At 39.9% G+C, this 144,179-nt stretch overlaps 4 protein-coding genes and 1 non-coding gene across 23 annotated transcripts; 4 read left to right on the top strand and 1 right to left on the bottom strand.

The window, feature by feature from the left end:
- The first annotated feature begins 36,684 nt into the window (after positions 1 to 36,684).
- Positions 36,685 to 42,593, top strand: FAM136A (family with sequence similarity 136 member A). Its single transcript, XM_003413557.4, has 3 exons — positions 36,685 to 36,828; positions 37,643 to 37,783; positions 40,878 to 42,593. The coding sequence occupies exons 1-3, from the start codon at positions 36,742 to 36,744 to the stop codon at positions 41,064 to 41,066; spliced, it is 417 nt and encodes a 138-aa protein (XP_003413605.1). The 5' UTR covers positions 36,685 to 36,741; the 3' UTR covers positions 41,067 to 42,593.
- Positions 42,594 to 44,242: 1,649 nt separating this feature from the next.
- SNRPG (small nuclear ribonucleoprotein polypeptide G) lies at positions 44,243 to 52,313 on the top strand. 2 transcript variants are annotated; one of them, XM_003413667.4, is made up of 4 exons: positions 44,243 to 44,356; positions 47,493 to 47,515; positions 48,434 to 48,558; positions 52,115 to 52,313. In XM_003413667.4, exons 1-4 carry the CDS (start codon positions 44,325 to 44,327, stop codon positions 52,163 to 52,165), a joined length of 231 nt encoding a protein of 76 aa, XP_003413715.1. In that variant the 5' UTR covers positions 44,243 to 44,324; the 3' UTR covers positions 52,166 to 52,313. The 2 variants fall into 2 exon arrangements, with proteins under 2 accessions (XP_003413715.1, XP_023408516.1); XM_023552748.2 differs by having other exon boundaries at positions 44,271 to 44,360.
- A 329-nt stretch (positions 52,314 to 52,642) lies between these two features.
- On the bottom strand, positions 52,643 to 90,558 carry PCYOX1 (prenylcysteine oxidase 1). The gene is made up of 6 exons (XM_003413666.4): positions 90,390 to 90,558; positions 89,119 to 89,325; positions 87,793 to 87,967; positions 58,064 to 58,275; positions 56,862 to 57,014; positions 52,643 to 56,265 (listed from the first exon to the last, which is right to left on the bottom strand). Exons 1-6 carry the CDS (start codon positions 90,499 to 90,501, stop codon positions 55,607 to 55,609), a joined length of 1,518 nt encoding a protein of 505 aa, XP_003413714.1. The 5' UTR covers positions 90,502 to 90,558; the 3' UTR covers positions 52,643 to 55,606.
- Positions 90,559 to 95,043: 4,485 nt separating this feature from the next.
- TRNAG-CCC (transfer RNA glycine (anticodon CCC)) lies at positions 95,044 to 95,114 on the top strand. Its single transcript has one exon. It is a non-coding gene; the product is annotated as a tRNA-Gly (tRNA).
- A 252-nt stretch (positions 95,115 to 95,366) lies between these two features.
- Positions 95,367 to 134,433, top strand: TIA1 (TIA1 cytotoxic granule associated RNA binding protein). Of its 18 annotated transcripts, none has more exons than XR_002786700.2 (13): positions 95,377 to 95,690; positions 103,081 to 103,177; positions 105,882 to 105,980; positions 106,497 to 106,551; positions 106,724 to 106,756; positions 107,996 to 108,083; positions 111,233 to 111,308; positions 118,851 to 118,959; positions 119,352 to 119,447; positions 119,561 to 119,645; positions 120,007 to 120,130; positions 120,268 to 120,376; positions 120,999 to 121,112. XR_002786700.2 is itself a non-coding variant. In XM_010593637.3 (13 exons), the coding sequence occupies exons 1-13, from the start codon at positions 95,665 to 95,667 to the stop codon at positions 122,203 to 122,205; spliced, it is 1,158 nt and encodes a 385-aa protein (XP_010591939.1). In that variant the 5' UTR covers positions 95,379 to 95,664; the 3' UTR covers positions 122,206 to 134,433. The 18 variants fall into 18 exon arrangements, 14 of the variants coding, with proteins under 14 accessions (XP_023408513.1, XP_064124768.1, XP_023408512.1 ...); XR_010317946.1 differs by having other exon boundaries at positions 120,996 to 121,108; XM_010593637.3 differs by lacking the exon at positions 120,268 to 120,376 and adding an exon at positions 122,079 to 134,433 and having other exon boundaries at positions 95,379 to 95,690; positions 120,999 to 121,141.
- Positions 134,434 to 144,179: the final 9,746 nt, after the last annotated feature.

The following is a 144,179-nucleotide window of genomic DNA, read 5'->3' as shown; positions in this document are numbered from 1 at the left end:
GACTGTAACTTCAACCAGCTTCCCAGGGGGAATCACATGCATATGGTAGTTTGAGATTCACTAACTTACCCGGAGGACCTCAAGATATTTGAAATTCAAATTTCTCTGGAAAATGAAAGTTAACTTTACCATGTGTGATGGCTAACGTTAAGTGTCAAGTTGGCTAGGCCATGTCTCGGTGGCATTATGTAATCACCCTTCATTTTGTGATCCAATGTGAGCAGCTAATCAGTTGAAAAAGGAGTTTCCTTGGGGGTGTGGCCTGCATCCGATGTATATGAATGTTCTGGCAAAGCTCTCCTCTCAATCCTGCATCCAACTCATCATCCTCTAACCTCTGGATCTTGGGACATGAGCCAGGGGCCTTCCACCTGACCTGCCATTTTTGGGTGCATCAGCCCTTGCAACCACATGACTTAGAAGAAGCCTTCAGCCTGACACTGGACCCATGGATTTGGGACTTGTCAGCCTCCACAACTGCGGGAGTCATTCCCTTGGAATAAGTCTCTACATATATGTATTTATATATACACTTCACTGGTTTTTGAATTATAGTGTTGGTGAAGAATATTGAATATACCACGGACTGCCAGAAGAACAAACAATTCTGCCTTGGAAGAAGTACAGCCAGAATGTTCAATAGAGGTGAGGATGGCGAGACTTTGTCTCATGTACTTTGGACATGTTATCAGGAGGGATCAGTCCCTGGAGAAGGACATCATGCTTGGTAGACTGGAGGGTCATCGAAAATGAGGAAGGTCCTCAATGAGATGAAGTGACATAGTGGCTATGACAATGGGCTCAAGCATAACCACAATTCTGAGGATGACACAGGACTGGGCAATGTTTCGTTATTTTGTATGGAGAGTAGCTGTGAGTCGGAACCGACTTGACGACACCTAATAACAACAACAGAACATCCAGCCTGAGATACTGTGCAAACGCCGTAAGCTGGTCAGAATACTGAGAGATCTCTGCTGCATTATGGCTATAACTGGAAATAACCTTAATTGTCGAGAAGCCTCACCCAGGGCTCCTGAAATTGACAGCCAAGTCTGGAAACACTTCCATTTAAAAAAGAGAGGGACAGACTGTATTTCTGAGAATTAGTATGTGTGTCTGTGTCTCTATGTCTATGGGTCAATGTCTGTGTGTCTATGTGTGTCTGTGTGTGTCTGTGTCTATGTGTCTCTGTGGGTCTGGGTGTGTGGCCATGAAAGGAGTCCTGGGAAGGCCCTTTAGATAAGGTGTTTCCTGATAAGCTCCAGGAGCAGTTCCTATCTGTTGATATTACTTTAAGCCTTGTTGTACCTGAATGATTTACACATATACACGTACAAACATATGTGTATACACACACACATATATGTGCCCACACTTCATTTTATTTTTATTGTAACCAGGGACAGATTCTCCAATAAGCAAGGTAAGCACGTGCTTAGGGCATTAACAAAACAGGCGCACTAGCTGTCCAAAGCAAAGACCCATAGATGTCAAGCAGACAGAACACAAGGAAAAGTGAGTGCTTTGGCAGAAGCGAACTGACAGGGCACTAAATGAAACATACCAGCTCCAGTGCATGAGAACTTGCTGGCCAGAAATGAAGTTCACACAGCGTCACGAGGGTGCCCACGAGCAAGGTTGTTTAAGCTATGAGGCCCCTACCACTTCAACACCTTCTTTGAAATCTGTCTCCTGCGGTCCCCTCCTGTGTAATTGAAACTCCTTATCTCAGCAGGTCTCTTGGGAGTATACTATTTCTAATAAACAAGAGGTGGGGATGGGCTGTCGAGTCTAACTCTTGCTATATTCATCTAATATGTAACTGGATCCAACTTGAGCAAGGATGGATTATATTGCTAATAAATGAGGTATTAAAACCATTAAGAGGATGCAAATTCAATGTTTATTTATCATGCAAAATATGTTTGTTTTGCAAAAATGTGTTTCTAAATTTGTCTTCCAAGAAAGCAACAAAGGGCATTTATCAGAACATTACATTTATATTTTATCAGAATATTTACATATCTCTGTGTAAAGAAATTGGACAATTCCTTGAGGAAATAAATCAATATTTAAATAATATAAATTACATAAATGTATTTTATTTCCATTTCCCTTCAGACTGACTTTCTTTTAAGAAATTGATTGATGTTGTTATGACTCACAAAACAAACTTCTAGTCAAGAAGTGGTGCTATTATTACATCAATTATGTATGTATCTCCAAATATGGAAGTTGAGCAATTCCACAAAGAAATAAAATGTACATTTTATAAATTTTGTATATGATAACAATTATATTTTCCTTTTCATTTCAGACTGATTAGGTATAACCTTACATTCAGTTCTCTCTCACTGGCCGCATAAGAACACACCAGTGGCACCATAATCACGTGACTCATGAGGTATCTGGTCTGATCCTGTGCAAAATGAACCAAAATGCATGAGTAAGCAGAGGAAGGGGCACCACAGATTATCAGTGCTTAGGGCCCTCACATGCCTTAATGGGACCCTAATTGTAACTCCCTAAATTCCCACTGGATAGGGCCTCCTCCTCCTTTTTCTTCTTCTTTTGTTCACAGAATTACATCCATATTAGTATAGATTCAATGGCCTAAAAGGAAACTTAGATATCTTACAATTCAGTATTTTCTTAAGAAATTTGACAATAAAACAAAACTTTTTTTTAAATCATCATACATTGTCAGAAAACCAGTAGGGTCACTTGGTTACAACTAAAACAACCCAACCCAGTGCCGTCGAGTCCAAAATTGTCTCACAAGCCTCATCTATTCTGAGATCAGAAGAACTAGATGGTGCCCTGCTACCACTACTGATCATTCTGCCCAGGATCACAATGGTCCCAGATAGAATGGGAGAAAATTATAAAACAAAACTCAAATTATTTATTAAAAAAAAAAAAAAAAGCCAGACTTACTGGACCAGTAGAGACTATAGGAACGCCCAAGACTATCACCCTGAGATATCCTTTAAACTTTGAACTAAAACCACTCCTGGAGGTCACCTTCCAGCTAGATAACAGATGGGCTCTCATAAAATAAACAATATCACCCATGAGTACTGTGCTCCTTTAATTAAAAAAAAAAAAAATCTATATGAGACCAAACAGTCAACATTTACCCTAAAGCAACAATGCAAAGATGGAGGATGGGGAATGGCAGGAAAGCTAGATTAATGGAAAAAGAACAACCAGAACAGGAATAATGAGAATGTTGATACAATGTGGGAAATGTAATCAATGTCACTGAACAGTGTGTATCCAAAACCAAACCCACTGCCATCAAGTCAATTCCAACTCACAGTGACCCTGCAGGACAGAGTAGAGCTGCCCCAAAGGGTTTCCAAGGCTGTAATCTTTATAGGCGCAGACTACCACATCTTTCTCTCATGGAGGGGCTGGTGGGTTCGAGCCACTGACCATATGGTTAGCAGTTTAGCGCTTTAACCACTGTGCCACCATTGCTCCTTGAACAATATGGATTAAAAAAAGACAAAAAGTCAACCCTTCTGAGGCGATTCCAACTCATAGCCACCCTATAGGACAAAGTAGAGCTGCCCCAAGAGTTTCCAAGGAGCGGCTGGTGGATTTGAACTGTTGACCTTTTGGTTGGCAGCTGAGCTCTTAACCACTATGCCACCAGGGCTCTGAACAATATGTATAGAAATCATTAAACAGGAACCTATCTTGCTGTAAAAGTTTTCACCAAAACACAATAAAATATTTTTTAAATCATCTCACAAATGTGCTGAGTGCTACACAAGATAACCAAAAGTTTATTCACATGCTGTTTTGTCTTAGACGGGAGCAAAAATATGAGACAAATTGAGTAATTTTTACTGTATTAATGAATAAAAAGAGGGGACACTGAGCTTCTGCTAAAGGTGATAAAAAATGGAAATAGATAATAGTGATGGTTGAACAACATGGTGTACACACTTAGCGTCAATTAATTGTACATGTAAAAAATGTGAAAATGACAAATGTTTTGTTACATATATATTTACCTAGTTAAAAAAAAAATGAAAAGCACAAACTACCACAAAATGTGTCATAATTACAAAACGAGACACCTAACATGGAACAGGAAACCCTGGTGGTGTAGTGGTCAAGTGCTATGGCTGCTAACCAAAGGGTTGGCCGCTCAAATCTGCCAGGTGCTCCTTGAAAACTCTATGGGGTAGGGTAGTTTTACCCTCTCCTATAGGGTTGCTATGAGTCAGAATCAACTCTAGGGCAGCGAGGTTTTAACATGGGGCAGTGATCAAGCAGATGACATATCTCCACACCACCACCACTGGTAATTCCTGCCTATACGTGCAGCCTGTCACCATCTCTTAAAGATACTTTATTGCATAATAATAACCACAGTGTGTGTGGTTTCTATTATTACATATTTGTAATACATTTAAGAAAAAATATTGTCTGCATTTTTGGGGGGTGGTGGGATTTGGTTGGTTTGGAGGTTTTTAGGCTCACCACACAGGAGAGTTTTAGAAACACAGATTTAACCTCATTTTTCAGACGGGAAAACGGAGGACAAGAAGGGATAATGACCTGCCTCGGATGATAAGTTAGTCTTTGCTCAGATGCTCAGGGGGAAAAAAGCTTGGAAAAGTTCCACAGGCATGCTGAATGCCTAATCCTGAGGGGACTCTGGGCCCCGCGAGGGACCGGTGGGCTGCTGAGAGTCAGAAGAACAGGAGCTAGTGCTGGAATTTTCAAGTTGTCAAGGATTTAAAACAGAGATCTGGTCCTTGGACGTTTTTTTTAGAGATTTGGTCATTTGCTTCATATGCATAACCATTTAGAGAGTTTATAAATAAGTGGAAGTCTAATTGGGTGGGTGTTTATCCTTTTTAATTGGGTGGGTGTTTATCCTTAGTCCCAGCACTGTGACAATACTGGCAAACCACAATGAAGTCAGATCCATTCAGCTCAGCTGTGCACATTGGCATGGTTATACAGACCCAGTGGGGTAAACAACGGGTGCCAAACCACCCTGGTTTCCCTTGAGCTAACACCAGGAAGTTGGTGAAAAGCTGCCATCCTGGTTATAATCTTACGTGTAGTGACCCCTGCTGCCAGGACCTGGAAGAGCACGTGGAAACCATGGTGCCATCCTCAGGAGGGGCTTCGACCTACAATTCTCCCTGTGCCTAAAGCACTTGCCCAAGGCCGTCACTCACTCACCTGCAAAGCCCACGGATCAGCGTTGGTTGTTTATGTAGATTTCAATGGTGGATTAGGAAGAGACACTGCGGAGAAACCTAGGAAGTGAAGGATAGCTGGAGAGGCACAGTGGTGGACTCAAAGGGAGCCCCCTGGCAGTAAGAGTAGCCTGAGGCAGAGCAATCTAGAGCCGTGATGTTCAAACTTGAGTAATGCATAGTCTTTTGAGGAAAGGAAAATTCTTCTAGGCCTGAGACTATTTTGCAGACTTGTCCACTGGCCCATCCAAGGCCACAGTCGGAGAAAATATTTCTATTTTTAAAGTTAAAAACCATCACTCTGGAATGCCACTTAGTGCCAATATGATGGTTAAAACGAAGATGCAAATCTGGGCCCTGAAGTCATATGAGATAATTCATTCACAGTATGGTCATCAATAATCTAAGATATGCTTATATCAATTTTTTTTATATTATCAATAAAATGAAATGCAATATTAAAAATTTTTATAGAATGCACCAAATCTAGGAGTATGCCTGGGGTCCCCCGGTGATTCATGACCCCCAGTTGGAGAAACATTGGGTGGACTGAGTTTGGCCTTGCAGAGATGATTGCTATTTGGGGAATTAAAGTGAGTCTGCAAAGCTCAGAGAGAAGTTTTAACTCTGGTTAAAAAAAGTATTGTCACCCCTTCAAGTAAGATCATATGTGGATGGATAAAAAAAAAAAGTAGGGGTCGCTGGGCCTCCTCTCTGGACAACTGAGAGCCTTATAAGTTTTACCAAACTGCCCAGCCTCTCCCATCAGCTTTGAGGGGGTAAATTAGAGCTAAGGAGAAAGGTGCACAAAGCTTATATGAGCCAGAAAAAGAGCAGGGGCAATGGGGCGAAGGACCAGCTGCCCATTTTTTAATGGACTCAGAAAGACTGTGGTCAAGACTGGGCTGGTCCTAATAGGGGAGGAGTAGGATGGGGTCACTGGGGAGAGCTGGGGTCAGAGACACAAGCTATAGCGAGACCCCAAAAACCCACTTTCTAAGTCACAATGGGAAGGCAGATGACAGTGGGGTCCCACAAGACTGGAAGCATTTCCAAAGCCAACTCTTCAGACAGGGATTGGGCTGGACTATAAGATAGAAAATGATACTGGTGAGGAGTGAACTTTTTGGCTCAAGTAGACACTTGAGAATATGCAGGCAGCTCCTGTCTGGAGGGGAGATGAGAAGGCAGAGGGGGACAGGAGCTGGTTGAATGGACTCGGTAATACATACAGGGTGGAGAGAAGGAATGTGTTGTTTCATTAGGGGGAGAACAACTAGGAGTATACAGCAAGGTGTATATAAATTTTTGTATGAGACACTGACTTGATTTGTAAACTTTCACTTAAAGCACAATAAAAAGAAAAAAAATTAAAAAAAGAAGGTAGAGCCCCGGTGACAATTAAATTAAAAATCATTTGCTGTCAAGTTGACTGACTCATGGCAACCCCATTTGTGTCAGAGTAAAACTCTGCTGCCTAGAGTTTTCAATGGCTGATTCTTTGGAAGTAGATCTCCAGGCCTTTCTTTTGAGGTACCTCTAGGGGTACTCAAACTTCCAAACTTGCAGCCAAACACAATAACCATTTGCACCACCCAAGGTCTCCCAATACCTAGACAAGCTACTCGCAACTAACAACCTGTTACTACAGCAACTGCCATGTAACCAGAGGCTTCCTCCTCAGACCTCTACGTTTAGGTGTAGACCACAGAAAACGAAAAGATTCCATAATCTCGCATAATGTGGAATCCAAAATCAGTCAAGAGAAGTAGAAGAAAAAAATTATATAGTCCATTTGCAATTACAGACAGTTTTTTAATCCTAAATAAAACATCAGCAAACCGAACCTAGCAATATAGTATAAGAATTATATCTCCCAACCAAATCAGATTTACATGAAGAATGAAAAGATAGTTCTACGTTAGCAAATCTATTGATGTAATAATTTACTACATTAACAGGCTGAGAAGAAAAGCCTTGTGATCATCTTAATAAATGCAGAAAAAGAATTTGATAAAATTCAATGCCCGTTTTTGGGAGGGGGAATTTCACAACAAACTAGGAAAAAAGAAAACTTCCTTAACTTGACAAAGTTTATCTTTAACCAAACATCACACTTAAACTGAGCACTAGAAGCGTTTCCACAAAACCCAGAGAGAAGACAAGGATGCCTTCTGTCATTAATATTACTGAGCATTGTGTGGGGGTCCTGACCAGTGCCTTAAGGAAAAGAATTCATGTATATATGTATGTGTATCTGTATGAAGTCCCTCGGTGATGCAAAGGGTTAACGCCCTGAAGACTAGTCATTGTTGAATTATCAGCATGCCTTTTCTGTTAGAACTGCTCTGTGCACCCTTGTGATCCCATCAGAAGTCAGAGACCCAGTGTGCCCCTATCTATACTCTGTACCCCAGCTCACACCAGTTCGCCTGCTTTCCCAAAGTTACAGAAAAGACAGCCCTGTTCAACTTTGCGGTTATTTACACGGGGCAGGACAGCAAGAGAGGTGTGTAGGAGGGTGTTTTCTTCAGATTGAAGGGGTGAGAAGAAGAAAAAACTCCTGTTGTCATAATCAGATTGTCCATGGCAGAGCCCACACCCTGGAGAATTAGAATAGCATTCTGTGACCCAAGTGAGAAAGAATGTATCCAATTGGGAAACCAGGGGAGGTGAGGCTCTGTCATTACTGCAATCCAGGCAGAGCTACACTTACACATGGACCAGCCTGTCAGGATGAAAACCGAGACCCACAGTGCGTCCCAGCCGTGTGCTGAGGCTTTCCCATGCTGCCCTTTTGTCCAACTGGTATCCTTGGGCTGTGACATGGCCTTAAGTCTTTGTGGGAAAAGTACCTGATAATTAGTAAGAATATAAGAATAACTTTTAAAGTGTTGCTCTTGAGTGAACAGCGGTATTCCCTGAGCTGACCAGTCCTCGCTCTCTTGCTCATTAATTACAATGGAATGTTCTAACTTGAAAGAACTTTCATCTAACCAACGGAGACATACCTTAGAAACCCCATGAAAACATTCAAAAGAAAATTGTAATTGTTTATAACCCCATCACACATATATAATGACCCCTAACGTTTTACTGTGTAGCACTCCAGACCTTTTCCTGTGCATATTTACATGTTCGGTTCTCATAAAAATAAAATCACAATGCAAGGCTGTTTTGTTACTTGATTTCTCACTCGGCTGAATGTAACATTACATCTTTCCAAGTCAATAAAAATACTCCTACAGCGTCGTTTTTTATGTCTGTCTGCAGGGGATTTCATCATATGGGGCTTTCATCAGTTATTTAATCAGTTTCCTATTATTATGCATTTAGTTGCTCCTAAATATGAATATTATAAATGCCATACTAAACATGGAGCCCTGGTGGCACAGTGGTTAAGAGTTTGGCTGTTAACCAAAAGGTCGGCAGTTGGAATCCACCAGCCACTCCTTGGAAACCCCATGGAGCAGTTTTATTCTGTCCTATAGGGTTGCTATGAGTCAGAATCGACTGGACAGCAATGGGTTTGGTTTATGGGCAACGAACACCCTTGTTCACATATCTTCAAACATGTCTGATATTTTCTTAGGTCAACCTCCTTTAAAAGCAGTTGTTGACTCAAATTTTCATGGTTTTATACATTTTGATATACATTGCCAAACCATCTTGCCCTATAAAATAGTCACATCACTGCTGTTGTATGAACGTTCCTTTTTCTTCTCGTCCTCACCTGCCATTGGTTTTATCCTGTTATCTAACAAGTTAAACCAAATCCAACCAAACCCATTGCCATCGAGTTGATTCCAACTCACACCAACCCTTTAGGACAGAGTAGAACTGCCCCATAGAGTTTCCAAAGAGCACCTGGTGAGTTCAAACTGCTGACCTTTTGGTTAGCAACCATAGCTCAGGTTGAACAGTGGTATTTAATTTTTATCTCTTTAATTTTTAGTGAAGCAGAATATGATTTCATATGTTTATTAGCCACTCATATTTCTTTTTCCTTTGGTGAATTGCCCATTCTTCTATCGAGCTGTTTGTCTTTTTCTTTGATTGGTAGGAACTCTTTATATGTGATGGTTATTAACCCTTTATCTGTCACAAATGTAGCAAATGTTGTCCCAGTTTGAAGGAAGCAAGAGCTTTATTTCTTTTTTTACATATTTATCTTCTTCTCTTTGATTTCTGGTTTTCGTGTCATCCTTACAACCATCATCATTCAAGATTATACAAATAGTTTGCCTGTGTTTCTGCTAGTACTTTTTGGTTTTATTTTTTAAGTTTAAATCTGGAGTTTATTTTGCCATGAAACCTAGATCATTTTTTTTCCCAAATAGCTAGCCTGGGACTCTAATGCATTTGTTAAATGATTCTTCTTTTTCCTCAGTAATTTGAAGTCATCTTTATCTTTCATTAAGTTTCCCTAGACATTTGGATCTATTTCTGGGCTCTTTATTCTCTTCTGTTTTCTGTCTATGACTGCTCTATACTTGTAATACATTTTAATTCTGAGGTGGATATTCCTCGTTGTGCACTAGGGGAAGCGTCTATTCTTAATTTACTAGATAATTTTATCCAAAAAAAATTTTATCAAATGACTTTTTAATATATCCCTAGACAATAGTTCTTCTCACTTGTTGCTATTCAACAAATACCTTCAAGATACATACTATGCGTCAGGCCCTGTGCTGAACACTAGGAGAGAACAGTGAGCAAAACAGACATGCCCCTCCCCTCATGAAGCTGATTTAGAGTTTAGTGGAGGACACAGATAATAATCAAATAATTGCCTAATGAATGTAAAAGTACAGTTGCTAGGAAGAAAAAGTTTACAGTACTCAAAGCATGGTCCATGGGCCAGTAGCATGGGCTTCACCTGGGAGCCTGCCAGAATGGTCCAATCTCAGCCCTGCAACCCAGACCTACTAAAACAGAGTCTGCATTTTAACAAGATCCCCAGATGCTTCATATGCACATTGCAGTTGCAGAATTACACACTGGAGTAAGGAGAATTTGACTGATCAGAAAGGCAAGGAAAGATTCCTTGGGGAAGCAATGAATAAACTTAGATCCGAAGGAAGAGGAGGCGTTAACTAAATCAAAAAGGAAAGAAGTTATTCACAATAACCAAAAGGTAGAAACAACCCAAGTGCCTGTCAACAGATGAATGAATAAACAAAACGTAGTGTATACACATGATGGACTATTTATTATTCAGCTGTAAAGAGAAATGGTGTTTTAATGGATGACACCACATGGATGAACCCTGAAACATCATGTTGAGTGAAGTCAGTCAGTCACAAAAGACAAATGTTGTACGATTCCACTTCTACCAAATATCTAGAATAGTAAACCCATGGAGACAAAAGAATATTAGTGGTCACCAGGGGCTGGGGAGGGGGGAAGGGAAATGGGGAGTTTAAAAAGGGGAGGGAAGAGTGTTGGGGCTGCAGGGAACAGCATGCACGCAGCCTTGTGATGGATGGAAGCATGATTACAGGAAGAACAAAAAGGCCAGTGGGGCTGGAGCACAAGCTCCAGGCAGAGCAGGGTGGGAGATGAGCCTGTAGGAGAGGAGGGTCCCACATGCAGGGCCTGTGTACTAAGGACATCCATCTTTATATTAAAAGCAATAGGAAACCATGGTTGCATTTTAAGCATGGACATGATTTCATTATATTTGGATTGTGAAATAACACTTTTGGTGCCTTTGCCCTATTGATGTGAGGAAATGGGTAATATACACTAATAGGCTCCTTTACGTTGAACTATATCAGCATTCCTAGAATAAACCTCTACCACTTTTTTTTTTTACCTGTCTGTAGTGGCTTGCATGTTGCTATGATGCTGGAAGCTATGGCACTGGTATTTCAAACACCAGCAGGGTCATGCTTGGTGGACAGGTTTCCAACCCATTGCCATCAAGTCAATTCCAACTCATAGCAACTCTACAGGACAGAGTAGAACTGCTCCATAGGGTTTCCAAGGCTGTAAGTCTTTATGGAAGCAGACTGCCACATCTTTCTCCCTTGGAGTAGCTGGTACATTTGAACCACCAACCTTTCAGTTAGCAGCTGAGTGCTTAAACAAAATTAGCCAATGGAAACCTTATGGATCACGAGAGAATATTGTCTGACTTGCTTGCTTTGGACACATCATCAAGAAGGATCAATTACTAGAGGAGGACATCGTGTTTCATGAAGTGGAGGGCCAACAAGGACATGGGAAACCCTCAGTGAGGTGAATTGGCACAAAAGCCACAAGGATGAATTCAGACATGCTGGCAACTGTTAGGATGATGCCGGACAAAGCAACATTCCCTTCTGTTGTACTTAAGGTCACCAGGAATGGGAGTCGACTCAAAGGCAGCTCACAACAACAGAATAAAACCTACCAGAGCATGAAATTTATTCCTTAAATATACTCCTGAATATTATTTAGAAATATTCTATTCAGTGTTTTTTGCATCCACATTCATTCATTAAATTAGTCTATAGTTTTTTTTCTGTTTGTTTGCAGGTGGGGGAGTGTTGTTTTGTTCTCTCTTTGTCTCAGGTTGATACTGACTTCACAAAATAAAATTCTATGCTATCCAACAGTTTATATATCATGGGAATTCTTTTCTTTGAAGGCTTGAAAGAACTCACCTATGCCAGAAAGCTTCTTGAACATATGCTGGTAATTTATATTATCCTAAAAAAGAATGCCATCAAGGTTTTAAAACATAACAGCCTAACATTGTGCGTAACAGTCTCCTAACTATTTTTGTTCTCCATAGTATCTGTACTTAAGTCCCTTTTTTTGATTAGTTGTTTGTCTTTTTATCTTTATTAGACTAGCTGTGTTGTCTATTTTACGGTTATTTCATTTTTAATAACAGTGTATTGAAAATGTTTATCTATTTATGGTAGAAGGAACCCTCGTAGGGCAATGATTGAGCACTCAGCTGCTAAACGAAAGATCAGCAGTTCGAACCCACCAGTGACTTCGCAAGAAAAAAGACCTGGAAACATGTTCCCAAAAAGATTACAGCCTAGGAAACCCTATGGGGCAATTCTACTCTGTCATATAGGGTCACTATGAGTCGGAATTGACTTGACAACATACAACAACAACATTTATGGTAGTGGCTAATTTTTATAAAATCTGTCTAGCATCCCTCTCTCCCCTGACCCCTTTCCTAGTAAGAGATCCTGCAGCCTTGACCACATGGATAAACACATGTGTGAGGTTGAGCCAATGATAGTGCCTCATCCACCAGCAATTCAACCAGGGTTTACATGAGACCCAAGTCAGACCATTCAGAGTTCTTTCCAAAGACTTTTCTTTTAAAAGCTAGGAGATACCCCTCCTTTTCCCCTCTGATCACAAAATGGAAGGATGTAATTCTTGAGTTGGCCTAGATCCATGTTTCATGCAGAAACAAGAATTGGGATGCATTTGGACTGCTCTGGAGTCCTTAAATTCAGGTGAGGCCAGCTCTGTCTCTGTTCTTTCTTCAATCTGGTGACATAAATCAATAAAATTCCTTGTTAAGGGTTGAGTTTATAAAACATGGGACTCATCTTTCCCTTGAAGGTTCGAAATCACTTCAGCGTGTTTTACCTTGGATTCGCTTTCTCTGATATTAATATTGAAATCCCTTATTTCTTTTTATTTGCCTTTTCCAGGTTGAATCTTTATTTGTAGCTTTTCTGAGTTGCTTTGTTTTCCAGGGAGTCCCTGGCAATGGAAATGGTTAAAGCTCTCAGCTCCTAACTGAAAAAGTTGGAGGTCGGAGTCTACCCGGAGGTTCCTGGAAGAAAGTCCTGGCAGTCTACTTCCAAAAAATCAGCCTTTGAAAACTCTATGATCAGGGGACATCTAGGTCAATTGGCATAACAAAGTTTATTAAAGAAATGTTCTGCATCCCACTTTGGCGAGTGGCATCTGGGGTCTTAAAACCTTTTGAGCACCAATCTAAAATGCATCAATTGGTTCCAACCCACTTGGAGCAAAGGAGATTGAAGAACACGAAAGACTCAAGAAAAATATTGGCCCAAGAGACAAAAGGTCCACATAAACCAGAGACTCCATCGGCCTGAGACCAGAAGACCTAGATGATGCCCAGCTAGCACCAATGACAGCCCTTACAGGGAACACAACAGAGAATCTCTGATGAAGCGGGACAGAAGTGCAGAACAGAACTGAAATTCTCGTAAAAAGACCAGACTTAATGGTCTGACTGAGACTGGAGGAACCCCTGAAGCCATGGCCCCAAGGTGGTCTGTTAACCCAGAACTAAAACCATTCCCGAAGCCCACTCTTCAGACAAAGATTAGACTGGACTGTAAAACATAAAATAATACTCTTGAAGAGTGTGCTTCTTAGTTCAAGCAGATACATGAGACCAAATGGGCAGCACCTGTTGGGAGGCAGGATGAGAAGGCAGGAAGGGACAGGAACTGATTGGATGGACACAAGAAACTCAGAGTGGAAAAGGGGAGGGTGCTGTAACATTATAGGGATTGCAACTGATGTCACATAACAGTATGCACATAAATTTTTGTATGAGAAATTAACTTGAACTGTAAAATGTCACCTAAAACACAATTAAAGAAAGAAAGAAAACGCTATGAAGCATATAGAGTTTACTCTGACACACATGCTGTTACCAAGAGTCATGATCCACTTGAAGGCAGTTGGTTTGTTTTCCATGCATCTTTCAACAATGGCTGCACTTCACTGAACACACACTACCAGGAGGGCCCTTGCACCAGGAAGTGCTCCTAGTGAAAGATGAATGGACCACGGTTGGTTTCTAAACTCACCCTGCCCATACAATGTGACTACGTGACTAAACCAAACCAAACCCAGTGTGGTTGAGTCAATTCCAACTCATAGCGACCCTATAGGACAGAGTAGGACTGCCCCATAGTTTCCAAGGAGCACCTGGCAGATTCAAACTGCCGACCCTTTGGTTAGCAGCCGTACCGCTTAACTACTACACCACCAGGACTATACGACATATAAGCTTCTCTGACCATCTAGCTTACCTGGTATTTTCATCACCATACCACTTAGGGTTTCCAAGCCCTGGCTTAGCTTCTTTTTTTCCCCCTCTCCAAACTGTTCCATTGTGCCCAACAGAACCCATTTTGTGTAAAATAAATATCCCCACACCGTCAATCTTTCTACTAAATGTTTCCTTCACCTTTTTGCCTTAACTGAAACACAAATTTTCTCTAGAGGTCCCCACTTCTGAAATCTTTTTTAAATTTGTGATCCCCCATTTTGCTTCAAAACATTATTTCCTCATTTCTTCTGCCTCTTTATTTCTGTACTCTCAGGTACCTCATTTTTGTTTCTGTCTACTATATCATTGTCTTATCTCCCCCCCCCCTTTTTCTGGGAACCTCATTTTCTTTTATTGAAAGAACAATGCAGATGTTTTGAGATCTTCTTTTGTTTCCTGCAATAAATCTTTTTCAAAGGTATTTTTCCCTATACTTATACTATGTTAGTCTCTTTCCTTAAGTCACAGAATGTTTTTATAGAGCTCGTATTTTTCTTTTTCTTGGTTTACTCATTCCTTAAGCATAGTAGTTTTATCCAAGCCTGGTATTTCTCCTAGAAACTGTGTGTGGGTTCTGATTAGCTCCTCCCACTCTCCATTTGGATACAAGACCTTCTCTTGTATCTCAGGTTAAAGTACACAGTGTCTACTCAGTGATCCACCTATACAACGGCCATGGGAAATTCTGGGAGAAGAACTCTTTCTTTGCAAGTGTCTTCTAGATTTTTAGTGAAGCTACTGTACTATGTGACTCCTGGAGGCTCTTCAGCTATACTTAAATCTTGCAAACTCCATTGTGGAGATCACAGGCAGGCAGCACTCTGAAGCCCACCAGGTCTTTCCTTCCCCTGCTCCTCCCACATCTAGCCCCATTTTACCACACCTCTTCTATCCATGAAGAACTTTGACTCACGAACTGCTTCTTGAAAACCACTAAAGGTGTGCTGCCTTGGTACAGCCTCCTGAGTGCCCCACTTCCACCACTGTATTTGAACTCCACTGACCCACAGGGACAAAGGAACTCTTGTCAAAGAGCAGAAAGATGTGGTGGTTAAGGGTATGGCCTCTAGAGTCAGATGGCCTGGATGCGAATCCTGACTTTGCCACTTCTAAGCATGTGAACCTGTGCAAGTTACTTAACTTCCCTATTTTCTCATCTGTAAGATGGGAGCCCTGCTGGTGCAGCACTGAAGTGTTCAGCTGCTGTGTGAGGCTAGGTTCTCTAAAGAAGCAAAACCAGTAAAGAGTATAAATAGAGAGAGAGAGAGAGATTTATATCAAGGAAATGGCTCATGAAGTTGTAGAGGCTGGAATGTCCCAAGTTCATGGGTCAGCATAGAGGCTTCTCCTGATTCACATAGCCGTAGGGGCTGGCAAACCCAAGATCAGCAGGTCAGAGAGTAGGGCTCTTGCTTACAGTTCTGAAGATCAATGAATCCCAACATCGGCAGGCAAGACCACAGGTAAGCTGCTAGCTCAAGTCCCAAGAACCGGAGGTCAGACAAACAGGAGCCAGCTGCAGGATCCAGAGTGAGCAAAAGCCCACCAGCCTTGCCACTTATATTCAATGCAGGCCACACGCCCAAGGAAGCTCCCTTTCAAGGATTGGTAACTCACAGCAGATCCCATCATAGAGGTGATCACATAATATCAAATCTCATCATGGAAGAGGTCACAACATCATACGACTATCAAACCACTGAAAATCATTGCCAGCCAAGTTGACACAGAACCTTAACCATCACAGCTGCTAAGCAAAAGATTGCCAGTTCCAACCCACCCAGCAGCTTCGCAGGAGAAAGACCTGGCAATCTGTCCCATGAAGGTTACAGCCTATAAAACCCTATCAGGCAGTTCTACTCTTTCACATGGGGTCACTAGGAGTCAAAATCAACTCAATGGCACCTAACAACAACAAGATGGGGATAATAATATCTGCCACATGGAATTAAAGTGATGATTAAATGCAAGTAGACACTTGAGACTATGTTGGCATCTCCTATCTGGAGGGGAGATGAGAGGGTAGAGGGGGTTAGAAGCTGGCGGAATAGACACAAAAAGAGAGAGTGGAAGGACGGAGCAGGCTGTCTCATTAGAGCGAGGGCAGTTAGGAGTATATAGCAAGGTGTATATAAATTTTTGTATGAGAGACTGACTTGATTTGTAAATTTTTACTTAAAGCACAATAAAAACTTTTTTAAAATGATGATTAAATGAATAGATATTTGTAAAGTACTTTGAATAATGCTTGCCACCTAATAAGCTAAATGTTTGTAAAGTAGATAAGTTAGACTTTCCCCACTGCCAGACCTATTTCCTTAAGCCCAGGGTTGATCATGGTATCTGTAGTCTTTCCCATTTATTTTCTTCTTGATTTTTTATTTGAAATATTACAAGAACACAAAAAGGTATAAACAGAGACTAACATAGCAATTACCTGTGTACTATCAGGTTAATTTTTAAACCATTTGTATAGCAGATTATTCTAAGATTCAGAAATAGGATTCCTACTGAGGGGAGGGTATTCTTTTACTTAACTTGGGAGTGAAAGGTGAAGCTTTCAGAACCTGGGCTGGATGTGCCAGAGGGAAACCAACAGAGGGAGTCAGGGGACTGGAGCTAGAAAGGAGGCAACTGTAGGAGTGGACAGAAATAGGAGCCAAACCTCAGGGCAGGCAGGATGCTCTGCTTCTCCACTGAAGGCAGGAATGGCTGAAGACTTTCAGGAATCACACTATCCTATATTCAAGTTAAAGTTGTTTGTTGTGCTGTGATGCCATACAGCTTCTACCATACCTTCAAACTTTCTGTCAACAACTGCCACCCACACACACCTCACTGTGTCCATGGTGCTGAGACAAAGTGTAGGAATTAGGGAGGTATCTAGTGTAGTATGACAAGGTTCAGAAATGAGATAGCACACACAGGAGATGAGATGTGACAGGGATGGAGAACTCCACAGAAGCAGGGAATTCCAGCTCAGATTAAATGAGAGTCCCTAAAACCCTCAGAGAAATTGGATGCCAGGTTTCCCAGCAGATATGGGTAAACTTTCAAGACCATTTTATTTAAATCTGAAAACAGGTGACCTCAGCAGGGAGGAGGACTTTGTAGACATTCATCAGCCAATATTGACATTACACATTGGCTAACTTCACCAAAGTATCAAGAGACCATAGAACTCACCCTCCAGTAGAGAGTCCTTCATCAGGAAATGAAAAATTCCTTCATGTTTCTTCCTAAATCTCTGCCTAGTGAATCTGATTATATCGGTTCAGGCAATAGAGCTTGGAAATCTCAGGTGGCATTGCATTTAATATTCTCCGAATTCTTTATATACTAACTGGGCCATCTTTTTCTTATTCTTTCCACTACTCCCTCGTGCAGCTATCAAAATGCTATGGATTAAATTGTGTCTCCCCTCCCCCAAAACTGTATTGGAATCCTAACCTCTAGACCTATGAGTATAATCCTGTTTGGAAATAGACTTTTCTTTGTTATGCTAATTAGATCATAATCAAGTAAGGTGGATTCTAAACCTAATCACTTCTGACATAAAAAGAGCAGATTAGACACAGAGATATGCACACTTGAGGGAAGAGAGGTGCCTTGTGAGGATTGCTATGGAACCAAGGAGCCCCTGGGGCTACCAACAAGGAAGAAATCAACACAACCAAGACTCTGATTTGGACGTTTAACCTCCAGAACTGTGAGAAATAAATTTCTGCTCTTTGAAGCTACCCACGTATGGTATTTTTGTTATGACAGCACTAGAAAACAAAGACACCAACTGTCATGGATTGAATTGTGTCCCCCAATAATATGTGTATCAATTTGGCTGGGCCGTGATCCCCAGTACTGTGATGGTCCACCATTTTGTCATCTGATGTGATTTTCCTACGTATTGTAAATCCTACTTCCATGACGGGTAATGAGGTGGGATAGGCGGCAATTATGTTAATGAGGCAGGACTCAATCTACAAGATTGGATTGTGTCTTCAGCCAATCTCTTTTGAGATTTAAAAGAGAGAAGGGTGCAGAGCAATAGGGAGACCTCATACCACCATGAAAGCAGCACCAGGAGCACAGCGCATCCTTTGGACCAGGGGTTCCTGCGGGGAGAATCTCCTAGTCCAGGGAAAGATTGATGACAAGGACTTTCCTCCAAAACCAAGAGATAAAGCCTTCCCCTGGAGCTGGCAACCTGAATTTGGACTTCTAGCCTACTAGACTCTGAGAGAATAAACTTCTGTTTGTTAAAGCCATCCACTTGTGGTATTTCTGTTATAGCAGCACTAGATGACTAGGACACCAACTATGTGCAGGACTTTCCTGGTTTCAAAGGAATTCAGAGCGAAAGTAAGATGTGATTTCTGCTCTCTAGGTTTACAGTCAGATAACCATGTAAACAGACCAGGATGAAGAGCTGGGGAAAAACGATGCCAACAAGTGCTAGTGAAATTCAGAGAAGTGGGACAGATTCCTGTGGGTGATAACATTCAAGGAAGACCTCTAGAGAGGTGAGACTTGGGCTGTGCTTTGCAAAACAGATAGGTTTGGGTAGAAGGAAAGATACTCCGTATTGACTTTGCCAATGTCTCCTTGGCCCAGTCAGGTAGTTAGCCTTTGAGAGGCCAACTTCATGGAACAGGAGCTCAGGAGTCTCACTTGAGTTTGCCTAATGTTCAGGAGAACAAGGAAGTTATTACCACTGTGACCTTCCGAACATGTATAAAACCCCTTCTCCTTTAAATAACTTGAGCAGAGCAAGTTAGATTTTATCTTGCCAGGCTCTTGTCTTCTAAGCCATCTTCCCAGGCACCTTCTCTGCACCACACAAGCTGAGAAGAAGAGGATACCACCGCGGTCCCAGGACACTCAGCCACTCCGTTCTCCTGGAGGAACATCTAACTCAAAGAAGGAGGCCTGCCCTGCAGCTCCCTGCTGTCTTGGTCAGGATACTCACAAGGGAAGACCACTCTACATGATGCCCACTTGCCCAGGTTATAGGGGGCCTGAGGTGCTGTCAGAGCCCTGATGGTGCAGTGGTTAAGAGCTCGGCTGCTAAACAAAAGGTTGGCAGCTGGACTCCAACAGCCACTCCTTGGAGATCCTATGGAACACTTCTACTCTGTCTTATAGGGTCGCTGTGAGTCAGAGTCGACTCGACAGCAATGGGTTTGGCTTCAGGTGCTGTCAGGATATGGTAGCTCCAGTGGAGTAGTGATGGGGGAAAAGATGGTGTGGGAAACATGGTGCAAAAATACACTTGGGGCTCATGTATGTACAACCTGCCCATACTCCAGGCTACCTACTGGTTAGTGTCTTCCTCTTCTCCTCTCTACCACACACATTCCACACACAATTTATCCTTTTGTGCCTTCCCAGGTATAACATTTTATCTCCTTCACGCCCATCAAATATATTTTAGTTCTATTATTCCTGTGTACAAAGGAGAGAAAAATCCAGCCTCGGCCACATCCCATGCCTTACTCCTGTGAGAGACATACAGTTCCACCCTGGGTAGCCTGACGTCCTCCCATGGAGGGGTTTCACTGGCATAGGTAGGCCAAAGATGTTTCCTTTCCATCTCCTGCCCCTCCATTAAGAATGTGCTTAGTTTGCAAAATGATACAACCATTTTGGAAAACAATCTGGTGCTTCCTTAGAAAGCTAGAAATGGAAATTCCATATGATCCAGGATTCCCGCTCCTAGAAATATATCGTAGAGAAATGAGTCATCACATGACATATGCACTCCCATGTTCTTTGCAGCATTGTCCACAATAGCAAAAAGATAGAAACAACCTAGAGGCTCATCAACAGACGAATGGATAAACAAACTGTGGTACATACACACAATGGAGTATTACGCAACGATAAAGGACCATGATGAATCTGTGAAGCTTCTCATGACGTGGATGAATCTGGAGAGCATTATGCTGAGAGAAATAAGTAAATCACAAAAGGACAAACATTGTATAAGACCTCTACTGTAAAAACTCATGAACAGGTTTACATACAAAAAGAAACAGTCTCGGGTGGCTAACACACACATGAGAAAATGCTCTCGATCATTAGCCATTCGAGAAATGCAAATTAAAACTATGATGAGATTCCATCTCTCTCCAACAAGGCTGGCATTAATCCAAAATACACAAAATAATAAATGTTGGAAGGGCTGCGGAGAGATTAGAACTCTTATACACTGCTGGTGGGAATGTAAAATGGTACAACCACTTTGGAAATCTATCTGGCGTTTTCTTAAAAAGTTAGAAATAGAACTACTGCACAACCCAGAAATCCCACTCCTCGAAATATACCCTAGAGAAATAAGAGCCTTTACACGAACAGATATATGCACACCCATGTTTATTGCAGCTCTGTTTACAATAGCAAAAAGATGGAAGCAACCAAGGTGTCCATCAATAAATGCATGGTTAAATAAATTATGGTACATTCACACAGTGGAATACTACGCATCGATTAAGAGCAGTGACGAATCTGTGAAACATTTCATAACATGGAGGAACCTGGAAGGCATTATGCTGAGTGAAATTAGTCAGAGGCAAAAGGACAAATACTGTATAAGACCAAAAGTTCTTGAGAAATAGTATAAACTGAGAAGAACACATTCTTTTGTGGTTACGAGGGGGGTGGGAGGGGGGTGGGAGGGGGTCATTTACTGATTAGTTAGTAGATAAGAACTACTTTAGGTGAAGGGAAGGACAATACTCAATACAGGGAAGGTCAGCTCAACTGGACTGGACCAAAAGCAAAGAAGTTTCCGGGATAAACTGAATGCTTCAAAGGTCAGCAGAGCAAGGGCGAGGGTTTGGGAACTATGGCTTAAGGGGACTTCTAAGTCAATTGGCATAATAAACTCTATTATGATAACATTCTGCATCCCTCTTTGAAATGTGGCGTCTGGGGTTTTAAATGCTAACAAGCGGCCATCTAAGATGCATCAATTGGTCTCAACCCACCTGGATCAAAGGAGAAGGAAGAACACCAAGGTCACACAGTAACTATGAGCCCAAGAGACAGGAAGGGCCACATGAACTAGAGACTTACATCATCCTGAGACCAGAAGAACTAGATGGTGCCCGGCCACAACTGATAACTGCCCTGACAGGGAACACAACAGAGAACTCTTGAGGCAGCAGGAGAACAGTGGGCTGCAGACCCCAAATTCTCATAAAAAGACCAAACTTAATGGTCTGACTGAGACTAGAGGAACCCCAGCAGTCATGGTCCCCAAACCATCTGTTGGCCCAGGACAGGAACCATTCCTGAAGACAACTCATCAGACATGGAAGGGACTGGACAATGGGTTGGAGAGAGATGCTGATGAAGAGTGAGCTACTTGTATCAGGTGGACACTTGAGACTGTATTGGCATCTCCTGTCTGGAGGGGAGATAGGAGGGTAGAGAGGGTTAGAAACTGGCAAAACGGTCACGAAAGGAGAGACTGGAAGAAGGGAGCAGGCTGACGCATCAGGGGGAGAGTAAATGGGAATATGTAGTAAGGTGTATATAAGTTTACATGTGACAGACTGACTTGATTTGTAAACTTTCACTTAAAGCACAACAAAAATTACTAAATTTTTTTTTTTTTAATGAAATAGCCATTCGTGATTATTAAAAAATAGCTTTGGGAAATAAGAAGAGGACAGAACGTTGTTAATCAGACAAAAGTTAATTTAATCAGAAGCAAAAAAGACTAAAATAGATACAACAGACATATATGGATGTGCTTTCTGTCTGTAATTTGAAGAAGTCAATTATAAAATGGCATTTTGGGAGCAACTGAGGACATTTGAATAAGCACAACGTTGTAAATGATGCCAAAGGTTTTTCATTAATTTTGCTACCTGTGGAAATTGCATTGTGTTTCTGTAACAATACACACATATATTTTAAAAATACATACTGAAAGTACATAAGGGCAAAAAGACATGATGTTTGGGATTTGACTTAAAACATCAATAAAAGAAAATAAAACTTTTAAAAGGAGAGATAAAGCAAAAAAAAAAAAAAGAAACAGTCAGATGGTAACGAGGGAGGGAAAGGGCGGGGATGGAAAAACACTAAATAGATAAGTGGTGACTTTGGTGAAGGGTAAGACAGTACACAATACTGGGGAAGCCAGCACAACGTGCACAAGGCAAGGTCATGGTAGCTGCACAGACACACCCAAACTCCCTGAGGGACCGAATTTCTGGGCTGAGGGCTGTGGGGACTATTTATGGTCTCAGGGAACATCTAGCTCAATTGGCATAACATAGTTTATAAAGAGCATGTTCTACATTCTACTTTGGCGAGTAGTGTCTGGGGTCTTAAAAGCCTATGAGCAGCCATCTAGGATATTCCACCAGTCTCACCCCTTTGGGAGCAAGAAAGAATGAAGAAAACTAAAGATAGAAGAGAAAGATTAGTCCGAAGGACTAACGGACCACATCTACCGCAGCCTCCACCAGACTGAGTGCAGTACAGCTAGATGCTGCCCACCTACCACCACTGACTGCTCTGACAGGGATCACAATAGAGGGTTCCGGACAGAGCTGGAGAAAAATGTAGAACAAAATTCTAACTCAAAAAGAAAGACCAGACTTGCTGGCCTGACGGAGACCAGAGAAACCCTGAGAGTATACCCTCCGGACACCCTTTCAGCTCAGTAATGAGGCCACTCCTGAGGTTCACCCTTCAGCTGAAGATTGAACAGGCCCACGGAACAAAATAAGACTAACTGATCGCACCAGCCTTGGGGCAGGGACTGGAAGGCAGGAGGGAACAGGAAGGCTGGTAATAGGGAACCCAGGGTTGAGAAGGGAGAGTTGACATGTCATAGGGTTGTTAACCAATGTCATAGAACAATGTGTATACTAACTGTTTGATGAGAAACTAGTTTGTTCTGTAAACCTTCGTCTAAAGTACAATGCCTGACCATCTGCTAAGCTACTTGACACGCTCCTAATTTGGAGAAGAGAAATATCACACTGATTATCTTTCTCATCATTGCAGCATTACCTTAAGTCAGAAGGAGGAATGCATCCCACCCACTCTGGTGAACAGCTGGAGCCACACTACAAGTCACCTAAGAGTTCAACTGGAGCCTGACAATCCTACCTCCCCAACTTGGGTTCCTAACCAGTAGCTACAGACAGCAGCTGGGGCCCCAAAGTCCAGCGGTGCTTCTAGTGGGATGACATCTATTCCTTACTCCCCTCCTTCAGCACCTCACACCCAACCTCAGCACTGACCTCCAAATGGCAACTCTCCTCCCTAGCCCTCCCCCCTACATCACCACCACCCCAGAATGCCCTGTTAAGCTATATTGCCTTAAGGACACAGGTAAATGTACAGACCTTTTTTTTAAAAGGGAATGCAATCTTTCCATTTTTCTAGGATTAAGTGACTCCCAGTGGTCCTGGGCTAAATGAGTGATGAGCTGCTCATGCTTACCCAGTCAGGTCTGAGGTATCTAGACTTTACATGAGGTGCCACTGACTTCCCGGTATCATTAAGAGAAACCACACCCAGCCCACATGCACCACTCTTCTTGTTCAACTCAGGTGTATTTTTAATATCTGTATTGCATGGTGTTTACCGTAGATAACATGCTCTCTGTTTATAGTAGATGAAATCAGTCTTTAGTAACATTTTGGTTTCTGTCTTAAATCTTCTTTCCTAACCCTGGTCTTCTCGCGAGTCCAGTGTCCTCATTCTGCCCTCTAACTGCACACTATTTTCGCCACTTATCCCCCTCAGTCTCCACCATCTCTACCCAGTCCTGACAAGGACTCTGAACAGATCTCTCCTCTTACTCTGCAAAACTTAGCTGCCAGGTATGTTTCCCAATTAGCGAGGGGCCCTCAGGTAGCTGCCTCTTTGGTAAAGGGTGTTGTACGTTGTAAAGTTGATGAGGACCATGAAGATAATCTTAACCAGTCTCACTTCATTTTACAGATGAAGAAACTGAGTCCCAGAGGAAGGAAGGCCTGAGACCAGTACAGATCCAAAGACTTCAACCAAAGTTCCCCAAGCGGAAGGTCACTGTAATAAGGGAAGAGCCCTTTGGGTTAAGAGTGTGAGTGACAGGTCTATGGTCTCCTCCTGCAGCTGAATTGAAAACTACTGCACAAGAGGCCTTCCTTATGGGGGGTCCTCAGCACTTCTGTTCCCAAAGCCAGACCCACAGTAGGTTCCACAAATGATTATTATTGTTATCACTATTCTTGTTGTTATACTATGACAACCACAGTAATAAGAGCAGGAGAGAGGGGAACACAGGGTTGCCAACAGCCTGAGGCTCACAATAGTTATTTACCTCATACCTCAGCGACACTAACTCATGGACTGCCACCACACCCCCGAGAGTTAATAGTATCGTCCACAATTTATAGAAGGAGAAGGAAGGAAGGGAAAGGCGGAGTGGCTCTGTCAGTGATTTAGCTAAAGAACAGATTGTCAGAGGTAGGCTGAGGACACAGAACAGTTTGATGCTAAACCCCAAGATTGAATCTGTAGACCAGTGTCTTCAACAGAACCTGGATCTGTGACCTATGCAATACTTCATGCGGGATTTCCCAAACTCTTTGGCTGTTATCCAGAGTAAGAACTATAATTTTACATCTAAAACCAGTTGCCATTGAGTGAATCTGACTCAGGGTGACCCCGTGTGTGTCAGAGCAGAACTGTGCTCCACAGGGTTTTCAATGGCTGATTTTTCAGAAGTAGGTGGCCAGGTCTTTCTTCCGAGAACCCTTTGGTTAGCAGCTGAGTGCTTTAACAATTTGCACCACCTTAGGCAATTTACTTGACCTCTAAAACTGCTTCCTCCCCTGTCAAATGAGAACAAGAGTAACACCCACAAAGCTGGGGCGGGGAGGTAGGGACAAGAATTCCTGTCCTTAAAGTGTCTGGCATGTCTGACACACAGTAGGTGCTCAATAAAAGGAAGCTAGTAGTAGTGATAGTAGTATTACTGAAAGTAACATCCCAAATGAGAAAGGTAAGGCCCGCACAACTCCCAGCTTGGGTCCTGTTCCAGGCTCTACCTTTGAACAGAGAATCAGATTATCACAAAGGACTTCAGGAGACCATGGCCAGGAGGCTGGGGGTGTGGGTAGTCAAACTGTGTCACTTCAGAGGTGTGTGAAAAACACACTGGGCTGAGAGTCAAAAATCCATTTCTTTTCTGTTTCTCCCATTCACCTACTGTGTGACCACGTGACACCTTTATGTCCCAGTTTCATGAGAAGGTTGATTTGGATCAAGAGTTTCATACTGTGCCCTGAAGCATGCACAGAGGCCTTTGGGGTTCCACAGAGGTCTGACAATTCTAATTTTTAAAATATTTTAAAGTACTTTTTCAACCGTACTTTTAAAAACAGCACCTGCTCAAGTACTTCATATGACATATTTTAGGTCACGGGACATCACTAGGGTATTGTCTTGTACTGTGAGGTCATCTTGCTTTAGTTCAGGTTCAAACTAAAGCTTCTCTTGCCACCTGTGTTTAATGAAATAATATCCTGACACTGAGAAAATAATACCCTTTCCTCTGTTGGAAAGGACCACCAAGTAAAACTACTTATCTGGGAAAATTAGGTTGTCCCTAGGCTGTGCAAACAGTTAACATGCTGGAGCTGTTAACAGGAAGGTTGGAGGTTTGTGTCCACTCAAAGGCACCATGGAAGAAAGGCCTGGCAATCTACTTCCAAAAAAGCAATCTTTGAAAACCCTGTGGACCACAGTTCTACTCTGACACACATGGGGTCACCATGAATAGGAATTGACTTGACAGCAGCTGGGTTTGAGTCTGCATAAGTAAAGGAAGACTGAGACTGATAGAGGGACTTAAACCTCCAACATTTGATTAGCAGCTGAGCATGTTAACTGTTGCACCAGTCAAGGACTCCAATAATAGATAAGGGAAAACTATAAATGCTACCAAATTTATGGTTTAGAAAGCTCACTAATGTTTGGAGGGCAGACTGTAGGCAGGAAGTGCCGGACGAAGGACAATGGCTACAATAATCTAGGAATGGATGAAGGTTGCTGAGCCAAGGCAGTGGTTAATTATCTTGGTTTGTGTCACATGGTTTATGTCACTCAGGCCCCACTGCTGGTGCCCTGGAGCAGAGAACTAAATCAAACTAAACCCATTGCCATCAAGTCAATTCCAACTCATAGCAACCCTATAGGACAGAGTAGAATTGTCCCATAGGGTTTCCAAGGAGCAGCTGGTGGATTTGAACTGCTGACTTTTTGGTTAGCAGCCAAGCTCTTAACCACTATGCCAAGAATTCACAATTTCTTAAGTCACTGTGGAGGTCCATGCAGCTAGTTTTGTTAAGTTTTTAACTGGGCTTTTCATCTAAGGAATACACACATAGCTTTACAAATCTCAATCTACAAACTCAGAAGTACAAGAAACGTAACTTTACTTTCTAAGACTAAAGAATTTTTAACATGATTTCCTTTCTGCCAGGTGGCAGAGAATTAATCGATTTAGGGACCCATCCTGGAGTTGCATCTAGGTGAGAAGATGTCTGGTGGGAGGGTAGGTGGTATCATCTGTCCACACTGGCATCTGTGAAACTCCCATCACAGGGACAAGATCTTTACCTTGGTCTATGCTAGTTACTGCCAGGTCATCCTATTCCCAACCAGCTCTGTCTCTCTACTTCTGGACTGTTCTTCTCTCAGCTGTAGGGGGATCATTGGGCAGCTCCCATTCTGGGCCGTGGGAAAGGGCTACTCTAAGGCCATCTGAGACCTTATCTGGTTCCATGCTACTTTGGGGCAGCTCTGACCCATGCTGAGTCTTGGGAAACCCTGTGGGGCTGCGTATTATGCTCTGTGCCTAGACCTACCACGCAGCTATTGCTTCTCTGGGGTCTCAGAAGGAGTATACGCCCCCTCTGCTCTTGGGTTGCCCAACCTATCTGGGGGTTCTAACAGCCCCCATCTCTGAGTGTGCACAGAAGTAAGGCAAAGGGCTTCGCTTCTCAAGGTTCCACATGGTTTATGGACTCTTAGCTGATCTTCTTGGTGTCCCCAGGTCGTGCAAAGAGTTAATGGGCTCAGCTGTTAACTGAAAGGTTGGAAGTTCGAGTCTACCCAGAGGCACTTTAGAAGAAAGGCCTTGTGATCTACTTCCCAAAAGTCAGTCACTGAAAACCCTGTGGAGGACAGTTTTAGTCTGACACATATGGGATCGCCATAAGCTAGAATCAACTCCATGCAATTGGTTTGGGGTTGTTTTGTTTTGTTTTGCTTTGTTTTGGTAGTTGACCTAACTCTTCTCCTCCCCCACGTTGGAGACCTTTATCTAGCCTTAGGGGCAGGAAGCTTTGTCTTACTCCTTCAGTATTCTCCCTTAGGAAACCCTGGTGGCACAGGGGTTAAGTGCTATAGCTGTTGACCAAAGGGTTGGCAGTTCTAATCTACCAGGTGCTCCTTGGAAACTCTAATGGGCAGTTCTACTGTGTCCTATATGGTCGCTGTGGGTCAGAATCCACTGCAATGAGTTTGCTTTGGTTTTTTGGTTTTCTCCCTTATCATCTCTGTTCTGTTCTTCCTCCAGAATTTTGAAACTCAAAATCCAGAACTGATTCCCCTTTTCTCTGTGCTCTGCTGTGTTTTCCTTCCCCAAGGCAATTAATACAAAACCCCCTGGCTGGGCAAGGGGTGCAAAGAGATACGACGGGAAAACTTCAGTTAAGATTTTAAAATATAATGCTATCACATACGAATATAGAAGGCTTTACAAATCAGCTTGACTTCCTACTGCTACTAGGAAGTAAGAAATGTTTACTCAGGCAAATGTTTTTATTACAAACTCCCAACTACACTTAGTTCTGTTTCAGTGAATTTGCTCATAAAACAAAATTCTGAAACGTCAGGTTTTTTGTGACTTTAATTACAGTCTTTGTTTAGTTTTTATAAGCTTAATAATTTTTCAATCAAATTTTCTACTGGGAACTTGGTTCCATACTCTAAAACAAAGTTTTATCCAAACAGATATTCGTACACCAGTGCTCATTGATTGGAGCCCCAGTAACATAGTGGTTAAGGGCTCAGCTGCTAACCAAAAGTTCAGCGGTTCGAATCCACCATCCGATCCTTGGAAACCCCGTGGAGCAGTTCTACTTTGTCCCATCGTGTTGCTATGAGTCAGAATTAACTCGATGGCAACAGATTTGGCTTGGTTTGGTGGTTCGTGGATTGTAGTAGCATTATTTGTGATAGCCGAAAAAGTGAAACAATGCAAGTGTCCATCAACAGATAAATGGAAAAACAAAATGCAGTATATTCATACTATGACATATATTATTCACTCATAAAAATGAATGAAATATTAATACATGTTATAACATGAATTAAATTTTTTTTCTCATTTCCAAATATTGCTAACCTGATTATATTACTTTTACAATAAAATAAATGTATTTATTCATTTGTTAAATAAACCTATACCCATTGCTGTCAAGTTGATTCCAACTCATAGCAACCCTATAGCACAGAGTAGAACTGCCCCCATAGGGTTTCCAAGGCTTTAACCTTTACAGAAGCAGACTGCCACGTCTTTCTCCTGCAGTACGGCTGCTGGGTTCAAACCGCTGACCTTTAGGTTGGCAACCAAGCTTAACCACTGTGCTACCAGGACTCCAAACAAATCTATACTGAGTCATTAGCATGTGCCAGACCCTAAACAAAGAATTGGGGTTCCTGTCTTCATAGAGTTTTTAATCTCTCAAAGGAAATAAATGGAGTACAAGTAATGAGTCGTAGTGATGGGCACTGTCACGGACAAGTATAGGGTTTTAACAAAGTATAAAACCCACTAACCAAACCCACTGCCATCTAGTCGATTCCGACTCACAATGGCCCCATAGGACAGAGTAGAACTGCCCTGAAGAGTTTCTAAGGAGCGCCTGGCGGATTTGAACTGCCGACCTTTTGGTCAGCAGCCGTAGCACTTAACCACTACTCCACCAGGGTTTCCTAACAAAGCACATAACCCCCAAAAACCCGTTGTCGTCAAGTCGATTCTGACTCATAGCAACCCTATAGGACAGAGTAGAACCCCCCCACAGAGTTTCCAGGGAGTGCCTGGTGGGTTCAAACTGCCGGCCTTTTGATTAGCAACCAAGCTCTTAACCACTGTGCCACCAGGGTTTCCAAGTACATGCCAGAGGAGCATAATGGTGGGGGTGGTGGAAGGGATAGTCAGAAAAGTCTGTTTTGAGTCCATAAAGCAAGTTTCAACAAATTTCAAAAGATCAAAACCATACAGAGTATGTTTGTTGTCCATGTCTAGCTTGTGAGAGTAGCTAAAGCAGTACTATGAGGGGAGATTGGAAGATTTAAAAGTCATACATTAGAAAAAAGAAAGGCTGTCAATATAAAGATAATTTTTTTTTTAATCTCAATATATCTTAATGACCTTGGAGTTGAGAAAGATTTTTTTAAAAAAACACAAAAAGAATTAACTTTTAAAATAAGTTGTAGATTGGACTACATTTAAATTAAGATCATCTTTCATCAGTGGATACTATTAACAGAGTAAAAAAGACAAGTCACAGAGTGGGAGAAGATACTTGTAACATGTATAACTAACAAAGAATTCACATCGAGAGTAAATACATTTTGTAAACCATTAAGTAAAAGGCAAACCACTCAACAGAAAGGTGAACAAACGAGTTAAACAGGGTTGTAGTAGGCTCCCCAAAGATATCAAGTCCTAATCCCTAGAACCTGTAACTATTATTTTATTTGGAAAAAGGGCTTTTGCAGATGAGATAAAATTAAGGATCTTAAAATGGGGAGATTATCCTGGATTATCCAGAGAGGTCCTAAATGCAATCACACATATTCTCATAAGAGAGAAGCGGAAGGAGATTTGACACATACCCAGAAGACAAGGCAACGTGAAGATGGAGAGAGAGATCGAAATGATGTGGCCACAAACCAAGTAATGTCCGCAGCCACCAGCAGCTGGAAGAGACAGTTCCCCTAAAGCCTCCACAGAGAGTGCAGCCCCGCTGGCATCTTGATTTCAACCCAGTGATATTGATTTTGGACTTCTGACCTTCAGAACTGTGAGAAATAAATTTCTGTTATTTTATACCATTAGTGGTTATTTAATACAGCAGCCACAAAAAAAAAAAAAATGAATAAAAGGGTCAATTGTAGTAGCCCAGGCAAATAACAAAAATAATGGTGGCTTGACCTAATGTGATAACAGTAGAGAGATATGAATAGATTTAAAATATATTTACATGAAATAATATTTATAGCCATAAAACATTTGCAGACATATATACACATGTGTGTGTGTGTGTATAGATGTATACTTTTTTTTAACAAAAGTTTTTGAACTTCCAAAAAAACTGAATATCTCTTTTTGCAGAAGATGGAAGTTTTTGCCTCAAGTCCTGCTTGGGAGTTTTCTTTTCCTCAGCAAGGCTTCCTAATCTACCAAAAATATCATGACTAGAAAGTGATAACGTAAGAATAGATTTTTCAGTTATCAATTTGATCCCTAAAGATTCATCTGGAACTCTTCGACCAGGCTTGGCCGTAGCTGGGTTTCTGGCCACCACCCATTGCTAACCTGAGGGTTCAACAAGATGGCTATGACGAGCAAAATTCACTTTGCCCTCTCATCCCAGATCCCAAGGCCCCTATTTATCCCACCTGCATCTTGAGTATAAGTAAATAGGAAAGAGTCTTGATCTATCTAGTGCCATTTATTGTCTCTGGTCGAGTTGCTGGGAGTATTTCTGCCTCTGCTGGGACCTGGCGCCTGAGTGTAGGAGACATAGGGAAGGAACCGAGACCACCTAACTGACCACCCAGGATCCTGAAAAGGCTCAGACTTATTTCCAGGGAGTCAGCCAAGACTTGGGCCAGACAAGATTTCAAGCCCTGAAACCTCATTTCCTCCCCACAAAGCATCAGGATAATAATGCAAATGGGAATCTAAGCTTCCTAAAAAGAGACCAAATTCTGCTTCCCCCACCATGACTTCCAAAGCCAGCTGGAAGTTGGAAATTATTTTTTTAAATACTAAAGAACTACTCATTTTGTATACACAAACTAACCAGGCTACATTGCTCAAGGACCTGGACTCCTACAAGTTGGAGTTGTTAAGAGATTGGTATGGCATTTAGGAATGAGGGGAAAAGGTGAGAAGTTCCAGATTGTGCTGTAAAGAGAGAAAGAACTCCCCATGGAATATAGGGACATAAGTATAAATACCTAAAATAAATACCTAAATTCAGTCATGACAAAGAGATTTCCTACATTTACAGTCTGGATTCAGCCTATCTGGGTTGGAATTCTGATTCCACCAGTCTCTAACCGCACAACCTTAGATAAGTGATTTCACCTCCCTCGGCCTCAATTTTCTGCCCTGTGTGGGAGAAAAAAAATCCGTTGCTGTTGAGTCAATTCTGACTTATAGTGACCCTACGGGACAGAGCAGAACTGCCCCACAGAGTTTCCTAGAAGCAGCTGGTGGATTTGAACTTGGTTAGCAGCTGAGTTCTTCACCACCACGCCACCAGGGCTCCAAATGGGCGAAAAGTGAACACCAAAGTACTCGCCTCATAGGATTGTTGTGAGGATTAAATGAGAAAATACAATGTAAAGCACTTAAAACAGTACCTGGCACATTGTAATAAGAGCTGACATCACACTGGTTCCAGCAGCTGCTGAGAGCCACCTCTCACTGGTCTTAAAGTGGAAAAGATGACCCTGAATAATGGTTTCTGAGGAGCTAAAAAAAACACTTTTGCTGTGAGTAGATTCCAACTCATGGTGACCCCATGTGTTTCAGAGTAGAACTGCACTCCATAGGGTTTTCAACGGCTGTGACCTTTCAAAAGCAGATCTCCAGGACTTTCCTCCAGGGTGCCTCTGGGTGGACTCGAATCGCCAACCTTTTTTTAGCAGCCACGCATAAGCAATAGCAACTAGTTTGACCAGCACTTGTAGATGGGATTGGAAGAAACTCCTGGCAATCTAGTTCTGAAAATCAGCCAATAAAAACCCTATAGAACACAAAGGCTTGACCCGAAAACTGTCATAGGAATTGCTCAAGGGCAGCATTTCATTCTGTTGTGTGTGGGGTCGTCATGAGTCAGGGGCTGACAGCAGCTAATAACAACAACCAGTACTTGGGCTGATGCCTGAGGAACACAGTTTGAAAGGACCCTGAGTTGAGTCAAGCTGCCCCGTGCCCTCAAATCAGGATTCTCCTGCCGTCTAGTGCACCATAAGCAGCAAATGCCGAAATTCCAATGACAGGGCCTTTCTTTCTTTCTTTGTCTTGCCCCACTCACCAGTCTCCTTTTCCACTCTAGGCAGAACCACTTGGCTTCCCCAAGGCTCTTTCACGCTTCGGTTTTCAACATTCTGTTTTGCTCTCAGCAGCTCCCTTTGCCTGGCATGCCATTCTATTCACCCTCTCTGGCATGTCAGGCAAGCACCAGCTCCTCTTCAAAGACTCAATTCAAGCTCCACCTCCTCTAAGAAAGCTTTTCTAAGGCACCAAGCCACTCACTTCCTTCCTGCGGGCCCAGGCTACCACCTACAGCACAGTTCTTCTAACACTAAGTATGTTTGCCACCTCCCATTCTTCACTGATGTTCCCTCTGTACCAGCCCTTGGCACGGTGCCCTGCTGGTTTCTAGCAGGCTTTCAAGACATGTTTGATAAATGAATGCATAGAATGGTAAAGAAGAAGGATATACACTTCACTGGTTTTGCTTCTCTACAGAAACAACCAGATGGTAAAGAAGAAGGATAAACACTTCACTGGTTTTGCTTCTCTACAGAAACAACCTAAGACAACGACTATTACTCAAATTTACGCACCAATCACGAAGGCCAAAGATGAAGAAATTGAAGATTTTTACCAACTTCTACAGTCTAAAATTGATCAAACACGCAATCAAGATGGAATGCGAAAGTTGAAAACAAGGAAGAATCAGTAATTGGAAAATATGATCCTGGTCATAGAAACAATGCAGGAGATTGTATGATAAAATTTTGCAAAACCAACAACTTCTTCATTGGAAATACCTTTTTTCAGCAACATAAATGGTGACTATAGTCGTGGACCTCGCCAGATGGAATATACAGGAATCAAATCAATTACATCTGTGGAAAGAGACAATGGAAAGGCTCAATATCATCAGGCAGAACAAGGCCAGGGCCTGACTGTGGAACAGACAAGCAGTTGCTTGTATGCAAGCTCAAGTTGAAGCCGAAGAAAATTAAAACAAGTCCATGAGAGCCAAAGCAGAACCTTGAGTACATCCCACCTGAAATTAGAAACCACCTCAAGAATAGATTCGATGCATTGAACGCTAATGACTGAAGATCAGACAAGTTGTGCAATGACACCAAGGACATTACACATGAAGAAAGCAAGAGGTCATTAAAAAGACAGAAAAGGAAAAAAAAAAAAAAGACCAAAAGGGATGTGAGAAGAGACTCTGAAACTTACTCTTTAACATAGAGAGCTAAAGCCAAAGGAAGAAATTATGAAGTAAAAGAGCTGAACAGAAGATTTCAATGCGTAACTCAAGGAGACGAAGTAAAGTATTACAATGAAATGTGCAAAGACTTGGAGGTAGAAAACAAAAAGGGAAGAATGTGCTCAGCATTTCTCAAGCTGAAAGAACTGAAGAAAAAATTCAAGTCTTCAGCTGCAATATTGAAGGATTCTATGGGCAAAAAAAATTGAAAAAATTGCAGGAAGCATCAAAAGAAGACAGAAGGAATACAGGGAGTCACTGTAAAAAAAAAAAAAAAAATGCCAGCTAGTCAATTCCGACTCATGGTGACCCTATAGGACAGTGTAGAACTGCCCCATAGTGTTTCCAAGGAGCAGCTGGTGGATTCGAACTGCAGACCTTTTGGATGGCAGCCAAACTCTTAACCTCTGTGCCACCGGGACTCTGGAGTCACTGTACCAAAAAGAACCGGTCAATATTCAACCATTTCAGGAGGTAGCATATGACCAGGAACTGATGGTATTGAAGGAAGAAGTTGCACTGATGGCATTAGCGAAAAACAAGTTTCCAGGAACTGATGGAATACCAATTGCGATGTTTCAACAAATGCATGCAACGCTGGAAGTACTCACTCGTCTATGCCAAGAAATTTGGAAGACAGCTACCTGATCAACCGACTGGAATCAATCTTTATTTGTGCCCATTTCAAAGAAAGGTGATCCAACAGAATGCGGAAACTATCAAACAATATCATTAATGTCACATGCAAGTAATATTTTGCTGAAGGTAATTCAAAAATGGTTGTAGCAGTACAATGACAGGGTACTGCCAGAAATTAAAGCAGGATTCAGAAGAGGATATGGAATGAGGGATATCATTGCTGGTGTCAGATGGATCTTAGCTGAAAGCAGAAAATACCAGAAAGATGTTTATCTGTGCTTTATTGACTACCCAAAGGTATTTGACTGTGTGAATCATAACAAATGATGGATAACATTACGAAGAATGGGAACTCCAGAACATTAATTGTGCTCACGTGGTACCTGTACATAGACCAAGAGGCAGTCGTTTGGACAGAACAAGGGGATATTGCATGGTTTAAAATCAGGAAAGGTGTGCATCAGGGTTGTGTCCTTTCACCACACGTGTTCAATATATATGCTGAGCAAATGATCCAAGAATCTGGACTAAAAGAAAAAAAATGCAGCATCAGGATTGGAGGAAGACTCATTAAGAACCTGCAATATGCTGATGACACAACCTTGCTTGCCAAAAGTGAAAAGGATTTGAAGCATTTACTGAGGAAGATCAAAGACTACAGCCTTTCGTATAAACTTGTCAGATGGAATGCACAGGAATCAAAGAAGACAAAATCCATAAAGAAAAGAAAATTCTCACAAGTGGAAAAATAAGCAACATCATGATAAATTGAGAAAATATTAAAGTTGCTAAGGATTTTATTTTACTTGGATCAACAATCACTGCCCATGGAAGCAGTGGTCAAGAAATCAAACAAGGTATTGCATTGGGAAAATCTGCTGCAAAAGACCTCTTTAAAGTGTTAAACAGCAAAGATGTCACCTTGAGGACTAAGGTATACCTGACTCAAGCCACGGTATTTTCAATAGCCTCATATGCATACAAAAGCTGGACAACAAATAAGGAAGACTAAAGAAGAATTGATGCCTTTCCTTTATGGTATTGGTGAAGAATATTGAATATATCATGGACTGCTAGAAGAGTAAACAAATCTGCCTTGGAAGAAGTACAGCCAGAATGCTCCTTAGAAGCGAGGGTAGCAATACTTCATCTTGCTTACTTTGGACATATTATCAGGAGGGACCAGTCCCTGAAGAAGAACATTACGCTTTGTAAGGCAGAGGATCATCAAAAAAGAGGAAGACCCTCAATGAGATGGATTGACACAGTTACTGCAACAATGGGCTCATACAATAACTATGATTATGAGAATGGAGCAGAACCTGGTGGGGTTTCTTTCTGTTGTAAGTAGGTTCGCTATGAGTCGAAACCAACTCACGGTATCTTCCGAAATAAATGAAAAGTATGTCTACCACAGACCTGCACGAAAGTGTTCATAGTCACTGCTTTATCCATAATAGAGAATAACTGGAAATGACCCAAATGGCCATCAACCAGCGAATGGATAAACAAATTATGATATGGCCATACAATGGAATACTACTCAACAACTAAAAGGAAAGAACAACACAGCTCAATCAAACGTATTACGCTAAATGAAAGAAGCCAAACACAAAAGAAGTCCATACTGAATAATTATATAGATATGAATTTCTAAGGCGCTCTGGTCGTTCGCTGCTGACCAAAAGGTCAGTGGTTCAAACCCACCAACGGCTCTTCAGGAGAAGGATGTGGCAGTCTGCTTCGGTAAAAATGTACAGTCTTGGAAACCCTGTTCAGTAGGGTCACTATAAGTCAGAATCCATTCTATGGCAGTGGTTTGGTTGTTTGTTTGTTTACGTGAAATTCTAGAAAGGGAAAATGTAATCTATAGAGCCAGAAAGCAGATTGATTGGGAAAGGACAAGGTTTATTAAAGCTCATCAAACTGTACACCTAAGATCTGGGCATTTCTCAGTCTGTAAATTATACGGAAAGGAGGAAGGAAGGGAGACAGTGAAGGAGGGAGAGAAGAAGGAAGAAAGCAAGCCGGAAGGCAGGAAGGAGCGTCGCTACAGACTTGCCCGGTGGAGGGCAGGTTAAGGAGCGCGGCTCCCCGGCATGCAATTACTCCTCTCGGTCGCCAGACGGCAACGTGGTTCCGGGAAGGACCGACCGCGCGGCCCAGGCGCCCCGGGAAGAGGCTGCGAGGGGGCGGGCCCGTGCGCTTCAGTCCATGTGGGCGCCGGCGCTGTGGGCCGCAGCGCAGGGTCGCCATGGCGGAGCTGCAGCAGCTCCGAGTGCAGGAGGCGGTCGACTCCATGGTGAAGAGTCTGGAGAGAGAGAACATCCGAAAGATGCAGGTAGCGAGCCGGGGGCCGAACTGGGGGTCCCCTTCCCTCGCGGGTCCGCATTCCCGGACCCTTCCTGCAGCCGCCTCGCGAGGCCGGGCCGCCGGCCCCCTACCCGGAGACCCCGGTCAGGGCGACCCTGGGGTCCCCGCGGCGCCCTCGGAAACGCCGCTCGCTCTAAGCTTTGGCTGATGAGATGAAATTCGTGCGCCCTCGCGATGCGCCCGGCCATTTTCCACCTAATCCAGCCCGGGTGAAAGGATGTCCATGGGCCAGAGTCGGGAGTTCTTTACTGTGAGGCGTTCGTCTCCCCTGCCCTCCCATCATGCGCTGCCCCTTCTGCCCAGGAGCAGCCCGAGGCCCAGAAAGGGCACGGCCAAGGTGAGAGACCGGAAAGGTGAAAGCGCCGGTCCTCCCTGATGGCAAGGTCGCTCCCGGTTCTTTTGGATTGAACTCCCCACCACACAGCCTGTTCTGTATGATGTTCTGCTTTTACCCCCTCAATGTTCTGTGTGTCAGAGGTTGCTGACCTCTGACCTGTGGTACAGACACCTAGTTTTCAGAACATGGCTGCCTCTGACCCACCCCCAGCCATGAATGCAACAAGTACCAATGAACCAGCCTCAAGAAGCCTATGAAACACTCTACTAGGCACCGAGGATAATTGTCCCATTCATGGTTTTAAGGTCCTGATGGCTGTTACTAACGATGGTGAAAGCAGAAGATGGAGAGGGAGGTGCCAGTGTAGAGGAGTCCTCCTAACCCCTGGTTATGTGTGTTCCCTGAGGCTTTCCTGCCTGACCCCTGCTCTTTCCTCCCACCCCAGGGCATCATGTTCCGGTGCAGCGCCAGCTGTTGTGAGGACAGCCAGGCGTCCATGCAACAGGTACACCAGTGCATTGAGCGCTGCCACGCGCCACTGGCTCAAGCCCAGGCCCTGGTGACCAGCGAGTTGGAGAAGTTCCAGGTGAGGAACATCTCAGATGGACTCTGGTTAGGAGACCCTTGATGTTGCTCTTTTTCAGGAGTTGACAAGCATTTGTTCAAAGTTCTTGGCTTTAATGTCTTGGTCCTTTTAACATTTGTGATAGACATACGGCCAGCCAGAGTCCTCCTGGGGTTTGAAATTTTAGGGAGAGGCCTGGAAGTTGAATGCTATGAATTTGTTACCGCAATTTCGCGAGTTAGAGCCGCCTGCCGCAAATAGCCAATTCTTGAGACAGGGGTGAAGTGGGTAGCAAGAGCTTGATTAGATATACCGGTATATGGAGACAGAGGGGAATGATCTCCTCCTAAAGTCATCTGTCTCACCAGACTACCAATGGGTTCGGGTTTTTAAGGGAAAAGGGGCCATAAGTTTTAGGGACTTGTGGAATGTGCACTGTCTTTCTTCTGTTTGGTTTTGGTGGTCATATCTCAAACATGTTGATCTTTTCCTGCCATTATCCCATCAGCTCAGTGGGTAGCTGGCGCCATCCTTCCTCTTATTTGACAGGCCTAGATCTTACCTGGGGGCAGGGATGGGCTGGGGGAGGGAAAGGAGAGAAAGAAGAAAGAAGAAGGAAAAAAAAATTGGCTCAGGTACTGTTTAAGATATGGCTGAGCAGCCTGTTTCAAATTGAACCATATTTTCCCTTAGAAGCAGTGTTGTAAAATGGCATTATGTTCATGACCAAGAGCCTTATGCCTTTTTTTTTTCTTTTTTGCCATGAGTACCAAATATAGTCTGTAGACTGTACATAACCTATACAGCTTTCTAAAACAGTTCGGGGCCACCCAGAGACACCCTGGAAGAAAGGCCTGGTGATCTACTTCCAAAAAATCAGCCATCGAAAACCCTACGGAGCACAGTTCCACTCTGACACACATGGGATCACCACGAGTCAGAATCAACTCAACAGGAACAAATACCAGTGAGTCAGCCACATGAAGGTGTTGGTGGTGGTGAAAATATATATATTAATTCATAAGCATATTTTAAAACAATAGCAGAGTCTCCAGGAGACTGGATTAGGACAATCTGAAAAGGTGAAGATTAGCGCCAGACCCTACCACTGTTCTGTAGTCTTACACATTCGCCCAGGACCGCCCCTACCTGCGATACCCAGAGGGAGGCTCCAGTATCAGTAGGGAGCCGTCACTTAGTGAAGCATTACTGTTGTAGACTCAATGCTGCCTTCCTCACCAGCTCCCCTGAGGTTACTAAAATAGCTCCATTTTTCCTTCTCTGGAGTGAAAGGTACCCACAATTTCATTTTACCCCTTCCTCTCAGTATTCTTTTCTAGAGCTTGGGGAAAACAGGGCCTGTTTTTGATTTGAACCAGTTTTTCATATCCAGAGGTTTCACACATGGAAAAATTCTGTCTAATGTGACACGTTTTTACATTCTGCTGTATAAAACTCTTCAAAATTCCTGCCATTGTGAAGGAATAACTTTTCCAAGGTCATAGTATCCCAAAGGGTTTCTTTGGATTCGTTTTGACAGCTCATTTTGTAGCTCGACCCTTGGAAAAATTGATTCGTGGATTGCTGTATAACTTTCTCCTTCCGTTCTCTTTTCAGTCCTCTCCAGTCAGACTTTCATTCTTCCCCTGTGCCAGACCTGCTTTTCCACTCACTGCCGTGGTGCCAGATCCGGTGGTCATTTGTCAGTTCCCATCTTACTCAGCGTGTCTGCATCATTGATACAGTTGGCCACTCCCCTCCTCCTTGAAACACATACTAACTTGGCTTCCAGAACACCTCACTCTCCAGATCTTCCTCCTCCCTCGCTGGTTACCCTTTCTTGGCCTTCTTTGCTGATTCCTCCTCTCTCCAACCTCTGAACATTGAAGTGCCCAAGGTAGTCCTTGAAACTTTTCTATCTGCTTCTCTCTAGTCTCCTCTAGTCTTATATCTGTGTCACCTATAAGCTGACAATTCCTACATTCAGTTTCTAGACCACACATTGTACCTGAAATCCAGATTCATATAACCAATTGTTACCTCAACATCTCCACTTATTTTTTTTGTCTGTCTACCTTCCCTCACTAGATGCAAGTTCTATGAGGGCAGGAACTGCCTTACTCACTGCCGTATTTCTCATAATTAGAAGAGTGCCTGGCATATAGTAGATGCTCAATAATATTTTTTGAATTGAGTGTTTTTCAGTAGCATGAACAGACATTAAAGCATCAAGATGTTTTAAGTCTTTGTGTGGTCTTGGACCCCTGAGCTGCAGTAACTTCTCGCGTCCTAGAAGCACTGTGTACAGTTTATTCCGGTTTATTTGTAGTGCTGTTTAGTCTGGGCCCTCCTGGCACCACTCTCTGCTTCAATCAGGGTAGTCATGGGTAAAAACCAAACCAGCTGCCATCAAGTCCATTCCAACCCATGGCAACCCCATGTGTGTGTCAGAGTAGAACTGTGCTCCATAGGATTTTCAATGGCTGACTTTTTGGAAGTAGATCACCAAGTCTTTTCTTCTGAGGTACCTCTGAGGGAATCTGAACCACCAACCTTTCAGTTAGTAGCAGAATGCTTAACCATTTACGCCACCCAGAGACTCCTACCTGGTTTTGAGTAACTGCATTATAGAAAGAAAGCAAAAACAAGTTGTCATCAGCCAGCTCTGACTCATGGCAGTTCCTTGTGTGTCAGGATAGAAATGTGCTCCGTAGGGTTTTCAGTGGTTGATTTTTTGGAAGTAGATCACCACCAGCTCTTTCTTCCAAGGCACCATCAGGTGGACTCGAACTTCCAACCTTTCAGTTAGCAGCTGAGTGCGTTAACTGTTTGCTCCACTTGGGGACTCCAGCTGTACTACCCAAAACCAAACCCATTGTCGTCAAGTTGATTCCGACTTATAGCAACCCTGTGAGACAGTAGAACTGCCCCATCTGGTTTCCAAGGAACTGCCGGTGAGTTCAGACTGCTGACCAGTTAGCAGCTGAGTCAGCAGGGCCCCAACTTGCACTACAGTGTCTCTTTAATTGGTCAAGATAACGTATGTCAAGCCTGTAGCCCAGGGTAAATGGAGGCAGCCTCTCAGCCTTTTCTGCCTTCTTCCTTCTTACCACAGGACCGCCTGGCCCGGTGTACCATGCATTGCAATGACAAAGCCAGAGACTCAATGGATGCAGGGAATAAGGAACTTGTGGTGAAGCAGCAGCTGGAGAGCTGTGTGACCAAGTGTGTGGATGACCACATGCATCTCATCCCGTCCATGACCAAGAAGATGAAGGAGTCTCTCTCATCCATTGCAAAATAAAAGTCTTTGCTAGTGGCCATTGTGAATGAGGGCAGGATGGGAATTTTGGTTTTTTAAGTGAGGTTTAGGAATGAAGAAATTAAGGATGGCAGCAAGTTTAAGGACTATGTCACCTGGCTCTGTGGATGCTGGTTCTTTTATAGGTTTTAATCCATAGCAAGTAAAGTGGGAAAAACTGGTGCTAAAATTTGGGTTGTAGGTAGCACAGGAGAGTTATTTACAGCCTAAATTATATGTGGCAAGTGCTTATCCTAGCAGCTGTATCAAGCCAGAGCCTCCAACACACCAGATTCTGCTTCTCACATAAGTACCAACAGGCTGGCATGTTCCTCCAGCCTACCTATGACCTGGTGGTGTTTGAAGAGAGTATTTCTGTTTGTTGCCAACCTCCTGTTTACAAGAAGTATCGCCACCCCATTTTCCATAAGCTGTAAAACAGAATCCATAAGATCAGTAATGCAGAAGTGGAAAACAGAGATCTGGGTCTTTGTTTTGCTTAGTTTTGTTTTATATCCAAGAGCCTGATATTGATTAAGATGTCAAGCTGGGAGACAGGGTAGTTGGATGAAAACTTTGAAAGGCTCTTTGGCCATCTGACTGTCAAGATGTGCTTTTCTTGAAATTCTCATATATTGCACCTTTCAGCCTGGGACCGTGCAAAAACGGGAGACCGTGTCACACTGGGTATGGGAAGCAGAACTTCCTTCTCGCTGGCTGCTCTGGTGGCCTCTGAGGCTGTCTGCAGTAGAGTGACAGGACAATCTTGCAATGACACTACTCATTTGAAGGAAAAGGGGTTTTGATTGTGATACATACCAATATCTGGGAATGAATGATGAAAGAGAAACTGTCGGCTGCTTAATTAAGAAAGTTGTGCTGGATTTGGATAAACCTAGTTTTTCATATAACTGAATGAAATGAAGGCCTAAACCCAGCATTACTTACTTCTTGTTGTTTTTGTTGTTGTTAGTTGCCATCGAGTCGGGTCCAACTCATGGTACTTTATGTATAACAAAACTAAATGTTGCCTGGTCCTGTGCCGTCTTCATGATCGTTGGCATGTCTGAGTCCATTATTTCAGCTGTTGTGGCAATCTGTCTCATTTAGGGTTTCCTCGTTTTTGTTGGCGCTCTACCAACATAACGTCGTTTTCGAGTGATTGGTGTTTCCTGATGATGTGTCCAGCTGCCTGCTTAGCCCCCTGAAATAACAGCCCTGTTAAGCCAATACCTGGCAACATGAAAGTCAAGGGAGGAAAAGTAACTCAGGAGCTAGGGAGAGCTGTGGCTCCTTTCGAGCAAAGGAGGGGCAGCCCCCCATTACCAAATACCACTTTCTGCCTGAGGCCTCTGCAGTGCGCAGTGTTCCTGCTTCAGTGACGCCTTACCATTTTGATAAGGCCTTTGTCATCTTTCTACCAATTTATTACTTGAAGTGCTATTGTAGCCTGTCTGCTGTTTCATGGCTGTGATATATTTTCCTAGTGGTTTAATTAGAAAAAATAAATAAGGTTTAATTTTCCCCACACTATTGTGCTTCTTTCTTCATATCCGAACAACGAATGTGTACTTTCTCAGGGTGCTTCTCCTTGTAATGTGTGAAATAAGTTCTTAAGATGTCCAGAAGAGTAGTATTGATTTTGTGTTATGGTTCAGATGCAAGACAACTGTAAATGAGAAAAACTTTGAGGGAAGGTTGGGGCACTATGACTTGAAGCCCATTAATGGAAAAAAAAAAAAAAACAACTTGGTATCCATGTCAGGTCTCTAGTTTCAACTAAACACTAATGGCAACATGTGGAAAAGGTACACAGCTCTGACCCGTCTAGAGAAAATCCAATGTCTAGGATTGTGAGTACCAAAAGAATACAAAATAACTGATGAGTTTAAGTTCTTAACTGTACTTGGTATTTCAGCAGTCGTTCTCGAACATTAGGAATGAATTTAAATTTTGGAGAACCACCCCTGCTTAGAATCAGCAAGGTATTTAAAGCAGAAATGAACTCTACTATTTTGGCCTAAGTCTTTTGTCATCCCCGTTATGTTTTACTCATAAATGTGGATTCTTCTGTTTTGGAGTAGCCTCACAACTGGGAACAAGTCAGGGACCACCTTTTACACTTGTGTGCTTGATGTGGAAAATGGGTACCTCAATACAGAGCTTTGTGTGCCACACCTCACGCTTCATATGTGGGGGCAATGGCACATTAAGCAGGGTTCTATGAATGACTACAAAATAGAGGCAGTGTTCCAAGAATTGCTGGGCCATCAATGGGGAATACATTTCAGGGCTCAAGATACAAATTCTTGGAGACTGAAGCCCTGTCACTCTAGTGGAGAGAGGTCACTAATTCATGCTTACTGCAACCCTGGATTTGACGTGATACTGTGCTGTGGTGATAAATGCCAAGGAAGCATTAGGGATTCGCTCCTCCAGGGGTGGGTGGAGAGAGTGGAGTTTCTGTGATGGAATTCCTGCCTTCCATACAGGAGGTCCAAGCTCGATTCCAGGACAACGCACCTCATGCACAGCCCCCCAAAAACCAAAACCAACCCAGTGCCCTGGAGTTGATTCCGACTCACAGCGACCCTATAGGACAGCGTAGAACTGTACCACAGAGTTTCCAAGGAGCGCCTGGCGGATTCAAACTGCCGACTTCTTGGTTAGCAGCAGTAACATTTAACCACTATACCACCAGGGTTTCCAACTACCCTTTAATCAGTGGAGGCATGCGTGTTCCTATGATGCCAAACAGGTTTCAGGGGAGCTTCCAGACTAAGATTGGGAAGGAAAGCCTGGTTATCTATGTCCAAAAAAATCAGCCAAGGAAAAAGGTCCAATCTCATTGTGCACAGGTTCACCATCAGGGGACGGCTAGACGGCAGCTAGCCATAACTACTCCAGGGCTGTTTTCATTTGGTATATATATGACGAAGATGAACAGTGCCATCTACCCCGACGGGATTGGCTGGTGTAGCTCAGAAGCCAGACGGGACTATTATCTCAATTTCACAGAAGGGGAAACGGAATTGAGAAAGGCTGTCTAACCAATCCCTTACGACACAACCGGAAGCTTGAAGCTCAGAGGCGCGTTCAAGCTTCCGGTAAGTATCGCGAGGTGAAATGTGAACGCTGCCATCAGTCCATTGGCTAACAGGATAGATGACGTCAGACGCAAAAGCGCCAGCCGACCGCCGGAGCGTGAGGGAGGGCGCGAGTTCTGTTTCAACGCGGCGCTGAACCTCCCGAGTAGCCACGATGAGCAAGGCTCACCCGCCCGAGTTGAAAAAGTAAGTAAGTGTCAAGGCCCAGCCGCAGTGGCAGCTTCTTTGCGTGCCACAGGTGCCTTAGGCGCCCCCTCCATTTCCCTTAGCGCGTCCCGGCGTGCGTAGGCCGAGTGGTGGGCATGGGCCCCTGCACCTCCCCTCGCTCCGGTCCGAGGCCGCCGGATCCCCGTCAGGGCCCTGCACTTCGGAGCCCAAGGCCGCACGGACCCTGCGTTTCGGCCTGGTTGCCAGAAGCCGCGAAAAGCACCTGCATGCTGCCCATTTGCCTCCCTTGTCCCCGAGCTCCCGGCCCCACATCTCCACGGCCTTCCTCGTTACTTGAGGACCTCGACGCCAGCCTTTGTGGAACATCGTGAACAGCATCATGTTCTGGATAAGGTGGCTGGAATGGAAGTCTTCATAGGATATGAGGAGTCAAAAGCCACTTTCATCTTAGAGAGTGTGTTTGTGTTGATTGAGCATTTACTTAAAAATCCAATTCCTTTTTCTTGCCTTCTTGTACTTAAACTTTAACGTCTTGTGCTATTATCATCGGAATTATGAGAGAGCATTCATTTTTCTAATCGGGAGAAGGGTTGTTTCCCCCTCCACCCCCGCACCCAGTAAAATCAAACGGAACTTTTAAGTAGGATATTCCTGCTTTATACAGGACCCAGTTTGAAGCCTTAACCTCCTCAAACACTTCTTGAGTGAGCGTAACATGTTCCGTGTCTCCTGAGTACTTCTCTATATTGTTTATACCATGTAGCGCCAGAATTCTGGCTGTAGTAGTTGGATTGCACAAAGGGTTAGCATCCAAGAATCAGTTTTTGTGGGTCAGCCACCTGGTCTGCCTTATGTATAGTTTATTTATTACCAGCCCCTTAAAGAAGTCAGACTTGGGAAAGAATTGATATTTAATAATTTTACATCTAAATATACATTTGCATCAAAGCCAACTTTTTTACGAAATTTCTGTCCATTAATCTTAATTGGAGTTGTTAAAGGCTTAAGTATTAAATCATACTCCCAACATTAACATTAAGAAAAGTGGAAATTATTGTCGAAAAAACGATCATCTAAAATTATTTTATTGATGGGCTGATAAAATTTTGTATCCTCAGGATTTATCAGGACTTGATGAAATGGTAATTATTTTTTTTTAATAAAAGGATCATTCTACTTGTAATTTTAGATTTCTGATTCTTAGTAGATGTTATTTCAGAATTTGAGGATGAAACTAGTTTTGATACCTTGCTCTTCTAATCCCTTGATTTAATGAATTGTGAAATCCTGTCAGATCTGCCTCTAAAATGTCTTTAAATTTTCTTCCTCCTTTATCACAGATACCATCTTCTTTTACAACTTCATACCTTCTTCCTGGTTTAGGATAACTCAGTGGTTCTCAGCTTGGGGAGCGGGGTCTGCTGCTGCCTGCAGCTAACGGGCAGAGGCCAGGACAGCTTCTAACAACAAAGAATTATCTGGCCCCAAATGTCAGTGATGCTGAGTTTGAGATAACCCTGGCTTAACTGAATTCTTCCTCTTACCTCTTAAAAATTACAGCCACAGTGATGGACTCTGTTTTAATAACTACTCATTTTCTGCAGAATAAAGTCCAGACTCCTTAACACAGCATTCTTAAATCCACCACCAAGGAGATCATCCATTCTTATACCACTGATATTTGAAAACCTAGTTCTCCAATCAAACTGAACCATTTGTGTTTGCTAAGACTTTCTCACTCACCTGTTGTGTGACTTTGGAGAATTTGGTTAACCGTAATAAGCCTAAGTTTCCTATCCATAAAATGGTGGTAATAATAGTATATAACTGGCAGAGTTGTTGCTAGGGTTAAATGAGTTCATGTGTATGTTGTGACTTGTATAATATGTACAATGAAAATATAACCTTATGTATTATACTGTATAAACATTTTTACTGTAAATGTTTACTTACACCTTCTTTTAGGGTTTGTGACATATCTGTGAATTCTCCCATGATATCCTATACATTAAGTTTGAATGAAATTTTATATTTTCTAGCCTGAGAGTAACTGGAAAAGATAAAAATTGATTTGACTGCATGACTTAATAGTCTCATACAGTCCTGCTGAGATGGGATTTTCTTTTTTTAATTCAAATTGTTTAGTTTCAAAATATTTATTTTTGCAATGAGACCAGAAGAACTGGATGGTGCCCAGCTACCATTACTGAGTGTTTTGATCAAAGACTATAGAAGAATCCTGATCAAAAGGGGGAAAATGCAGAACAGAATTTCAAATTCTCATGGAATCCAGACTTTCTGGAGCTTTGAAGCTGGATGAATCCCAAGAACTATTTCCCTGGAATAATCTTAAAACTTTAAACCAAAAATATCTACCTTGAGCATTGGGATCAAATTGACAACAGCAAAAAGGTTAGGTAGGAAGCGTAGGGAACAGTGAGTTTGTTAACGGAGGAACAGTTCGGAAAAGGAGGGTGAAAATGGTTGCACAAGTTGCATGTAATCAGTGTCATTGAATTGTATGTGTAGAAATTGTCGAATTGGTGTATGTTCTGTATATATTTTAAAGAACAAAAAAGTTATTTAGAAGAAAAAATACACATTTGTTTTGCTCAGGTATACTTATGTGGTGAAGAATATCCTGAACACTTAAGCTTGGTATCTTAATATTAAAACGACTGTGGGCTCAAATATAAAATACCTATTGAGTAATAGTTTGGTTACTCTCTGATGTCCTCACATGGTTTGTTCAGTTTGGGAATTAACCAAAATGTAACCAAATCTGCACTTTCTGTTAATGGCTTTAAAATACAACCATTGAAAATGAGGTCGAAATTGAGCAACAAAAATGTTTTTATAATTCACATCAGTATAAAGGTTTAGTTTAATGTAGATTAATATATTGTAAATACATTGCTTTTGTTTTTTTTTTTACTATCTTGCCCCTTCTCAAATTATATTGCTTTATATAATGCCTACTTTTAGGTAGCTTCTTGCTCCCTCACCCTTTACAGTAATAGAAGTTTTTTACTGTTTTAAATTTTCATTATTTCTGTTGTATAAATTTTAGCAGAGTGTACTGACTGTACCTAATTCTATGCTTATTTATGCTTAATGTTTTCAAATGAGTTATATAATATTCTTGGTTTTTCAGATTCATGGACAAGAAGTTATCATGTAAGTTTTTTAAATTAGTGCTTTTTATTTTTGTCTTGACAGTATATAACATTCAGAACAACTTTATAAAAATTTAAAGCACACTGAACCTTTAATTTCTATCCATTAATTAAGCAGGCTTATCAAAATCCTAATTAGATATGGCAGTGGGTTTGGTTTTTTGGTTTGATATCTTATAAGCCTAAAACATTTCAGACTGTTCATTCTTTCATATAAGCCTTCCTTCACTTTGACAAAATTAACAGGACTTTTTTTTGTTGTTTTTTTTTTTTTTTTTTTTGCGTAAAACACTAGAAATTTATTCTCTCTCACAGTTGTGGAGGCTAGAAGTCCAACTTCAAAGTATTGGCAAGGCCATCCCTGCTTAGTGGAAGATCCCTGCCTCTGCCAGATTCTGGTAGCCGCAAATATTCCTTGGTTTGTGGCAGCATGACTGTAAGGATTTTCTTGTGTTGTAAATTTGAAAATTTATTAACCTTTTTTCCTTTAAACAAGCTACATAGGACTTAGACAAGAAACAATTATTTTGTTTCTTGGTAATATGTAGGAAAAGCACATTTTGTTCAACTTTACTAAAAACCTGATCTGTACAGTACTTGAAGTATACAGAAGTTAAAACCATGGCCATTAGAGGCAGACATCCTCCACTTTGAATCCCAGCTCTACCAGACTGTAGCTATATAACCTTGAACCAATTACTTAAAAGCTCTATACCATAGGTCTTGTGTAAAGTAAGGCTAATACTATTTTATAGGATTCTTGTGAATATGGAACGTTCAGCCCAGTGCCTGGCATATAAGTAAGGGCAGTGGGTTTTTTAACATATCACAAATACCTGTGTTTCATCCCACCTAATTTTTAATGAATAGTTGATAGTTAGTGGTCAGTTTTAATAAAAATAATTTTTCCTTTAAACAGTGAAATTAAATGGTGGCAGACATGTCCAAGGAATCTTGCGGGGATTTGATCCCTTTATGAATCTTGTGATAGACGAATGTGTGGAGATGGCAACTAGTGGACAACAGAACAATATTGGGATGGTGGTAAGTAAAGATAGGGGGTTTCTGTTAGAGATTTCATTTTTTCTTTTGGAATATGCATTGACTTCCCTTCTGTCAAACTCTTGGATTAAATTGGAGTTTGTTTTAAAAAAAAAAAAAGGAAAAAATGAAGTTAGTAACCTCCAGACAAAGCAAATTACAGGCAAGATTAGACTTTGCAGCTCCCTTATAGTTTAACGCAGGGCAGTCATTCAGCTGCAATATATATCCCAGTGACCTGTAGGTAAGATCTTAACTATACAAAACCCTCTGAGGTTCTTGGGCTTGAAAGAGCGATTCAAAATCGTTTTTAACCTTTATTCCATATTAGAGGTCCATAGTCCTTCATTAGAGCAGTAGTTCTTAATCTTAGTTGTGTTTTGGAATCAAATTAGTCTGGGATGCTACACAGAGATTTTTAAAGTTCCCCTGGTGATTCTGCTATGAGGTGAAGAGTAACCACTAAGTTACAGCATTTACAGTCACATTAGTAGTTTTACAAGGAACGAAACCATGCCCAGGCTCCACCCCAGAACAATTTCCTTAAGATTTCATTCCAGCCCAGGCCCCCCCTAAGAAACAGTTAAAAATCTACGTTCTGTGAATCTACATAATTGAGGAGCGCCTGGGAGAGTTGTCCTTCTGCAGCCCTCTTTAGGTTGTAGCAGCTCCTGTTTTTATTAGATAGCGTACCTTCAGTAGGCTGAAACTCGGAGCAACACTTCCGAAAACCTACTATTTAAGTATAACAAAAGGAGTAATAGCTCATGGAATTCTGGACCTGATGGTTCTAAGTGATTTAGAGGATCAAAACACTACAGCAGAAAAGAGCATTGCAAGATAGAAGTGTTCAGCTACTAGGCTTATTTTCTGTATATTATATGAGAAGGCAAGGAAATGTGTTCTACCCTTTTAGGAAAATGTTCGTGAAAATAGCAGTTTCATTTTGTTTTTTAATGACACTAAAAACCCTTTAGACGAGATGAGAAGGCAGAGGGGGACGGGAGCTGGTAGAATGGACGTGGGGATACAGGGTGGAGAGGAGGAGTGTGCCATCTCGTTAGGGGGAGAGCAGCTAGGAGTATATAGCAAGGTATGTGTTAGTTTTTGTATGAGAGACTGACTGGATTTGTAAACTTACACTTAAAACAAAATAAATTAAAAAATAAAAAAAGCCCTCAGATCTGAAAATCTTAGTCATCTGAAAAAAACTTCTTTCTACCACTGCCTACTCCTAAGGCAGGTGTCAGGCATGGACAAATTTGGGAGGAAGCTAGAAATGAAAGCTGGTTGTTTTTTGTGCTTTGATCAATAAGTTGTGATGTTCATCATCTGCTGCAAGAAAGAAGCCAGGAATTTAAAACTCTTGAGAACTAGGTAAACTCATTGGTTAGCTTTTCTACATTTCCATTCCTAACTTATAAGAACAGTAAGAGTCAGTGAGTTCTTTCAGTCCCCATTGTCATTTTCAGGGCATTGTTCTTTTCTAAAACTTTCTTTGCCACCTTCTCACCATACTCATTCATTGCTGTTATTGTCTGCCAGGCTCTGGGACACTCCCCCTCCTGCCATGCTCCTTTCCAGTCTGTCTGCTATGGTATACAAATTCATTTGTTTATTTACTCAACAGGTACTTACTGAACCCTCTAAATGCCTACTATTGTTCTAGGCCCTGGGGCTATTGTACCAAGCAAGGTTCCTGCCCTCATGGAGTTTACATTTGAGTGGGGGAAGACAGTATTAGTGTGTATATAAATAAATTAGAATGAAGGGAGAAAAGAACAAGTTATAGATATTTCTGCTCTCTGAGCTGCCTGCAACCATAGCTCCACTTTGAATCTTATTATTCAAAATGCCTCTATTTCTAATAAACACTTCAAATTGTTATGTTTCCCATCATTCCCCCTCCTATCTTTTCACTTGTCCAACTAGCTCGTACTTAATTTGGTCTGTGGTTCCTTGTGATCTACAGTCCATCCGGGGCTTCTTGTTTTTACTGTCCCCTAGCTTCCTTCCAAGGAGCCTTGGTGGCACAATGATGAAGCACTCAGCTGCTAACTGAAAGGTTGGCAGTTCAAACCATCCAGCAGCTCTGCAGGAGAAAAGACCTGGTAATCTGCTCCTGTAAAGATTATAGCCTAGGAAACCCTATGGGGCAGTTGTGCTCTCCTCCTATAGGGTCACTAAGTCGGAATTGACTCGATGGCACACAACAGCAGCTTCCTTACAGTTTTCTCCTATTTTCCTATTCCTCGTGAGCTCAGTTATCAGCTGTTTCACCTGTTTTCTCATACACGTCCTTGCTTATCTTTTATGGAATGTCTCCTATGTCAGGCACTGTGTTCCTAGGACCTTTTCTTTATAACTTCCCTTCCTCCCTCTAAAGCTCTCTTGTTCAGACCCATATGCTGTTGCCCAAACACTAATCCTGGCATTTGAGTTTGCCTGAGATTGGATGCCAGCTATCTTTGTTTCCTACTTCCCTTCATGTTCAAATTAGACTCCTTATCCCCTTATACTTTGTTTTCTTCTTATTTCTGCCTGGAATTCCCTATCTTCTATCAAAATTCTACCCAACTTTCAAGACCCAAATAAATACCATCTTCATAAAGCCTGTCCTAAGCAGCTTCCATCCTGTTTGTTCCCTAAATGATCTCACACCCCTAAACTTCATACACTGTACTGTACTTATTTTCCCGTTAACCTGTAAGTATCTATGGGGAAGAGACGGACACGTCCATTTGGGTTCTGCAGTTTAGAAGGTGTAGTAACTCAGTGGAAACATGGCATGTGTCTTAGTTAGCTAGTGCTGCTATAACAGAAATACCACAAGTGGATGGCTTTAACAAACAGAAATTTACTCTCTCACAGCCTAGGAGGCTAGAAGTCTGAATTCAGGGTGGCAGCTCCTGAGGAAGGCTTTCTTTCTGTCAGTTCTGGGGGATGGTCTTTGTCATCAGTCTTCCGCTGGTTTAGGAGCTTCTAGTGGAGGGACCTCAGGTCCAAAGGACATGTTCCATTCCCAGCTCTCTTCCTTGATGGTGGTAGGTCCCTCTCTCTGCTTGCTTGTTTACTCTCTTTTATATCTTAAGAGATGACTCGAAATACAACCCAGTCCTGGAGATGGAATCCTGCCTCATTAACATAACTGTCTCTAATCTTGCCTCTTTGTATCATAGAGGTTAGGATTTACAACACATAGGATAATCACATCAGATCACAAAGGTGAACAACCACACAATTCTGGGAATCATGGCCTCACTAAATTGACACACATTTTGAGGGGGACACAATTCAGTCTGTAACAGCATGCCATCTCAAAAAAGGTAACTGTTGGCTTTAGAATACATGCATCTCACCTAGAGAGAGTTTGGTGGCCTCTTGTCATAATTAAGATTTGACTTGAGATATATAGTCTTCCTGTGGTTTAAAAAAGCCTCACACACTGCCATGTTAAGATTAAAAAACCATTAATGATTTGATGAGAACTCTTTAATCTTCATTGATATGTCTACTAAGTGAATTGTGTTCTTTTCAAATGTATTTTTCTCTTTCATAGGTAATACGAGGAAATAGTATCATCATGTTAGAAGCCTTGGAACGAGTATAAGTAATGGCCGTGTTCAGCAGAGAAATCCACTGCTTTCACGTATCCCCTCTCCTCTCCAAAGGGCCTGTTTTACTATGATGTAAAAATCAGGCTGTGTACATTCTTCATATTTTTTTTTTTGTTAAATAAACTTTTGTAATAGTCAAAATGGTTCCTCTCCGGTGCTCTGAATATAGAAATAGAATATGAGATTTTCTTCTATTTTTTTTTTAACATGAACTTTGCCTGGTTCCTTTGAGACCGATTTCAGTAGGTTTTTTTATACACTGAAATGGAAGAATCTTAAAACCAAAATACAGCAAGGGCTCTTTTTCTCCGTCTTTCAACACCGAACAAAGATAAAGAAGCTGCGGACACGGATAAGTTCTGAAACACCCTCAACTTTAGAAACGTAGAATAGTAACGTTGATCTCCTGAGACTTTTCCAGGTATGTTTATATTTCAAGTATAATACAATAGCAGTAAAACACAAGAAGCAATGGTGTAGTTGTTTATTTTGAATGGAATTATTAAGTAGGGATTTTTTTTTTTTTTTTTAATACAAGAGTAGAAATAGGATCCATTCCAGAGAAAAACATTCCAGTGTATTGTCATTCTTTCTTTGTGGAGTAGAGAGGGTAGTGAGAATGCTGCCCATAATACATTCTTCTAGTTCATGAGTTGTATCTTACGGCTCACAAAATGAGATCAGGGATATATTACGGATGGTTATATTATAAACATAACCTTAAGAAACCTCCCAAGCAAATGCTTAGGCCTGTTCTTTTTGTAATCTGGTAAAAAGCTGGTAAATCTTGAATCACTTTAAAACTGTAGAGAATGGAGTATACATAGGTGAGTATGTAAGGTACTTTTAAAACATGGAACACAATCACTTATATGTATGTTTAAAAATGGCGCTTCGTATTTAGAGAAGTTGTATAGCAGAAAAGCTGGAGGGTTCAAACTTAATCACAATAAGGAGCGGTGGTGTGAAGGCCGATGCATTTTTATTTTTCCATTTTTCTCCAGCACTTTTTAATTTAATCTCCATTGATGTTGACGGACTTGGATTTTTTTTTGCAGCCACATAAAAGTTGACTGGTAGAGGTGTGGTTCCTAAACTAGCAGCATCACCAAGGAACGTTAATTTGGTGTCCCACCCAAACCTACTGAAAGAAATTGTGAGGGTAAAGTCCAGCAATCTGTTTTAACAAGCCCTTCAGGTGATTCTGGTACAGGTTCAAGTAGGACCATTGGAATAGAGCTAACTTTCATTCAGCCCCTACGTAATTTCTACAAGTCTCTTCTGTAAAAAGATGAGTGGTCTCTGGCAGTAGCAGGCTCTGATAGTATTTTACTCCAATAAAAATGTTCTTTAATACTATAATTGTATTAAAACTATCTAATAGACAGGGCAATACCTGTTTTGCCCTTTGAGGAAGCAGTTTCAGATGCCCTGTTGGAAAATATAATCATTATAGATTTGATATACCAACAGCAGTGGTATCCTAAGTAAAAATACATCTCATTGCAAAACACATCTACCAGTGATAGAAATTAAATGAGCTCTTATTAGTATTTGTGATTTTTTAGTATTTATGTAATGCCTTCATTAAAACCACAAAAGGGAAAAAAAGAATGCTTCTTAACATACTTAATAAGAATAAAATTTTTAAAAAGCTGACCCTTTGACAAACAATGGGTCTAACTGCTGCCTCTATTTCAAACAATGTATCTTGGCAGTTTTATAGCATATTAATATTCACAACTGTACTAGGGAAGAAACCATTTTTACTATGCATCAATGTTCCATTACACCATTTTCTAAAATAGCTACTGCCATGACCTGGTGAAGGGCTTTTGCTGACTTGGTTGCATTAAGGATTATAATTCACCGTCTTTGGCTTGCTCTGTCCTACTGGTGGCTGTAAGAACAGTCATTCATGATCTCTGTATTGTAGATGTAGAACTGGTTCTCAGGTTTGACTGCATATAAGAATCACTTAGGAAGATTTAAATCATCTTCAGGTGATTCCAGTGTGCAGCCAAGGTTGAGGACTACTGCCTTAAAGCAAGATTTCAGCAACCAGTTTCTCACCCAGAATGCCACAGTAGCTTTAGAAACATCGTCACACTTTGAACATGCTGGATTTGGTGAAGCTTAGTGTCATTCTGAATATCCTACTCTGTGCCAACCATTCTGGAGTTACCTAAGTTGCCTCTGCTGTTAGACTGTCAGTGCTCCTTACTATCAAGATTACTACTAGAGCTCTCATTGAAAAATTGTTTGCAGAAAGGATCTGCTTTGATGATGGATTGAGTTCCTTAGGAGTTTTAAGGTACTAAAAGCCCTTTGTAGACATCAACTCCCTTACAGGAAGTATTTTACCTGTAGTTGACCCAGTAGTTCGGGTCCACTGTCAGATTTTTAGGTCGATGATTCTCAACCCTGGCTACATATATAGAACTACCTTAGAACTTTAAAAAACTACAATACCAAGGCACTGTCCCTAATCCGTGAAGTCAGAATCTCTGGTGGTGGGCATCTATCGATATTTTTTAAAGGTTCAGGTGAGGGTTTGCTAATAGAATGCCAATTTCTTAAATCAGTAACCTGTATTTGCTTTTCGTTTTACTTGAGGCTTGTATGACATCTGAAGGTTGTCCTACTAAGACTTCTAAATTTCACCCCTAATAAAACTGGGACAGAAGAAATCAAAAGGTAACATTCTAAAGGTCAAGGCTTAGGGCATGGGCACATTTACTGTGAAAAAGGGTATAAATTACTAATGCCAGGCATAAGACACTAGCTCTCATAGTAGTTTTGATGTGATTGAAAATTATGCCCAGCTGTGAAGCTCGAATGGCCCAGTCCTCAACAAAGAGGGTAAGTCTAGCCACTAGTTCTTCCTCAAGTGCTCAGCTTAAAATACTCTAAGATCTTGTTTAAATTCCAGGGCCCTAGCCCTAGGTCCTGGATTGACACAGTGACTACAACAATGGGCTTAAACAGCAACGATTGTGAGGATGGCACAGGACCAGTCAGTGTTCAGTGTTTCATTTTGTTGTATACGGGGTCACTGTGAGTCAGAACCAACTTGATGACACCTAACAACAACGGTAACACCCCTAGGCCTACTGGATCAGAATCACCAAGAAAAGAGCTTGAGAAGCTGTACGTTTAACAAACCCCAAATGATTCTTAGAATCAGAGAAGTTTGAAAAACACTGCTAACGGAGACCGAAAGAGGAGTGAGGAAATTTTGGAGATGGGGCGTAAGTGCACGTTATGCCTTCCCGCTTAATGAGAGCTTTGTATTTCCTCATAGTCCACAGGGATTACTTTTGTTAAACAATGATAATGGCAAAGTATCTGATTTAAAATCATCTCTGCTCAGATTTTGTTCTTTTTTGCCAATGATAACCCATTGGGAACTAGAAAGGGGAAAAAAATGTTATTCATAGTTCAGTCTTAAGTTTTTCATATAAGCCCTCCTGGTCAATCATGTCTGTGTGCTCATTCCAGCGGTGATAGGCCAAAAGGGCAGCGTTGTGGGCCGCAATGGCACTCATTTCCATGGCGCTTGCTGCACACTCCATGCCATTGAGATAATAAAGTCGGTCATGGAGTATGATGGAGGGGCATTTCTCCGGAGGCTTATAGTGAGGATATGCAAGCCATGGCTTTTTCACAGTATGATCATAAGACAAAAAGAGCTTTAAAATTTGCTTTTGAGTAAGAATGTCTTTTGAAAAGATCTTCCAAACATGTGTCCCATCTGTGGATGGTTCAGAATTATCCTTTTCTCTTACAGGGTACACAATCCCAATGCTGTTAATGAACAAATTTGGATCATCAGTGGTTAAGATTGCAGTGAGATCAAATTTATCTACGGCTGCAGTGCCAAACATAGTTGTATTCAATTGTCCCTTAACTAAAGTTGTCACTATATGCTGGTAGTACTGATGGAATTCCTCGATTGGAGGATCAAAGTTGAGAAAAGTTATATTGGACATTTTTCGATTCAGTGGAGTGGCCACCAAGACGATGTCATAGAAGTCTGAATGGGTTTCAGATCCAGTTTGATAGACCACTTCATACATCTTGGTGGGATTTCCTAGAGGGAATAAGGAAGCATACCCTTCTTTAGTGTTTCTAACATACTATATTTTATACCTTCTAGAAGTAATTCTGTACCTTCAGAATACCAAACAAAAAACCGCTGCTGTTGAGTTGATTTCAACTCATAGCAACCCTAAAGTACAGAGTAGAACTGCCCCATAGGGTTTCCAAGGAGCAGTTGATGGATTTGGACTGCAGACCTTTTGGTTAGCACCCAAGCTCTTAACCACTGCATCACCAGGGCTGTACCTTCAGCATAGGTTCTGTATAATTCTAAGAGATTAAAGAAGTTTTAACCCTTGAGATAACTGTTCCCTGTATTTTTATTACATCAAGGCCAATTTCCTGCTCTAGATAAAAATAATCCCTCATTTACAAGTATAAAATAGGGAATTTTCACTTAGGAGAATGAGATATTTTAAATCCAAAGATTCATGCTACTGTACTTGAGCACATTTGGGAATGTTTCTACATATCTGTAACTTAAAAGTTTCATCATTTGGAACAGTGAGAGATGGCAGAAGAGAGTTTCTGTCTGAGAAATCATTTTCTGCAGGAGAAATCAGGAACAATAAAAGAGTTCAAGCTTACCTGTCTGCTTGGTCCTTGTTTTCTCCTCTATGTACATTACTGAGCCAGATATAAGATTGCCTTTGGAAGCCTGAAGGAGCCCTGAGCAAACAAGTTTATTGCCACCTCCTACTGCCCAAAGGCCAGATTCGGCACTAGCCAGTGAGACCGCCCCTGTCAGTGGGAGAAAGAAAAATGTGTTTTAATTCTGACTTTGTAAGAGGTCTTCTACCCTCTCTCCCTTCCTAGTTAGGTGAGTTTGCTCCAGGATATCAGGCCAAATATAAGTGGGCCTGTTCAGCATTTTAATGAAAATTAACATCCAATTAGGGCTGGCTACATAACTTAAGGGGCCCAGGGCAAAATGAAAATGCAGGATTCCTTGTTCAATAATTAAGAATTCCAAAACAGGTGACAGCAAGCCATTAAACCAAGCAGGGGGCCCTTCTTAGCACAGGATCCTGTTTGACTACACAGGTAGCACACCCATGAAGCCAGCCCTTCATCCAATATTGAAATAAAACTGCTCTGAGTCACACAAAGGAGTTTAAAATCACTCTGCTACAACAAGAGGTGTTACCACTACCCAAAAACACAGTGACTCTGACTAGACCATCATGTTGACTAAATCATGTATTACCACTCAATGATCTTAAGATGTTGAGTCATCCATGGATCTTTACCCAGAGACAATTTGAGTAAGTTTTACAATATAGTTACATTAACTTTATTTTAGGGCAGCCAAACAGGATACCTCAATAGTATCCTCTAAGTCAACGGTTCTTAACTTTTGGGGGGGTCACAGACTTCCTTGAGAACCTAATGCATGGTTTCTCAACCTTGGTGCTATGGACATTTGCCAGTAGCACCCTCTTATCACAGTGTTTCAACCAAATATGTGTTTTAATTACGACTTTGTAGGAGGCCCTATACCCCATTCTCCCTTCCTAAGTGAGTTCTGTTCCAGGAGTTCTCCAGACATCTCCAGACATTGCCAAATGCCCCGCCCCCACACTCCAGGGTAAGAACCACTGAACTAATGAAAGCTAAGGACCCTCTCCCCATAAAAATACTTATCTACATATATACAATCTTGCCAACAATTTCTGAGGTTTCACAGAGAAAGGTAGCCTTGTCCAATCCATGGCCTAAAGTCAGGAGCTACTCTAGCATCAGGTAAGCCCCTTTGTGAACTAATGTCCCTTAACTGTTCCCTGGCTTACCCACAAAGCTGTTGATGTTCATGCTTTGGCCATAATTAACCCTCATAACAGGAGTGACAATTTCATTGAGGAATTTCTCAGAGAAGCCTGCTTTCTCCAGGGTTTCAAGAAGGGTTCTGTTAAGCATTCCAAGAAAGTCGTCCCCTCCTAGAGCATGCAGTAGCTTCTCTACACTACTGAAGGCATAGTCATGAGATTGGTAGCGGTAGATCCTTCAAAAAAGAAGAGAAATGGCCATCAAACACCAAACAAGATGGAAGGGGAGGGTGAGTGATGAAGGGAAATAGGGTTATAAGAACCAAACTGACTTCCATGTTTCCTTCTGATGAGATTCCACCTGCCATATGAGACACAGCTTAGTTATCACCTTGAATAAAGCCTTTCTCAGGTCTCCCAGGAGCTCTTGGTCCTCTCCCTCCTCCTCTCTTAGAAGTCCACTGTCTTTCGTACGCACACACTGCTGCATTAATATGATCACTGGGAGCCCCTTTAAAGCAGTGGGTGTGTCTTGTTCTCATTCATCTTTGTATCCTCCAGCAGCACTTAAAAAAAACCTGTTGCCATCAAGTTGATTCTGACTCATAGAGGCCCTATAGGACAGAGTAGAACTGCCCCATAGAGTTTCCAAGGAGGGCCGGTAGATTTGAACTGCCGACCTCTCAGCAGCCATAGCACTTAACCACTACACCACCAGGGTTTCCCATCAGCACTTAGACATGTCTAAAACCAAATTTCATCCTTCCACCAGGCCCGATCCTCCCAGCCTACCCTCTATCCCATCTAAAAACCACTGGCTACTCCTAATATCCTCCGTCTCATCCTCATTTCTCCATTCTTCTTCCCCCAACTGTCAGTAGGAAACCTCAACAATCTTCCTAACATCTGTTACTCTGTTCTCATGTCCCTGATCTTAGTCAGGATTAATATTCAAAATAATAAAATGAATAACTGATTAATCTGCTTCTAGTTTCTTTTCCTTTGAAACATGTCTGAATCTCCCCAAAACCCTAAAATACCTCTTTTATATTGTCACTCACTTATTCAAAAAACTTCTTGCTTACTGTCCCAATTAAAGTCCAGATCATTTAGCCTGACTTTTAAAGAATCACGGAATTTGAGCTAAACTCATCAAAGGTAACTCTTCTGCTCTAATTGCATATTAGATAACAAAACAAAGCAGAAAAGGTCAAAGAACCTGTCTCAAAAAACATGTGCCAAATAGAAGGCTCAAGCCTAACATGCCCCCTCTGCCCTCCGCCACACACACACTCAAGCCTGAGTGCACCTGATCCATTCACTGGTCTCTAAATACACACTGCATATTGTCTCCTCACCACTGAGCAAGCTCTTCCCTCCAACTGGACTATTCCTCCCATTCCTAGCCACAGAACACCTACTGTTCCTTACCCAAAAAAAACCAAACCCACTGCCCTCGAGTCCATTCCGACTCATAGCGACCCTATAGGACAGAGGAGAACTGCCCCACAGAGTTTCCATAGAGCGCCTGGCAGATTTGAACTGCCGGCCGTAGCACTTAACCACTATACCACCGGGGTTTCCTCATTCCTTACAGAGAGTATAAGTCCTGCCTCCTCTGGAAAACCTTGCTCAACTTCCCAGTCTACAGTGATATCATCAACTTCAAAAGTTCCATAAAACTTAGCACCCATGCCACTTGTTCAGCACGTAAATACTACTTTGCATTATTTATTTCTTCTAAAATATCATCTGACATTTCTCCAGCACTTTATGGATTTAAAAAATGTCCACGTAAATGTTTCATGCAGTAATTCAATACATAATTCTTCAGGCTGCAGGCAGTACAAAGATGAGAAAGACATGGTTTCTTTCCCTTAAGGAGCGTATAGTTAGTGACAGGTAACAAGACACATGTGCAGGTAAGTATATAAAACAAAGAAAAAAAGTGCCATAAAAAAGGTACGGCTACAGTGTTAACAGTGATCATGGGAGAAGAGTGTTATGTCAAGTTTCTTCTCTTAAACTAATTTATTAGAGAGCAAGAGATAATGCCATATACATTTCAATAGTACCTACTGTCTGACAGCATAGTATACAAAATGTTGAATCAAATTCTGTAAGGAAACTTATTAGATAAAAAAATATCGACCTCAAAATTGAGAACCTAAAATAACTCTTTCCAACCATATCATTTGGCTTACAGACCTGAGGAGACTGGGAGAAGCAGGCAAGAACACTGAATTCCTCAGAAAAACAATACACTGGATATCTCATGAAAGGAAGAGTGATCTATTGCTAATAATGAACATGGCAATAGTATCCAACTAAATAACTTACATATGATGACACCATAAAAAACTTATTTCCCACCTCATCAGGAGGTGCCCACCAACCACAGTCAACCAAGCTTCCTAAGTAAGGGCTTCCTAAAAAGTAAGATGAGACAGTATATACTTTATAAAGACTGAGCATTAAAATAATTTCACAATACTAGTTGCATTAGAATATTACTAAAAAGTCAAATATGTGAGTAACGAGTAGTTTCTGCTATTCAGATTGCTTATATAGCATTTTTAATTTTAAGGTACATTTGTATAACCCTTAACAGTTACCACAGCATTCTATTTATTCATTCATTTATGCATTCAACAAATACAAATATATATGGAACACCTACAGGCAGCCACTGTTCTATCCCCAGGCAATGGGGATACAGAGGTCAACACAACAGGTACAAAAAAAAAAAAAAAACCCTGCACTCGTAGTTTATGTTCTAGTAAGGGGAAAGACGTAATAAAACTGAATGCACGTAAAGAATATAACAGATAAGAGAATGGTAAGTACTGAGGAGGAAAATAAATCAGAGAACAAAGATTGGGTGTGCCTGGCATTGGTAGGGTTGCAATTCTAAATAATGGTACAAAAATAAATAAACTGGTGAGGGAAAACCTCATCTGAGCAAAGACCTGGAGGAGGGGAGAATGCAAGCATGCAGATATCTGAGGGAGTAAATATTTCAAGTGGAGGTAAGAGCAGTGTAAATGCCATACAATAGAAGCATGCCTGGTATGGGGTAAAGAATTTATCTTTACCCGAAGTATTTGGTCTTTGTCCCTGGTGCCTGAGAGATACCCTAAACTTTTGAAATTTCCTGGATAACTGAGGTACTTTTGTTATCTAAGGCCTCTAGACACACCTATGGGTTTGTGCTAAGGAAACTGTGCTGACCAAGCCAGAAAGACCACCATGTGGCCTGGTATCAACAGAACTGGGGGTGGGAAGGATGATTCAATCACTCATGCCTATGCAATGAGACCTCAATAAAGGGTCTAGACACAGAAGCCCCATGGGCTTCCTGGTTGGTGGAAAACACCTGCTCTAGAAGGGTGATACGCCCTCTTTTGGACACAGAAGCTCCACACTGGGAACCCTTCCAGACCTCACCCTATGCATCTCTTCTTTATGCTTATCCTGCTTGGTATCCTTTTATAATAAATCTGTAATCTTAAGTATAGGGCTTTCCATGAGTTAAGCTGTTGGAGCAAATTATCGAAACAAAAGGGAATAGCAGAAGCCAGCAGGTCAGCAGTGAGGGGAGCCTAGGGACTCCTGAACCTGCAGCTAGTATCCTGAGTGAATAGAGGGAACCACTGAATTTGTAACCAGCAGGCCAAAACTGTGTCATGGGGCCTCTCAAATTTTGGCTGGCATCAGAAGGCTTGGGCCTATTTCGCTGTTTGGAGAATTATGTCCTTTAACTTGTGAGCTCTGACTTAGCTCCAGGTGGTTAGAGTCAGAGAAAGAAGTGCTACATGAGCAGCTGGTGTCAGAATTGAACAGAAAAGTGAAAAGTGGGGATTTGTGATATCCTCATACCAAAAACCAAACCCATGGCTGTTGAGTCAATTCCAACTCATAGTAACTCTACAAGACAGAGTAGAACTGCCCCATAGGGTTTCCAAGGCTGTAATCTTTACAGAAGTAGACTGCCACATTTCCTTCCTGCGGAGCAGCTGGTAGGTTCAAACTGAGACAAGGACAGAAGGCTGGAGAGCCTCAAGGCTGGAATAACAGGCCCACCGATCTGGGACTCTATCCTATGGGTAATGTAACAAGACAACCCACACATGCAGCCCGTGAAGCACAAAGTCTTACGTATCTCTCTCCCAACTTGTTTTTCAAGACCCCACTATGAGGGTGGCATCCTATATATCTCTCTCAAGTTGTTCTTCAGGACCCCATTGTGGGGGTGGCATCTTACATATCTCTCTCAAGTTGTTTTTCAGGACCCCACTATGGGGGAGGCATCCTGCATATCTCTCTTGTAAGTTGTTTTTCAGGACCCCTCCACAGGGGGTGGTGTTACAAGACAACCCACATCCTGAACTCTGACACAGGAAGTTCCACATATCTTCCCTATAAGCTGCTTTCCAAAGATAAACAGAATCAGCCGATCCCTGGGGCACGTGCAGTGAGAACGGATGCAACCTTACAGTCTTGTCAAGTGGCCACCGAGACTGCGCAGTGCTGACGTGACATTGTCCAAACTGACTCCACCTTAGATTCCAGATGTGTATACACATTTCTTAACCCCTTTATTTCTCAGAAAGCCCCACCTTTTTCCCCAAAAAGCAATGAATAAAACATGAGATCCTTCCCACCTAAAACCCCTTATAAACTCCAGGGAAAACTCCATTCAGAGACTGGAGGCTATCGTAGGCAGAAGCCCCTCTCCGTCCCTCCCTCCCTCGCGAGCTTTTGTTTTTTTTCTCTGTCACTAATAAACCTTTGTTCATGTGGAACTTCTGAGCCTCTCCTGGTCATTCTTGGTCAGTAGAAGGCAAGAACCTAAACAGGACTTGGTCCCAAGCTGGGAAGCCTTGTCCTGCAACAAAACTAGCAACCTTTAGGTTAGCAGCTGAGAACTTAACCACTGCACCACCAGGGCTCCTTAATATCCTCATAGTTGGTGTCAAAAAAAAGTGGACTTTTTTTTAATCCAAGTACCTGTTGTGTTCAAGGAACAGTGAATCCAATGTACCTGAAGTGAAGAGATCCAGAAGAACAGAGTGAGGAAAAGTAAGGGGGTTCAAAAAATTTCCAGAATGTCAGAGTAAGAACCTATCAAACTGTGCTACTCCATAAAAGCAACAAGAATGCTGGCAAAATATGTCAACATCAATTTTTTCAGAACTTGGGGTATTAATCAAAGGCTTGCAAAAATTGAGAAAAGCTCATTCAAGAAAATGGCTGAATCTCGGTAAGAGCACTGAGAATTGTGGCATTTTAACTTCCCTATTCCCATCCCCCACTCTCAAACGCCAACGTAGCCTTGAAAACTAAAAGCCTTCCAACTACAATAGCTCTGAAAACCAGCAATCCGGCAGCCACTGGAGGGGTCAGAAGAAGTTTGGTGCTCCCCAGCAAATTTTAACTATCTGACCTATATATGGAAGCTCACCGAAAGGCTTGTCTCTACTGGACTTGATTCAGCATTCACTCTACAAACAATCCTGTCCTGAGGGTATCAGTAAAAATCAATCAGCAACACCGGTTAAAAATCACACCTACCTGAGACTGTGATACAAGCTGAGGCTAACAAGAAGGTGACCAAAAAACTTAAAAGAAAAAAATTGTAGGATAAATAGCTCCCACGTATTCCTGGAAACTTAGAAGGCCATGCACATGTGCAGGACTTGGTGTATGCCCGGGAATAACATGAGAAGGCCCTGATTGCTCGTCTTTGGCTGACCTGAGGCTCTGAGCAAGCAGGAAGTAAAGATTCAAGACAGAGTCTTCAACTGCATGCTAGATAGAGCGCCGAAGGCATTGCTCAACACAAGCTCAGAGCCCCTCGGTAAAGGCTGTGAGACTTATTAGTTCAAGGCATTTAAGGAAATCTCTGTCCAATCATTAGCTGACTGCTAAACTAACAAGAGAATTCCGTGGCCATACATAACAAAGAATACAGACTTTACAGAATTAGTCCCAGAAAGTCACTAAACAAAGAAACAGTAAGAACAACAAACCTTGGGATGAAGAGAAAGAATCTGATTTCCAGAGTAGCCAGACTATATTATTTAAAATGTTCACTTTTCAGCAACAGCAAGAACAAAAAAAAAAAATTGAGACACTCCAACAGGAAAGTACTTTAAAAAACCTGTTACAGTGGATTCAATTCCAACTCATGGCAACTTCATGTGTTACAGAGTAGAACTAAGCTCCATAGTATTTTCTTGGCTGTAATCTTTACAGAAGATCTCCAGGCCTTTTTTCTGCAATGTCACTGAGTGGGTTCAAACCACCAAACTTTCGGTTAGCAGCCAAGTACAAACCGTTTGCACCAACCAGGGACTTTTACATAAGTAAAAAAGCAGTAAATAGACAGCCTAGACATTGGAATTACTAGACAAAGACTTTAAATACACTTGCATGCTGAAGAGGACTTGAAGCACTTACTGATGAAGACCAAAGACTACAGCCTTCAGAATGGATTACACCTCAACATGAAGTAAACAAAAATTCCCAAAACTGGACCAATAAGCAACATCATGATAATCAGAGAAAATACTGTAGTTGTTATGGATTCTTCATTTTTTTTTTTGGATCCACAGTCAATGCCTATAGAAGCAGCAGTCCAGAAATCAAATGATGTATTGCATTGAGCAAATCTGCTACAAAAGGCCTCTTTAAAGTGTTGAAAAGATATCACTTTGAGGACTAAGGTGTGCGTGACCCAAGTCACAATATTTTCAATTGCCCTGTATCCATGTGAAAGCTGGACAATGAATAAGGAAGACTGAAGAAGAATTGATGCCTCTGAATAATGGTGTTGGGGAAGAATACTGAATATGCCATGGACTTCCAGAAGAAAGAATAAGTCTGTCTTGGAAGAAATACAGCTAGAGTACTCTTGGAAGTGAGGATGGCAAGACTTCGTCTCACATAGTTTGGACCTGTTATCAGGAGGGACCAGTCCCTGGAGAAAGACGTCATGGTTGGTGAGGTAGAGGGTCATTGAAAAACAGTAAAATCCTCGACAACATGGGCTGACACAGTGACTACAACAATGGGCTCAAACAGCAATGACTGTGAGGATAGCCCAGGACCAGGCAGTGTTTCATTCTTTTGTACACAGGGTCAATATGAGTTGGAACTGACTCAATGGTACCTAACAATAACAACAACATTATAAATATGTTCAAAGAACTAAGGAAAACCATAATTGAAGAACTAAAGCAAGTATGACAACAATGTCTCACCAAATAGAGCATATCAACAAAAGGATAGAACTTATAAAAAAAAAAAAAAAAGAACCAAAAAGAAATTTTTAAGTCAAAAAGTACAATAACTGAAATTAAAAAATTCACTAAGAATTCAAAATTCACTGCTCAACAGCATATTTGAACTGGCAGAAGAATCAGCATAACTTAAAGATAGGTCAGTTGAGATTATCCAGAGTGAGGAACAGAAAGAAAAAACGAGTGAAGAAAAATGAATAGAGCCTCAGTGACCTGTGAGACACCAAGAATCATACCAACATATATAATAAAAGTTCCAGAAGAGAAAAAGGACAGAAAAAATATTTGAAGAAATAATGACTGAAAACTTTCCAAATTTGATGAAAAACATTAATCTGCACATCCAAGAAGCTCAATGAACTCCAAGTCAGACCACACCTAGATATTTCATAGTCACACTGTGGAAAGTCAAAGACAGAATCTTCAAAATAGCAAGAAATAAGCAAACCATCCCATATTAGGGACCGTCAATAAGATTAACAGGTAACTTCTTATCAGAAATCATAGAGGTCAGAAACACTGGAATGACATTTAAAGAGCTGAAAGAAAAGGCTGTCAACTAAGTTCTATATCCAGCAAACCTATCCTTCAAAAACAAACAGAAACTAAGACACTCTCAGATATACAAAAATTGAGAGAATTCATCACTAGCAGATCTGCCCTATAAGAAATACTAAATGGAGTCCTCAGGCTGATACCGAAGAACACAGGCAGTAACTCGAATCCACATGAAGAAATAAAGAGCACCAGGAAAGGTAATTATAAAGGTGAACATAAAAAAAAAAAAAAAAAAACCATAAAAGATAGTATAAATGTATAATTGCTTGTAACCCTTTTCTCATCCTACCTGACTAAAAAGACAACTCCATAAAACAATAATTATAAAACTGTGTTAATGGGCTTATAAGGAGCACTGGTAGCACAACGGTTAAGTGCTCAGGTGCTAACTTAAACATCTGCAATTCAAACCCACCGGCAACTCCACCGGAGAAAAGACATAAAAATTATAGTCTAAGAAATCCTATGAGGCAGTTCTACTCTGTCCTATAGGGTCGCTATGAGTTGGAACCAACTTGATGGCACACAACTACAACAACAATGAGCTTTTAATGCATAAGGATGTAATTTGTATGATACTACTAAAAGGAGGGTTAATAAAGTGTTATCTAAGCAAAGTTTTTGTATACTATTGAAACTAAACTGTTATTAACTTGTTTTAAGTTAAAACAATTGTTTCAGCTTAAAAAAAATTGTTTTAAGTTAAGATGGTAATTGTAATCTCCAAGAAAACTACTAAGAAATTAAGTCAAAATATATATATAGTATAAGAAACAATGAGGGAATTAAAATGATAAAAAAAAAAAACTCTTTAAAAAAGAAGGCATCAATAGAAGAATAAAGAACAAAAGACACATAGAAAACTAGTATCAAAATAACAGATGTAAATACTCCTTTATCAGTAATTGAATTAAATGTAAAGGGACTAAACACTCCAATCATAAGCAGGACTGGCAAAATGGATAAAAAAGCATGATCCAACTGTATGCTGTCTACAAGAGACACACTTTAGACTCAAAGGTATAAATAGGCTGAAATAAAAAGGATGGAGAAAAGTATGTCACGAAAGAGTAACCAAAAAAAGAACTGGAGTACTATAATATCACATGAAATAGATTTTGAAAAAAAATTACTACTAGAAACAAAAAGGATGTTTTATAATGATAAAAGCATTAATTCATCAGGAAGACACAACAATTAAAACATACATGCACCTAACACCAACACAGCTCCAAAATGTATGAAACAACAACTGACAGAATTGAAATGGAAATAGACAATTTGCCCCATTTTCAGTAATGGATAAAACAAGTAGGCAGAAGATAACAAGGAATCTTGTAAGGAATGGGGGAATCTAGGTCCTGTAGTGCCTTCTAAGTCATGGTACAGACTCTGGCTTTTACTCTGTGTAAAACAGAGAGGCACTGAAAGTCTCTGAACAGAGAATGATGTAATGAGCTTTAGATTTTAAAAGAACCACTCTGGCTACTATGATGAAAACAGATTGTAATGATACAAGAAGTGGTAAAATTCTGGATATATATTAAAGATGGAGCTGATAGAAATCAAGATACACTGAATTTGACAAATGAGAGAAAGAAAAGAATTAAAAAAAATGATTCAAAATGTTGGGTATGAATAACTAGAAGGAAGAAAGGTTGTTATCTATAAAGCCTTTCACTGTGAGTTCTATCAGTCTCAAATCAAGGAGTGTTAGGGATCAAACATGTCCCCAGAAACATACCAAGTACTAGAGAGAAGAATGACCTTTAATCTTTAGGAGCCAAGACATCTCAACAGGAAGCTATCAATGGACCAGAGAATTCAACTAACATGTGAGTGAATTATCTACTAATTCTAGTTACTGTACACACCATAGAACAACACAAGTGTATGGTGTCTACCACATAATTAAAAAAAAAAAAAGAGTGAATGGTGGCTGGGGTATTATTGTCTGTTGCTCTTGGTTAGGTACTGTCAAGTCTATTCCAACTCATAGCAACCCCCATGCACAAAAAAACAAAACACTGCCCAATCCTGCACCATTCTCACAATCGTTGCTATGTTGGAACCCATCGTTGCAAACACTGTGTCAATCCAACTTGTTGAGGGTCTTCCTCTTTTTCACTAACCCTCTATTTTACCAAGAATGATGTCCTTATCCAGGGACTGGTCCCTCCTGTCCAAGTAAGTGAGATGAAGTATCACTATCCTCACTTCTAAGGAGCATTCTGACTGTACTTCTTCTAATACAGATTTATTTGTCCTTCTGTCAGTCCATGGTATGTTCAATATTCTTCACCAACACAATTCAAAGGCATCAATTCTTCGGTCTTCCTTATTCATTGTTCCGCTTTTGCATGCATATGAGGTGATTGAAAATACCATGGCTTGGGTCAGATGCACTTTAGTCCGCAACGTGACACTTTTGTTTTTTAACAGTTTAAAGAGGTCTTTTGGAGCAGATTTGCCCAATATGATACATTGTTTGAATTTATGACTGCAGCTTCCTTAGGCATTGATTGTGGAACCAAGTAAAATGAAATCCTTGACAACTAAAACATTTTCTCTGTTTATCATGATGTTGCTCATTGGTCCAGTTGTGAAGATTTTTCTTTTCTTTATGGGTTTTTTTTCTTCGTTTGATTCCTGTGTATTTCATCTGATGAGGTCCACATGTACAGCTGCCGTTCAGACTGAAGGCTACAGTCTTTGATCTTCATCAGTAGGTGCTTCAAGGCCTCTTCACTTTCAGGAAGCAAGGTTGTGTCATCTGCATATCACAAGTTATTAATGAGTCTTCCTCTGATCCTGATGCCATATTCTTCTTCATATCGTCTAGCTTCTCAGATTATTTGCTCTGCATACAGACTAAGTATAGTGAAAGGATACAACCTTGAACCACAACCTTCCTGATTTTAAACCATGCAGTAACCCCTCATTCTGTTCAAACGACTGCCTTTTGGTCTATGTACAGGTTCCACATGAGCACAATTAAGTGTCCTGGAATTCCCATTCTTCCCAAGGTTATCCATAATTTGTTATGATCCACACAGTCGAATGCCGTTACATGGTCAATAAAACACAGGTAAACTTCTTTCTGGTATTCTCTGCTTTCAGCCAAGATCCATCTAATATTAGCAATGATATTCCTCATTCCATGTCCTCTTCTGAATCCAGTTGAATTTCCAGCAGTTCCCTGTCAATGTACTACTGCAACCATTTTTTAATTATCTTCAGCAGAATTTTACTAGTGTGTGATATTAATGATATTGCTTGATAATTTCCACCACATTCTGTTGGATCACCTTTCTTTGGAATGGGCACAAATATGGATCTCTTCCAGTAGCTGGCCAGGAAGCTGTCTTCCAAATTTCATAGCATAAATGAGTCAACACTACCAGCATTGAATTCATTTCCTAAGACATCTCAATTGGTATTCTGTCAATTCCTGGAGCCTTGCTTTTCACAAGTGACTTCAGTGCAGCTTGGACTTCTTCCTTCATTACCATCATTTCTTCATCATATGCTACCTCCTGAAATGGTTGAATGTCGACCAATTCTTTTTGGTACAGTGGCTCTATGTATTCCTTACACCTTCTTTTGATGCTTCCTGTATCATTCAATACATTGCCCATAGAATCCTTCAACATTGCAACTTGCAACTTGATACTTGAATTTTTTCTTCAGTTCTTTCAGCTTGAGAAATGCCACACATATTCCTCCTTTTTGCTTTTCTGACTCCAGGTCTTTGCACATTTCTTTATAATACTTTAGTTTGTCTTCCTGAGCCGCCCATTAAAATCTTCTGTTCAGCTCTTTTATTTCATCATCTTTTCTATTCACTTTAGCTATTCTATGCTCAAGAGCAAGTTTCAGAGTCTCTCCTCATATCCATTTTGGGCTTTTTCTTTTCTGCCTTTTCAATGAACTTTCATTTTCTTCATGTATGATGTCCTCTCACAACTCATCTGGTCTTTAGTCATTAGTGTTCAATGAGTCAAACCTATTCTTGAGATGGTCTCTAAAGTCAGGTGGGATATGCTCAAGGTCATACTTCAGCTCTCGTGCACTTGTTTTAATTTTCCTCAGCTTCAGCCTGAACTTGCGTATGAGAAATTGATGGCCTGTTGCACAGTCAGCCCCTGGCCTTGTTCTGACTGGTAATATTGAGATTCTCCATCAACTCTTTCCACAAATGTAGTTGATTTGATTCCTGTATATTCCACCTGGGAATGTCCACATATATAGTCACCGTTTATGTTGTTGAGAAAAGATATTTACAGTGAATAAGTCCTGGTCTTACAAAATTCTATCATGCAGGGAGGCGGAGCCAAGATGGCGGAACAGACAGACACTTCCGGTGTGCCCTATTTACAACAAAGACATGAAAAAACAAGTGAAACGAGTATATTTGTGGCAAGCTGGGAGCCCTGAGCTTCAAAGACAAGCTTAGAAAACAAACTGAGGGGCGGGGGAGAAAGAGACCATTCAGAAGCGGAGAGGAGTTACCGGACCTGCATCATGGGGAGCCCTCAGGCACCATTCCCGGAGCTGCGGCGCTAGGCTGCTACTAGCATTCAGCCACAGTTCCCTCACGAGGAAGCAGCCAGCCACACAGCCTACTCACACTTCTGAAACCTGAGAAGAACGGCGCTCTTGGCAAAAGCTAAGTACTCAAGTGTATTTTACCGCGCCCCCCCGCCCCCCCCCCCCACAAGCCAGCTTCAGTGGCTGAATTCCCTGGGCCTGAGAAAGGCCCTGTTGAGCAACTAGGGCCATCCTCCCGGCCTTAGGGAAGGAAAAAATTTGTAACTGGGGGAAAAGATAATTTGCTAGCTCCACTAACTGGGGGAGCTAAGGACAGAAGCAGCTCCTGTCCAGGCATAAACCATCCGTGGACTTTGAGTACCTCTCCCTTCTGAATGGACCTGTGTGGGCCTATTTCGGGAGAACAGGCCCTTGTTGGCAAACTCCAACCATTTCAGCTGTGCGGTGGAGAGGTGCGTGTTTGATGTTTGACATTGCTTTGCCTATTAAGCAAGGTTCTCACCTACCCACATCAGGGACCTAAGGACCAGTAGCTCCACTCAGGTCACCCAGCCACCCGCAACAGGGGTCCAAAGATAACTGGTACCTCCCAGTCCTTACAACCAAAAACTTTGGGTGCCCATGGTCCGTCTGCAGAACCCACCCACCTACCTGCACGCTCTAGGGAACAGGGACGTGCTTCCCTCAGAGACACTCAGGGGTCAGTTCTCAGACCTCTGCCTTGTTCAGAGCATGACCCCCTGCTGCAATGAGATACCGGTCAATCAGATACCGGTATATACACCAATCACCCCTGCCCCTCTAAGACTGTAGGACAGAACCTGTACCACACACTTGATGATCACCTACCTGGAAACCTGAGCTGAATTCATACGAGAAAACTGAATAGACTCCTGGATGGATATACCTGATAACAGCTCTAGCCATCTGGGGACAGGACGTCAGAGCGCCAAAGGCGAAAATAATCAAGCTAGCTCACTCAAGCAACCCATAGGGGTATACCAAAACAAAACAAATCAAGAAGCTACGACATAGTAAGCAAGCATAAACTAATACAATAACTTATAGATGGCTCAGAAACAACAGTCAATATTAAGTCACATAAAGAAACAGACCATGACCACCTCAACAGGCTCTCAAAACAAAGAATCCAGGGATCTTCTAGATGAAAGTGCATTCCTGGAATTACCAGATGAAGAATACAAAAGTTTAATATACAGAACCCTTCAAGACATCAGGAAGGAAATGAGACAATACACAGAAAAAGCCAAGGAACACACAGATAAAGCAATTGAAAAAATTAGAAAGATTATTCAGGAACATAATGAAAAGTTTAATAAGATGGAAAAATCCATAGACAGACAGCAATCAGAAATTCAGGAGATTAACAATAAAATTACAGAAGTAGACAACTCAATAGAAAGTTAGAGGAGCAGAATTGAGCAAGTAGAAGCTAGAATTTCTGAACTCGAAGATAAATCACTTGGCACTAATATATTTGAAGAAAACTCAGATAAAAGAATTTTAAAAAATGAAGAAACCTTAAGAATCATGTGGGACTCTACCAAGAGAAATAACTACGAATGATTGGGGTACCAGAACAGGGAGGGATAACAGAAAATACAGAGAAAATTGTTGAAGATTTGTTGGCAGGAAACTTCCCTGATATCGTGAAAGATGAGAAGATACCTATCCAAGACACTCATCGAACTCCACATAAGGTAGATCTTAAAAGTCACCAAGACATATTACAGTCAAACTTGCCAAAACCAAAGATAAAGAATTATAAGAGCAGCAAGGGATAAACGAAAAGTCACCTACAAAGGAGAAAAAAAAAGAATAAGCTCGGACTACTCAGAAGAAACCATGCAGGCAAGAAGGCAATGGGATGATCTATTTAAAAAATTGAAGGAAAAAAATTGCCTGCCAAGAATCATATATCCATCAAAACTGTCTCTTAAATATGAAGCTGTAATTAAGACTTTTCCAGATAAACATAAGTTTAGGGAATTTGTAAAAACGAAACCAAAACTAAAAAAAATACTAAAAGGAGTTCTCTGGTTAGAAAATCAATAATATCAGGTATCGACCCAAGACTAGAACACTGGGCAGAGCAACCAGAAGTCAACCCAGACAGGGAAATCCAAAAAAACAAAGCAAGAATATTAAAAAAAAAAAGCTCAAAAAAGGGTAACAGCAATATTATCATATAAAAGAAGACAACATTAAAATAATAAAGAGGGACTAAGAAATGTAACCCTACACCTTCCATAAGGAGAGGAAGATACGGTGATACAAAGAAATAAAAGTTAGGTTTAAATTTAGAAAAATAGGAGTAAATAATAACATAACCACAAAGGAGACAAACTATCCTACTCATGAAAATAAAATACAAGAAAAAAATAGAGACTCAGCAGAAAAAAAATCAACAACAACAAATATGAGGCAAGGACAACACATAAAGATAATCTACTCAGCACATAAAATTAAGTGGGAAAACGAAACTGTCAACAACACACACAAAAAAGACATCCAAATGATAGCATTAATTCATACCTATAAAAAAATTTTTTTTTTTTTTATCCATAATTACCCTGAATGTAAATGGACTAAATGCATCAATAAAGAGAGAGTGGCAGAATGGATCAAAAAACAAGATCCGTCTATATACTGCCTACAAGAGACACACCCTAGACTTAGAGACACAAACAAACAAAAACTCAAAGGATGGAAAAAAATATAAAAAGCAAACAACAATCAAAAAAGAGCAGGAGTGGCAATATTAATTTGTAACAAAATAGACTTTCAAGTTAAATCCATCAGAAAGGATAAGGAAGGACACTATATAATGACTAAAGGGACAATACACCAAGAAGATATAACCATATTAAATACTTATGCACCCAATGACAGGGCTGCAAGATACGTAAAACAAACTCTATCAGCATCGAAAAGTGAAACAGACAGCTCCACAATAATAGTAGGAGACTTCAACATACCACTTTCGGTGAAGGGCAGGACATGCAGAAAGAAGCTCAATAAAGACACCAAAGATCTAAATGCCCCAATCAACCAACTTGAGCTCACAGACATATACAAAACAGTCCACCCAACAGCAACCAAATATACTTTCTTTTCTAGTGCACATGGAACATTCTCTAGAATAGACCACATATTCGGTCAAAAAGCATGCCTTAGCAGAATTCAAAACATTGAAATTTTACAAAGCATCTTCTCTGACCATAAGGCCATAAAAGTGGAAATCAATAATGGGAAAAGAAATCAAACACTTGGAAACTGAACAATACCCTGCTCAAAAAAGACTGGATTATAGAAGACATTAAGGATGGAATAAAGAAATTCAGAGAATCCAATGAGAATGAAAACACTTCCTATCAGAACCTTTGGGACACAGCAAAAGCGGTGCTCAGAGGCCAATTTATATCAATAAATGCACACATTCAAAAAGAAGAAAGGGCCAAAATCAAAGAATTATCCCTACAACTTGAACAAATAGAAAGAGAACAACAAAAGAAACCCACAGGCACCAGAAGAAAACAAATAATAAAAATTAGAGCTGAACTAAATGAAATAGAAAACAGGAAAACAATTTAAAGAATTAACAAGACCAAAAGCTGGTTTTTTGGAAAAATTGATAAACCACTGTCCAAACTGACAAAAGAAAAACAGAAGAGGAAGCAAATAACTCAAATAAGAAATAAGATGGGCGATATTACAACAGACCCAACTGAAATTAAAATAATCATATTAGATTACTATGAAAAATTGTACTCTTGAAAACCTAGAAGAAATGGATGAATTCCTAGAAACCCACTACCTACCTAAACTAACACAAACAGAGGTAGGACAACTAAATACACCCATAACAGAAGAAGAGATTGAAAAGGTAATCAAAAAACTCCCAACAAAAAAAAGCCCTGGTCCGGGTGGCTTCACTGTAGAGTTCTACCAAACTTTCAGAGAAGAGTTAACACCACTACTACTAAAGGTATTTCGGATCATAGAAAAGGACGGAATACTACCTAACTCATTCTATGAAGCCAGAATATCCCTGATACCAAAACCAGGTAAAGACATCACAAGAAAAGAAATATAGACCTATATCCCTCATGAATGTAGATGCAAAAATCCTCAACAAAATTCTAGCCAATAGAATTCAACAACATATCAAAAAAATAATTCACCATGACCAAGTGGGATTCATACCAGGTATGCAGGGATGGTTCAACATTAGAAAAACAATGAGTGTAATCCACCACGTAAATAAAACAAAAGACAAGAATCACATGATTTTATCAATTGATACAGAAAAGGCATTTGACAAAGTTCAACATGCATTCCTGATAAAAACTCTCAGCAAAATAGGAATAGAAGGAAAATTTCTCAACGTAATAAAGGGCATTTATACAAAGCCAACAGCCAACATCACCCTAAATGCAGAGAGCCTGAAAGCATTCCCATTGAGATTGGGAACCAGACAAGAATGCCCTTTAACACTGCTCTTATTCGACATTATGTTGGAGGTCCTAGCCAGAGCAATTAGGCTAGATAAAGAAATAAACGGCATCCAGATTGGCAAGGAAGAAGTAAAAGTATCTCTATTTGCAGATGACGTGATCTCATACACAGAAAACCCTAAGGAATCCTCAAGAAAATTACTGAAACTAATAGAAGAGTTCAGCAGAGTATCGGGATACAAGATAAACATACAAAAATCAGTTGGACTCCTCTACACCAACAAAAAGAACATCGAAAAGGAAATCACCAAATCAATGCCATTTACAGTAGCCCCCAAGAAGATAAAATACTTAGGAATAAATCTTACCAGAGATGTAAAAGACTTATACAAGGAAAACTACAGTATACTTCTGCAAGAAACCAAAAGAGACTTACATAAGTGGAAAAACATACCTTGCTCATGGACAGGAAGACTTAACCTTATAAAAATGTCTATTCTACCAAAAGCGATCTATACATTTAATGCAATTCCGATCCAAATCCCAACAATATTCTCTAATGAGATGGAGAAACAAATCACCAACTTCATATGGAAGGAAAAGAGGCCCCAGAGAAATAAGGCATTACTGAAAAAGAAGAACAAAGTGGGAGGCCTTGCTTTACTTAATTTTAAAACCTATTATACCACCACAGTAGTCAAAACAGCCTGGTACTGGTACAACAACAGATACATGGACCCATGGAACAGAATTGAGAATCCAATAAATCCATCTACATATGAGCAGTTGATATTTGACAAAGGCCCCAAAATAGTTAACTGGGGAAAAGACAGTTTTTTTAACAAATGGTGCTGCCATAACTGGATATCCATCTACAAAAATATGAAACAAGACCCATACCTCACTAGTAAAACGACTACCTAAAAAAAGACTACCTACAGACTGGGAAAAAGTTTTTAACTATGACATTTCGATCAGCGCCTGATCTCTAAAATCTACATGATACTGCAAAAACTGAACTGCAAAAAGACAAATAACCCAATTTAAAAAATGGGCAAAAGATAGGAACAGACACCCCACTAAAGAAGACATTCAGGTAGCTAACAGGTACATGAGGAAATGTTCACGAACATTAGCGATTAGAGAAATGTAGATCAAAACTACAACAAGATTTCATCTCACACCAACAAGGCTGGCATTAATCCAAAAAACACAAAATAATAAACGTTGGAGAGGCTGTGGAGAGATTGGAACACATATACACTGCTGGTGGGAATGTAAAATGGTACAACCATTGTGGAAATCAATTTGGCGCTTCCTCAAAAATCTAGAAATAGAACTACCATAAGATCTAGCAATCCCACTCCTTGGAATATATCCTAGAGAAATAAGAGAGAGCCTTTACACAAGGAGATATATGCACACCCATGTTTATTGCAGCACTGTTTACAATAGCAAAAAGATGGAAGCAACCAAGGTGCTCATCAGCGGATGAATGGATAAATAAATTATGGTATATTCACACAATGGAATACTACATGTTGATAAAGAACAGTGAGGAATCTGTGAAACATTTCATAACATGGAGGAACCCAGAAGGCATTATGCTGAGTGAAATTAGTCAGCTGCAAAAGGACAAATATTATATAAGACCAATATTATAAGAACTTGAGAAATAGTTTAAACTGAGAAGAAAACATTCTTTTGTGGTTAAGAAAGCGGGGAGAGAGGGAGGGTAGGAGAGGGGCATTCACTAATTAGATAGTATATAAGAACTACTTTAGGTGAAGGGAAAGACAACACACAATACAGGGGAGGTCAGCACAATTGGACTAAACCAAAAGCAAAGAAGTTTCCTGAATAAACTGAATGCTTCGAAGGCCAGCGTAGCAGGGGCAGGGGTTTGGGAACCATGGTTTCAAGGGACATCTAAGTCAACTGGCATAATAAAATCTATTAAGAAAACATTCTGCACTCCACTTTGAAGAGTGGCATCTGGGGTCTTAAACACTAGCAAGCAGCCATCTAAGATGCATCAATTGGTCTCAACCCACCTGGATCAAAGGAGAATGAAGAACACCAAGGACACAAGGCAATCATGAGCCCAAGAGACAGAAAGGGCTACATGAACCAGAGACTACATCAGCCTGAGACCAGAACTAGATGGTGCCCGGCTACAACCGATGACTGCCCTGACAGGGAACACAACAGAGAACCCCTGAGGGAGCAGGAAAGCAGTGGGATGCAGACCCCAAATTCTCATAAAAAGACCAGACTTAATGGTCTGACTGAGACTGGAAGGACCCCGGTGGTCATGGCCCCCAGACCTTCTGTTGGCCCAGGACAGGAACCATTCCTGAAGCCAACTCTTCAGACGGGGATTGGACCAGACAATGGATTGGACAAGGATGCTGATGAGGAGTGAGCTTCTTGGACCAGGTGGACACTTGAGACTATGTTGGCATCTCCTGCCTGGAGGGGAGATAAAAAGGTAGAGGGGGTTAGAAGTTGGCGAAATGGACACGAAAATAGAGAGTGGAGGGAGAAAGCAGGTTATCTCATTGGGGGGCAGTAATTGGGAGTATGTAGCAAGGTGTGTATAAGTTTTTGTGTGGGAGACTGACTTGATTTGTAAACTTTCACTTAAACACAATAAAAATTATAAAAATGAAAATAAGAAAAAAACTCTGTCATGCAATCTCTGGCATCATTTCTATCAGCAAGGCCATATTTTCCAACTACTAATTCTTCTTCTTTCTTTCCAACTTTTGCATCCCAATTACTGGTAATTATCAATGTATTTTTGGGGTATGATGGATGGCTTTTATATGGCCTTTCTCACCATGGTCTTGTAACTCCCCCCAAATGACTGGGTGAGGTTATGCAATTTAAGTGCTTGTGGCCCTCCAAGGGTACTAGATAGCTTATTAATAATAATAATGCAAATAACGCGCGGGGAAGCCTGCAGCAGTGGGACCATGCCAATAAGAGGTATGGAACCCTAACAAAGGATTGGTCAGTTTTGCCATCCTGCTAGGCTTATAAGAGAGCCAATCGCAAAGCAGAGAGGGGCCCTGACTACCGCCATGTTGAGATGGGAGCGAAGGACATCTTTTGGAGCTGGGATCCCTGCATGAAGACCTCCTAGACCCAGGAGACAGAGAACTATAACACCAGAGACAGCACAAGATGGTGAGAAGCAGCAGCAAGCCCAACAGAGAACTGGAAGCAGTAGAACCAGAGGACCGGCGCAAGACGGTGCAGTGAGTTTCCTGGGCCATGGAGCGAGGTGGCTACAGTGGGTAGGCCAACCCATGGAGCGCATGGAGCGAGAGAGCTGAGAGCCTTCCGGAAGGAGGCTTTCTGGCAGAGTGGGATGCCTTTGAGCACTTGTCAGAGTGGGCCAGAGCTAGGCTTGCTGTCCCATGGAGCAAGAGAGCTGAGCACCTTTGGGCCTAGGCTTACTGGCAGAATGACTCCCCCAAGCACTGATTGGCAAAGCTAAAGAGATTTGTAACAGTTGCCAGAGTAGGGCAGAGGCTAGGCAGAAAGAGAGACTTGCCTGCAGGCATGGCTGAGAAGAGGCTGTCCAGATCAAGGAACTGTACCCTGTATTGTTTCTGATCCTGAATTGTAAACTGCTAAACAGCCCTGGTGCTACAGTAGTTAAGAGCTTGGCTGCTAACCAAAAGCTTGGCGGTTGGAATCCACCTTGGAAACCCTATAGAGAAATTCTATTTTGCCCTACAGGGTCACTATGAGTTGGAAACCCTGGTGACGTAGTGTTTAAGTGCTACGGCTGCTAACCAAAAGGTCAGCAGTTCGAATCCATCAGGTGCTCCTTGGAAACTCTATGGGGCAGCTCTACTCTGTCCTATAGGGTTGCTATGAGTTGGAATCGACCGATGGCAATGAGTTTGTTTTTTTTTAGTTTTTGAGTCAGAATCAATTTGATGGCTACGGGTTTGGTTTTGTTTTCTGGTTACTTCCCTAATAAACTCCATAATCGTGAGTACAGTCCGTGAGTTCCACGTGGCCATTGCAAAGAATTATCAAACCCAATAGAGAAGTAGAAAGTGACCTAGGATAGACGGCTGGTATCAGAACTGCTAAAAAGATTGCAGGAAGCATTTCTGACCTCTGCCTCATAGGAATCAGCCTTGGGCTCTGGATGCTGATAATGACTCTCTCTCCTCGTGAAGTTAGAGAAGGAGGTCTGACGCTACCGCCACATCATTCTTACAATCTCGATCGCATGTTTGATCCATTTCAGACTGCAGAAGTTGATGAAAAATCTTCAGTTTCTTTATCTTTCGCATTAGTGGTTGGTATGCAAATTTGAATAATAGTTCTATTAAATAGTCTTCCTTGTAGACATATGGATATTATCCCATCACTCACGGTGTTGTATTTCAAGATTGATCCTGAAATGTTCTATTTGATAATGGATATAATGCCTTTCCCCTTCAATTTGTCATTTCCATTATAGTAGACCACATGATTGTCTGATTCAAAATGGCCAATACCACTCTATTTCAGCTCACTTAATGCCTAGGACATTGATCTTCAGGTGTTTCATTTCATTTTGGATGATTTCCAATTCTCCTTGATTTGTATTTTGTACATTCCACATGCCAATTACTAATGGATGTTTGCATTTCACATTTTGAGTCATGCCACATCAGCAAACGAAGGCCTCTCAAGCTTTACTCCATCCATGTCATGAAAGTCAGCTCTATCTGAGGAGGCAATTCTTCCCCCACAGTATTTGCAGTGCCTTCCAACCTGAGGGGCTCATCTTCTGGCACTGTAACAGACAATGTTTCGCTGCTATCTATACAGTTTTCACTGGCCAATTTTTTCAGAAGTAGATCACCAGGACCTTCTTCCCAGCCTGTCTTAGTAGAGAAGCTCCACTGAATCTGTCCACCATGGATGACCCTGCTGATATTTGAAATACCGGTGGCAGAGCTTCCAGCATCACAGCAGCACACAAACCATCGCAGTGCAATAAACTGACAGATAAGTGATGGGCTGGAGTATTAGAGAAAGGCTTTGTTGAAAGAGATGAGATGAGAGCTTGGCCCTTAGAGTCAAGAACGGCATCCGACCAGAAGAGCTGCATAAATAAATGCTTAGAATAATCTTTAAACCAAAAATATTCCCTGAAGTCTTCTTTAAACCAAACAATAGTTTAGCTTCCAAAAGACCAAACCCATTGCCATCAAGTCGATTCCGACTCATAGCGACCCTACAGGACAGAGTAGAACTGCCCCATGGGGTTTCCAAGGAGTGCCTGGTGGATTCGAACTGTTGACCTTTTGGTTAGCAGCTGTAGCTCTTAACCACTATGCCACCAGGGTTTATAGTTTAGCTTGGTTAGAAAGAATGTTTGCCTTGAGCATTTTATTCTTTTAACTATATTGGATCAAACTGACAACTCAGAAAGATTAGACAGGAAACTAAGGGGGCTGTAGATTTATGTTAATGGGGGAGGAACAACTCAGAAAAGGAGGGTGAGAATGGCTGCACAACTTGAAGAATGTAATCAGTGTCACTGAATTGCACATGTAATAATTGTTGAATTGGTATATGTTCCACCGTATATGTTCTCAACAATAGTAACATCAGAAAAACAAAGTCTCAAAACTAGAGATTAACTTGGTAAGTGTGGATATCAGGGGCTGCTGACTTTCCACTCAAGTACCTCCAACAGCAGAGAAGAATGAATGCATTCTTCATGGGGCTGGTGTGTTGTCTACCACAACCTTGAGCCCTCTTTCATGTCTCTGTGGCTTACTACTGTCATGTGGGCCTTCTGCTCACACTGTGTATACTATGAAATGGAGGCCAAAATGCCTCCCCAAAGCTGGTCAGCAAGTCCCCTAAAAGCTTCTGCAGAAAATCACACAGTTAATTTCAAGGGAACCAAAGAGGACCTGTTATATGTGTGTGTGTGTGTGTGTGTATATATATATATATATATTTTTATAGATATATATATACATACAAAAAAGGAAAATAAAAATGTAAGCAAGAGTTTTAGGTTTCTACATTGTTCAAAGAAAGAAAAAACTCGAGAACATTCTCCAATTGCACATTTTTACCCAGTGCTTCTCAACTCTATGTGCATGTAAGATTCACACGAGGTACTTTAAATACCCATGCCCAGAACCCCTACCCCAGAACAATCAAAGTAAAAATCTCAGTATTCACATTTTAAAAAGCTCCCCAAGTACACATTAGAAAATGTGCAGCCAGGGTTAGGAACAACTGCTTTAACTAAAATGCAGGGGAAGTAGTTCCAGATTTCTCTTTGGTAACCTCTGAGGTTCCCAATCCTGGTTTTTGTGACATTGCAGAATATCTCCAACATGGGGTGATATTAAAAATATTTCTAAAAAACCAGTACAGCATGAGCACCAATCAAATAGAACACAGATTGGCTGCAGCAATGGAGCAGAGTCAAGACTCCCTGCTGGGTCAGGCATGACCCCCCATTAGCTGCTGAGGACAGAGAAGGGAGGTAACAAAAGAGGGGCACAGGGCAGCAGCTATTTTAACAGCCCAGCAGTATTTCACTAATTCAACAACTGGTGCATACCAGCTTTCTCTCCAAGTCCTTGATTTATTGAAAAACAGAAATGCAGGATGGGCAGCCCTCTGAGCAACATAAAGGTCACTGTTGTATAACCAAGTATCAAAAATAGACCAGGGATAATATTTCATAAAGTTTGATAACTGTTTTCTAAAATCAAAAAGAGTTTCAGGTAAGTTAGATAAGGGCTTAATGTCCAGAATATATAAAGAACTCCTAAAACTTACAACAAAAAGACAAACAACCCAATCAAAAAATGGGCAAAGGTCTTAAATAGACATTTCACCTAAGAAATACAAATTGGCCAACAAGCACATGAAAAAAGCTCAACTTCACATTAACCACTAAAACCAAACCACAATGTCACACCACTCCACCCCCACTAGGATCCCTAAGATCAGAAAATCAGCTAACAACAAATGTTGGCGAGCATATGGAGAAATTGGAATCCTTATCCATTGCTGGTAGGAATGCAAAATGAAACAGCTGCTGTGGAAAACAGTCTGGCAGTTCCTAAAAGAGTTAAATATAGAACTACCATATGACTCAGCAATTCTACTCCTAGGTATATACCCGAGACTTGAAAACAGCGATGCAAACATATACATGTATACCAATGCTCACTGCAGCACTGTTCACAATAGCCAAAAGGTGGAAACAACCCATCTATAAACAGGTGGTTGGATTAAAAAAAACATGGTACATACATACAATAGACTATAACTCAGCCAGAGAGAGAAATCAAGTCCTGAAACATGCTGTAACATGGATGAACCTTAAAAACATTACGCTGAGTGAAGTAAATTGCTATGGATTGAATTGTGTCCCCTGCAAAATATGTGTCGACTTGGCTAGGCCATGATTCCCAATATTGTGTGCTTCTCCTCCATTTTGTGATCTGTTGTAATTAACCTATTTGTTGTAAATCCTAACCTCTATATGTTAATGAGGCCGGATTAGAGGCAGTTATGTTAATGAGGCAGGACTCAATCTACAGGATTAGGTTTATCTTGACTCAATCTCTTTTGAGATATAAAGGAAGGAAGCAAGCAGAGAGGAGAGGGACCTCATTACCGTAAAGAAAGAAGTGCCAGGAACAGAGCATGTCCTTTGGACCCTGTGCTGAGAAACTCCTAGATCCAGGGGAAGATTGATGACAAGGACCTTCCCCCAGAGCCAACGGAGAGGGAAAATGTTCCCCTAGAGCTGGCACCCCAAATTCATACTTCTAGCCTCTTACACTGTCAGAGAAAAAACTTCTGTTTGTTAAAGCCATCCACTTGTGGTATTTCTGTTATTGCAGCACTGGATAACTGAGACATAAGCCCATCACAAATGGAAAAATGTTATACCATATTACTCATATGAAATGTTTACAGACCAAAGTTTATTAGCAGTTCCTAGGTAGGTGGGAGTGGGAAGGGAAGGCACTGTTTAGGAGGCAGAGAGTTTCTGCTTACGGGAACAGATACTGGTGATGGTTGCACAACATGATTAACGTGATTGATGTCACTAAATGGTACACAACAAAAACATTAAATTGGCAAATGTTGTGCCATATGTATTTTTTTAATGAAAAAAAGAGTTTCCAGAAAGAAACAGCCTATGCATTTCCCAGTGCACCTTGTTCACAGTTCTATAATGTTCTGAATTCCTTCAAACGTGTTTTCTTAACACAGTATCTTAAAGGCCCATTCTCTGCATATCAAGTTAAGTCACAGTTCAGAATATCTTACACATGCAAGCAGAGCAGCATCTGATGCTATCCGAAGTTGAATTGCTTGAGCCTACAGTAACATGCCACCTACCTTCTTTAAAAAAAAAAATCACTGGTAAAAAAGCAAAAAGACAATCTACAGATTGGGAGAAAACTTTCAGGAACCATATATCCAACAAGGGTCTAATATCCAAAATATATTTTTTTAAAAACTCCCACAAATTAATAACCAAAAGACAAACAACCCCATGAAAAATTGGGCAAAGGACTTGGACATTTCATCAGAGAGGATATTCAAATGGCCGACAGTCACATGAAAAGATGTTCAACGTCATTAGCCACTAGAGAGATTAATTCAAAACTACCATGAGATACCACCTCACTCCTATTAGGATGAAAATGATTTTTTTAAAAAAGGAAAACAACAGCTGTTGGCAAGGTTGTGGAGAAACTGGAACCCTCCTCCATTGCCGGTGGGAATGTAAAACAGTACAGCCACTGTGGAAAACAGTTTGGTAGTTCCTAAAAGAAACTGAATATAGAACTATATATGACCCAACAACCCCAATTCTAGGTATATATCCAAAAGAAGTGAAGGCAGGAACGCATACAGAAACCTGTGCACTAACCTCAGAATCCATTATACAGCTATGGTGGTCAGAACAGCCTGGTACTGGTACAAAGACAGATACATTGACCAATAGAACAGAATTGAGAGCCCAGATGGAAATCCATCCAACTACGGTCACCCTATCTTTGACAAAGGCCCAATGTCCATTAAATGGGGAAAAGACAGTCTTTTTAACAAATACTACTAGCAAAACTGGACATCCATCTGTAAAAAAAAAAAGAAACAGGACCCATACTTTATACCATACGCAAAAACTAATTCAAAATGGATCAAAGACCCAAACATAAAGCCAAAAACTATAAAGATTGTGGAAGAAAAAATAGGGTCAGTGCTAGGGATCCTAATATATGGCTTAAACAGGATACAAACCATAACTAACAATATACAAACACCAGAAGATAAGTTAGATAACTGGGATTTTCTAAAAATTGAACCCTTATTCCTGTTCATCAAAAGACTTCAACAAAAGAGTAAAGAGAGAACCTAGAGACTAGAAAAATTTTTTAACTATGACACATCTGACAAAGGTCTAATCTGTAAAATCTATAGGAAAATCTAGCATCTCTACAAGAAAAAGTCAAATAATCCAATTAAAAAAGGGGCAGAGGCACTTCACCAAAGACATTCAAGCGGCTAACACAGACATGAGGAAATGCTCGGGATCACTAGCCATTAAAAAAAAACATTAGAGAAATGCAAATCAAAACCACAATGAAATACCATCTCACCCCAACATTACTGGCACAAATCAAAAAACAAAAAATAATACATGTTGGAGAGGCTGTGGGGAGACTGGAACTTTTATGCACTGCCGGTGGGAATGCAAAATAGTACAACCATTTTGGAAAATGATATGGTGCTTCCTTAAAAGGCTAGAACTAGAAATACCATATAATCCAGCAATTCCACCCCTATGAATATGTCCTAGAGAAATAAGAGCCGTCACAAATAGACATACCCATGTTCACTGCAGCATTATCCACAATAGCAAAAAGATGAAAACAACCTAAGTGTCCATCAAGAGATGAATGGATAAAAACATGACGGAATACTACACAATGATAAAGAACAATGATGAAACTGTGAAACATCTCACAACACGGATGAATCTGGAGGGCATTATGCTGAGTGAAATAAGTCAATCACAAAAGGACAAACCCTGTAGGAGACCACTTTTATAAAAACTCATGAAAAGGTTTACACATAGAAAAAAACAATCTTTAATGGTTACAAGGGAGGGGAAGGGCAGAGGGAAAAACACTAACCAGACAATAGATAAGTGATAACTTCGGCAAACTTCCCCACAATACTGGGGAAGTCAGCACAACTTGACCAAGGCGAAGTCATAGAAGCTTCATAGACACAGCCAAACTCCCTGAGAAATCAAATTACTGGGCTGAGGGCTGGGGACCATGGTCTCATGGGACATCCAGCTCAACTGGCATAACATAGTTTATAAAGAAATGTTCTACATTCTACTTTGGTGAGTAGCGTCTGGGGTCTTAAAAGCTTGCGAGTGGTCATCTAAGGTACATCTACTGGTCCACCTCATCTGGAGCAAAGGAAAGATTAGTCTGAAGGGCTAATGGACCACAACCACCACAGCCTCCAGCAGACTGAGTCCAGCACAAATAGATGGTGCCTGGCTACTACCACTGACTGCTCTGACAGAGATCACAATAGAGGGTCCCGGACAGAGGTAGAGAAAAATGTAGAACAAAATACAAATTTACAAAAAAAAAAAAAAAAAAAAAACCAGACTTACTGGTCCGACAAAGACTGAAGAAACCCCGCAAGTATGGCTCCTGGACACTCTTGTGACTCAGTACTCAAGTCATTCCTGAGGTTCACCCTTCAGTCAAAGATTAGACATGTCTATAAAACGAACAGTAACACCTGTTGCTCAACTATGTATAGAGACTAAATGGGCACACAGGCCCACAGGCAAAGACAAGGAGGCAGGAAGGGACAGAAAAGCTGGACAAATGGAAATGGGGAAACCAAGGTGAAGGGGAGAGTGTTGACATCTCGTGGGGTTGGCAACCAATGTTACAAAACAATATGTGTATAAACTGCTTAATGAGAAACTAATTTGCTCTGTAAACTTTCACCTAAAGCACAATAAAAATAAAATAAAATGGGTTGGCCTCTCTTAAAAAAAAAAAAAACCTGTACACCAATGTTCACTGCAACACTTTTCACAACAGTCAAAAGGTAGAAACGAAAATGTCCATCAACAGATGAATGAATAAACAAAATGTGGTGTATACACACAAGAGAATACTATTTAGCCACAAAGAGAAATCAAGTCCTGAAACATGCCACAACAGGATAAGCCATGAAAACATCATGCTGAGCGAAGTCAGTCACAAAAGAACAAATACTGTATGGTCTCTCTTATATGAAATAAGCAAATTTCTAGAAACCAAAGATTATTAGTGGTTACTGGGGGTGGGAGGGAGGAAGAGTGGGGAAGTTTTTGTACAGAGGGCAGCAAGTTTATGTCAACAGTGGTGGAATGATTTGGAAAAGGACAGCAAGAATGGCTGCACAACCTGAAGAATGCAATCAATGTCACTAAACTGTGAATTAGAAATTGTTGAGATGGCATGGTTTGTTACATATATTTTTGCCACATTTAAAAAAAAAGGTGACTGGCACAGTCTATACAAATTCCATACATTTTCTTAGTTGTTTGTTTACTGCATGGCTCTGCATTAGAATATACACTCTTTGAGAGCAGGGACATGTTCTAGGTCCCATAGCTTCAGGACCTATAGTAGTACCTGGCACATAACAAGTGCTCAATAAATATATGGTAAGTCAACGAACAAATGAATGACTCCTTAAAAACAGCACATACCATAGCTGGACTTTGAGGAAAGACATTCCAGGAACTGGCCTAAGAATGATGGTTAGAAAGAAAGCAATCTCTAACCCCTACAGGTAAGTTACAGAAACTAGAGTATATGTATACTGCTCAATTCTTCATTTGTCCCGTTCAATATTTGGTCATATGATATGTAATGTTACTTTTTTAACAATTATTTTATAATACTGGAACAGCAAGAGTAAAGAAATATTACTAGGATTACAAGCTGAATTCCTCCAGCACCTAAAATTATAAACCAGCATGAAAATTAGCATATACCAACAACTTTAAAAAAGACAGGTCACACCTTTTGAAATGAGGCTAGCTATTGTATTTGATTCTTCCTGACTACCACAGCAATGCACTTCCACATAGAAATTTTTGAAAATTCAGAAAGGCATAAAGAAAACAGGCATCTGTAATCTTACTACCCAGCAGGGTGCTACAATTTAACATCTTAATTTAAATTGTCAGCGCACAGACCTAACAGCCACCACTTCAAGGTGCTGGCTCAGGGTAACATCATGTCACTAGCAAAGCTCATTTATGTTTTCTGATCCTCTCCACAACCTCTTGTACACATTACCTCATTCATCTACAAAACACCAGCACAGTGCAAAGGCCGCGAGTGAGGACTACAGAGCCAGATTGCCTAGGCACAAACTCCAGCTCCACTATTTACAAGTTGGATGAGTTTGCACTTAAAACCTCTCTATGCCTCACCATCATCTGTAAAAAGAAGCTAATAGCAGTACCAACCTGAGAGAACTGTCATGAGAATGGAAGGAGTTAATATTTGTGAAGCATTTAAAAGTGCCTGCCAACACCAAGTACGCATTTATAAGACATATTTTCAGAAGCAAAAATAAATTTCCCTTTCCATCTCCAAATGGATAAATAGTGTACATATTTTCTACAACAAACTTTGCCTAACAATCTTACCCACAGGCCTTGAAGCTAGGTAGAAAACTGTTCTAAGAAAGTATAATTCCTAACACTCATCAAATTCAAAGGTTTTGGGATTAAATAGAAGGAAAACATTACCTCATGAACTTATCTAGTACGTCCTCTACCCACATGTGCATTCGGAGGAACTGAAATCCATAGTGCCAAACTAGTTTAATCATGTTAATTATAAACCAGCGGCTCTCCTCAAACACCAGTGTCTCTCCATTATACACCCCCATTAGGCCATCAAAGCCCTTGGCAGCAGAGAGACCTGCAAAAACAGAAAAGGAGAGATAAGTCAGTGGTTTCTATGCTGAACAAGTTAAAAAAGGTAATCCGAAGTTATTAGGGGACACTCTGAAGTGAGTTAATTCAGGGCTTCCCTCAGTTCTCAGGAGGCACATTAAAGGAGCCCTAGAGCAGAAGTTCAGAGCATAGGTTAAGAGCTCAACTGCTAACCAAAAGGTTGGCAGTTCGAATCCTCCAGCCAATTCTTGGAAGCCCTATGGGGCAGTTTGGCCCTGTCCTACAGGATCACTGTGAGTTGGAATCCACTTGACAGCGAGGGTTTTATTTTTAGAACAGTGTGGTACACTGCGCTGTGGGAAAGCAGATTCTCCAGAAGACAGGTCAGAGGATCATGCAAATAAAGCAATCTCAAAAGTCAAAGGAAAGGCCAGAGCACCAACTGACTTCAGTGAAAAAACAAAAATGTCAGACACGAATCTTCACAGCATGAATTGCTTCTCCAATAAGAGAAAAATGGAGGCCCAGCAGGTGCCCACAGGGTATCTAGAAGGCAGCTGAGGAAAAGGAAGCACTCTTATTCCTAGGTGAATCCTATTTTACATAACTGGTTATTTCAAATAATTGGAAAGAGGCCAAAATTACACAAGACAGATTCCCAGAGAAACGGGCCTGTAGAGGCCTGCCAGACTCCCCCCACAATCTGTCCAGTCCCTCTCCTGGTACAAAAGCAGTCGGATGTCCCAAGTTCTAGGCACATGTCCATCCTCACAGCTGTATGACTTTAAAGTCAAACACTTCTCGCCTCTGGGCCTCATTACCACAGCTATGAAATGAGCATGCTAAGGATCCTGCTAGCTCAAAACATTCTTTACTTCTTTAACAGGAACCCAGAGGTTCAAGAATTGACAACAGCAGCCACCTCCACCCCCCAGCCCTGGCTGTAATTCCAGATAACTGAAGATACAGATAACTAGTGTCCCCTTACAGAAGCGTGGCTCCTGAGGCAATACCAGCTGCTAATGGGAAAGTGAGGAAAACAGTTGTAACAACTTCTCTGTAAAAGACAATTAGCAAGGCAGAAGAGTTTCAGTTCCCCATCTGATAAAAGTATCCATGGATGGTCACACAGAGACCCGTAGTTTCTAAGGCCAAACTAAGGCCAAAATTACGTACCGAGGTCCTTGACAAAACGCTTCATGTGCAGATTTAAAGGATGGATGATAGAACCTCCTGACTCATATTCTTGCCCCTCCACCATCATGGTGGCCAAACGGCCGCCCACCTCTCCTCTTTCGAACACGTCAATCTTCACATCGTTCCCAAATTTCTGCCGTAGATAATAGGCTGCTGAAGTGCCACCAATTCCAGCTCCAATAATCGCTATGGAGAAAAAAGGTAACAGAGTTTCTTTCCTTCTTATCAGCTATGTGGCTTTGGTTTACCTTTTTTTTGTGTGTGAAAGGTCATTAGTAAGAGCTTGGGTTGCCTGCAAATCTTATCAACAATTTAGGGAAGCCTTGGAGGATGAGGGAGCCAGGAGCCACTTGTAGCAGGCTATGAATGGGTACAGACATCACCCCTGACAAAAGTGGAGGCAGATTAATTCATAAAATTGACATTCATCAGACCTTTCCTTTGCCAGATGCCCAAAGATTCTCACAGTCCTTTGTTGACGGAGCACCAAGGAGACTGCACACCTTGTTTGTGGCCCATTCATGGGAACAGAAGAAGTTGGTCCTATCAGCACTCATCTTAAATGAAGTGCCCTCCATTTTTGCCTAGATTTGTTCTCTCACATTAATGAAGGGGTAGAAAACACCCGAGAGCAAAAAACCCAGAAGACTTAAACTAGAGGAAAGAGGATAGATCCTTTCGTTAGGTGAGTAGTCAGGGGCAGAGGAACTGTGCAAGCCAGGGGCCTCGGAGAGCAAGCTAACCTCAGCAGAGCTGAAGTGGGGGAAGGGAGCTCCAGCCTATCTAGGGAAACAGGCAAGGGCAGCCCGTTCGCAGTGCTCAGCTCACTGTGTCTGCCCTGCAAGCGCCTGTCATCCGCCCAGTAGGTGAGGCCCGTTGCTCCACGACGACCTAGAAGCCCAGTCTCCCAAAACGTGGAATAAGGGACGGCGAAGAGAGGGGCCCCGGCGTCCCTGGAGCCCCGAGCCTCCGAGACAGGGGCTGCAGGGAACGCCAGGAGGCCCCAGCGCCTACTGCGTCGCCCATTCCTCAAGGGGGCACAGCTCCACGCCCGCGAAGGCACCGTCCGGGCTCCAGGAGACCCAAAGCGGCCCTGAAGCGCCAACAAGAAAAACCCCGAGCTGCGCGGAGAGCTCGGCCTGCGGCCTGGCTCCAAGTAGCGGCTGCGGGGCCTGGGTGCGCGACACAGCAGCCGCCAGGCGCGGGGCGCACTCCAGCACCCCTTCCCTCGCTACCCTCTGCTCGCCTACCGATCTTCTCCGGCGGGGCCCGCGGCTCGGCGCTCCCGGGGCACCCCCAGCTACACAGCAGCAGCCACAGCCCCAGAAGCGATGAGGCCAGCTCTGCAGCGGTTCGCCCCATGGTCTCCCCAGCGCAGCGGTCGGCTAGGCGAGCCCCACAGTCAGTCCAGCGCGGCGTGACCGAGCGCTCCGCTGGCCCCGCCCCCCGGCCGGCCTGCCCCGCTGGCCCCGCCCAGGTCCTACCCCAGCCGGCCAGGCTCCCCCCGGCCGCCGGGTCCCCGCCCGCCACCGCTAGTCTCCGCAGACCCACCCGCCCCTCTGGTGCTCCCAACGCTAGTCCACTCGGCCCCCCGAACCCGCTCCGCCCCTCCGGTGCCCACTCTGCTTCAGGGAGCGATCAAAGGCACAGGCGGAGGCTCACCCTAGCTCTCCTCCCCCCCTCATCTGTTCGGTTGGGGCGCCTTACTTCTTCACTGGTGCCCTCTGCTGTCCTTTCAGTCGCTACCCCTTAGAGAGTATATACAGCCAGTCGCTGGCAGAAACAGGCCAACGGGGCAAGAAATACCTACTGAGTGATCACTATGTTCCGAGGGTTCTTAGATACGAGGAGAATGGTTAAATGGTGCTAGGTGAAAGGAAAACTGAGGGAGAGTTGGGATGGGGTGGTCCAAGGCTAAAGGAATGGAAAAGTGGTAACAGATATGAACAAAAGTAGTGCATCCATACGGTGGAACATTATTGCCCTAGTATTGTTAAATGAGAAAAGCTGGTGGGTGAGTGATGAATATTATATGATTCCAGGTCTGTGATTATAATGTTGTTGTATGCTGTCCAGTCCATTCAGACTCGTAGCGACCGCATGTGACAGAGTAGAACTGCCCCTTAGGGTTTCCTAGGCTGTAATCTTCACGGGAGCAGATCGCCAGGTCTTTCTCCCACCTGCTGGTGGGTTTGAAATGCCAACCTTTCAGTTACCAGACGAGTGCTTAACAATTGTGCCACCAGGACTCCTTGTAATTATAATACACCCCCCTCCCCTCAAAAAAGAAGTAATACATGAACATGAAGAGCAGTATGGATGGTAAGAAGATGAGTTGGATAGAAGGGTTGAACTTGGAGAAAGGGAGTAGAAGATCCAGGGCAAAAAGTATTCATTCCTTCCTTCTAAGTGGTAGGCCATGTTCTCCAGATGCTTGAGAAAAATTAGTAAACAAAACAGATTTTTTTATTTTTAAATCCTACTATGATGAAGCTGACATCCTAGTGGGAGACAGATATAATTAAATAAGTAAATAATACATTTTAAGTATGTTGTCATTTTAAATAAGTGGTCAGAGTAGCCCTCATTCAGCTTGTGGCATTTAAGCAAAAGCTTGCAGGAAGTGAAGGAATGAGCCATGTGAATTTCGGAGGAAAGAGTTTACCAAGCAAAGAGAATGCTTAGCATGTTTGAGCAACAGCAAGGAGGCTGTTTGTGTCTTTTACTCTCCGTTTTTCAAACTACACTATGCCCACAATCCCTCAGTCAATTCTAACTCGTAGAGATCCCATGTGACAGTGTAGAACTGCCCTATAGGGTTTTCTTGGCTGTAATCTTTTTTTTTTTTTTTTTTAATCTTTAGGGAATCAGATCTTTCTTTGTTTCTTCATACGCTTTTTGTGTCCATTAGCACTCTGTCTTTCTTCCATGGAGTGGCTGAGTGGGTTCCAACCGTGAACCTTTCAGTTAGCAGCTAAGGGCTTGACGATTGAGCCACTGGTAGCACCTCAAGAGATATTTGTTCGTTTATTAGAATTGGCTGTGCCAGTGACCTGGATACAAGTGTCATATTTGGAAACTTTCTCTCCTGCTACTAAAACCTTGGGAAAGAATTCACTGAAAGGATAACTCAGTAAGAGACAACTTGCAAAGTGGAAGGTTATCAAAGACTTTCCCATTCCTCAACCTTGCCCTTTCAAAAATAATACTGCCATTGAAACTAAAAAAGATTTTTAGAAAATCATGGGGGTGGGATATGTTACCATGTATATGAAGTATTATAATAAGGTAATAAATTAACATTTATCTAAAGGAGTATTGTTCAAAAAGTAGTCTCCTTAACCACTCAGATCCATAATTTTGCCGCTGCTCCATACATCTTTTTCCTTCTTCGAAACTGCCTTGAAGAAAAGTATTCTCTTACTTTCTTACTACCTCACATCTCACTCTCTCCCTCTCTCTTTTTTTTTTTTTCTTATTTAAATGGCCTAAATATATTTATTGTCTTAAGCGAGACAGGAAATCCACATGCAATATAAGAAAAGGTAAACATATGTGGCTACATAAAATTTGAACATTTAACATGGCAAAAGACAGAATTACAAAAGTTAAAAAACAAATAATATATGAGAAAAATATTAGTCACTCATAAGACAGACAAGATTATGGTTAATATCGCAAACATATCAAGCATTCTACAAATTGCTAAGGTAAACAACTCAGTATAAATACAAACTAAGCATATGAATAGGAAATTCACAGAAACAGAGTGCATATGGACACAAAAAGGATATGAAGAGATGCTCAGCCCCAGTAGTATTGGAGAAACGCTAATTAAGATGAGGAAACACCATTTTTCATCTATGGCACTGGCAAAAATTAAAAAGACTGTTAACATCTTCATGCAGAAAATTGGGGTGAGGAGATGGGTCTCAGGGACTGACTTTCAGACATTGCTGGTGGAAGTGTGAATGATTACAACCTTTTTAGAAAACATTACCTATAAAGATTACCATTTAATTTAGCAATCCCATGTTTGGGAATCTACCCTACAGAAATAAAAGAATCAATTCAGAAGGATAGAGGTACCAGGATGGTTGTTTGTGCTGGCAGAAAAAAACCTGAAGTAACCCTAGTGTCCATCAATACCATTGATGGTTAATTACCATTTACCATTGAATAAATCATGGTACACTCATTCTATGGACTATTCTGCAACGATTAAAAAACAATAAATTAGATTTGTATCAGTTGAACTGCAGAATATCTATAATGTAAGTTTAAGTCAGTAAAACAAGTTATGAAGTAGTATCTATGGCGTGATCACACTTTTTAAAATAAAAAAGTACATGTTTATACAGAAAGTAAGATATGGAGGCTTACAGACTAACCTGTTAATATTATTTACCTCACAAGGGGGAGAATGAGGGAATTATTGATCATTTTCTCATATATCTATATTGTTTGACTTGATAGTATAAGCACGTACAGTATTACTTTTGTAACTTAAAATATGTAATAAAAATATTTAAAACTTAAAGAAATATTTGTGCTATATTCATCCAATGTAATTTCATTCAACCATAAAATAGAATGAAGTACTGATACCTGCTACAACATGCATGATCTTAGCAATACGATAAGTGAAAGAAGTCAATCACAAAAGATCATGTATTATTGTATGATTCCATTCATATCAAATGTCCAGAATAGGCAAATCCGTAGAGACAGAAAGAAGATTAGTGGTCTGGAGGTAAAGTGGGATGCGGAATGAAGAGTGACAGCTAATTGGTCAGGGTTCTGTTTTTGGGTGATGAAAAGGTCCTAAAATTGATTGTGGTCATAGTTGTACAACTCTGGGAATATACTAAAAACCAGCCAATACCGGAGATGAAAAATGGTATCTCATTTTAATTTGCATGTAATACTACTGCAGTTGAGCATCTCTTTATGTGTTCTTTTGTTTGCTTGTTTTTGTATATTTTAAATTAGTGAATTCTATGATATGTGAATTACAGCTCAATTTTTTTTTTAAGTTGTTTTAAAAAATGCACTCTGCCTATCATCCACATTCTGTTGGATTCGAACTGACAGCCTCTACAGTTAGCAGCTTAGACATAAAGCCACTGGCCCACTAGGGGTTCAACTGCTGTAGGGATGACCCTCACAAGGCTAAAGTTCTATGTCTTTGAACGTAATCAGAATAATATACTACGGATTCTAAAGATAATTTGAGAAATAGAAATTCAAAAATAAATCATAATATAAAAGAACTACTTTGAAGGGGTTATGACGTTTTTGGATGTGTAAATTCTTCTGTGTTCAAAAAATAATATTTCTCATTAACATAAAATGCAGTCAGAATTGCATAATGAACGCGGAGAACAAAATTTCAGAACACTAATTTTTCCGCTCTCTGAAAGAGGACTGAAATTGATACCTTTTTCTGACTTGTTTGCCTTTGAGATTCTTGTGACCAATTTGCGTTAAATAACTATTTCTTAATATTTTGTACATTGTGTCTTCCAAAGAAATACAAATATCAAGAAAAATTCAGCAAAGATCTGTAAATGTTTTCCTTGCTTTCAAATATATGGTTTCATTACCAAAGCAAATTTTTCTTAATGAAGACCCTTATCATTTTAAGTAAAGCATTTTGGGATTTTCTGTACAGAGAAGGTAGGAACATCCGTTCAGCTGTACCGGGATGAGAAAAGATGAAGTGTTTCTTACGGAAAATAACACGTTATAGGCTCTGAATAAGCATTTATTTTTAAACGAAGGAAAGAATAATATATATCGGTAATTTTTTTATATAGGTATATATCAGCATTCATCTGTGCGTAGAGCGAACGTATGCCTTTATTCCCTCTTAAAAGATTTTGAAGTCACAAGCTTCCGTAAGCGCCGCTGGTGTAGTGGTATCATGCAAGATTCCCATTCTTGCGACCCGGGTTCGATTCCCGGGCGGCGCAACCGTTTTGTTCCTGCCACTGAAACTAACAAAATGTGAATGCATTTAAAAATTCTTCCTCTGGGAATGGCTAGAGCTTTTCTCTTCCCTTCAGATTTCTATTTCATTATAACACTGTTGAAAAATAATAAAATTGAAGACAAAAAAGTCTACTCAAGCCCTGAAATAGTTAACCCAGGCGCCTGCGCAGTCTGAAACAGCCCCCTGAGCATCTAGTGGAAGAGCGGCTGCGCAACAAGTGAACCTACGGATCGAGGTGTAGTCAGTCTAGCCGCCGGGAGGGTGAGCGTGCAAGGTTATTTTGCGCCTGCGCAGCCCGGGTCACTTGGCTGGCTGCTTCTCGGCTCCCGGCTCTCCGCCATCTTGTATTGGGCTTCATTGTTCACGCTGGGCCGGGCAGTTTGGTGTAATTGCCGCCAAAGAAGGAGGCGGAGTAACCTCCGGTCAGCCGAAAAACCCCGCTATTCCACAGCCATAGCCGCTCAAAAGGTTTGGGAGGTAGTAAAGGGTAGGGACCTGGACCCGGAGGCCCCGCCGCAACAGCAGCAGCCATGGAGGACGAGATGCCCAAGACTCTGTGAGTCTCGGGCAGCGATGAGGGGAGAGGGATGGGGGTCGTCCGGGAGGGAGGCTCGGCCCGGCGACGCTTCCCAGCCTATTGTTCTTCGCGGACGCCGCGATATCATGGTTCCTCTCTCCTTAACACACATCTGGATACTTAGGGACCTAGAGTCGGGCTGTGAGAGGACGAGGTGAAAGGAGACAGGGCTCACCCTCTAAATTAGTCCCTTCGCCTCTCCTACACCGCATTGTGGCCCTTGGCCTCGCCTCAGGCCGTCTGTGGTCTCAGGCCTGGCGAAAGGACTTTTTCATTCAAACCTCATTTTAGAACTCGGTGAATCTTCCTTTTGCCCCGTGCTTTCCTTCTCAATCTTCTTCCCGTTCCCCCTCTTGATGAGCCTCTGTTTTTAAAGCCATCTCTCCCTAATTTTACTTTGATTTGCTTCTGAAACTGTTCTTTCCTTTTCTTCTTGCTGATCAGAGGTTTTTTGTTTCTTGAGGCTGCTTGTACTTATTTTCAGTGAGGTAAACTTTATTCTCGCAGTTGCCAATTGGGAAAAAAGCCAAATATTTTTGTTGAACCTTTCTTGACTTTCTGTGGCAGTCCCCCCACCCCCATACCACCACCAAAAAAAAAACCTGACTGGACAACCCAGGGGTTTTTGAAACTTTTTTAAAAAATGGAAATCTCACCCGAAGGTATACATCAACTGAGGAGAAGTGGACTTCATTTTTATTATCGCTTGCTACTCGTGATTGACATGTTGGTGCTGACGGAGCGGGCATTTTTATGAAGCAACAGTTGCTAAATACCTTAACATTTTTACTCAAGTCTAAGAATTTTTAGAGGTAATGTTAAACGATCTTAACTTGGGGTATTTTCTTTGTCGCGTCAGTGCATTCTCCTTTGTTTTTCGAAGTATTGCATGAAGCGATCCTGCCTTTGTTGCTTTTCTCAGAAAGAAAAAAAAGCTCAATGCGTTCTTGACGTGGCTCTTTGTTTTACTCCGGGAATACTGGCAGTTTGGGAAATCTATGCATTAAAAATGCAGTTTAGCTTTCTTTTTGTAACTTTCTAGATATTATAGCTGTTATGAAATACAGTGTAGTTATTTTTCATTTCCAAAGAAGTTTCCATTTTAAGTTAATATTTGTAATTTATATGAGAAACATAGTCACGCCTGTTTTCTTAATAGATGAATAAATGTTCTGCTAGTTTATCTGATAATCTGCTAGTTACCTTGAGATATCCTTCTTGAGATATCCTTCTAATAGGATGCAGCAATTAGTGAATGACCTTTGTTTCTTGAAAAATTTTCTCTGTAGATGAATACTCCCTAAACAACATGGGGTTTATTGTTTTTTTCCGTTGCCTCTTGGCTAGAAGCATGGTAGCAAACAGCATATTAGGTTAAGTACTGATTATCGTTTTGTAATGTCTTTTAAGGTTCTTAAATTATTTTGCAAATTTTTAATTTCAGAAAGTGCCAGAAATATCTGGAAACAATCTTTTTAGTATGTTGATTTGGGAATTTCACATATTGAGGAAACTTCAGCTTTCTCATGCTGGTGGTATACGAAAGCAGGTAGTTGAATAATGAAGGCAGTTTTATTCAACAAATAGTTATTGAATGCGTATTATGTGCCTGGCTCTGTGTTAAGTGCTTTACTTGTTCTTTTAATCCTCATTAGAACTCTGAGGTACAATTCCATTTTGTAACTGAGGAAAAGCTTAGAGTTTAAGTAACTCATCCAAGATCATGTACCTTTTTGTTCTTCATCCTGTGACCCTGTTGTCCTCATCTCTTAACTGTTAAACTTCTGACTAATATTGCCTTATATCCCTCACTGGACTACCCCATTCAGGCTATTTTTTTCCCTAGAGTATTCCATGTTCTAAAATTTCCTGTTAATGTCCTCCCCTGCTTCTATCTCCCTTAAACAAAGCTCTCATTCTTGCAGTTGGGCCAATCCCTCAGGTGCCAATAGTCTTTTTATTGGTGTTTTTACTTTTAATGTAAAATGTTTGTTTTAATAGACTTGGAGGTCAGGGACTTTTGGCTATGTTTTTAGCACCTAGCACAGTGTCTGGCCCATGGTAGGTGATCAGTAAGTTTGTTTTAAAAGCTGGCACAATTTTAAGCAATGAATTAAGAGTTTACGCATTCTTGAGGGTAAGATATAAAATCTGAATCTCAGTACCACCTGTGTACATAAACGGCTCAGAGGAAATACCCTCATTTGCCACATCTGGGTGTCCAAGCTTTATCACCTTGTAAGTTAGAGATTGCCAGTATTCAGTTTCTTGTCAGCAATACTTTGGAAACTTATTGTGAGAAGAATTTTCTTAAAAAGATTTATACTGCAAGATTATTTTGAGGAATAATCAAGGTACAGTTGCTAAGTTTAAACATTTGTAGTGAGTGGAAGGCTGGTATACAGATACTACTATTAAAAAAAAAAAAAAGGCATGTTGCGGTCAAGTTGATCCCGACAAAGCAACCCTGTAGGGACAGAGTAGAACTGCCCTGTAGGGTTTCCAAGGAGTGGATGGTGGATTTGAACTGCCAACTTGTTGGTTAGCAGCCAAGCTCTTATCCACTGCACCAGGGCTCCAACAAACTACTATACCCTGTGCCGGCGAGTCAAATTAGACTTTTCCATAATAAATTTAAAATGTTGAGTCTAAATTGGCCATTGGTCACTTTAAAATCATTCAATTTGTTCATTAAAATCTACACACTAGACTAGAAAAGCAATTGCTGTATTAATTAATGAAAGTTAATTCTCGCAAACCCGGACACCTTTAACGTCCTTTGTGTGATTTACTCTCAAATGCTCATGTGTACTCATTTTTTGTTGAGATAGCTATATAAACACTGGACAGCTTTCACATTTGCTAAGAATGTGGACCTATAAATTGTAGAACATCTTTAAAAAGCCTGCACCTAAATAATTGCTGTATACTGATGTAAGCCTTGCTTTCCTGTCACCCATCCTTATCTTTCATTCTTACTACCCATACTACTCCCCTCCGCATACCTTTGGCCCTACAGTTTGTGTGAAATAGCACATCTGTTGTGTTGAATTTGCCTTTTCACTCTTATTATTTCTCTTATTAAATTATAAGATTGAAGGCAAACTTGTCTAAAATGAGATATTGAAATTATTGAATAATATTTAGGCTGTTTCCAAATAACGATTAGTAGCTAATGGTAACGAAGAATATGCTAAAAGCATAGTCATTTAACAGTATTTGAGAGCGTACCACCTGGCTGTCACTGCTCTAGATGCTGGGAATACAGCATTAAATATAACAGACCCTTTAAGTGCTGACATTCTAGACGGGGAGACAGTGAACAAATAATTACTTATTTGTTAGATGGTGATAAATGCTATGGAGAAAAATAATGCCTGGTAAGGAAGGTGGGGGAGTATTAATTTATATAGAATAATAAAGGAAGTCTACTCTTTGATAAGTGACGTCTGAGTAGAAAACTGAAGGTGAGGGAGACTCATGCACATTCCTGAAGGAGCAGCATTCTAGAAAGAATAAGTTCAAATACCCTCGGGGAGATATGCTTGCTGAGTAGCTTGCGGAGGGGAGGGGAGTAAAAGATGAGGTCAGAGTTATTAGGAAATGCTTGGAGAGGTAGAGAACACCAGATCATACTGGGCCTTAGGAGGGCTCTGTCTTTTATCTGAGTACAAATGGAAGCCATAGAGCTCTAAGTAGAGGAGTGATATTATCCTTCCTAATCTTTAAAAGGACAGAAACAGACCAGTCAAGAGATTTTGATGATAATCTAGGTGAGAGAGAAAATGGCTAGTAACAGGATGGTATTGGTGGAGGTGAGAAGTGGTTAAATCCTGAATATGTTTTGAAAATAGAGCAACAGGAATTACCAGTGGATCGGATGTAGGATGTGAAAATGAAGTCAACAATATTAAAGAAAAAAAACAAACCTACGGGCATTGAGTAGATTCCGACTCATAGTGACCCTGTAGGACAGAGTAGAACTGCCCTGTAGGGTTTCCAAGACTGTAAATCTTTACAGGAGCAGACTGCCACACATTTCTCCTATGGAGTGGCAGGTGGGTTCGAATTTCCAGTCTTTTGGTTAGCAGCCAAGGGCTTTAAACATTGCCCCAGCACTCCTTAAAGTCAACAATAAGTAAGTTTATTTGCAAATATGTAATGTCGGTCATCTAAAATATTTAGTTTGTTGAAAACTAAATAAAAATGAGAACAGTCTTAAGAGCATGGATACATCTTCTAATGTCTGCAGGCGTATTGGATACGTTTGTCCAGGCTGGTTTATGATTATGGTCTGATCTCCAAGTGAAGAAGTGTTGTTAACTGCAGAGTTTGTTTTAATTTCTCCAGTTTTTCTAGTAATAATTTTTTTTTAATTTCCGTATTCAATCCAGGATACCACATTGCATTTAGTTGTCATTTTTAGTCTGCTTTAATTTGTGAGGAGGTATCTTTCATGATCTTGACACTTTTGGCAGGTGCTATTTAGATACTTTGAACAATGTCCCTCAAATTGGGTTTTTCTGGTGTTTTCTCATAATTAGACTGAAGCTAAGGATTTTAGGGAAGATACCACAGAGATGATAAACTCTTCATCATATCACATTGGGGGGTTCATATTATCAGTATGTCTTATTACTAGTGATGACACTTTGATCACCCTGGTTATGGTGGGGTCTATCAGATTTCTCCACTTACACAGTGAACTGGTTCAGTCATGGCTGACAAGCGACACCAGAAGAGACCCGAATTTTTACAGTTCGGGCGATCTGGAACCATAGCCAGAACAGGAAAAATCAGAAGTCAAAGCCCTGGAATGGGAGACTCGAGGAGGCATAGTGAGCCCTTTCAGGGTCCTGATGCCTGAGATTGGATCATTGCCAGGATTTTAAGGAAAGCGAGGCACCTAAGGCCACAGTCTTTGTGCAGGGCACTACCGTTTCCTACTCTGCACAGAATCCAGTGGGCCAGAGGTTTGGTTGCCGTGCAGTGCATATACTGCCCTAGTTTTCTAAAGGGGAGGTTAAGGTTCTAGTAGGGCTTCAACGTATCATTTTCCTGTTATGGTTATGGTTGCAGTTCCCCCAAATTTTAAAAATTGGGGTCTGTTCTGGTGTTGCTTCTTTGGCCATGATTGAACCAGGAAAAACAGATTTGAAGCTCTGGCTAAAAGTGAGTCAGTAAGTCTGCCTCACACTCAAAAGCAAACCTTTTGTTGTAGAGTTGATTCAGACTCTTAGCAACCCTATAGGACATAGTAGGACAGCCCTATAGGGTTTCCAAGGAGCAGCTGGTAGATTTGAACTACAACCTTTTGGTAGCACCCATAGCTCTTAATCACTGTGCCACAAGGGCTCCTCCACCTAACACTCAAGGGCAGGGGAATTAAGCTCCACCTCCTAGAAGAAGATATATCCGAGAATTTGTAGACACATGTTAAACCACCAATTCATTGTTTTATACCAATAATTAACAAATGTTTTAGAGGAGATATTTTGAGGCTATGCAACTATTGTTTCTCCTTAAAGTTTTATCATCTAATTTTAGCATCCATGGGTGGGTCTTGCCTCCAACAATATCTTTTCTTTTTTGTTAAAGCACGTCCTTCATTTTGGATAATGGAAGATGCTCCAAGCTCATCCATGCTCATCTTGTATGTTCCTACACCAGCCCTAGAATGAGCATTTTCTCCAAGGAACATGCATGGATGCTGTTTAAGTTCTGACATATACAGAGTGGTTTCTGGATTGTGAGAAATTTGATTACTGCCCCTTTGCTCTTGCCTTTCCTCCTGTTATAAATACCCTACCTGTAGTATTCCATCTTCTACCCTAGAGCAAAGCCTTTTAAGGCCTAGATCATGTCCTAATTCATATTCTCTCAGGGTGGGTGAGAATCTTGAATTACCAACTGATCTTGAATGCTCAATTTCCGTAGCATGTGTAGGTTAAACTATCCAGGTTACCATGATAACTGTCTTGTATTCATGGATTATTTTGTATTATCCGACCAGTCTAGGTAAGGATTGTGGCCTGTTTTCTTTTGGCCTCCTTAGAGCCTGGACACATGTAAATGCTCAGTAATGTTTGAGATTGGTGCAGAGTCAAGTACCTTACACCTTTAATTATGGTAGTTCACTTAATAAAAGCTCTTCTGTATAAATAGCTCTGTGAGGGTGTCCTATGATCAGTAACATTGTGTCTAATAGACAGGATAATACTTTTTTCATCAGGAATTTATACTGGCATAGACTGTATGCCTTTACTAATTGAAGATTGGTGAGTAGCTTAAGCAGACCCATTGAAGCATCTATTTCTTCTTTTCCTGTGCGCTTCTAGCTTCTGACCCCCACATATTACCCAGATTATTCTTGCTCAGATTATGAGTGAAACTTCCCTGTTGCTAAGTCACAAATGGACATTTGGATCCTCTTTTTATTTAACCTCTCAGCAACATTCTCACCTATTGACTGTTCTCTCTTTACTGAAATATTCTTTTTGTTTCCCTGGCACTATGTTCACTTTATTTTCTTGCTGCTTTGAACAGTTTCTTCTTGTTCAGTCTTTTTTTTTTTTTTTTTTTTTGCCCCTTTATCTTCTATCAATGTTTGTTTAATGAAAAATTTCAAAGGAATAATTAATTGAACATGAATATAACCACCGCTGTGTCAACATTTGTTAACATTTTGCCATATTTGTTTGAGCCATGTGTTTTTTTTTTCCTATTTCAACCCAAATTACAGATATCCCAGTACTTCCCCCCTAAGTACTTAAGTTTGCATCTCCAGAAAATGACATTCATCTGTGTAGAACACTAATATCATTGTCTCCCCTGATAAAATTAACTGTAATTCTGGAATATCATTTGCTTTCCAGTCAATATTAAGATTTACTGATTTGTCTCAAAAATGTTTCTATAGCTATCGTTCATCATCCAGTATCTAGTTAAGGGTCATTCATTTAAGTCCCATTTAGAGCTTGATCACTGAGTCAAAGTGGTAACAGCCAAAGCTTTCCATTTTTAAAAAAAAGTTTTTTTCTTTGCAGTTAGTAAGCACTCTGTGAGGTAACTTTGGCATTGTGTGAATATCCATTTCTGTACCAGCCTTTCACCTAGTGGCTTTAACATCCCTTAATGATCCTTGCACTTTACTATCCATGTCTAATATATTTGCAAATAACGTATTTCATATCTGTTTTGAAAGAGATTTTGAAGTTTTTGCAAACTTTTATAAGCTATTCCCAGCTAGTGTAGCTTAAGCCACTGACCTACTTAATCCCCAAATGCATTTTTCAGTGAACAACTTAAGAAACTATTGATGGAAAAGAAGAACATTTAAAATGGTAAATTATTTTTCTTTCTGTTTCAGATATGTCGGTAACCTTTCCAGAGATGTGACAGAAGCTCTAATTCTCCAGCTCTTTAGCCAAATTGGACCTTGTAAAAACTGCAAAATGATTATGGATGTAAGGGTATTTTACTTAGTTAACCTTCTTCTTTTTTATGCGTTACTTAAAGCCATGATTTCCAAGAACTCTTAAATCAGTTTGTACAATCTAAATTCATAGAGATTTTAGTGAATTTGCAGTGAATCAGTTTTGGTCACTGAGTTTGTTTTATCAAATAGAGGAGGAAGAGAAGAGAATAGACCTTATCATTTCTAAAGCAGTTGAGAACTATATGTAGGCTCTTGTTTTAACGTACATCAAGACATCAGAATTTTTTATTTTCTACGTGGTGTAAATTGGTTGGTTAAAGTAGAAAATCAGTTATTTTGCATGCATTACCACAAATCCTCAACAGAAACTTTATAAAGCCAATGTTATTCCCATTTCGTGTACAAAGAAATGACATAAAGCAAAGATATAAGTCCAGGTTGATCTACCTAAACATTAATCCTCTGCATTGGTTTGCATGCTGCTAGTTTCTCTCCTTGTATGGTTCATTCTAGATATGTCCATGGGGGAAGATGACTAGGCAAATTGTTAATGGCTTCCTGACCTACGGAAAAAACAGGCTAGGTTAGCCTTTGCCACTTTTTATAAATTTTGGTTTTGATCACATTCAAAGAATTATATTAGCAATTTTTTTTAATTCAAATGTAAATTCCAGTCTGTTCAAGGGAACGCAATAGAGAATCCCTGATGGAACAGTAGAAAAATGGGATGCAGATCTCAAATTTTAGTAAAAAGACCAGACTTTATGGTCTGACTAAGACTGGAGGGACTCCAGAGGTCATGGCCCCTGGACTCTTTTAGGCCAAAACTGAAAACATTCCCAGAGCCAACTCTTGAGACAAAATTTAGACTGGACTGTAAGGCATAAAATGATAGCGTTGGGGAGTGTGCTTCTTAGCTCAAGTAGACACATGAGACTCATGACAGCTCCTGTCCGGAGGTGAGATGAGAAAGCAGAGGGGGACAGGAGCTGGTTGAATGGACGTGAGACATACAGGATGGAGAGGAGGAGTGTGCTGTCACATTGTAGGAAAAGCAACTAGGGTCACGTGACAATGTGTGTATAAGTTTTTGTATGAGAAACTGACTTGAACTGTGAACTTTCAGTTAGAGCACAATAACAAACATAGATTCCAGTTTATTCACACTTTTGGAATGATATTCACATTTATGAATTTTATGCTCACTTGGAGTATAAAAGGTGATAATGTGTATGCTTAAAAAAAAAAGATTCTTTTTATTTATAAAGTTACGATTTTTTTCTGGGTACAAACTAAGTGAACATTCTTTTTTATTCATTTGCTATACTCTTTATAGCAAGCTTCTTTTTGTAACCATATTCTGATGCCTATCAACACTGATCTTTGTTATAGAATTCCCACTAAGTGTAGCAGTAGTTTGAATTATACAATTAAAAAATATATTTTTATATTTTGTATTTTAAATAATAGTCCCAAAGTCATGAATTTTCTGGTTGCCTCTTTGCACTAAAATTTTTTAAAAGCCTTTGCCAGGGGCATTTTTAAACCATTAATTGTACATGAAACAAAATAATGCATTTCTCTATTCTAGTGGCTTTCTAGTCTTTTGAATTAGTTTCTTTTAACAATTTGCTTAGGAGATGATGGAAAGAATAAAAAATAGACTATAAAGTAAATTGGCATTTTGCACTTACAAGTGTAAAATATCAGGTGTTTTTTCTTGTTTAATTTACAGTAAAACTTCCAGGTTTCACTTACATAACCTCAACTACCTAGAACACTGGAAGAAAAGAGAAGAGAATTTTCAAAAGGCTTCTAAGCAAGTAAAATAATGATGTCAGAAAGTCCATGTCCTGAAACCCATTCTAAAACTTATACTTACCAGAGAACCTCTTTAGTTTTCAGAGCCTGGTTACTTATATTTCAGAAACAAGCAGCAAGGAAGTATGTACATTTATAGCAATGAAAAATAAATGGTAGGAAAGGGAAAGAAAAATTATAAAAAGACAACAAGACCTGCAAACATAGGACTCTAGCCAGACTTAACCTCTGTGGCTTAAATGATTATATGACAGTTGGGGAAAATACTGATATATATCCATCCTTAATTAGGGTCCTTAATCATTAACAAAAGATTAAATTGTATATAATAAAAAAAAAAAACCTAACCCATTGCTGTGGAGTTGATTCTAACTCATAGTGACCTGTAGGACAGAGTAGAGCTGCCCCATAGGGTTTCCAAGGAGCAGCTGGTAGATTTGAATTGCCGACCTTTTGGTTAGCAGCCAAATGCTTAACCACTTGGCGCCACCAAACCAAAAACCAAACCAAACCCACTGCCGTCAAGTTGATTCTGACTCACAGCGACCCTATAGCACAGAGTAGAACTGCCCCATAGAGTTTCCAAGGAGCGCCTGGCATGTTCGAACTGCCGACCTCTTGGTTAGCAGCCGTAGCACTTAACCACTACACCACCAGGGTTTCCTGGTGCCACCAGGGCTCAAATATATAATATAACATAATCTGTTGAAGAAAATAGCAGTATATAATAATTCATTTTTTAAATGATTACTTTTTTATCTAAAAATTTACTGGTGGAAGGGACCCTTTATTATCCTGGCCTGATACCTGAGATGTTATATAAAACTTGGGGAAAAAAAATTTTTTTTGCATGATTTTCAGGAATTGAGAGTATAAAGCTTAAAAGGGCTTTTGTGTTATTTTTCCAACAGACAGCTGGAAATGATCCATATTGTTTTGTGGAGTTTTATGAGCATCGTCATGCAGCTGCAGCACTAGCTGCTATGAATGGGCGGAAGATAATGGGTAAGGTAAGCTGTCATAATTAAGAAGGTGACTTGTACTGGAAACTTATATACAGTTTAGTTTCCATTTTAGATTATATTCACTTCACAGCAACAGGTCAGTTATTCATATTTAATATAGAAGGGATGGGATAAGAGCTTTAAGAGGACAGAGGGCTGTGTTTATGTTAGTATTTTCCGTGATGCAGTGCACATGATAAAGACAAGTGTATGTTTACTCAAGCTTGAATGAAACAGGAATGTTGGATGCTAATGGGAAGGAATAAAAAAGGAAAAAATTACTGATACCTTAAGTTAGAAAGGATTAATTGCATGTTAACAGAGAAGTATATAAATTAGGATTTGTTATCATTGTATAAGTGTAGGTTAAAAGATTAGTATTGAAGCTGACCAGAATCATCGTCCCCTTGAATGTTTCCTCTCAAACATATACCTTCCTATGTGATCCTAGATGTAAATCTGATAATATCTAATTTTGAGCATTTGTTTTTATGGAGTATAAATGTAGAAAAATTTTTTTAGGAAGTCAAAGTGAATTGGGCAACAACTCCCAGCAGCCAAAAGAAAGATACAAGCAGTAAGTATATTTTATACTCTTTGAACGTTTGTTTTTATTGTACACAGTAGTTTTATTGTAAAGCATATAAACATCGTATGTATTTGCAGTAATGTTTTGATCGTTATCCTAAGATATGATTTAATGTGTTTGTGTTAATAAATTTAAGAACAAATCTAATCTTTGTCATCAGGTAGTACCGTTGTCAGCACACAGCGTTCACAAGGTAATTGTATCTTCTTAAACATAAAATGAAATCTCTTGAAAAGGGTATTCACTAACCACCTGAAGTTTTTTTGTTTGATATTGGGGGGAGGAGGGAGGGAGGGGGTCGTATTTCTATTTGTCTCTCTGGCAATATTTTTCCCCCTTCTTCCCAGTGTTGACCGAGTGTGGCTTGTCCACTACTTTGGTGTTATTTCAAGCTCTCTGACCCCCTTGATAGCAGCTGATGTCTTAGAAATACTTTCATCAACTAAAGGGCAAGATACCCTGCTTCCTTGAGGTCACGATCTGTGCTTCATACCCAGATCTTCAGAATGCTTGAGTTGCTCCTGAAACTGTTTACCAAATGGCAACCCAATATGTTGCTTAAGACCTTCCAAATAGGGGTAACTTTTCTTTCCAAATATACTTTATCAAAATTTATATATATGTCCATTTTGAAGTGTTGGTCCAACTATTTTTAAGTGTTTTGGGTTTTTTTGGTTTTTTTTTTTTTTTTTTTTTGAGAATTGTCTTTTTTAAAAAACTTCAGATATGGATTCGTATTTCTCTCCAATGTTTTTTAATGACTGATATAAAGTGAAGGGATTACTGTTTTCATTCTGTTGCCTTCAGTCTTAGTTCACTTGCACATGGATTCACATAAACTGAATGGTGTAATGTCTGGGCAACCAAATCTGGTGGCTTTTGAGAAAACTGTCAAATACTTTAACATCAAACTGTTGCAATGCAAGGTATTTCTTTGATTGTTCTTCACAAAATATGGCTAAACCAAGTGTATCATGTAGCTAGCTTCAGTAAATTGTCTTAACTGAGGCCAATCTAGTCTACATAACTCACAATACCACTATTTTATTGTAATCTGTAAAGTCTTAATATAGTGGTAAGCTGAATAAAAGTAAATAATTACTATAGAATGGTAACTGTTGTTAAATTTTTTGCATTCCTTGTTATATATTATTAGTTTATATCCTTAGACCAGTATAGTAATTGGCTGTCAGAAATATAACTGTCAGTTTCAAGTTAGGTATATCACAGTCTTTTTAGAAGAGTCTTTACGTATTCTCACCCTGATTCGTTATGTTTAAAATTGATAGGATTTGTATAGATATAGGATAGTGTTTTATGTATACTGTAACCCACAAATTATTTTAGGAATACTTTACTGAATAGATTTTAGTGTTTTTTAGATTCTAAAGTTCTGTTTTTCTTTTCACTTCCCCTTCCTTCCCTTTATAAGATCATTTCCATGTCTTTGTTGGTGATCTCAGTCCAGAAATTACAACTGAAGATATAAAAGCTGCTTTTGCACCATTTGGAAGAATATCGTAAGTAACAGAAGATAAATTGTAAATGCTTTTAACTAGAAGCAATCCTATATAGAAGTAATTTGAAAATGATTCTGTTGTGAATTTTGAGCATTAATTTTGACATTTGAATATAATGTATCACATTGTTTAGAGACTGTTCACGTAGATAACGGCAAAAGGTTATTTTCCCATTGATGAATAAATCTTTGGTCTTTAATTATTTTTAAATTCTTTTTTAATTAGCATTAGCTTCAAACAAATTTCCCATTGTACCTATTATAGTTTTTTTATATAGGTGTCTTTATAGCTTGGTCATAATCTTTAGTAAACTTGTGCTGTGATGAAGGAATTTAGACCTTTGGGCACTCCTATGATACCTTGCATTTTGTGTTAAATTTTTTTTTTCCCCTAAACAACCTAAAAATAGTTATTAAATGCCATTTCTTAGAAATTTCCCTTTTTTTTTTTTTTAACTTTTAAAACAATAATGTTTTAGCGTCTTATGAAGCACTTGCTTGCGTTTGTTATTAATCATACATTTTAGGCTTTTTGTAAATAGCTCACTCAAGGTAGCATTCATCATAGAAGATCTTTATTATTTTTAAAAGCATGCTGTATTAGACTGAGAATGACAAGTTGATTATAGTGCTTTCTTAGAATAGAAGCAATTGTTGAATTTAGAATTTTTTAGGGTTTCTGGTTGCTTTTATTATTGTTTCAACTAGAAGAATAGTAAAAAGGAAATGCTAAGTGTCCTTAAGTTTGATGGACAGATCACCAGAAGAGATAAGAAAGGGAGGAGTCTGGAAAGTAATTGCTAGTGGTGTTAGTGATGAATTTTGGGAATTTTCTTTTGAAGAGCTGTAGTTTATTGGTAAGAAGATGACAAAACATAATGACCAAGGAGTGGTTGTAAATGAGGAGCCAACTTTAAAGGCACTCAGAAGACCAGGGTTCATAAATGGACTGCTCTGTCAGATGACATTTTTCTTTGTGAGAGCTGGTTAGGAAAATAAGAAACGTGTTGATTTCTTGGTCGTTCCTCTTAATCTGTCTCAGGGTTTTGTTAATGTAGCTTGCTTTCAAATATCTAGACTAGATGGTCTTAAACCTTTGATCTCTCAAGGGCTCTACAAATCTCTGTGGAAATTTTTGTGTATATTTTTATTTTGGTGTGGAAAATCCTTGTAAGTTTCATGTGATTGTCAGAGTAGTCATAGGACTAAGAAACTCTGGTCTAGATCTGGACTACTCCTTCTTCAGAGAATCTTTCCAGAGAGAAATGAGTAAGAGTTGATTATATTTTCAAGGCTAACGTTTCCTGAAACTTAAGTTTAAGAAGACAAAAATGTTTCTAACTTTTGTTATCAGGTTAAGTAGCTGTTTTCTAAAATGCTTTCATTTTGGTTGAAGTAGCTTTTCTGAAAAAACACAGGTATTTTAGTTAAGGATTAATAGAATTGTTTAACAGTTTGTGAGTTTAAGGTAAATGACATTTAAATTTTAGTAATCTCATTACTTTTAATCATGGATCAGTACTTTCTTTTTGGTACATATGTTGATATATTTTTAGACTATAGATTTTCTATGGGCCCTCTATGATTATTGGTGTGAATTATATTTGTTTCTAGGTAAGGCTCTTCTTTAAGTTTTACAATTTAAAGTTGAGGTTACATATAATGTCTGAGTTTTAGGTATACAAGGGGTAGCTTTCCTAAATCTGAAGGAACCATTTGGGTGGTTTTTGTTTGTGTGTTAAAGGAGATAAATTGATAACTTGTAGGATTCTCATGAGATAGTCTCTGTATAGTGCCTATAACAGTGCTTGGTTTATAGAAAGTATACAATAATGGTGGCCTATTAGAATGTTTAGTATAAAAACTATTATAGTACTTTCCATAATTTATATAGTTGAAACTCTTCCTGTTCCTTGAGCTAAGGATAGTACAGCAAATTTTGGTATAGAAGTAAATCAGCTACCAAGTTAAATGCATGTGTGTGTACCAAACAGATAATTTAATAGATATTTTTACATACTGAGAAGTAACTTACCCCTTATCCTTATATCCCTTTTCGCCACCACCTCTTTGCCACGTTGACCCTCAGCACTTAACAAATCACTCCTAAATTGACCTAAAATATGGTTATATATACTTTAATATAAAATTACATTGCATGGTTTTCTGACTTGGGTTTTTGTTGTGAAAGTGCCTGTTTTGTTCATGTGTCCTGAAAGAACAAGCATTGTGACATACCTGGCTAACTTAAAAGCAGATTGCCTGTGAAGCACAATTTGAGTCCAATTTTTTGAGGTATGGAGTTTTAGCTATCATGGCTGGGTTTTTACTCAATCTCAAATAATAGGGCTCTGGTTATTTTGCAGAGTGTCTCTGAAGAATGGACAGAATTGCCCTGGCTAACTACAAGCTACGGTTCACAGTGGATAAATGTTGGCGTGCTTTTTTACTTTCTGACTTTTTTAAATTTTGCTTTTATATCTTGTAGTTTCCAATCAATCTTATATGATTGCTATTATAAAGTTCAGTATAAAATCTTTTGTTGTAAAGTTTAAAGCTAAAGTGTGTGTCTAGTATTTTTCTTCAATGATTTAACATTTCTGAAAATACCAAGTTCTCAAAATTATCAGTTTACCTATAGTCCAAAAGGGGGGTATGAATTAATCTGAGAAAATGAAATAATTTAGTTAATGTAGGGAGTTATACCATTTTCTTTCTTTTAATTTCCAGTTTTCATTTTAATTTTTTAATGATTAGGCAGAACATAGTGTCAAATAGCAAATGTAAAATTGCATGGTTAAAGAAAGCCATTCATCTAATATGCCTTGTCAACCCTGTAAGTGGCTAAATAATTCATATGAATAGCTGCCTTCACCATGCTTAATCTTTGAAAGTTTAAAAAATGTTTTAAGTGGGAGGAAATTTCTGTACAATGTATACATATATATTTAAGAAGTTACTGATTTGCATGTTTATAAAAGTAAGCCTCGTTTGCTAAAACATAATACATTTTATAGAATAAACAGTGAATTTACATTAAAGGTTCACTTTAATGAAGGTGAAACATGAAAATGAGTTATGTATGAAATTCTCACTTTATATCCAGAGACCAGTTTGCAAATCTAAACTTCCGATTGTTTCTGATTTCAGAGATGCCCGAGTGGTTAAAGACATGGCAACAGGAAAGTCTAAAGGATACGGCTTTGTCTCCTTTTTCAACAAATGGGTGAGCTTAGTAAGAAGTGTATCTGTAGTACTTTAAGAGTGGAGAATGAAAATACTCAACTTGTTTTAATTATTAATCTTTCTTCCATCTGCCATTTATTCATTTCACTGATAATTAGTACTCTGTCTTATTTGGTAATTTATTTAGCATTTATTTAGTACCTGATGCATGCATACCAAAAAAAAAAAAAAAAACCAAACCTGTTGCTGTCAATTCCAACTCATAGTGACCGTATAAGAGAGAGAACTGCCCCATAGAATTCTCAGTTTATCTTGTGGTTAGCAGCCGTAGCATTTAATCACTATGCTGTCAGGGTTTCCGATGCATGCATAAACCCACGCATAGTACTGATAAAACGTTTTTGAAATATAGGAAGTAAAAATTGTCAGCCAAAGTAGATATTTACAAATGTCATTTATGGATATAATACATCATCTCCCTGTTTTATATTACCTCAGTAATTTAAAAGTAGCCAACAGAAGATGTTCCAACATATGGGGACTTTTTTTTAAATTATATGTTAATGTATTTGAAGACTTCTTACCATTTCTTCTCCCATTCAACAAGTATTTACTGAACACTAATTTGCATGGGCTTGAATTTTCTCTTTTTTGCGGAGAATAGGAAGGATAGTGCAGTTTGTCAAATGGAGATGTGAGGGGAGGGTATATAAAGAAGGAAACGGTTCATATTTAGTGTGACAGCTAGATAAAATCTCTGAAATATCCTCCATACAATATAATACTGTGCAGCTGTTCTTTTTTTTTTTATTGTACTTTAGATGAAGGTTTACAGAACGAACTAGCTTCTCATTAAACAATTAGTATACATATTGTTTGGTGACATTGCTTACCAACCCCACGACTTGTCGACACTCTCCCTTCTTGACCTTAGGTTCCCTATTACCAGCTTGCCTGTCCCCCTCCTGCCTTTTAGTCCTTGCTCCTGGGTTGGTGTGCCCCTTTAGTCTTGTTTTGTAGCCCTGTCTAATCTTTGGCTGAAGGGTGAACCTCAGGAGTGACGTCGGTACTGAGCTAGAAGGATGTCCGGGGGCCATACTCTGGGTTTCTTCAGCCCTGTCTGGGACTTTCTTACTGTGATCCCTGTCAGAGCAGTCAGTGGTGGTATCCGAGCATCATTTGGTTGTGCTGGACTTAGTCTGGTGGAGGCTGTGGGCAGCTGTTATTTAAAAAAAAAAAAAAAGAGTGAGGAGCTCTAAAAGTTGATTATGGGAAGATCTCTGTAGTATATTGTTTGATGGAAGGCTAATTTGCGTGAAAAGGAAGGGAACATATTTGCATGACATACGTGTGTGTGTGTGTGTGTGTGTGTGTGTGTGTGTGTTTCTGTTTTCCTTTGCAGGGATAAACAAGAAACTTAGGATAGGGTTTCCTGCTTGGAGAAGGTGGGTGATGAGAATTAGACATATCGGGGGCAGGGAGGGAAGCTTCTATCACTGTGTTATACTTTCTGATGTTCAAACTTCATAAATGTATTACCTATTCAAATAATTAAATACAAAATTAACTCTTGTATGATAACTAAAGGTTCGAAACAATCACAGAGAAACACTTTCAAAAATGTAGGGGTGCGTAGTGGGAGAATTCATAGGCACTAATCTTGGAGTGTACATCAAGGTTTGCTAACCTTGGATTTTATTGTGTTACCTTTATGACTGTAGTTGTGTGCCATTGAGTCAATTTGAACTCATAGCTACCCTATATGACAGACTAGAACTGCCTCATAGGGTTTCCTAGGCCGCAGTTTTTATGGGAGCTGCAGTGGGTTCAAACCACAGACCTTGTGGTTAGCGGATGAGTGCTTAACCATTTGTGCCAGTAGGGCTCCTTCTGTTATGACTAGTGGTTGTCAGTGTTAAGTATAGAAACACTGTACGTTTTTGTGTTAAGAGTGCCTTAGAGTAAGACATTAAAAGTTTCTGACAGTATGAAATGTATTTTAGGAAGACGTTTCTTACTTTAGTAAACAAAGTATATATAGTTTCTTGATGACTCCAGGTCAAATTTAGGAACATCAGTTATTATAATATGCTGTGATGTAATGGTTCCCTCTGGGGTTTTCATAAAGTATATCGGTTTGCAGCTGTGCCAAGTTGTGTCTGTCATGTTTTTTCTAGAACCTGTGTCTGTGTGTATTGGAACGAATGTCCAGTAACCCTCACTATGAACTTTTACTGTTCAGATATTTGCTACAACAGCTTGTAACCATTTTTGCCCAGAATTCACTATCCAAATCAAAAATCAGCTCTAAAAATGTTCACATGGCTCCTGAGTCGAGGCGAGAGAATGTAGAATGCACTGCAGTTGTCAGCTATTGTCACAGTCAGGTCACATCATTTAAATGTGTAATGCAGTGTCCTGTCATCTCCCTTATATGAAATAAAAATATTTTCTAAGATAGTAGAAAACCTACAGAGAAAGTAGGTAAGTCTAAGAGGTCGGGAAAAATCTATGTACATTAGAAGAAAAGTTGGAAATGATAACACATATTGAGAGGTGAAAAGATGTGAACTTGACCATGGGTGTATCCCATATACTGTTCATAGCATTGTTTTTTTCTGTGAAATGAGTAAAAACTATGAGAGTCTAGTTGGTTCTGAAAGCTTTAGTGTATTACTCAATCAGCATATTATTTTTGGCGAGGTAGGAAAATACTTTGTACAATGCATTGATTGCCACAATTAATGTGAATTCTGCTTAAGATTGATACATAGATTTTCAGAGTGTTTTAGTGCTATTTGAAATAGGTTAGGGTTTTGGGGTGGGCCAGAAACTCATTGTTTCCCATTTGAAATTTCGGAATACAGGCTCCTGCTGTGTAAAAAAAAAATCACTGTTGAATGCATATTTAATATAAACTAGAGTCAAATAGCAAAGGATGTCTGTGTATAGTCTCTGGAGTCAGCCAGAGGTGGATTTGAATCCTGACAGTTATAATAGTTGTAACTTTAAGTAATTTCATTTTCCTGAGTCTATATGTCAACGTCTTTAAAATTTCTGGTAAGTGATTGGCACTCTAGTGTTGTGCAGTGCTGTGGCCCTATTGCAATAACCCCCAGCTCCCTTGCCTCTCTTCCCTGTGTTGCGCATGCCAGGTAAAACCCCAGTACTGGTTGAAATCCACTTCTTTGCCTACTCCAAAGGAACTGAATACTGCTGGAAAAAAATCACACAACTGAATCAGCTGGTTGCACTTCTGATTTCATGGTCACACACTTTAAGTGAATGTTCAGTACCGTCTTTACAAATCTGTTTCTCATAAGTTTGAATTCATGGGATCTGTCTCCTATTCCTTTCTATCTCCTCAAATATTCTGAGCTGACAACCTTATCTCTTGCTTCATTGAGAAAATAGAAAGGATGGAAACAAATAGAAAAAGGAATTCCCTCATCTTTGACCCACCAAATCTATATAAAATATATCATCTTCCCTTCTTTCTCCTATTTCAGTAGAGGAGAGGTCTTTTTTGTCAGATCACTTATGATTGAGATCTCATTCCTCTTGCCGTTTTAAAGACTTTGATCCTGAACTACTTTTTTTTTTTTTAAAATAACAATTTTATTGAGACAAAATTCACAAACCATAAAATTCACTTGTTCAAAGTGTTTACTTCAGTGGTTTTTACTGTATTCACAGAGTTGTACAGCCATCACCATAATCAATTTCAGGACATTTTCATCACCCCATTAATAGTCATTACTTTTTTCTATCTCCCCAACCCCTGAACTGCTGCTAATTATTTTCTCTCTAGATTTACCTATTGTGAACCATTCCTATAAATCAATTTATGTAATATGTGTTGTGCTGTTTCTTGCTATACCGTGCCATCAGTCCTTGCTTCTCCACTGGATCATTCCCATCAACCAAAAAAGCATTTTCTAGTATCTCTGAACTAAAACCCCACTTAATCCCATATCTCTTTCCTAGCTATATCTGCATTTCTCTGCTGTAATTCAGAATTAGACTTCACCAAAGAGTTGTTTACATGGGCTTCCAGTTAATTCATCTCTCATTCACAACCACTACTGCCCACATACCCCATAAAATTTTTTTGTGAGTGAGTGACAGTATTTGTTTCCTAGGGCTACTGTAACAAATTACTGCAGACTGGGTGGCCTAATACAACAGAAATTTATCCTTTTATGATTCTATAGGCTAGAAGTTCAAAATTAAGGTACCTGCACGGTCACTATGAGTCAGAATCAACTCAACGGCTGTGGGTTTGGTTTTCTCGTTTTTTGTTTGCAGGACCATGCTCCCTCTGAAGGCTCTAGGGAAGAATCTTTCCTTGCCTCTTCGTAGCTCATGATTGTTGCCAGCAGTCCTTGACGTTCTTAAGCTTTCTAGCTGGATCACTCATTTCTGCCTCCCACTTCACATGGCCGTCTTCCCTCAGTGTGGTTCAGCCATTGGATGTGGTCAAGTCATAGTTACAACTGTAAAAACCCTATTTCCAAATAAGGTTCCATTCACAGGTACTGGGGGGGTTAGAGTTCAACATGTCTTTTGGGGGGATGCACTGCAACTCACAACAGTAGTTAAATACCTCATGGAGTTCAAAGTGGTTAGTGTAGGAAACAATGTTTGTCTTACAAATACACGTTTCATTTTACACGTCTCAAGAAAAGCTTTTAGCCTTGAATTTGCCTCTCTTCTCTTACTGGTAAGCTAAGCCTACAGTTGACATAATGCAATCCAAAGCTATACCTCCATTTACTTTTCAACCCACTCTAACCTGGTTTTTGCTCTCACTTTCAACAACACCAACACTACTCTTCAAAAGGAGCCTAGGTGGCATGAACAGTTTGTGATTGGCTGCTAACCTAAAGGTTGGCAGTTTGAACCCACCTAGCAGCTTTGTGGAAGTAAAGGCCTGGTGATCTGCTTCCATAAAAATTACAGCCAAGAAAACCCTATGGAGCAGTTCTGCTGTCACACATGGGATCGCCATGAGTCGGGGGCGAACTCAACAGCTGCTAGCAGCAACTCTTGAAGGTTGCCAGTGATCTCTGTCTGTTGACCTCTGCTTCATTGGCTCTTCGTAATACTCTTTTGTGGATTTCTTCCTTCCTACTGGCTATTCCTTCTTATTCATCTTAATTAGCAGTAAATACTTGCCTTTACCCAGTTTTCAAATTTTGCTGTTTTTCAGGGCTGTATCCCAGGCTTTCTTTTCTCTCTGTATCTTCTCGATGTTGAATTTTATCTCTAGCCCAGTCTGCCTCTCTGTGCACCATGCTTATTAACAAATGATCTCCATTTAGATGACTCAGAGACATCTCAAATTTAACGTTTTGTCTTACTTAGTGCTGTGGTAACAAAAGTACCACAAGTGGGTAGTTATTAATGACCAGAAATTTACTTTCTCATAGCTTAGGAGGCTAGAAGTCCAAATTGAGCACACTGGCTTTGGGGGAAGTCTTCGCCTCAGCTTTTCTAGCGTTCTTATCAGCATTTCTTGGAGATATTCCATGTGGCGTCTCTCTTTCCCCCACTCATTCTTGCTTGCCTTGGTGTCTGATCTGTTCTTTTCTATCTAAAAAATGATTGGCTTAACACACACACACTGTTACGGCCTCATTAACTTAAAACTCTGTTCCCTCATGGATCACAACTACCATAGCCTCCACTAGACTGAGTCCAGCACAACTAGATCGTGCCTGGCTACCACCACCGACTGTTTTGTTTTTTTTTTTTAATAATTTTTATTGCGCTGTAAGTGAAAGTTTACAAATCAAGTCAACCTCTCACTCAAAAACCCATATACACCTTCCTACACACTCCCAATTACTCTCCCCCTAATGAGACAGCCCACTCTCTCTTTTCATATCCATTTCGCCGGCTTCTAACCCCCTCCACCCTCTCATCTCCCTTCCAGGCAAGAGATGCCAACATAGTCTCAAGTGTCCACCTGATCCAAGAAGCTCACTCCTCACCAGCATCCCTCTCCAACCCATTGTCCAGTCCAGTCCGTGTCTGAAAAATTGGCTTCACCACCAACTGTTTTGAAAGTGATCACGATAGAGTGTCCTGGACAGAGTGGGAGAAAAATAAACTCACAAAAAGACCAGACTTACTGGTCTGACAGAGACTGGAGAAACTCCAAATATATGGCCCTGAAACACCCTGTTAACTCAGTACTTCAGCCAAAGATTAGACAGGCCTGTAAAACAATAACACACGTAGTTCAGCCACGTATATGAGACTAAATGGGAACACCAGCCCCAAAGCAAAGATGAGAAGGCAGAAAAGGACAGGAAAGCTGGAAGAGAGGAAATGGGGAGCCCAAGGTCAAGAAGGTGAAAGTATTGACACATCGCAGGGTTGGCAACCAGTGTCACAAAACAACATGTGTATTGTTTACTGAGAAACTAATCTCTGTAAACTTTTACCTAAAGCACAATTAAAAAAAAAAAAAATTTCCAAATGGGATAACATCCACAGGCATATAGGGGTTAGGATTTACAACAGACACAATTCATTCCATACAAATGTCTTAAACGGAGTTCTTTATTTCCTCTCCAAACCTGTTCTCCTCCTCCCGCGCGGTCTTTCTCCCCATTTCAGTAAATGACAGCAAATGACAGCGCTGTCCTCCCAGCTGGCTTTGCCTTTGGATTACATCCACAGCTGCTGTACTAGTCGCGGCCATCAACATTTTTGCCTGGAATATTTCAGTAATCTCATAAAGCATCTTTATCCTTTTACTGCTGGTGTTCCTAAATCATTGTCCCACTAGCATTGAGAATGATCTTCTTAAAAAAAAAAAAAAAGATTTTCTTAAAACATAGATCATGACAATCTCTTACTCTGACGCCCTTCCTTTTGCTCACTTGATTCTACTGAATCTAATCATTCACATGCTTCTTTATGTTCATACCAAACTCTGCCTTAGCACCTTTGCAATGCTTTTCCCTCTACCTGGGCTCTATTCCTTATTGTTTTGACTTGGCTATCTCTACTCCTCTCACTCTTAGCTTATATGTCATTTTAGAGAGACCTTCCCTAATCATGCTGTCTATAGTAGATCCCCATGCCATATTCTCTATGTCAGCCTTTTGTTTTTGCCATGACACTTAACCACAATTTACAGTTACTTTATTTGTCCCCCAAAAGAACGTAAGACCCATGGTAGCAGGAGAACGTGTCTGCCTTGTTCACTAGTACATAACGTGGTGCCTGAAACATAATTGTTGTTCAGTACTTGTTGGATGAATGAGATACCAAATACTGTCATCTGAACCTAAGTGGTTACATGAACTTCATGGTGACTACTTTGTAAGGGCTTTTGGACTCAGGGCTTTCTCAGATGATTAACATTCCCAGAATATGACTGATATCCAAATAAAATCTAAAAGCACCATTGTGTATTAGGAAAGCTGTCGTATATTGTGTATTTCCTAAAGGATTTTCATTTAGAGAACCTTTGTGAAAAGCAACCATGAATTTTCTCTACTGCTGAAAGTCATTTAACATCAACTAATAGTGGCTTCTTTGTCGTTTCTAATGTTGTGCGCAACAGGATGCCGAAAACGCCATTCAACAGATGGGTGGCCAGTGGCTTGGTGGAAGACAAATCAGAACTAACTGGGCAACCCGAAAGCCTCCAGCTCCAAAGAGTACATATGAGTGTAGGTGTATTGGAGAAGAAAAGGAAATGTGGAATTTTGGAGAAAAATACACTAGATTTTAAATGTGTTAGAGCTGTTCCCGGAGACTTATTGCAGAAATAGATGAGAAGCAAACCAAGACTACTGTTCAAAAATGTACTTAGTTTTCATTTTTGTAATTATAACAAATTATGTTCTCTCTAGTGTCAAGTCTCCTGTTAAAAATAGAGAATCTGGGTAATTTTTTAGACATTCTTGGGGGAGACTTAATCTTAAACTCAAATGTGATCTGTATTATATAAGCAGTTTGGCCAAGGTAAATATTATTAACATAGTAGTGTAGCTAATGCTGCTTTTCTCTTTCAAAGATTTTATTTAATGAATTAAAAATGTAAATTTTTCTCTCTCCCCAGCAAACACCAAACAGCTATCATATGATGAGGTTGTAAATCAGTCTAGTCCGAGCAACTGTACCGTATACTGTGGAGGCGTTACTTCTGGACTAACAGGTATGGGAGCTTTACCTGTGTGTCATACTGGGATAATTTTTAAACTGAGATGCTTAATATGTGTACGATTATTATATAACTTAGTGTGGGTTTTATTTTTCTTTTCTAAACAGAACAGCTAATGCGTCAGACTTTTTCACCATTTGGACAAATAATGGAAATTCGAGTCTTTCCAGATAAAGGATATTCATTTGTTCGGTAGGGGCGATTCCCCCTCCCTCCCAAATATTTTTTAATGTTTAACTTAGTGGTTTTCTTAAAAATTGACCTTGGTTATAAAGAAATAGACATTTCTCTAGTATTTAACATTTTTGTTGTTCTTTCTTTTTTGTTTTTGCTCCCTCCTTTGTACACAAGGCCTGCAAAACCCATCCTTAATTATTAAAATAAGTTTCTCCAAAACTAGATCTGTGAAAAAAAATAAATAAGCCATTTTATTACTCCTTTTATGTCAGCCACCTGTTTTTACCTCAAATTGAGCTTGATTTTTAAAAGTAGATTTTATTCATAAATATTTAAAAGAATTTGTATTGGTAATTCTTCATATTGTTTTCAATAGGTTCAATTCCCATGAAAGTGCAGCACATGCAATTGTTTCTGTTAATGGTACTACCATCGAAGGCCACGTCGTGAAATGCTATTGGGGCAAAGAAACTCTCGATATGATAAATCCTGTGCAACAGGTGAGAGAGTTCTTGGATTTGGGAGGTAATTGCTGGGCTAATAGAGTTATTTTTAAATGAAAATTGTTGATAATCCTTGTTAATAAGTTTCTAGCTAAAATTATAGCATATAAGGGCTCTTCCTACATGTATTATAGTTGCAGAGTGGTGGTTCATGGATTGCAGTGGTGACATGATGAATGTGACCGCCTCATTTGACTCATGCTCACACAGTGGATTTTAAAATGCTCCGCCAAACCTAACAGGGTATAAAACCTTTTCTTAATACTTGGTAGATTTATTCACATACTATTTGGAGAACTTTGAACAAGCATGCTTGACTCAACTGAAACAAAAATACTGCTAAAACTATATTCAGAACCTTAGTATTTTCTTTTAGATTTCACTGCTTTTGTTTTTATAGGCAGCTTTAGTGGTTCAAACCTATTCCCACAAAAATTTCTATGAGGAAGTTGTTAGTGGAGCACGGTGGTGGGAGTAAGAAAATCCTAAGCTATACAGGCTTCTCACTTCAATAAATTGAATATAGAAATAAGCAATCTTTCTGTCTTCCCTATCTAAAGGAAACAGCCATGTGGGTAGTTGATAAAACATTTAAACATTACACGCGCATTTAATATTATTACTAGGACATTACCTGCTGCCACATAAAGGGTGTGCATTCAGAACATCATGTAGAGTTATAACAGTAGAACCTCACCTTTTTTTTTTTTTTTTTTTAGCAGTCACTTACTAAACTTGTTTATCCTGTCATTTTAATTGTAATGATAACTATTATGCCTAAATATTGGTGGGCTATTAGGACTATTTCTTTACAGATAACTTCAAATAATACTAACATATCTGTTAAAATCTTATTTAAAAGCAGAATCAAATTGGATATCCACAGCCTTATGGCCAGTGGGGCCAGTGGTACGGAAATGCACAACAGATTGGACAGTATGTGCCTAATGGTTGGCAAGTACCTGCATATGGAATGTATGGCCAGGCATGGAACCAGCAGGGATTTAAGTAAGCACGTTTGCTCGTTTCCTTTATTGACCTTAGAGAATGTCAAGAACTTCAAGTGAATTTTAAGTAATTAGTAGGTAATGTGGCCCTCTGTCTAAATTAGGCATAGCTTTTATTTTTATTTATTTATTTATTTTTATTTAGCCTTTGAAGGAACTTAAGTTTAGAATGGATTTTAATTTAGAGTTTTAAATGTTTCTCTTTAAAATTTTGCCTGGAAATATGTTGCCTTGAGGTAAAACCAGTATCCTAAGAATTTTGGTGATGTTTGGTAATGGATCAACTAATTTTTTAATAAGAAAATACAAGCTCAGTAGTTAAGTTTTTTACATGACAAATGGTCACTTAGTAAGCCATTCTTGGATGCAGTTATTTTAATGTCAGCTTTAGTCAATACGCTTTTTTCGTGCAAAACCACGTAATACATTGTTTTAAGACAAGCTTCCTTATATACTCTGAATTAAGCAATTTTACTTAAATTTCTGAAGAACTAGAAATACAAATACTTGGTAGTTATAAAAGAATTTTGTTTGTAATACTGAAAAAAATCTGTATGCTTACATATGCTGACAATTGTTTCAGTTTCTTTGAGTAATATAAATGCTAGTCCTTATTTTATCAACATATATCCAACCCAGATGGGTAGTTTTCCTTTCTGATATGGGACATGGTTTTCTGAGTTTGAAGGGGATAAATGTTTATAGGTTGAGTATTAGCAGTAATTGCTAACAAAATTAAACATATGGGGGATGCTTGTTTTTCAGAGAAAAAATTTTTGCCTTTACTGTCTCTGGCATAACAGTTGTTCTGATATTTGGGTTTAAAAAAAACTATGTATCTCATTTCCCGTGTATCTGTTATACTGGTTTTTGGCATTGCACTTTATTTTAATCCATGGATTTCCCCTTCCCTTTCCTTCTTTCACATTCTCTACTAGTCAGACGCAGTCTTCTGCACCGTGGATGGGTCCAAATTACGGAGTGCAGCCACCTCAAGGGCAGAATGGCAGCATGGTGCCTAACCAGCCTGCAGGGTATCGAGTGGCAGGGTATGAAACCCAATGAGAAAGGACTCCAGAATCTAAAGCCAGTGGCTTGAGGCTACAGGGAGTGTAGTAAAGCCGTTGTTTACTTAAAAGATTTATCAAATCAGTCAGTGCAAATGTCAGATACAATGTATTTATTTAAAAGATTCATTTTTTAATCATGAAATTACTTATCATCCACGTCGTTTTAAAAAGAAACAAGATGCTGGATGTCTGCCAATTTTTGCCTTCATTACCTTTTTTAATAAAGTTTCTCAGATCCTTGTTTCAAATACAAATGCAGGGATTGCTGCCACTTTTTTAAAATTAAGAGGCAGAAAATTGCACAATGTTGAACTTTTTTTCCACTAAAGTAGTGTGCAGTTCTAGTTTGCATTCCTGATACGATTTAAAGCATGTAATATAAAGATGTAAAAAAAGAAAAACCAAAACTGTGCAGAGTCTAGAAGTTCTTTGTTATCTTCAGCTTGTGCACAATTCCGTTTTAGGTTTTAAAAAAAATAGGCATTGTTTGAGCTGTCCCATCTCTACGTTTATCCCTTTGGGGTTTTTAAATATAAATTATTAGTTTACATCATTTTTGTATCTACATATTTTCACAAATTTGTCTTGCCTTATTAAATTTCTGTAAAATATACTTAAATGGGGAAAAAATGATGTTCACTTAAATTGAGAACTTTTCTCAGATGGATCGATAATTGCGTTCATTTTGTGTTTTCTATGAGAAGGTGCCTCAAGAATTCCCTGTTAGATTTGTTGAAAAGGATTTTTATCTTCTGTGATAAACTTTGTTGTGTACCAGGAAATACAAAAACAAAACCTTGTTACTAAAGAAAATCTCTGAAATGTGATAAGTTCTTATGAACCCATGTTAATTTCATGTGTCAATTTCTACATTTATGTGTATCATTTCATTATGTAAAATGTTTTAGCAATTTAATATTTTGCACAATTAGTGAACTTTGTATGTAATTTCCTTCTTAAAGGTATCATGCAGAGTTGACATGAGACTTACAAGATTTTAAGTTGTTTGCATGTGAATATCAAATACACACTTTGGTAGTCTTTGAACACAGTCATCTGCTCTTGTTTTTCAAGAATTTTGAGACAAAATTGTATGTAAAGGAGTATATTAATTTGCTGTTTTCTAGTTAGATTTACTCAAAAAGAGTAAATCAACTTAATTTTAATATGTACAAATGATAGCTGTGAAACTGTAGAATATCCTTATGTCAGGCTTGGGGTTCGTTGTGAACTCTAATATTAGCCTAAAGGACCAGCCGGGCAAAGCATTTTTAAAAATGTTCAGAGGCCAAAAAACAAACAAACAAAAAAGACGCTTAAAATCCTACCTCCTTAAAGAGCCTTCAAAGAGGAGAATCCTCAGTGCAATCATTATTTTTATTGTTTTGGTACCTGTTTTCCTGGAGTTCCCAATTTTATCATTTTGGGGTAGCTCCAAGCGTTTAGAGGTTTAATCTTTGATGGCACTGTTCTAGTTTTGATGTTTCTTGTACATTTCAGAGTCTTTTAGAAGAGTTGTGGGAGATTTTGTTTTGTTTTCAGGGAAAGTCACAAACCACCTTCCTTGACTCACAAAGGGCGAAGACTCCCCAGTATACATATTAGGATGGTTTTTTGTTTTGTTTTGTTTTTGTTTTTAAGACCTTCAAAGAACTCCCAGCATTTTATTTAGGAACAGAAAAGGCCTGTGAAGTCTTAAGAGTTTCCTGGCCTGTATCTTCCAGGTAGGAGCAAATGACTCTAAACTGGTCTCTAGAATCCAATACACTTCTCACCCAGAGCCCAGGAAAGACAGCTCATAAGTTTATAATTCTCTGGAGCTCAATTCTATGCAGCTGTACTGATGTTTCATTTAGTCACTGTGTATTTTTAAGTGTTGGTACATTAAAAGTTGCTTTATGGAAGATGAGTAAATTTTTTAAATGCTTGGAAATTTTATTTCCTTGTTAACTTTTACAGATCAGGGCATGCAACCAAAAGCAGCTTAAATGAAATACTCTAAAAAAATAAAATATCAGGAAGCTATTTTTAGATTCTTCTGGCCTCTGTTTCTATTTTAGGACCCTTATTATTTTCTCTTATTCAAAAATACTTTTATTTCCTTAACATCTTCTGGACTGCAGGGTAAATTATTTGGGCATAAATAATTTAATCTAAGCAAAAGTATGATTTTTCTTTTATTTTGACTATCTCAAGTAATAACACTTTTTTTATTAGCCAGTATATTTTCATATCTCACGAATTTTAAAATGTACATTAACTTTTTTTTTTTTTACATTAACTACTTTTTGAGAAGAAGGTGGTGTCATTATTCATGATAAAAAGGTTACTACTGAACAAATTCACATTTCAGGAACGTTGCTAATTTCTATTTAAATCTTACTCTTGGTATAAAGCAAATCATTTAAGGATTTTTCAATCAAAAATCATACTGGTGTTAGTATCAGGTAAGGAAATTAAGGTTTTTAAAATTGTTTCTCTGCAGTATGCATTCAGATTTTACTTTAAAATACATCTGGTACTGTAAAGATCCTGAAGTAATTCACACTTAATGAGTCCTCAATCCAGTATTCTTTACCCTGACTGTTTGGATATTAAAGTTCCTTTATGTTTTCTATAGCTTTTGGGATCTTCTTGCAGTGATTACTGTGTGTGAGATTTTTTTTTTTTTTTTTTTTTTTTATGTAGCCATATTGTTGTATTAACTCAGCCAGGAGTCATGGTTTACATTGGATTACTGTTCAATACCACAAAGAACTGGCATTTTGCAGATACAACTTAATTAATGAAACAAGGGTCTCATCTTCCCCGTTGATGTTATCTCACTGTTAAAAACGAGATTCACGTTCTAGTTTTATTCTTTTGTCCCTATTTGCTCATCTTCTTTTTGCATGTTTGTTAGAGTTTGTTCCCTTTGAGAAGGCCGTTGATAATAGCTAGATTGCATTTACAAAGGGAGTTAGGTTTTACCAACTCCTCTAAAATGCTCTTGAAGCTACAGTTGACTTAGAAAAATAAAATGTGTTTATAGGAAATATAAAAGCAAACCTTCTCAATGAGAGAGCAGTGATTTCTAAGAACAATAACATTTATTTGTTGACGCTTGTTGCATTTTATTTCAGTCACTGTGTTTTGACTGTTGTGTTTAGAACTTGAAGACCATACCTTTAAAACAATGATTTTTAATTTAATGGCCTTAGTAAATGTATGTGAATAAGTTTCATTTGAGGAGGATCTTCTTCCTGCATTTGGAAGACCTTAGTTCATCTGGATATATAGTGAGGGATAGCCAAACTTGAAACCTACAGGTATTAACAGGAGTATGTCTTGAATGACATTCAGTTATTAGAAATTTCTATTTTAATCAAACAGTTGTCTGAAGTCCTGGCTTCAGAGATGATATTTTGTCAAGATAAACCAGTAATTACACTATACCAAGGATATGTAAAGTTAGAGGCCAAAGTTATTCTAAGAATAATTTAACTAAAAAAAAGGAAAAAATAGACTTCCGACTCAGGGTCACTCTGCTGCTGGCTCACATGAGTCCCTGTATAAAAGTGGGAATTAAGCAGAATTTTGCATATTGGATAAATAAGATCTCTGAGTTCCTTAATCAGCTCTAGAATACCAGCAGCCAGTCTTAACATCTACCGGGCAGAATGGTGGAGGATCCTTCCTTGAAAAAACTAAACCACTTCGAGAAGAAGAAACAGATAACCATTTGTGATCCCCACCCAAAAAAACCAACTGGCCACTAATCTCCCTATAGCGAAGTACCCCAGTCAATAAGTCCTGCTCATATACACAGCTCTCCCAAAAGGGTTTTTGGTGCTTCACTTTAAATAGGGGCAGCCAAAGGTAACCAGAATTTTTTAAAAAACTGGACATGAAAGGTAGATAGATCTAAACAAAAAGCAACTGACAGGAATTAGAAAATATCCAAGAACTGTATGTAATAGCCTCAGATAACAAAGTACTACTTCAAAAATGTATAGCAGGATACTAGTAAAATATCATAAGAAACTTAAAATAATGAATAAATTCAGTGATAGCATAAAAGGCAAGGAAATGCTGTGGAACAGAAGTCAAAAGTGGGGTGGAGGTAGAGGAAGGATCAGTTCAGGAGGTTATTAAACTCCAACCAATAGGAGTTCCAGGGAGAGAACTGAGAAAATAGAGGTGTAATTTATTAGGAATACTAAGAAATTTTACCTGGTGAAATGATGAATCTCAAGATTTTAAAAAAAGGCTATTGTCAGTAAAATTTTTAAAAACTCATATACCACCATGAAATTTCAAAACACCAAAAATACTCTGAAAGTTTCCAGATAGCAAGAAAATAATGTTCTGAAGATTAAGAACCAGTTACTGTCAGGTGGGTTCTAACTCATGGCAAACCCTACGTGCTACAGAGTAGAACTGCTCCATAGGGTTTTCTTGGCTATAATCTTTACAGAAGAAGATTGCCAGGCCTTTGTGCCACAACACTGCTGGGTGGGTTTGAACCACCAACCTTCAGGTTAGCTGTTGAGCCACCTGGGGACTTATTAAGAGTAGTACAGCAACACTGGAAGCTGGGAATCAGTGGGGGTACTGTCTTGAAAAGCTTAAGTGAATTTGTATGTCCAATTATACTGAAAAGTGATAGTAAAATAAAGGCATCTCTAAGCATGCCAATTCGCAAAAAATTTTTCTTCCCATTTACTGGTTCTCATAAAGTTACTGGATGTGCTTCATCAAAGCAAGAAAGTGTATGGCATAGAGCCTAGAAACAGGATCCAACACAGGAGAGATAAAGGGGAGTCCTAGCATGACAGCTGTGGAACAAGTTTAGCAGCCAAACCACAATTCACAGAGGCTAGACCTGATTATCTGACAGGTTAGGCTATTTAGAAAATTGTATAGTGGGACATATTACAGAGCTGTGGAGGATGTAAGACTTAAATGTTAGAAGAAAGGCAGATGAAAAAAGAGCTATGTATTAGGGAAAAAATTATACAAAAAAGGAAATGTTTCCTTCCTAAGCCAAGAACATGTACCAATTATAATGTAGTCATAGTAATGGAAACACTGCAATTGTATTCAATAAAAAATCGAAAGGAATTCTATTGAGTAAAGTGAGCTAAAATTTTCATCTGCTATAATAGAATATTGATATTTGCATATTAGAAACATGGCAGTAAACCAGAAGAAAAAAAGTGCTTTGCCTTAACTTCCTCATTTGTAAAATGGAAATAGTACATAGAGGATTTTAAGATTTAGAGCACACTTACAAAACAGACTGCCTGGCACTAAACATTCAAAATGCTAACTATAAATACATTCTCAAGGAAGTTACTCAAGAGCAACTCTTTTCTGGGTATATGAATTAATACGTGGATTTTTTTTTTAAGACATTAGTTTATCACCTCCCATTTAATCACTTAAAATGCTTATGAAGGAACAAGCTGTGCTTATGAGAATTGTAGGCAGGACTTAAGGCAAAAAGAGACTTCGCTTTGTGGATTGTGTCTTACACTCAGTTCCAGTCTCAGTTGGAGACTGAAAAAAAAAATTTTTTTTAATGGCATATAAACCTTGAGTAGAGATGAAGCTTCTAATACTGACTGATGATGGCAGCTCAAGAGATAGGCTGTTCTGAGAGGTACAAAATGGTCCGCTTTAATTGCTATGCTTATAGGAAACTGCTACTAGAAAAAGGTACACATCTTTAGATAGATTTCTCCAAAACCTGCCAAGTGCCCTTAAATCCATAAATCTGAAGATGCCTTTGAAAATTACCCAAAGAAGTTCTGACTTCCATAACCAGTGCTTTCTCACCTAACTTGTTGCACTACAAATAATGCAAGAGCTAGGAAGTAGGGACTTTGCACCATTCTGCAATTCCACAGAGTAAATAAAAGGTCTTTGAAAAGTAGCTTTCCAATAGGGTAGGTGAAATATTTTACTGCTTAAAGCAAAGTAGTCAATCACAGTACAAACCCAAATCAGATACTTAGAAGCGTAATGTGTTAGACTCTAGATTATTGCTCCTCAGTTAATCCCCTAGAATTTGGTTCCAAGATTTGGAAAAGGTTGCTGACTCCTAGATGTTTTTTACAAAAGAACCAAAAAACCTATTGTCATTGGGTCGATGCTGACTCATAGTGACCCTGTAGAATGGAGTAGAACTGCCCCATAGAGTTTCCAAGGAGCACCTGGTAGATTCGAACTGCCAGCCTTTTGGTTAGCAGCCATAGCTCTTAACCAGTATACTGCCAGGGTTTCCTACAAAGGAATGGCATGCCTTTGGGTGGGGGGCGGCTGGGAGGGATAAGAGCATGTTCATCTCCATTCTTCAAGTCATTTTGGGCCAGGTAGACAGATGAAGCTTACCAAAGCGTGGCGTATTTGTAATTCAGTAAAACTCTTTATCTACCATTTTAACTTATCTGCATCCCTTCAGAAGATTAAAAGCAGCGAGAGGAGGTATCACTGTGTCTTGATTCCAGATGATTTCTCAACACCTAACACAGTGCCCTGGTGGCACAGTGGTTAAGAGCTACAATTGCTAACTAAAAGGCTGGCAGTTCAAATCCATCAGCTGCTCTTTGGAGGCAGTTTTACTCTGTCCTATAGGGTCTCTATGAGTCGAAATCAACTCAACGGGAATTTTTTTTTTTTTTTTTTTTAAACAGTGCCTGGCACACAACTGCACTCGATTTTTAAAATAAATGAAATTTCCAGGGTCTGGCAGTAACTCCACCCATCTTTAAAATGTTTACACTTCTGTTGTAATTGAATTTCTTGCACTTCGTTCTCCATGCAACCAAAGTGATCTATAACCAATTTGATCTTTGGCTGGCCAAAGGAATTTTTTTTTTTTCCCCACATTTGAAAGTCTATTAGTTTTACTAGACTATGTCTTAATCAATCTGGGTCTGACTTCCGAGGAATATGGTGTGACTTTTTTTTTTCTCTCCAACTTTTTTTGTTGTTCTTAAGAATATACACACCAAAACACACCAATTCAAGTTTCTACGTGTACAATTAGTGACGCTGATTACATTCTTGAAGTTGTGCAGTCATTTTCACCCTTTTTTGAGTTGTTCCTCCCCTATTAACATATACTCACTGTCCCAAAAGTTTCCTATCTTCGCAGTTGCTGTTGTTAATTGATCCCATATAGCTAGATCTTAAAAGAGCATAATGCTCAAGGCAGTCATTACTAATTAAGATTAACTACTGTTTGGTTTAAGGTATAAACATTCTCAGGGCAGTAGCTTCAGAGGTTCATCTAGCCTACATGGCTCCAGAAAATCTGGGTTCTATGAGAATTTGAAATTCTGTATTGCATTTTCCCCCCTTTGATTAGGATTATTTTATAGACTCTTTGATCAAAATGTTCAGTAATGGTAGCTGGGCACCATCCAGTTCGTCTGGTCTCACAGCAAAGGAGGCAGTTATTTATGGGATCATTTAGCCTTGCATCCCATTTCCTCTTATTCCTGACTCCTTTCTCTGTTGCTTCAGGTGAATATAGACCAACTGTTGTGCCTTGGATGGCTGCTTGCAAGCTGTTAAGACCCCAGGCACTGCACAGTGAACCAGAAGGTAGAGCAGAAGTACTAAACACATTATCAGGCCAGTTAACTGGGATGTCCCAGGAAACCGTGACCCTGCGCCTTCATCCAAACCAAGGAACAAAACCGAACCAGGTGTTTGGTTGTACTTAAGCAGTCTCAGCAGCTACGTTTTTTGTTTTGTTAAGTGTATCTTTCACACAACTTTTGCCAATTCAACTTTTTACAGGTGTACAACTTACTGGCAGCAATTAACTGGCTGTGCAACCTTACCCTTAATGAGATTTTGCTATCACCAATATGGTGTGACCTTTAAATATGTAAGTTAAATTTTTATTTCAGAAAAGTTTTCATGAATTATATTCATAAACAGTTGTATCATTCCACCACCTTGGATTTCTTTGGCAACTCCAATTGTACCGTTGGATCTTCTCTGCCCACCTGTTTCTGTCATTTGCTCTTCATCTTTTTTATCCATTTACTTTGTTTGCATTATTTGTTTCTAATCCCTGTTCTTTTAGTGTGCTTCCTGTGGTGTTCCTAAGTTCTGTCAGTTTTTGTTTCACATCAGGGACATACCCTCCTTGAATTCTTGTACTTCTTAGTTGCATTTACTTCACTAGATTTTTTAAAATTCACATTGAAATATTGGTATACTATTTTCATCTGCTTTGTGGAGACATTTTTTCTTGTGAATTTTCTCCAGGAAAACTGTAGGTAAGTTTTGCTGCTCTTTCATATTTTTTATTATTGTATCTCTGTAGAAATTATTTACTCAGATTTGAAGCAATTGGATTTTCCTGAACCAAGTACTAGCAGAAGGGTGAAGGGAAGGGACCCTATCCAGGTGTCTCAGCTCCCTCTACCATGTGGTTACACTAATGAATTGTGTCTTTAACATAATGCACTTCAGTGCAGCCATGCCTCCTCTCTCAGGATATGACCTTGTTTAGAAAGGGTTCTGTGTGCCAGCTTTGAGCTTCTTGGTTCCTTCATCTGCTACATTAAAGGACCTAGCTCCTGCTTTTCAAGGACTTGCTGTCTGAGTTATGTTACCTCTGACAGCTAAGCACTTTTGTGCACCTTTTTCTCTGCTGCTCTCAGCATTCACACACTGCAAGTTCACCCCTCCTCATGGCAGGTCCCACTCACATTTGGGCTCTGTCCTGGTAATGAGTATTTACTGATGATTTCTGAAATCTGCCACCACCATCCCCCTCCTTACTCCTTGTTGTTCCCCACTACACACTATTGGCCTCCCAATTGATATCTCCCTGATGATATCAGTAGCCTTTGACAACACTTGTACTCAATGTGGAATTTGTGAGTTTTCTTAGCTTCCCCACGTTTCACTGAAGATATTATCTGTGGGGGTCAGTGATGTTTTTCTTGTTGCACTCTATGTTTCCAGAAGGAGAGGTAGAAAGATCCAGAATCAGGCTGCTACCATGTTTCTACCAGAATCAGAAGTCCAAAGGAATTTGTTAAACATGTAAATGCTGATCATGACATGCTCCTGCCTGAAAGTCTTTGTTTGCTTCAAATTCCACTTTGGATATAAAGTAAAATCTTTAACTAGCCTACAATGCCTTCTATAGTGCAACCTTTACTTACCCAACTTCACAGCAAGCCTTTCTCCCCGCCATGGACCCGTAAGTGCCACACTGATCTTTCAGATTCTTCAATAAGCAAACACTTGATATCAGCCAGGGTCCAGTCAGAAGACAGAAACCACACTAGTAATTTGAAAAGGGTAATTTTAATATAAATAGTTGCTAAATAGTAAAAGGTGGTTAACTACTAAGAGGGGTAAAAGAGGACTCAAAGTGGTCCAGAAGTAGCAGACGCAAAAAAAAAGCAGCTACTACTTAGAGTGGACAATGAAGGAATTAAGGGTTTAGGAGGGTCCTCTTCCCACCAAGGCTGAGATTCTTTCGTCTTCAAAGAGGGCTTTGTTGTACAGGAGCACTCAGCCTGATGAAGACATGTACTGGAGAGTATGGGCCAGAGCTGGTCTATAGAAGCCACCTATCATTGTCTGAGAGTGCAGGTGGGCTGGAGTTGGTCTGTAGAAGTGGTCTGCCAGGTGGGAGACAGCTAGGTTGCCAGATTTAGCAAATACAATTCCAAATATTGCATGGAACATTAAAAAAAAAAAAAAAAAAAAAACCCATTGCCATCAAGTTGATTCTGACTCAGCAACCCTATAGGACAGAGCAGATTGCCTAAGCCATAGGGTTTCCAGGGAGCAGCTGGTGGATTCGAACTGCCGAACTTTTGGTTAGCAGCTGAGCTCTTAATCACTGTGCCACCAGGGCTCCTGCATGGGACATCCTTATACTAGTTGTTTGTCTGAAGCCCAGGTTTAACTGGGTATCCTGTACTTTATCAGCCCTAGAGACAGCTGCAGGAGGGTGCACCAGAGCTGCCATGGAAGCAGCTGCAGGTGGGAGAGTGTGGCCTGAGGGGCAACTGGGTCAGGTCCTGAGGGATGCTAAGGTGAGCGCATCCACTGACTCCCACACTGAATCAGAAAAGAGCCTTCCTGCCATTCTCCCCTTGCAGTGCTTCCCCCACGCTCTTATTTCATCATCAAAGCCTAGCATTGAGCCAGCTGGCAAAGGAGAACTGTTTCACAATGCTAGGCAAAGAAGGGTGGACTGTGAACTGAGGCTTTGTCGACAATGTCGCCAACCTGAACACCTTTCTCCCTGCTTTTTTACCTTCAGGTCTCCACTTAAATGTCAGTTCTTCTAAGAGGACTTCCTCATTGTCATTTAAATCAGTTCCTTCAAACCATCTTATACTTTTATCACATGCCACAATTTGTAATGATATGTGTAATTATTTCTTTAAAACCTACATTCTCCACTAAACTAAAAACTGGTGACTGTTTTCTTCAATGCCATATATATTCAGGACATGGTAAATAATAGGTGCTCGATAAATGTTTGTTGAATTAATTGATTAATGAATGAATGAAATTATCTCAATCTGATTTTGACCATGTGCTGATAGTACTACCTGCTGGAGTACTGGGCATAAGGGGTAAGAGCTGAAACTAAAGGTAGACAAGGACCAGATCAGGAAAGGTTCTTTACGCCATGAGAAGTAAACTTTTTTTTTTTTTTAATCCTGAAAGCCCTAAGGAGCCATTGATAAATTTGTATTTACTTGAGATGTTTCAGAGGTTCCTGGCTTGATCAGTTAAGTGGATGATGGTTGGACTAGTTACTGGGAAAGGAAAAGAAAGAGGAGCATGTTTGTGAGGGTAAGGACAGAAGCTAGCTAGAGAACAGGAGATGACAGCTGATGAAATTCCATGTTTCAATATGTGGAGCTTGGATATGGGTGACATTCAGGTAGAAATATCCAGTAGGTAATGATAAGGAATTTAGAAGAGAGTTCCAGGCTAGATACAGAGGTGGGAGCCATCAGCATTTAGGTGACAGTTCAGCCCATGGAGTGGAGAACACCCAGGAAGATCCTAAGGTGAGAAGAGGATAGACAATAGAATTCTTAAGTTCATCAATGTTTAAGAAAGCAAAGAAGCTTGCAAAGAAGAATGAGTTGCCTGACAGGGGAGAAATATTAAGGGTCAGTGATGTCACAGAAATCAAGGAGGAAAAAATTCCAAGGAAATACAGGTAACCAAAAATGTCAAATGCTACAGAGAGAAAAAAGTCCACTGGATTTAGCAGTAAGGAGGGCATTGGTGACTTTTTAAGTGACCATGTTCTGAAATAATTTGAGTAGTACTGGTGTAAGCTCTTCTCTAAATGGTAGAATTCTCCAGTAAGGCCACCTGAGCCAGGACATTTTTTTGTTGGGAGTTTTTTGTTTTTTTTTTTTTTAGTTTTCAATCTCTTGTTATGGGTCTGTTCAGATTTTCAACATCATTTTGTATTAGTTTGGGTAGGTACTGTGTTTCTAAAAATTTGTCCATTTTCTCTAGGTTTTCAAATTTGTTGGTGTATAGTTTTTCATAACACTCTGTTATGATCCTTTTTATTTCAGTTGGGTCTCTTGTAATGTCTCCCATTTCATTTCTTGTGTTATTTGCGTCCTCTCCTGTTTTTCTTTTGTCAGTTTGGCCAGTGATTTGTTGATTTTGTTGATCCTTTCAAAGAACCAACTTTGGTTTTGTTAATTCTTTTTTTTTTGTCTACATTTCATTTATTTCTGCTCTGATGTTTTATCATTTCCTTTCTTCTGGTGGCTGTAGGCTTATTTTGCTGTTCTCTTTCTATTTGTTCAGGTTGTGTAGCTAATGTTTTGATTTTCTCCCTTTTTTGATGTGTTCATCTATTGCTATAAATTGACCTCTGAGGACTGCCTTTGCTATGTCCCAAAGGTTTTGGTATGATGTGTTTTCATTCCCATTTGATTATAGGAATTTTTTTATTCCATTTCTGATTTGTTCTATAAAGTGACCATGTTCAGTGAAGTGCTGGGGGCAAAATGTGGATTGCAGTGGTTTGAGGGGTGAGTGGGAGGTTAGCTAGTGCCAACCTCCTTCCCAGGTTACTTGGCTGTGGAGAGAAGAAAGGGGAGATGGGTTTTAAGGAAGCAATAAAAATATATATTTTTTAAATCTCAGTAAACTGAATAAATCACAAAAGCGACCACCAAAAAAAAAAAAACCAAAACTCACCATTCAACCATTTGGAGATACAAAACAAGAAACATTAACCACAGAGCTCATTTTTATTTTATTTTATTTTTTAATCAGAACTGCAGTTAAGGAATGCATTTGGGGGGGGGGGTGGGTATGTATATACTATTTAAAATACTTAGAAATTGAATGGTGGGTTAAAGAAATGTGAATTATATAAATTGTATTATATATTGTCAAACTGCCTTCTTGCCAGTATGTCAGAAAGTGCCCATTTCGCCTCACCTTCACCAATGCTGATTGTTTTTTCCAATCTGATGAATGTAAAATGATCTCTTAATAATTGTATTTCCCTGATTACAAGTAAAGGTAATCATTTTTTCACTTGTTGACATTTGTTTTTCTTTTTCTGTGACTTGTCTGCTGATATCCTTTGTCCATTTTTGATTGGATTCTTTAATTGCTTTTATCAGTTAGTTTGGGTATAAACAGATTCTCTGTGGAAGAATATATGCTCTACTTAGGGCCCTCAAAATTACCTCAGATTAAAATCATCAACTGAGACCTCACAATCAAAAACTATCAAACACAGGAGAAGATCCTATGAGAGACTCAAAAGAAATAGCAGAATTAGACCTCTAATGACTTTAGGCGTTATAATAATTATATATTGAAGATATAATGACTATATATCATGTCTTTAAAAATAAAAGATGCAACAAAAAATATGAGCAAGGAAGAAGTAACTAGCAAAACGATTAGGAAGATTTTTAAAGAAACTAATAGAACCTCTAGAAATTAAAAATACAGTAACAAAAATTCAGTTAACTCACTACAACAGATTAGATACAGCTGAAGAAGAGAATCTTTAAAGTAGAACAGTGAGGGAAGCAAAGAAGTAGAAATTATGAAACGAGCACTGAAATAGAATAAGAATTCCAAAATACATCTAAATTGAACTTCCATAAGGATAGAAAAAGAATTTGGAACAGAGCCCTGGTAGCACAGGGTTAAGAGCTTGGCTGCTACCCAAAAGTGGGCAGTTTGAATCTACCAGCTGCTCCTTGGAAACCCTATGGGGAATTTCTACTCTGTCCTCTAGGGTCACTATGAGTCAAAATCAACTTGATGGCAACAAGTTTGGTTTTGGGAATGTTAAAAAAGATAATGGAGAAAAACTAGATAACTGGGAGCTCCTAAAAATCAAACACTTATGCTCATCCAAAGACTTCACCAAAAGAGTAAAAAGATTACCTACAGACTGGGAAAAAGTTTTTAGCTATGACATCTCAGATCAGCGCCTGACCTCTAAAGTCTACATGATATTGCAAAAAGACAAATAACAATTAAAAAATGGGCAAAAAGTATGAACAGACACTTCACTAAAGAAGACATTCAGGTAGTTAACAGATACACGAGGAAATGCTCACAATCATTAGCCATTAGAGAAATGCAAATCAAAACTACAATGAGATTCCGTCTCCAACAAGGCTGGCATTAACCTAAAAAACACAAAAGAGTCAATGTTGGAGAGGCTGTGGAGAGATTGGAACACTTATACACTGCTGGTGGGGATGTAAAATGGTACAACCACTTTGGAAATTGATTTGGCACTTCCTTAAAAAGCTAGAAATAGAACTACCATAAGATCCAGCAATCCCACTCCTCGGAATATATCCTAGAGAAATAAGAGCCTTTACACGAACAGGTATATGCACACCCATGTTTATTGCAGCACTGTTTACAATAGCAAAAAGATGGAAGCAACCAAGGTGCCCATCAACAGATAAATGGATAAATAAATTATGGTATATTCACACAGTGGAATACTACACATCGATAAAGAACAGTGAGGAATCTGTGAAACATTTCATAACATGGAGGAATCTGGAAGGCATGCTGAGTGAAATTAGTTGCAAAAGGACAAATATTGTATAAGACCACTATTGTAAAAACTCAAGAAATAGTTTAAGCAGAGAAGAAAATATTCTTTGATGGTTATGAGGGGGGAGGGATGGAGAGTGGGAGAGGGGTATTCACTAAATAGTAGATAAGAACTACTTTAGGTGCCGAGAAAGACAACACACAATATAGGTGAGGTCAGCACAACTGGACCAAACGAAAAGCAAAGAAGTTTCTGGAATAAACTGAATGCTTCAAAGGCCAGCATAGCAGGGACGGGAGTTTGGGGACTGTGGTTTCAGGGGACATCTAAGTCAATTGGCATAATAAAATCTATTAAGAAAACATTCTGCATCCCACCTTGGAGAGAGGCATCTGGGGACTTAAACACTAGCAAGCAGCCATCTAAGATGCATCAATTGGTCTCAAACCACCTGGATCAAAGGAGAATGAAGAACACCAAGGACACAAGGTAATTATGAGCCCAAGAGACAGAAAGGGCCACAAAAACCAGAGACTACATCAGCCTGACACCAGACGAGCTAGATGGTGCCCGGGTACAACCAATGACTGCCCTGACAGGGAACACAACAGACAACCCCTGAGGGAGCAGGAGAGCAGTGGGATGCAGACCCCAAGCTCTTGTAAAAAGACCAGACTTAATGGTCTGACTGAGACTAGAAGGATCCCAGTGGTCATGGCTCCCAGACCTTCTGTTGGACCAGGACAGGAACCATTCCCAAAGCCAACTCTTCAGATGTGGATTGGACTGGACAATGGGTTGGAGAGGGATGCTGGTGAGGAGTGAGCCTCTTGGATCAGGTGGACAATTGAGACTATGTTGGCATCTCCTTCCTGGAAGGGATATGAGAGGGTAGAGGGGGTTAGAGGCTGGCAAAATGGACACAAAAAGAGTGGAGGGAGGGAGCGGGTCTCATTAGGGGGAGAGAAATTGGGAGTATGTAGCAAGGTGTATGTTAAGTTTTTGTGTGGGAGACTGAGTTGATTTGTAAACTTTCACTTAAAGCACAATAAAAATTAAAAAAAAAAAAGATAACGGATCAACAACAATTTTCCAGAATTGAAAGAACAGATTTAAGAATTAGAATAAATCCCAAGAAGGATAAATAAAACGAAATCCATACTTACATACATAGTCATATTGCAGATTATCAAAAACAGAGATCTTAAAAGTAGCAGAGAAAAAAAACTCATTACAATGATATGACAATTAGATTAACAGCAAATGTGTCAATAGCAAATAGTAGACCAGAATTCAGTGGAATGATATCTTCAATGTGCTGAAACAACCAACCTAAAACAATCATCATGAGAATGAAATAAAGACATTTTCAGAAAAAGAAATGCCAAGAGAATTTACCAACAAATCCTTTACTAAGGAAACTTGAAGAAGAAAACCCCAAAACAAAGGACTGAGCGCCAAGTAAAAATGATGAACAAAGAATTGGTACGTGTGTAATTTAAGTAACACTATAAAGCAATAATAATAGTGCCTTTTTCAAAAAGAGAACTAAAATACCGGACAATAATAATATGTATGAAAAGAAGAATGATTAAAATGTTCTAAGATCCTGTATTAATCAGAAGGGTAGAATTACTGGTTACTGTTGGTCTTAAAATTTAAAGGTTTATCACTAAAAGAATAAAAATGGAGCAAATACTTCCAGAAGAGAAGAGATAATAGAGGAGAAATCCAAAGGAAAACAGAAAAGGAAAAGAGAGAAAACTGGAAAATAAAAATCACAAAATTAGATGATAGAAATTCCAAATAGATTGGTAAGCACAATATATGTAAATGGACTAAGGTGGTTGTTGTTTTAGGGGGTTTTAAGTTGGTTCTGACTCATAGCAACCCTATCTATGCACAACAGAATGAAACAGTGCCCAGTCCTGCACCATCCTCACAATCGTTGGTATGTTTGAGCCCATTGTTGCAGCTGCTGTGTCAGTCCATCTTGCCGAGGGTCTTCCTCTTTTTTGCTGACCCTCTACCAAGCATGATGCCCTTCTCCAGGGACTGGTCCCTCCTGACAACATATCCAAAGTACATGAGACAAAGTCTCACCATCCTTGCTTCTAAGGAGCGTTCTGGCTATATTTCTTCCAAAACAGATTTTTTCATTCTTTTGGCAGTCCATGGTATCGATATTCTTTGCCAACACCGTAATTCAAAATCATCAATTCTTCTTCAATCTTGCTTATTCATTGTCCATCCTTCGCATGCATATGAGGTGCCTGAAAATACCACGCATGGCTTGGAAAATTTAGCTTCAACTTGAACTTGCAGATGAACAATTGATGGTCTGTTCTACAGTCAGCCCCTGGCCTTATTCTGACAAATGATACTGAGCATTTCCATCATCTCTTTCCACAGATGTAGTCAATTTGATTCCTGCGTAGTATATCTGGTGAGGTCAACATGTATAGTCACCATTTATGTTGTTGAAAAAAGGTATTTGCCGTGAATAAGTCATTAGTCTTGCAAAATTCTATTATGTGATCTCCAACACTATTTCTATCATGAAAGCTATTTATTTTCCAACTACTGACCCTTCTTTGTTTCCAACTCTTGCATTCCAATCACCAGTAATTATCAATATATCTTGATTGCATGTTCATCAATTTCAGACTGCAGAAGTTGGTAAAAATCTTCAATTTCTTCTTCTTTGGCATTAGTGGTTTGTGTGTAAATTTGAATAATAGTTGTATTAACTGGTCTTCCTTGTAGGCATACAGGATATTACCCTATCATTGACAGCATTGTACTTCAGAATTGATCTCGAAATGTTCTTTTTGACACTGAATGTGATGCCATTCCTCTTCAATTTGTCATTCCCAGCATAGTAGACCATATGATTGTCTGGTTCAGAATGGCCAATACCAGTCCATTTCAGCTCACTAATGCCTAGAATATCGGGCTTCAGCATTCCATTTCATTTTGGACAACTTCCAATTTTCCTTGATTCATATTTTGTACATTCCATGTTCCAATTATTAATGGATGTTTGCAGCTGTTCTCATTTTGAGTCATGTCACATCAGCAAATGAAGGTCCTGAAAGCTTGACTCCATCCACGTCATTAAGGGTGACTCTACTTTGAGGAGGCAGCTATTCCCCAGTTGTATTTTAAGTACCTTCCAATCTGAGGGGCTCATCTTCCGGCACTATATCAGACAATGTTCTGCTGCTATTCATAAGGTGTCACTGGCCAATTTTTTTAGAAGTAGATGACCAGGTCCTTCTTCCTGGTCTGTCTTAGTCCAGAAGATCCACTGAAACTCTCCATAGTGGGTGACCCTGCTGGTATTTGGAATACCAGTGGCATAGCTTCCAGCATCACAGCAACACGCAAGCCACCACAGTATGACAAACTGACAGACAAGTGGTGGGAATCTAGATAAATGTGCTACTTATAAGAAATCTACCCAAAAGTACACAGAAAAATATATACAGAAAAACCATTTTAAAAAGCTGATGTATCTAAATTAATATCAAGCAAAATACACACGTGCTTAGTCTCAAGCACACATGGAATAGTTATGAAAACATCGGTTTAAAAAGATCATCATGAGCAGAGTTGAAGGATAACTATTGCCAGTTGGCAAAACCAAAGAAATAAATATTTGATCTAATGTGCAAATAGCAAACAAATTCTTTTTACTAGAAATGCCTTTAAATGCCAGGAGATATTATTCACCTAATGAAAAATTTTAGATATTTAAAACTTAAAATGAAAATACTACATATCAAAACTTATGGTACACAGATAAAATAGCACTTTGAAAATAATGTGTAGCATTAAATGTTTACATTAGAAAATAGATTAGAAATAAATGAGCTAAGTTTTTAACATACAAAGTTAGAAAAAACAATGAAAAGTAGAAGGAAAAGAGTAATCAGGAAAGTGTGGTACTGGCAAAACAACAGACAAATCCCATGGATAAAGGATAGTCTTTTCAACAAATGGTAATGAAACTGGACATACACACGCAAAAAAAAATGAATCTAGACACAGAGCTTACATCTTTCATAAAAGTAACTCGAATTGGATCATAGACCTAAATGTAAAAGGCAAAACTATAAAACTTCTAAAAGATAACATGGGAGAAAATCTGGGTGAATTTGGGTTTGTAAATGAATTTTTAGGTATAACACCAAAAATACTATCCATGAAAGAAAAAATTGGTAAGTTAGACTTCTTTAAAATTAAAATCTTCTGCTCTGTAAAAGATACTTTATTAAAAGAATGAAAACGCAAGTCATAGACTGAGAGAAAATATTTGCAAATCACATATCTGATAAAGAACTTGTATCCAAAATATAAAGAGGACTCTTGAAATTCAACTAGAACAACTCAATTAAAAAGTGGACAAGACTGGGGTCTTAAATGCTAGCAAGTGGCCATCTAAGATGCATCAGTTGGTCTCAACACACCTGGAACAAAGGAAAATTAAGAACACCGAAGACACAGGGTAATTATGAGCCCAAGAAACAGAAAGGGCCATATAAATCAGAGACTACATTAGCCTGAGGCCAGAAGAACCAGATGGTGCCCCACTACAACCGATGACTGCCTTGACAGGGAACACAACAGAGAACCCCTGAGGGAGCAGGAGAGCAGTGGGATGCAGACCTCAAATTCTCATGAAAAGACCAAACTTAATGGTCTGACTGAGACTAGAAGGACTCCGAAGGCCATGTTCCCCAGACCATCTGTTAGCCCAAGACAGGAACCATTCCCAAACCCAACTCTTCAGACAGGGATTGACTGGTCTATAGGATAGCAAATGATACTGGTGAAGAGTGAGCTTCTTGGATGGAGTAGACACATGAGACTATGTGGGCAGCTCCTGTCTGGAGGGGAGATGAGAAGGCAGAGGTGGACAGAAGTTGGCTGAATGGACATGGAAATAGAGGGTGGAGAGAAGGAGTGTGCTGTCTCATTAGATGGAGAGCAACTAGGAGTATATAGGAAGGTATATTTAAATTTTTGTATAAGAGACTGACTTGATTTGTAAACTTTCACTTAAAGCACAATAAAATTAAAAAAAAAGTGGACATGAGATCTGAACAGATGACTCATCATAGAAGATACACACGATATATGAAAAGATGCTCAACATCATATGTCATGAAGGAACTGCAAATTAAAATAACGAGATATTGCTATTAGAATGGCTAAAATCCAAAACAGTGGCCACCCAAATGCTAGTGAGGATGTGGAGCAACAGGAATGCTAATTCACTGGTGGTGGGAATTGCAAAATGGCACAGCTACTTTGGCAGATTGTTCCGCAGTTTCTTACAAAGCTAAACTTAAGTTCACACAAAAACCTCCACAAGAATGTTTATAGCAGCTTTATTCATAATTGCTAAAAACTGGAAGGACTAAGATGTCCTTCAGTGGATGAATGGATAAACAAAATGTGGTACATCCATACAATGGAATATTATTCACCAATAAAAAAAAGAGCTATTAACCCATGAAAATACTTAGTGGAACCTTATGTACATACTGCTAAGAAACCAGTCTGAAAAGGCTACATACTGTATAATTCCAACTGTATGACATTCTAGAAAAAGCAAAATTATAGAGACAGTAAAAAGTGGTTCATCTCTTTTACTTTATCATTTCTTCCTTTCGCTTTAGCTACTCAACGTTCAAGAGCAAGTTTCAGAATCATTTCTGACATCATTTTGGTCTTTTCTTTCCTGTTTTTTTAATGACCTCTTCCTTTCTTCATGTATGATGTCCCTGACGTCATTCCACAACTCATCTGGTCTTCGATCATTAGCATTCAATGCGTCCAGTCTATTCTTGAGATGGTCTCTAAATTCAGGTGGGATATGCTCAAGGTTGTACTTTGGCTCTCGTGGACTTGTTCTAATTTTCTTGTTTCAACTTGAACTTGCATATGAGCAATTGATGAAGAAATGATGAAGTAAAAGAGCTGAACAGAAGATTTCAAAGGGCAGCTCAAGAAGACAAAGTAAAGTATTATAATGACATCCGCAAAGCTCTGGAGTTAGAAAACCAAAAGGGAAGAATGCGCTCAGTTATTTCCCAAGCTGAAAAAACTGAAGAAAAAATTCAAGCCTCAAGTTGCAATAGTGAAAAATTCTATGTGGAAAATATCAAACGATGCAGGAAGCATTAAAAGAAGATGGAACGAATATACAGAGCCACCACACCAAAAATAATTGGTCAACATTCAACCATTACAGGGGGTAACATATGATCAGGAACCAATGGTACTAAAGGAAGAAGTCCAAGCTGCACTGAAGGCACTGGCAAAAAAGAAGACTCCAGGAATTGACAGAATACCAGTTGAGATGTTTCAACAAACAGATGCAGCACTGGAAGTGCTCACTCATCTATGCCAGGAAATTTGGAAGACAGCTACCTGGCAAACCAACTGGAAGAGATCTGTATTTTGCCTATTCCAAAGAAAGATGATCCAACCAAATGTGACAATTATCCAACGATATCATTAATATCAGACACAAGTAAAATTTTGCTGAAGATCATTCAAAAGCAGCTGCAGCAGTATAGCAGCAGGCAACTGCCAGAAATTCAAGCCGGATTCAGAGGAGGATGCGGAACCAGGGATATCATCGCTGATGTCAGATGGATCCTGGCTGAAAGCAGAGAATACCAGAAAGATGTTTACCTGTGTTTTATTAACTATGCAATGGCATTCAACTGTGTGGATCATAAAAATTATGGATAACATTTCAAAGAATGAGAATTCCAGACACTTAATCATGGTCATGAGGAACCTGTACATAGACCAAGAGACAGTCATTTGAAGAGAACAAGGGGATGCTGTGTGGTTTAAAGTCAGGAAAGGTGTGTATCAGGGTTGTATCCTTTCACCATACCTATTCAGTTTGTATGCTGAGCAAATAATCCAAGAAGCTGGACTATATGAAGAAGAACAGGGCATCAGGATTGGAGAAAGACTCATTAACAACCTGCATTATACAGATGACACAACCTTGCTTGCTGAAAGTGAAGGGGACTTAAAATACTTATTGATGAAGATCAAAGACTACAGCCTCCAGTATGGATTACACATCAACATAAATAAAACAAAAATCCTCACATTGGGACCAACAGGCAACATCATGATAAATGAAGACAAGATTGAAGTTGTCAAGGATTTCATTTTACTTGGATCCATAATCAACACCTATAGAAGCAGCAATCATGAAATCAAAAGACACATTGCATTGGGCAAATCTGCTGCAAAAGACCTCTTTAAAGTTTTGAAAAGCAAAGATGTCACCTTGAAGACTAAGGTATGCCTCACCCAAGCCATAGTATTTTCAGTCACTTTTTTTTTTTCATATGCATGTGAAACCTGGACAACGAATAAAGAAGGCCGAAGAAAAACTGATGCCTTTGAATTGTGGTGTCAGCAAAGAATATTGAAACCATGGACTGCCAAAAGAATGAACAAATCTGTCCTGGAGGAAGTACAACCAGAATGCTACTTAGAAGCAAGGACAGTGAGGCTACATCTCACACAGTTTGGACATGTTATCAGGAGGGGTCAGTCCCTGGAGAAGGGACATCATGCTTGGTAAGGTAGAGGGCCAGCAAAAAAGAGGAAGACCCTCAACAAGATGGATTGACACAGTGGCTGCAACAATGGGCTCAAGCATAACAACGATCATGAGGATGGCGCAGGACCAGGCATTGTTTTGTTCTGTTGAACATAGGGTAGCTATGAGTCAGAACTGACTGTACAGCACTTAACAACAACAAATAGTCGTTGCCAGGTGTGATCATTTAGGTTGTGTGTCAACTTGGCTGGGCCAAGATTCTCAGTGGTTTGGCAGTTATAATGCAGTTTGTCAGTCTTAT

The sequence above is a fragment of the Loxodonta africana genome, chromosome 15 (genome assembly GCF_030014295.1).
Source record: "Loxodonta africana isolate mLoxAfr1 chromosome 15, mLoxAfr1.hap2, whole genome shotgun sequence".
Taxonomy (NCBI): Eukaryota; Metazoa; Chordata; class Mammalia; order Proboscidea; family Elephantidae; genus Loxodonta; species Loxodonta africana.
Note: the sequence above shows the minus strand (reverse complement) of the source record. Positions and strands in the feature narration are given on the sequence as shown.

What these genes read in the sequence shown, in the direction of transcription:
- SNRPG (XM_003413667.4), top strand. Translation starts at nt 44,325, where the DNA reads ATGAGCAAGGCTCACCCGCCCGAGTTGAAAAA. An exon ending in CACCCGCCCGAGTTGAAAAA is followed by an intron (nt 44,357 to 47,492) that starts GTAAGTAAGTGT and finishes TTGGTTTTTCAG; the next exon opens with ATTCATGGACAAGAAGTTAT. An exon ending in CATGGACAAGAAGTTATCAT is followed by an intron (nt 47,516 to 48,433) that starts GTAAGTTTTTTA and finishes TCCTTTAAACAG; the next exon opens with TGAAATTAAATGGTGGCAGA.
- PCYOX1 (XM_003413666.4), bottom strand. Translation starts at nt 90,501, where the DNA reads ATGGGGCGAACCGCTGCAGAGCTGGCCTCATCGCTTCTGGGGCTGTGG. An exon ending in GGCCCCGCCGGAGAAGATCG is followed by an intron (nt 89,326 to 90,389) that starts GTAGGCGAGCAG and finishes TTTTCTCCATAG; the next exon opens with CGATTATTGGAGCTGGAATT. An exon ending in GCGTTTTGTCAAGGACCTCG is followed by an intron (nt 87,968 to 89,118) that starts GTACGTAATTTT and finishes CTGTTTTTGCAG; the next exon opens with GTCTCTCTGCTGCCAAGGGC.
- TIA1 (XM_003413664.4), top strand. Translation starts at nt 95,665, where the DNA reads ATGGAGGACGAGATGCCCAAGACTCT. An exon ending in TCCAAAGAGTACATATGAGT is followed by an intron (nt 118,960 to 119,351) that starts GTAGGTGTATTG and finishes CTCTCTCCCCAG; the next exon opens with CAAACACCAAACAGCTATCA. An exon ending in CGTTACTTCTGGACTAACAG is followed by an intron (nt 119,448 to 119,560) that starts GTATGGGAGCTT and finishes TTTTCTAAACAG; the next exon opens with AACAGCTAATGCGTCAGACT.
- FAM136A (XM_003413557.4), top strand. Translation starts at nt 36,742, where the DNA reads ATGGCGGAGCTGCAGCAGCTCCGAGTGCAGGAGGCGGTCGACTCCATG. An exon ending in AGAACATCCGAAAGATGCAG is followed by an intron (nt 36,829 to 37,642) that starts GTAGCGAGCCGG and finishes CTCCCACCCCAG; the next exon opens with GGCATCATGTTCCGGTGCAG. An exon ending in GCGAGTTGGAGAAGTTCCAG is followed by an intron (nt 37,784 to 40,877) that starts GTGAGGAACATC and finishes TTCTTACCACAG; the next exon opens with GACCGCCTGGCCCGGTGTAC.